Source organism: Coturnix japonica, chromosome 1, assembly GCF_001577835.2.
Source record: "Coturnix japonica isolate 7356 chromosome 1, Coturnix japonica 2.1, whole genome shotgun sequence".
NCBI classification, from domain to species: Eukaryota; Metazoa; Chordata; class Aves; order Galliformes; family Phasianidae; genus Coturnix; species Coturnix japonica.
The window spans coordinates 157,515,434-157,659,612 of record NC_029516.1 but is presented as its reverse complement, the minus strand read 5'-3'; the positions used below and the strand labels follow the sequence as shown (position 1 = coordinate 157,659,612).

General features: G+C 43.3%; 4 protein-coding genes across 8 annotated transcripts; 2 read left to right on the top strand and 2 right to left on the bottom strand.

Annotated features, from left to right (window-relative positions):
- Window positions 1-17,576: 17,576 nt before the first annotated feature.
- On the top strand, window positions 17,577-22,330 carry GTF3A (general transcription factor IIIA). The gene is made up of 9 exons (XM_015852049.1): window positions 17,577-17,848; window positions 17,940-18,040; window positions 18,348-18,444; window positions 18,624-18,712; window positions 19,204-19,277; window positions 21,014-21,097; window positions 21,432-21,661; window positions 21,748-21,801; window positions 22,046-22,330. The coding sequence occupies exons 1-9, from the start codon at window positions 17,621-17,623 to the stop codon at window positions 22,205-22,207; spliced, it is 1,119 nt and encodes a 372-aa protein (XP_015707535.1). The 5' UTR covers window positions 17,577-17,620; the 3' UTR covers window positions 22,208-22,330.
- On the bottom strand, window positions 22,245-26,424 carry MTIF3 (mitochondrial translational initiation factor 3). 2 transcript variants are annotated; one of them, XM_015852050.2, is made up of 5 exons: window positions 26,354-26,424; window positions 25,466-25,669; window positions 23,845-24,308; window positions 23,053-23,198; window positions 22,245-22,527 (listed from the first exon to the last, which is right to left on the bottom strand). In XM_015852050.2, exons 2-5 carry the CDS (start codon window positions 25,477-25,479, stop codon window positions 22,318-22,320), a joined length of 834 nt encoding a protein of 277 aa, XP_015707536.1. In that variant the 5' UTR covers window positions 25,480-25,669; window positions 26,354-26,424; the 3' UTR covers window positions 22,245-22,317. The 2 variants fall into 2 exon arrangements, with proteins under 2 accessions (XP_015707536.1, XP_015707537.1); XM_015852051.2 differs by lacking the exon at window positions 25,466-25,669 and having other exon boundaries at window positions 26,354-26,420.
- A 19,665-nt stretch (window positions 26,425-46,089) lies between these two features.
- LNX2 (ligand of numb-protein X 2) lies at window positions 46,090-99,491 on the bottom strand. Of its 4 annotated transcripts, XM_032442151.1 has the most exons (12): window positions 99,369-99,487; window positions 83,925-84,022; window positions 83,688-83,799; window positions 70,728-71,248; window positions 62,652-62,887; window positions 60,964-61,163; window positions 57,284-57,658; window positions 55,304-55,450; window positions 53,562-53,739; window positions 51,811-52,042; window positions 50,000-50,158; window positions 46,090-48,474 (listed from the first exon to the last, which is right to left on the bottom strand). In XM_032442151.1, exons 4-12 carry the CDS (start codon window positions 71,126-71,128, stop codon window positions 48,339-48,341), a joined length of 2,064 nt encoding a protein of 687 aa, XP_032298042.1. In that variant the 5' UTR covers window positions 71,129-71,248; window positions 83,688-83,799; window positions 83,925-84,022; window positions 99,369-99,487; the 3' UTR covers window positions 46,090-48,338. The 4 variants fall into 4 exon arrangements, with proteins under 4 accessions (XP_032298042.1, XP_032298041.1, XP_015707541.1 ...); XM_032442150.1 differs by lacking the exon at window positions 83,688-83,799; XM_015852055.2 differs by lacking the exons at window positions 83,688-83,799; window positions 83,925-84,022 and having other exon boundaries at window positions 99,369-99,491.
- A 206-nt stretch (window positions 99,492-99,697) lies between these two features.
- On the top strand, window positions 99,698-115,858 carry LOC107308285 (protein POLR1D). The gene is made up of 3 exons (XM_015852056.2): window positions 99,698-99,838; window positions 107,864-107,938; window positions 114,480-115,858. Exons 1-3 carry the CDS (start codon window positions 99,813-99,815, stop codon window positions 114,763-114,765), a joined length of 387 nt encoding a protein of 128 aa, XP_015707542.1. The 5' UTR covers window positions 99,698-99,812; the 3' UTR covers window positions 114,766-115,858.
- Window positions 115,859-144,179: the final 28,321 nt, after the last annotated feature.

The following is a 144,179-nucleotide window of genomic DNA, read 5'->3' as shown; positions in this document are numbered from 1 at the left end:
GTCTGTGGATGCTACAACCCTGGAAGTAATCCAGGTCAGGTTCAATGGGGCCCTGGGCAGCCTGATCTGGTGGGCTGCAACCCTGCTCATGGCAAGGGGTGAGGGCAGGGTGATCTTAAATAGTTCTCCTCCAATCTAAGCCTTCCTATGATTCTATGATTATGTGACTCTATGATCTTTAGTCTCCCTTCCTGTGGTTTGCAGATATAGTGGGGAAGATATTAGGGTGCTTATTTTCTTCTATGGTTGTTACTATCACGGTCAACAAGAGCTGTGTTATGGGCTGTATGAGTCTATAAGACAGCAGCTGTGTTAGAGGAGGCAGCTGTACATATTTTCTTTGCTTCAGCTTGACAACTATACCTGTATTTATAAGCTTACATTTCCTGCACTGCCAAGCCTCCTCAGTTTCCATCTTTGAAAACAAATGATTACATATACTGCCTAGCTGAGTAACAGGGCTGAGCTCAGGGAACAGGAAATATCAGGTTCCATGGCTGCCTCAGCATCACAGCACCAGCCAGCGAGGCTCACATATGCAAACTGCCGAGTATGCTCTTTTCTTTTTCTTACAGGATGCTGTCTACAGAGTCTATTTGCACTAAGACCTGACACAACTGAGACATTAACAGACTTGGGAAGAGTGGCTGACTGATGGGACCTTGGTGTGCTGATGGACAGTTGGCTGAATATGAGCCAGCAGTGTGGCCAGGTGGCCAAGAAGGCCAGTGGCATCCTGGCTTGTATAAAACCAAAATCCAGTTGGTTGCCAACAAGTTGGTTGTTCAGATAGCTGGTAAATACTCAAGAAACTTGGGTCTGTAAGTCTGTGTTGTGCAGATTCCTCCAAGATCTTTAGAAACTGACCTCACACTAAGATTGTATCACCTAACTTCAGGTATTAAGTCATCACTGGAGAGACAAGGGCACTTCAGAACTCAGTCATCCTCCTGGTCTTCAGGAGGTTTTCCCTGCAGATAAATGTGTGCCAGCAAAGCCAATGGCACGGTGATGGAGCACATTAATGGTGTGCTGTCGTACATGGGTTGATATCCTTCTGGTACTGGAGAACCCAAACCTGGACACCAAATCTAGATGTGGTCTAATTCTTCCCTCAACCCACCATAATGCTCGTGTTATTTCAGCTGGTAGGAGCAAAGCCTGAGCAATAGTTGGTGAGCCCTGCCCTTTTTTTCCCCTCAGGATCCCCATGATGAAAATACAGAACTCAGAACAACTGGTTACTTAACAGAAACATTGGATTTCTGTTTGATTTTAGAAAGATTAACAAAAATCGTCACAGTCGAGTGTTAATCCGAAAGAAATGAAGCAAGAAAAATGAAGACATGGAGCTCATTACATTCTTTCCGCATCACTTAATATTAAACAGTTCTTCGGGATTAGATAAGACAGTAGAAGTGCTTTTCTTTTTAGAAAAACAGAATTTTTGAGGCAATGCCAACTGCCCTCCAGTATCTCGGTCTGGATCCTGATTGAAGAGCAGTGCAGAAACATGTGGAATATCTTAGAAGCAGTTGGAAAAGTTTGTAATTACAGTCCCTTTCTATAAGCAGAGCAAAGAGGTCTTGTAGGGAGGATGGCCCAGGGCTGCCAACCAGAGACGCAGTTGGGTGCTCGGATAACAGAGCCAGTCCCTCGTTTCTCCTGGCCGCGGGCTCCATCTGGTGGCATGCGGACCACCGCTCATAGCAAAGCTGATCTGAAGGCAGATGAGGTATTCCCATGTCCGGGGAATAGTCAAGGCTAGGCAGATGTCCAAGATATACTGAATATCCCTGACATTTATACGGCTTTAAATTCCAAAGGACTTGAAAAGCAACAGTTATAAAGCACCTCTAAATTGTCTCTAGTCGAGGAGGTGTCACTGAGGATAAGTGAGCAGAACATCTGATAGAAGTGAGAACGTTGACAGAGGACACATAAGCTAAACCTTATTGCAAAAAAAAAAAAAATAATAATGAGTAGAAGATCTTAAAATACATGAGCTTTCCTTGTAGGACATAACACAGAAGAGCACTGCAAAATAATCTGTGTTAATGTTCAGCAAGTCTAGCATTAGAGATCAGATATTAAAGCTACTAAACACCCTTCTTCCGCATAGTCAACAGTGTGAAAAACTCGTTTTCTGCATGATTGCCATTCTTATATCTCCTGAAGGACTTTTGTTTTCTATTTCACGAGATGAGGCATCCCATTACTCATTTGTATCACATGTAAAACACATCATGCTGGTGTTCCAGTTTAGAGTGCTGGCTGCTAACTACAGGGGAGTAGTGAGTAACAGACCAACCGACAGCCTGTTTCTTAGTGTTTATTTATTTTAGAAGTTAAGCACGTGTTTTTGTTAATATTAGTTTCTACCCTTCGGAAGATTAAAAGCACTGGAGAAATGACCTTTATTTTGTCGTTTTGAAACAAACCCTGGGTCCAATGGTACTTCCCCTGTGCAAAAAACATAATGACATTAATATTCAATGGAAGGAACAGCTCCGAGATTTAATCACAACGAGGGAGGAATAAATCTCTGCCCACGACTTAAGATTTCCTGTGCTGCTCCTGGAGCCCATTCTTGGCCTCCCGTCAGAAACACGAAGGGGCTTCTGACACGGCACGCACATTCTTCATAGAGTTATAAAAGGATTTATCAGCTCTCACCTTGGGACGGGTAAACAAGCAGTTAAACCGGCGTGCAAGCTCGGGTATCATTTTATGGGTACGGCACTACCTACAGCCATAAAAGCGCACCGAGAGGCTGAAGATCGCTGCCGACGGACCGAGCGGCGGCAATGAGCGCTATGTCGTGAAGCCGTCGGTTGAGGGGGATGTTGTCCACGAAAAACCTTGAACGTGGCACTTCGGGCCGTTTTCCAGCTCCTCCTGGGCTGTGACACTGCGCAGGGGACAGCAGATGTCACCCACGCAGCCAAAGCCGCCTCCAGTCGCTGCCACTGTTACAGTTGTCTAATTCAGCTCATGCTGGATGCAGTCACTGAAAAGGTTTGTTTATAGAAAGAAGCCCAAAGTTTTGCTCCTGTGACAGCTGAAGCAGCCACAGGGAAATCCCTTGGTTCACAGGGTTGGTATCTACCCTGGCAATGCCTTCCTACTGCTGTCCAGCCCAGCCATCACCTAAATGACCATTTAACTACTCTTCACTCCAATAAGAGGCACATGGCTTGGACCTTAAGCAGCTGTCAGGAAACCTTGGGGGTCTCAGAATCACCAGCCTTGAAATAAAACCCATAATCAGAACAGCTGATGAGGCAGAGAGCAGCAGGTGAGTGTGCGTCTGATGAGCATGGCCTGAGGCTGCTTCCAGGAGCAGCCAAAGCAAAATGTACTTCTTCATAAATAAAAGCCCTGAGCTGGCACTCAGACTGGGTCTGCGGGGTCAGATTCTGGGCACCTTTCCCCCTCCCCAGGTACCAAGGCTGCTCAGCCAAGGCAAGAAGCTTCATGCAGAAGCGTGTTCTTGGCAGGAATTATTTGCTTCAGGCAGCAATCTCACAGACACAGGCATTTTCCCCGTTTCCTCGCACTTGATATGAGCCATGTTAACATCCCAGTAAACATGTTTTCTTTTCAGCTACAGTGCTTGTAACACTATTTGCCTGAATTAGAGTGAGTTTGTTCTGCAAACTGCATTTACCTTTCCCAGATACAGAGCAGCTGTTCCCTGTACGCTCTCCCAAGGTCCTTGTTTGCACAGACTTTTGTCAGCAAATATACCCCCCTAAACAAGCCACTCACTTAGACTTTCCAGCACTGATAGGGGAGTTGTGAGCCCTGCAAGACACCTTCCTCCTTGCCTTTTTCTTTCATTAATAGGCACTTGCCTCCGAGACGGCGCCAACAAGGGTTTGCTCATGTCATCAGCCGTGGCCATCAATCAGTGTTCAATTGTGAGCCTTCCAGGAGTGTGAAAGAAAGCAGCAGATGTTATTAATTCCTTCTTGGGTGAAAGCTCTTCGATCACACCCTGCTGACACCTGCTACCTATCCCCACCAGCACAAACGTGAAGGTTACCAGCTCCCAGTTGGTACCCAACAGAAAATAGCCCCACCATGTCACCCTCCAATGGATGTCCCACTGAATGTTTTGGGTTTGGAGTGGGCAAAGAGGGAGCACCAATCAGGCTTCACTCCATCACCTGTGGAAACCATGTTAAATTGAAGTTCGGAACATCTCTTGGAACCTCCTTCCAACAAAGCCTAGGGAGGAAATATCTCTAATGGGGGCTTCTTTCTGTAGATACCTAAATAAAATGCATCTAATCAATGTAGGATCTCATTAGATTCTTCAGACAGCTTACTGAAGATGCCATTACACTTTTCTCCCTACATGTGTTGCAGTCTTTCAGCTATGTCAAACAGGCGCTCACCACCATTCTCATGCATCACGCAGGAGAACAAGACATAAATGCAGATGTAAACGACCTGCCCAAAATGTTAGAACCTGTAGCAAAACCAGTGACTGTGCTTTCATCTCTTAAGTCCCCACTTCATGCCTTATCTTGAAGATCATCATTCCTCACAAATAGTTGTGTTTGGTGGCTGGGCTGTTTGAATGAAACCCAGTGCAAGAGGAGGTGAGGTGCTGGCAAATGTGAATCATTTGAGTAGGAAGGACCCTTGAAAGTTGTCTAGTCCAACTCCCTGCAACAAGCAGGGACACCTATAGCTCCACCAGGTGCTCAGAGCCCTGTCCAGCCTGACCTTGAGTGTCTCCAGGGATGGGGCATCCATCATCTCTCTGAGTGACCACCCTTGTAATAAACCTTTTCCTTATGTCCCTACACCAATGGAAGCTCCTGACTGTGGCCAACCTGCCCCAATTGGCTTCAGCAGGGGTTTTGGTTCTTGCCTTCCTACTCCTAAGCAAGTCCACATTTAGTCCTTCTCTGCTCTCAGATGCAGCATCCCTACAAATCTGCATCTTCTGATCCAAACCAGAGTTGGCAGCTCACAACATTTCTTATAAATGTGTAAAAAAGCTGGAGTCTCAAAGCTAAGTTGTTGCCTAAAGTAAGAACGCAGGTTATTTCTGTGTCCATGGTACAGCAGTTTCAAACCTGTTTTCACTGGTTTATCTGCTCCCAGATTCCCTGCAGAACAAAAGCAGACCCCCTGGTAGAGAAGTGCTTGAGGATGACATTTTGGTCAGGTCCAGCTTTCAGGATGAGATGGGAGATGATCACCTCATACAGGCAGTGCTCATACAGGCAGTGCTCTTAGAACACGTTATTTTCCTTTCTCTGAGCTTCCTGCCATTGCAGATCTCCACCGGCCTTTAACAAGAGAGAGTTGGCCATGGGTGCTTTTAGACTTCAGGGACATGAAGACAAGACACAGCTCTCTTCCTGGAAAATGCCTGCGGCAACCCCACCCTGTGACTTGGCTCAATGCTATCTGAAGTCATTCGAGCTGACATTGCATGAGTAAGGAATGTTACACATCAACCACACATGAAAAGACAGCACAGTAATGGTCCTTGACTTCATCTTCAATGGCCTGAGCTGTTATATCTGGCCTATCTTGGGCTGGGAACACGTCCCCCTGTCTTGATAGCAGTCAGGTGCAAAGCTATTACAACAGCGATTCATGCCCTCAGCTGACTCCACAGTTATTACCAGGTTCAACAGTACTAATTCTAACTGTTCTGAAATGAAGTTATCCTGGAAGCTCCTCTGATTCATTGAGAGATGGACCATGGACAGAAGAAGCCATAGCTGCAGGCTGCTCTCAGGTAAGGGCTGTGGTCTGTGGAGCTATGCAGAATGATAAAGGCTTTTGTTTTCACACTGATTATTCAACGATAGGAAGAAACCATGGTGATTTTACCTCCTATTAGATAGTACGGGTGAGCTCAATAGATCAAATGAAGGTGGAGCTGGAATCTACAGTAACTTCTCACTAAGAATTTAGAGAAACTTGGGTGAACAGAGACGGGTAATATTTTCTGTCTATGAAGGCAGAGTAACTTCAATCCAATTGCACCAAGATAAATGTCTGCCATCAGAGCTGGCATTTGTAGGTGCCCCAGCCAATTCTCAGCATGGGCCCATTGCCTGTAGAGGCTTGCAGACTGTAGCTCAAACCTACGTGAGACCCTTTGGGCCTGGAGTGTGTTAGCAAGGACTTATTCTGGTTCACATATCTGACTCTGTCAACAAGGGATGTTGTAGGAGCAGTGTGGGGAGACTGCATAGAAGTCATGTGCCATTTCTTGCTGTACTGAAAACGTTATCACAGCAGGAAAGATCTGACTTGGTGCCTCCCCAAGGAATGTATTCCCGTGCTATCGATAAAACACTCTACTGAATGTTGTCTTATTTTCATCATGTGTTGGTTCTTTTCAAGGAAGATTGAGTTTGCTATTAAGGGAGATAGCTGTCTGGCTTTATTACCGCCGTCTTCTCACTATTCAGGTCTGTTAAGCTGACAGAGCACCGGAAATGCATTGTAACCAAGTGACCAATCAAGGGAAACTGAGCCAAACCTAACTGAAGGCTGTATCAGCTACATCAAGAAACCTATGGAAAGAAGCACAAAACCTGCTTACTGCGTTATCGCTTCTTATCAGGCTGGGATTTACTTTGTGCTCAACAATTCAGTTTAACATGATAGTCAGCAGTGAAGAAAGGAGGGGAACGTGGTGACAGTCACAGCAGCATGGAAAGGCTTTAAAACGAACCAGTGAATCCAGAAAAGGAGAATGAAGAATGAGGGAAGTACAACATGGAACATAAACTGTTTGCATAGTCTTTAGGAGAGTTATATTTACTGAGTAATCTTGGTTATCTGTGCACATGGGCAGGGCATGGCTCTCATTATCTGTCCAAACAGCACCTGGCAAAATGGCACGTAAATATCATTGATGAAAATTTTGTGTTAGCAGCTACAAGCACAAAAGCAATGAAAGGCGATGTCTGCATGCAGGAAGCCCTTCACAAGAGTGGATGACAAAGTTTACAGCTAGAAGGCCAGAAGGATGCAGACAGCATTCGAAAGAATTAAGGTGATCTACAACACAGCGCAGTCGTTAATTCACAGCATGGATGCAAAAAGCTTAAAAAATGCAACCATAGTGAAATCTGATGAGTGGTACCAAAAGGAGACAATGACACACCTGGAGAACCTGAGTTTTTAGGGCTGTTATCTAAGAGCCCACTTTCCTCTCTTCCATACAAAAGCTTATAAAATGTAGGTACTAAATGTTGCCATCTGGTCGGTGGATGGGATGGCACTTTGTGCTGACATTGATTGGTGCTGGGAGGCAGTGGGAACCAAGCGGTGTTCCCCTACTAATGGTATTGATTGCACTCTGTGGAGATCCATCACGTGCTTGGGGATCAAACACAGTCCTTTCTGTGCCATGTGAAAACACAGCTCAGACTGCGTGCTGGGTATACAGCAGCACCAGTACTGCTTGGGGTCAGTGCCCATTTGAGCAGCCTTGTTGAGGTGCAGCTCAGCTCCCTTCCTGCCCTGTGTCTTCTTCTGGAGGAGATCACAAAGCCCATCCTCTGGTCCTGGCCATTGGCATGCATGTTAAACTGTGTAAAAGAATGTAAAGTTAACCCCAACATGGGGAAGAGAGCTCTCACACATGGCAGGGGCAGCGAAAATAGAGCAGCTCTGACAGCATCCAAGTGAAGGACATGGAGAGTGAAAGCACTTGGCAGCCCCAGGAGATGCACCCAAGGTGAAATGTGGTGACCTTGTTCCATGCTTGCTATGTCAAAGGCATGATCCTTCAGTGGGACCATTACAAACACAAGCCACTTGCCCAAGACACACAAGGATCTGAAAAGCAACATGGGTACCATGCAATTAATTTGCTTTCAGACAATAAACACTGGTAAACATATGCTCAGAAAGAACAGTAAACTAAGAGTAGTGAATTAAACTTTAGTGAGACTGCAGGGAGATCACAGTCTCAGTTACTCACCAGCTGATGTGCCACAAACCATTAGGGAAATGCCACATGATTCAGTGTGAAACAGCACCGATCCTTCATTTTCTTCTTCCTAAATGTATTTTGGTAGCAATTCCAAAAGCAGGCCATCATGAAAAGTGCTCCTCAAGGACATCAGCACAGCCCTGATTCACTGATCCATTTGACAGCAGCACCACTCTCACTGAGTAACATTAGCATCACTGCAGGGCAAGGCAGCAAAAAGCTTTCACTGCAGCATCAAGCCTTCAACTGTGCTGGAATGGGACACCTGGGATATATTGAGGGACACCTGCAGTAGGTTGAGCAGTCTAGTAAAGCAGGATAAAACGGAGACTTGTTGAAGATAGTGCAGCTGTGCCTGCTCACCACACATGGTGGATGCAGTCAAGCTGCTCTTCAAGAGTAAGATAGCTGAAACTATGGGAGCTGCCTCAAAACACATATATATATTGACAAGCTGCTCAGGGGCCAAGCTGTGTAAGCAGAGGACTTTTACTAGCTCTGACTGCAAACGCAAAGAAGAAATTGTTATTTTGATGCAGGTATGTGTACATATACAACCAGAAAAAGCAGAGAATTATATGAAGCACTAGAAAAGCATGAAGTGGAGAGAAAAGCATGCGTTTCTGGCTAGGGAAAGTGCCTGCTTCAAGGAAGGAGACCTCCAACACAGGCCTTGTTCCTCCAGGCCATTGTTTTTGTTCATTTTGTTCATTTTCTCCTTCCTTTTGTTTATTTCTTCTTTCTTTTTCCTCCTCCTCTTGTTCTTTCTTCTTCTCCTTCCTCTTAATCAGCCAGGAGAGTTGCCTTGCAGAACTGCCTGACTGTCCTTCACTGTCCTCAAAACCACACAAGCATCAGCTCCTCTGGAAAGGAGTGGCAGCCTGTATTCAGACTGCATTTAACATGCTCATCTGAGAAGTCATGGACAAGCAAAATCCTTTAACTGCACGCTCAGGAGCATTGCATTATGAAGGAACACGAATCTTTTGAGCTGTTGTAGAATGACACAACCATTTGAGTTGGGAAAACCTTTAAAGGCCATCAGGTCCAACTCCCTGCAATGAACAGGGATATCCACAGCACCATCAGGTTGCTCAGAGCCTCATCCAGCTTGATCTTCACTCTCCAGGGATGGGGCATCCTCCACCTCTCTCTCAGCAATCTGTGCCAGTGCCTCACTACTCTTACTATAAGAGGCTTTTTCCTTACATTCCATCTACATATCCCCTAAAGATGTGATAAACTGCATTTTGATTTGGTACGTAAATTAAATGATACTCGGTCACTTGTATCTCCATTTACAATGATCTGGATCAGATCCCACCCCAGTTGGAAGCATTGTCCTTACCTTTCCCTATTCTCCTAGTAATGCTGCTCCTGTATTTCCAGTAGCAAGGCTCCAAAGATAGCTGGAGGTTGCTGTGGAATATGCAAAGGCCAGTTTGACCTCTGGGGAAGGTCAAAACCACTGCTTGCTGACACCTAAGGAAACAAATTTCCTCCAGTGAAGGCTGCTATAGAAAATACAGTCATTATTATACATTAAAAAAAAGACACACATCTAAATCATGCACAACAAGCATGAAGGAAAGACTCCTATATAACCAACTTCTTTAGAAGCCTTTTATTCCCTTCTGAAGGGAGAGTCAGCCTCATCCCAGTCAGCAGCTCTACAACCAGCACTGCCAGCAGCTGTGCTGCTCCAGTGGCTTTGCTGATTCAGACTCTGAGAGTTAATAGCTGGCCACAGCTGCTGCAAATGGAGCTCTCCCTTAACGATGCTTGAAGTTACCGTCACATAGAATGATCAAAACACAAGTTTGGTGCTCTTTGTTTTTGTATTTTGTGTGAGCGTTTGCATATTTATCCTGTTCTTGCTGGTTTGGCTGTTGGCAAAGAGATGGAGGAAAGAGATGGATAAGCTCATTGCCTGTGAGCCATTGGATGCACTGGGGTTCTTCCCTCCCACAGCCTCCTCTGAGCACAGCACAGCTGGGGCTGTGCTCCCACACACCACAGGGACAGGATCTGCAGTCCTCTGAGCATGGTCTGCTGGACCTGGGGAATGAGGAGGAGAGATGCTTATAATAACAACCCACTTTGCATTTTGTGAGTGTTGCCTGGAGCCATCCAGGGTCACCTGTTGGGAAAGCCTTCCATGTGAGCCAGCTTACGTGAGGGCAGGGAATGGCCTCGTGCCCCGGGTTCCTCCATCATGTCTTGCCTTGTATCCGCCAGATCAATTTTATCTGAACTGTTTGCTGCCCTCAAGCAGCAGTGGGAAGGCCGGAATGCTGCAGATAACTCTGCAAACAGAGAAGGCATGAAAGGGTCAGAGCCACAAAGAAAGATCGATATGTTGGCTTTGCCAAGGAGATGAGCGAATTGCATCTGAGGACTGGAGAGACAGCTGCAAGAGAGAAAAACATGGTGTTCTCTCCCTTTGCCCCTCTACCCAGTGTCTGCAGCCATCTCCATCCCTTTTGCTGCATTTCTCGTGCTTCAGTTCACTGCCCATAGGTTGCTCTCAGCAGCTCAGAAACACTGGTTTTGTCCAGGTCACTCATTGGCTCTTTCCAGACACCAATGCACAATAAAATCATCTTCATCTCTCCTTGTTACCTAATGCAACCCTCAGGGACCTGTTCCATTCAGGATTTCTCCTGCCCATTGGATCCTCCCTCCCTGCCCCGTTTGATTAATGGCTGAGCCGCGGGCACACACAGCGGCACACACCTGATCCGCTGACGCAAGCACTTTGTTTTTCCACCCTCATCACCATGGGATGATACTAATCAAACAACCATGGGTATAAAGCCAAGCTGAGGCTCCCTTCTGATAACAAGGCATGGTTTTCCCTTCAATATTACACTCCGTGGGAGGGGGGGGCACTCAAACAGCCCTGAGCTGTTTCTCTTGAAATAGAATAGTAGTTTTTCCCCATAAAATGACATCTGGCCTAGTGAATGAGAAGCTCACAGGTTTGGGCATCACCCAATCATAGAACATTCAGAGTTGGAACAGATTCACAAGGATCACTGAGTCCAACTGCTGGCTCCAGATGGGAACACACAAAAATCTGATCATACAATTGAGTGCATTGTCCAAATGCTCCTTGAACTCTGATGAGTTTGGTGCCATGATCCTTCTGCTTTTAAGGTCATCTGGAGTCAAGGAATCTCCTCTCCAGGTAGGACTTGAGGTTGCCTATGCAGAAGCCAAGAGCCAAGAGCTGTAGGCAAAGCAGCCCCCCACCAGCACCGCGAGAGGCCTTCCTCCATACGCCCGGAGCATCCAGGTGATGCCAGCCCTGGGAAAGCGGGGACGTTATAAGCCTCTGTGTAAGAGTAGCGTCTATCTTTGCTTCCCTTTTAACAAGATTAGTCTTGCTTTTCTCTCCCTCTTTATTTCACTGTCTGCTGGCCACCTCAGTGCTCTCACGCTAATGTGATTAGCGGTGCATGTGGACCATACTGGCAGCAACTGTCACAAAGATCTCTGCTTACTTGAGTGCACCTCTTTCCTGAATGAACCGTCTTGTGTTTATGGTCACAGGGGGTATTGTTAACTCCTGGATCCGAATAGAAAGGGATATTTACGGCCCTCCTATAAAAGTTGATTCAGGGAGACATTGAGGAAAGGAGCGGACAGAAGACAGATGTGTTTCCTACCACAGATGCTGAGGATGTTCAATTGTTCTGCATATGTAATGACTTTTTATGGTTCCTTACAAATGCTTTTTACACCGCAAGAAAGGTGCCAAAGTCAAATACGCAGTCACCTACCGAAGACAATTTAGTGACCATATCACACCCTACAACTTCATATCTAGTTAAAGCAGTTGGAGATGGGCATCTCCCAGCGTATAGCCCAGATACAGCAATCTCTCACCTCTGTCTCCACATGCAGCTCTGGTGTCCCTCAGTGTTCCCTGAGCCTTTCATAGCATGTGTACTGACATGCCCAAATGCTTAACACTTAAACAATGACGTGGTTTTTTTTTAAGCGAGACACATCATCAGTGTCAAGTCGCCAACTCAATTGCCTGCAGTTTACCTTGCTCCAAAAGAGCAGGAAAAAAAGTGCTCCTAACTGAGCAAACAAATAAGTGCTTGTAGGTGGCAGAGCCGGAACAGTTGCTGGATCACAGGGCTGGGGGGGGGGGGGCAGATGAGCAGTGAACAAAGCCAACATAATTACAGGTAAGGGGAGAGGAAAAAGAAGGGAAATTTTCTTGTGCCCCTATGGCCAGGAGGCACGGCTACTTGACGCCTCTGCCCAGGGCTGGCAGTTTTCACTCCCTTGTTAGTTCCCATACTGTGACAAGGGAAACAGGAGGAAATGTGTACCTCAGCTGGTGAGCAGGCTTGGGGCTATTTAGAGCCAGCAACAACTGACCCTCTGTGCTCCTGCAACAGAAGGAAAGCAATTTCCCAGAGATCTTGCACCAAAAATGTTCAGGAAAACGCAGTTGTTTGATGGGATGCCCGAAGGGAAGTGCTGTCATCCTGCAGCTCATCTCAGCTGCACACAGCTCTGTGATGGCAGGACAAGGGGAAACGGCTATAAGTTGAAGGAGGGGAGATTTAGGTTGGATGTCAGGAGGAAGTTCTTTTCTATGAGAGTGGTGAGGTGCTGGCACAGGCTGCCCAGAGAGGATGTGTATGCCCCATCCATGGATGTGTTCAAGGCCAGGTTGGATGGGGCCCTGGGCAGCCTGGTCTAGTATTAAATGGGAAGGTTGGTGGCCCTGCCTGGCAGGGGTGATTGGAGATTCATGATCCTTGAGGTCCCTTCCAACCCAGGCCATTCTATGATTCTGTGATCCGAGGGATCACCACTGACTGAGGACAAAGTACTCCCGTTGCTAACACATAGAGGAAGGGAAAGATGGTTGCATGTTGGAAATCAGGGCAAGTTTCTTCTCCAGAGGGCAGTGGGCACAGCCCCTATGTGCTGGAGTTCAGGAAGTGCTTGGGCAGCGCTCTCAGACACTGGGTTTGATTGTGAGTGGTGCTGTGTGGAGCTGGGGTTGGATTTGATAATTCTTATAGGTCACTTCTGACTCAAGATACTCCGTGATTCTATTATTCTGTTGGCAGCACAAGATAGCCAAGGAGGTTCTCTTTGAGCTCATAGGCAAATGGCCAGACTGGGACAAGATTGTTCAGCTGGGAGCCGAGCTGCTATGATTCAGTCAGTGCCATTGGGATGGCTGCAGCTTGCAGGCTGCAGTGTGTGGTCCTGCACTGGAAGGACACAGAAGGTTTCCTCCCAGGGATAAATAAAGTGATTTTTGGTGACTTGGTATCAATGGACACTTCAGAAAGGGCCAGTCTGATACCATGCTTTATCTTCTAGGGTCTAGTAGAGCCTGTACAACACCACTCATTCGGGGCATAACTCTGCTAGATCCTGCTCTCACCTTGTACATGAGGAAGGAGCATCACAAAGCTACTGGTGCCCTGACATGGGGAATAACCTCAGTGACTCTGTCTTTAAGTGGAAGATACCAGCTGCTGCCTGGCCCACTAGCAATAATTCACATCATTTTTCAAAACTACCCCTTCAAGTTCTTCATTTCCCCAGCCATTTACTTCATCACACCTGAACCAGATCCACTGCCATACACGCTTGGGGGGGAGGAAGGGGCAGCCCTATAATAAAGGGGGAGTGCTACGGGCATTTAGGAAATGAAGACAGGAACACTGCAAGTCCTGGGCCATAAAAAGCCTGTGCAGGCTGAGTCTTGCTGGGCAGTTTTAGTTCCCGAAGTTGTTTTTCCCTGATTGTTGTCATAAAATCTCAGGGAAACCACCTACAAGCTTCAGAAGTTGCATGGGGGAAGGGAGCATGTGGGGAGGTGGTTGTTACAGCCTGGAGGTGCCGCAAGTAGCTGGTCTTGGTAGGACTTAGCTCTGTAGGATGGTAAGAGAGCCAGGGATCCATTTGTAGAATCCCAGAATCCCAGAATGGAATAGCCAAACACACAATCTGACCCCAAACCAGAGGTCTTGTTTTGGAGTGTTTTGTGATGCAGACGGTGTTACATTTGTTTCCACCCTGAGTGGAACCAAACTTTGAAGCCAGAGCTTCTCCCAGAACTGCAGCTCACATTCTTCCCCTCCCTTCACTGCCCACTGCCAGCCCGGTGTCTTCAGCCATCCCTATGCCAAGCTCCCACAGGTACCTTCACCCTCTTGCTGCGAAAGCACCACCGTGCTGCACCCATTTCAGATGCTTTGAAAGTGATTTCCATTTCTCACCCACACACAAGGTGAAGGTCCTGTATGGAGAACCTCATGGGGTAAGGAGAAGGCCTCGGCTTGAGGGCTCTGTGGTGGGGACACTGGCAGTTTGTCTTCAGCAGTGTTGATTCAGGTCCCAAACAGTCTTTGTCTCAGCTTTATTGAGAGCTGCCTTTGGTCTCTCTTTGCCCTGGAGCAAACGGTGTCACCTCTGTGTCTCCACCAGGAGAATGCCTTCCTTCACAGAAGCTCTACAAGACCCGGACTGTGCTTGGAAAGGCTCACACAAAAGCTATCCTGGCTGCCTTATCTTCCCTGTATAAACCAAAAGTGTGCGCTGCTGCCAAGAAAAAGCTAAGAAACCTCATTATCCCTTCATCTGAGGAGTTTACTGTAAAACAGCAGGCTCTGGGTCTTAATTTGCTGGGAAGTGCAGTAATGCAATTAACTAGACTGATAACGAATTGATGGGTGTGAATCATCCAGAGGAGAGGGGGACTGTGGTGGACAAAGAGAGAAGGAAAAGGGAAGAGGAAAAAGGTAAAGATTCCCCTGCCAAGAAACCTGGATTTTTCAATATGCTAGTGGCAGGGAGTTTTTCCTTGTTTGGCTCAAGCAGCTCAAAATGGATTTGTGGGGAAATCAATTCCCCAAGAAATACATGAGCTCAGTCCGTCCCATCAGGATGATCTGTAGCTGGAGCCAAGCCTTGCCCAAGCCTGGCACCCCACTCTCTTCCTACTTTTCTGGGGCCTGAAGCCAAACCTTGCTGATGACCCAACACACCCTCATTGCATGGCACTGCCCTCCCTGCACCCAGCTCTCCAAACCTTCGCTGGCTTTGGGCTGCTGGGAATCAAACGAAGCTCCACCTGCATGAACACCATGAGATGTATCCGTGGGAGAGGGGCTCTCCTGCCTGCTGGTGGTGAATATTGACCTTTAGGGGCCTTTGTAGGTGTTTCACTGTGAAATGAAGAATGCATTTCTCATGTCACTAGATGGCTCTATCTGCTTTCACTAAAGTCACACGGTTTTCTTTTCACATTCCCAAATCAGCAGCCACATGCTTGTAGGGTCAGCAGCCACACAAGGTGAAGGTAAATCTCTGGTGGGTGGAAAAATGGGCTTGTATCATAAAACAACCATATTCTACAATATAACACAGCATATTCAAGGGATCCACTGTCTGTATTGGTTTAAGGCTGGGTATTTTATCAGTCGACAGATCTCTCAAATGTCTTCAAGAAGTATCCGAAGCAAAATTCCTGCCCGGAAAAAGTTACTATCTGAGGATGCAATACAAACCCATTGAAGACTGTGAGCACCTCTCTCCTGATTTCAAAAGGATTTGGATCAGGCCCTGGGGAACAAGTCACATCAGCTTCAAGGAGACAACCCGTGCGAAGACAACTGCTGGCAGGGCAGTCAGCAGGACAGCAGTCTCCAACAAGACACAAGACAGGCAACCATAGTGGGAAAGGAAGCAAACGTGCACATGTAGATAACTAATATGGATTTGATTCAAGCACAGCTGTATAACGGTCAGTGGCAGACTAATGACTCATGAAGTAGCAATTGTTTTACTGACAACACAGTCCACAAAGACAGTCGTCCCAAAGAGGATGGGCAAAATTGTATTTCTCCAAGCAAACAGTCTACGTGCTGGAGAAATGCCCCGAGGGCTCAACTGGAGCAGGAAGGACTCCCACATCTGCTGTGTGGCAACACTTCTATTACAACCAGCCTTTGGAGAATGCCTGTTTTTTATGGCCACGGATAGCTGCAGGCATCATTTTACACCTGCAATTTTGGTTGGATAGATAACTGCCTTCCTTACAGACCCACGGAGCTCAGTGCCTTCAGAGGCCTGTGTTGGGAGCACAAATAACTGTGTCTGATTTTACAAAGCACAGTTTGCAGGGCTGACACAACTATGGACATTGTGCCCCTTTGAAAATCAGCAATGCCACGAGGCAGGAAAATGTGATAACCCCTGAGATGTCCTTCCTTTGGGCACAAATCTGCTTCCTGGAGTTGTCCTGGCACAATTTCCAATACAATGGTGCAACCGAGAAGAAAATCTGGTCCATTTTGCTTTAATCTGGTTTTGTCTGACCTTGTCTAATAGCTGCACAAGACATTTGGTTCAAGGTTTGGCTCCTTATCCCACAAAGTTGGGACAACTGATGGCACGTTGGCTGGAAACTCTGGCAGGGGGCTCTGAGCTCTGCTCTGCACAGCTCTCCTATTCAGTCATCTGCAGCCGGTGGCTCCTGCAGACAGGAGAGAAAATTGGGTAATGAGGATTCCCTCTATTTCTTCTGTCAGGGGAATCGGTCTCTTGAGAAATGCATTAAAAACTGCCAGGCCAGAGAGAGAAAAAACATCACCTGAAGGGACGACGCTCTTACAGAAACCAAGTCTCTGATAGTTTGACATGCTCATTGAGCACAGGGAAAGCCAGTCAATAAAGTTCCTCACGGCCTAAAAGCAGAAACATCTGTCGGAGTCAGTTTACTAGGCTGAATCTATAGCAGCAGGAAAGCCCAACTGATTAACTCCATCCTCCTCCCAGCATGTTTTTGTGCTGATCAGAAATCCACCAGAAAGGGCTCCTGAGGACACGGGCATCATTAGGAGCCAGCCATAATTCTGTAAACAGAGAGATCAAGGACGCATTATCCTGACTGCAGTTTACCTATGGCATCCAGTGTGTGTAATTCACACCAACTTCATCGCTCTCCCTTAGTTGAGGGACAGGAAAAGAGGAAGAAGCCATGATGTGACGGAGAACAGAATAAAGCTGATGTAGTGAGGAGGAAAATAGGGCTGCTTTGCTTTTCTACAGCTATATCTAAGCGAGAACAATCGAAAGTGTATTACTTGTAAAAGGCACTAAGCAACTTGGATACTGTTTAATGCATTTAAATCAAATAGTTGCTTTTTTAACTTGTATAATCAAAACGACTTCAACTTGGAGCTCATTTTAGAGTGATACTGAATAACTTCATCAGCTTTCCACACCCAAAGAACTAATTTTCACTGTTGCATTTCACACAGTCATAGTAGTTAACCCCATCACTTCTGCTGTTCACACAACACCAAAACGCTCCTGTAACCTTGCTACTGCTCACAGCTTTCACAGCCCAGCAGTGAATTAACTCCAACCCCTCTTTGCACTGGCACAGGCTGCCCATGTAGGCAGTGAAACCCCATCCCTGATGCACTCAATCCCAGCCTGTTTGTGGCTGTGTGGTACCGTGAAGGCCGCAGTCCCGCCCTCTCCTCTCTGAGGCCCAGCCCTCCACGCACCGCGCATGCGCGCCGCCGCCGCCTCGGCCATCGCGGCACCCGGGGTTGGGATCGCGGTCACGTGACCTCCCACATGGCCGTGGAGGGCGCGGCGGGGAGCGAGCCCGCGCCCGGAGGCAGCGGCAGCGTCGGGAGCGCGCCCGCGGCCGGCGGCAGCAGCGGCGACGGGAGCGCGCCCGCCGGCAGCAGAGTCGGGAGCGCGCCGGCCGCCCGCTCGTTCATCTGCTCGTTCCCCGGCTGCGATGCCGCGTTCAACAAGGGCTGGCGGCTGGACGCGCACCTCTGCCGCCACACCGGAGCGGTGAGCGGGGCACGGCTCCGTGCCGGGCGGGGAAGGGCCGGGGGATGCGGCCATCGCCGCCTCCTCCTCTGAGCCGGCCTGTCTCTTTCAGAGGCCGTACGTGTGTCAGTACGAGGGATGCGGCAAGAGCTTCACCAGGGACTTCCACCGCACCCGGCACTACCTGACGCACTCCGGGGAAAGGCCGTTCGAGTAAGGCCCGGCCTCGGCCGGCTGTGATGTTACTGTGGTGTTACTGTGGTGTTACTGTGGTGTTACTGTGGGGGGAGCGGGCTGGGCTGCCCCTACAACGACGGGCAATGGGCTGTTGTGGGGCAGCAGCCAGAAACCCGTGTGCTGTGCTGAAGCTCCGCCCTCACATGACATCCGGTTGCTTTAGATGCTGACTTTTCCTTCTTTACCCCCGGCTTTGGTGTCTTTCAAAAGCCTTCTTGTATTTGGGTTGTGAGCTGGGGGTACGTGCTTAGTGTTGCAGTAAGAGAACTTGCTTTGTTTGCAGGTGCACAGCTGAGGGATGCAATCAGAAGTTTGGAACGAAGGCAAACTTAAAGAAACACGTTCAACGCAAGCACGAAAATCAGCAGAAACTCTATTTGGTGAGTCGTGACCTGTGGCATTACAGGACGAGGCTAAACAAGCTCCTCGTGTGGTACCTAGGGAGATACCTGGGCTTGTTATGCATAGTTCGCATCAGTTCATGTGACTGGGGTATCATGTGTGGACTGGGCTGCTGTTGTTTGGCCTCTGATGATTGATTGCTTCATTTCCTCAACAGTGCAACTTTGAAGGCTGTGGCAAGTCCTTTAGGAAACATCAGCAGCTGAAAGTTCACCTGTGTCAGCACACCAACGAACCGCCCTTCAAGTAGGTAGAGCATTTTGCTAATGAACGTTTAAGAGTTGAAACAATACGGTCGAAAACATGTACCTTCTCATGGATGGGGCATTTCAAAGCTGTAAATAAACTCTCAGGAATATTGCCATGGTTGCCAGTACACTTCAGTACAGGTTAATGGGAAAATCAAACCAGTTTTGAATGTACACAGTCTGAAACACAAGCATAAACGCTTGCATGGCTGCCCTAATTACTGTTGTTGTACAAGTCACTTCAAGCTTCAGCCTTCTGTGGGTCTGGACAGCTCCCTTTGTAGGGAGGGATATGAAGTTTGGTTCTACAGCTGAAATTTAACTGGTTGTAATGGGAAGGGTTGTGGAACTGAGTTTTACAAGGGATGAAGCAGAAAAAATCTCTGGGCAAGGTAAAGTCTGGGGTATTTTCCCCTTTTGTTGTGTGTGAGTTGAAGAAAAGCTACGCAGGTATAACAAGAGGAATTAAACCAGTCTGTTTTTACCTAGATGTGATCACGAGGGATGTGGGAAGAACTTTTCTACTCCAAATAGTCTAAAGCGGCACAAGAAAGTACATGAAGGTAATACAGCTTTTCTTTATTTCAGTTGTGTTCTAGCAAAGGAAAAAGGACTCTTTCCAATGAGGGTAGTACGTCCTGGTGCAGACATGGAAGTGCTCTGTGCCTGATGATTGAGATGGACAAAGCCTTTTTGAGTTGCCATGTGGGTTACAGTATCAGGACACTGCATCGTTCCAGATGCAATGGGCTGAACCCAACCCTGAGTCATTTTTGACTTCTAAAGGGCTTCCTTGTCAATAATCTATCTTATGGAGATTAGATCAACTAATGGTTAAGGCTCTACACTTGATGCCCACAAGATTAATTGCCAGTTCTGCTGCATATTTCTTATGTAACACTGGCAAAAACCACACAAGCTTACATTTCTAATGTTCTCACATGAAAGGTATTGAAGTAGAATTGTCAGGAGGTGGTCATGTAGATGTTTGAGCTTATTCTGCTACAGTGCTATCCATTCTTTTAGTACTTTGACAGCTAACTTTGTTGTTGTTGATTTGAATTAGCACTAGGAAGCAAGGAAACCTGCGACTAGGAAGAGTATCCCAAAAGCTATGACTCATACTGTGGTCCTTTCTTAAGGCTTGCCTATAGCTCTTTGATCTTTCCAGTCTTGGTATTTAAATAGCATTAGTTTTCTGTGGTTCGTTTAAAAGTCATCTTGTCCGCTTGATAAAATGGTAGTTTCTTTGGGCTTGGGAATATTGCTGTATGGTCGAGTTCTATTTCTAAATATGGAATACAAATATTTAGATAGAAATACATTATTACGGTTATATATTTGACTGAAAGTGTACAGTTGGTGGGATGTAAATTTTACTTAAGACACAGGGAGGTAGAGTTCCATAAAGGGAAATGGCCTCAAGTTGTGCCAGGATAGGTTTAGGTTAGACGTTAGGAAATACTTCTTTACAGAAAGGGTAGTCAGGTACTGGAATAGGCTGCCCAGGGAGGTGGTTGAATTGCCAGCCCTGGATGTGTTTANGATGTGTTTAAGAGCCGTTTGGATGTGGTGCTCAGGGATATGATTTAGCAGAGGGTTGTTAGAGTTAGGGTACTATGGTTAGGCTGCGGTTGGACTTGATGATCTTCGATTCCAACCTGGGTAATTCTATGAAAGCCATTTAGGTTGGAAAAGAGGTCATCTGGTTCAAATCTGCTTCATTAAACCAAGTTATTTGGGACTGCATGCAGTCACGTACTGAATGTCTCCAGGGGCAAGGATTTCACAGCCTCTCAATACAACTGGTGTCGGTGATAAAAAAGTTTCTTCATAAAACCCATTAGGAGATTCTCATCTCCTAACTTGTATCCATTGCCTTGTGTCCTACCACATAGTACAGGGAGGAAGATGAGGAATATTCAAACACTGAAAATGGAGTTCACCTTTGTAAAATTAGACTGTCTGCCAGAGTGTTAGCAGGACATGGGGGAATGGTTTTAAGTGGAAAGAGGGAAGATTTAGGTTGGATGTTAGGGGGAAGTTCTTCACTAGGAGAGTGGTTAGGCCCTGAAACAGGCTGCCCAGGGAGGTTGTGGATGCCCCGTCCTTGGAGGTGTTCAAGACTAGGTTGGACGGGGCCCTGGGCAACCTGATCTAGTAAATGTGTGTGTTTGGTGGCCCTGCCAGGCAGGGGGGTTGGAACTGCATGATCCTTGAGGTCCCTTCCAACCCGGGTCATTCTGTGATTCTGTGATCTGAGTGTTCTGTGACTGTAACCATCTGTCGTCTCTAACAGGATATGCATGCAAGAAAGAAAACTGCTCATATATTGGAAAAACTTGGACTGAGCTTCTGAAACATAATAAAGAAAGCCATACAGGTAAACTTCAGCAGGCCAAGCTGAACTCACTTTCTTGTCATTGTGCCTAGACCAAGTGTTTACTAGCACTTAATGGCAAAATAGTTGTCACTCTGGCTAGACCTTTGATAGACGAAAATGTTAGCATACTAACTTTGACTTGTGATTCAGTTAATGAATAATTGCATAATGTAGGATTTTATATCTGGATAATTCACATTCTTTTCTAGTCTCTGAGTTCCCTACCTTTCATGTGAGTTTTTGCAATCTTCTAAAGGATTGCTAGAGTTTAATTCTGAGCTCTTGCAAGAAGCTGTTCACTTATACTCTGCCTCTCTTTCCTTCCCTGACTCAGAGCCAATCGTTTGTACAGAGTGTTCTAAAACTTTTAAACGCAAAGATTACCTCAAGCAGCATAAAAAAACACACGCTGCGGAGAGGGAAGTCTGCCGATGCCCAAGGGAAGGATGTGACAGAACCTACACAACTCTGTTTAACCTTCAAAGCCATATCCTCTCTTTTCACGAGGAGCTGAAACCATTCTCTTGTGATCATCCAGGCTGTGGAAAAGTATTTGCAATGAAGGTATCTATTTTCACACTTTCCTAACCTGAACTGCATAATGTGAAATAACATAAATAACATTGCTTTTTTCTTCCTTGTAACTGCAGCAGAGCCTAGCAAGGCATGCAGTTCACCATGATCCTGAAAAGAAAAAGCTAAAAGTAAGTCAGACTCTTAAAGTCCTCCTCTGTGAGGTGACAGAATACAATTGAGAGGGTATTATTAAGTGTTCTAGAATGTGGAGAAGTAGAAAAGCGAGCCAGCTATCTACTTAATTTGGGAGATTTTTGTTATCTGAAGGTCTTGTAAATAACATGCTCTCCTTTTCGCTATTTTTTCTCTTGATCTCTATTGTTATTCTGTACACACACATGAAGTTTCTAATGCTGACCTTATTTCTGCCAGGCAAAACGTTCTCGTCCTAAGAGGAGCTTGGCCTCTCGTCTGAGTGGGTACGTTCCACCTAAAACACAGCCAGGAAAAGATGAGGCTGTGACAGAATGCAAGACGCCAGATCAGCCCGTGGAAAACGGAGTACCAACTGCTGAAATTCTGACTCTGCAGTAAAAGTGAACTGCAAATTTTCTTCATGGAATGACCAGTGCAAAGCCCAGCAAGAAACCTTTATTTTATAGTCCTTTTTGTAATAATATTGTTTATACCTCCTCATAAAGTCATTAGTGCAACTCACTTGACTCTGCTTCTTCATTTTCATCTTTCTTTACCGTACTGTTTTTCTGTTTTTCCATCTTCTGATATGCTTTCAACTCTTTGTCAGACATGTGTCTCAGGATGCACGTACTCATTCCTTCCTTAATAGCTTTTGGCTTGGAAAGATAAGTGGCTTTGTCAGACACAGTCCCCAAAATCTGATCAAAAAGCGTGAACTGAAAAGAGGAAAAGATAGGATAAAATGCACAACAATGGTTAGAAAAATATTTCAGGCTGTTTTGCTAGTTTTGGTTCGAACATTTCAGCTTGTCTTTCCCCAACCATTTATTCTTTATTCATTAAATTCAGTTTAGGGAAGTCATCAGGATTAAGCCATTTCCTAATATTTAGGCTAAATTACTAATTCATTCATTAATAAGCCTTACTGCAAAAATATCTCAGCTGGCTTAAGGTACTGATGGGACAGTTTTACCAGCCCCCTTAATGAGGTGGTACTACAAAGAAGTAGGAACTGCCTGCACTCTGCTGTTAAGTCCCACTGTTTTGCCTGTGTTCTTAACAAAGCCTCATACTTAATTGTCTCTATGGGACTGCAGTGTTTGAACAGATGAAGTGACCGCTAACTTCACAGGACAGACATTCACATCAAAACCGAATGATGCATTAAAATCAGAAGACAGAACAGTATGGGAGAAGTTAGTACAGCTACAGCTGCTTCATGAAATGGACTGCCCACTTACCATATCTGTATTGTTATCTTTTGCCTGTCGGATAGTCACTTTAACGTGGTATTTCTTTTCAATCCACTGTGTTATCTGTTTAGTCTTGGTCTCCAAGTCATTCTTGGCAATAGCTGAAGAAAAGGATAACTCCTTCTGAACCAGCACTGTTTAAAACAGAACTAAGACCGTGTTAGCATAGCATGTGAGAAGCCTGTAGTATCTGCTCTCTTTCGGCAGCCTCTAGTGCTTTGCTTAACTCCTTTTCCCCCATGCTGCTTTCTCATACACAGAATATCCCAGCCTCACTGTGTCAGCACTTGCCACTCTCACCTTAGATGGAGTAACTGGTATCTGTCACTGTTCTAAAGGGGAGACTCCAGGCTTTTTCATCCTAGCAGCGGGCTAGGAAGAGAAAGTTTCACAACCATGGTTCATTATCACTGGAGACAAGTTTGTGTATGGTACACAGAGCTGTAAAGTGTCCATCATTTATGCCTTAGTAGAAGAGAAATTCAGTGAGCCTTACAAAACCCGAGTCTAGCTGTATTAACTTCAATAAAAATAGCTTTAAAAAAAAATGCCAGCAGATGCCAAAGTAGTAAATCCTGAGAAGGCAACAGTAGGCTTCCCTGGAGAAGACTAAACTAATCCAACATTTTATTTTCACCAGTGCAAATCCCTAATAGCATGGACTGCAGTGACGTTGCAGGATTTACACAAATGCAAGTAAGAGGATTTAATCCGCTGAAACCACTTTTAATACAGCATTTTTCAAAGTGCTCAGTGTTGTAACATTAACAATGTATGTACCTGTTTTGGAACTTGCTTTTTCTTTCTCTGCGCGCTTCAGCTTCTCTTCGTGAATCTGCCGCCCAGTCATCAGTCTGTACACAGGAGGTTCTGCATTCTCTCGAAGCAGAACCAGTTTCAGGTCATGTTCATCCATCAGTCTGAGCGCCTCTGCTCTGTGCATCTCTCCTAAGCTCTCTCCATCCTGGTTGATTACGTGCAAAATCCGATAGGGAATTCTTCGCCCAACGCTTCCAAACGCTGCTTTCCTTTTTGGATCTTTGCGAGATTTTTCAGCTGTACAAAATGGCTGAGTAAATACAAGCACGTTTGTCTTTGTAGTATCAGGTAACGCCATCCAGAATGGAGAGAAAACTCCCTTTTGTGTTGTCCGTGACAGGAGAGTACCACAGAATCTTTTTGCGTATCTAGTCTCATTTCTGGTCGTTTGACATAAAAGCTTCAGCACACAAAAAGAAGTCATTCTGAGGAACAGGAAGAATAAAAATAAACAAGTTACCCCCAGCTGTCAGATTCACCTAGTTAGTATTATTGCTCAGGGATATGATTTAGTGGAGGGTTTTTAGAGTTAGGGTACTGGTTAGGCTGCGGTTGGACTTGATGATCTTCAAGGTCTTTTCCAACCTGGGTAATTCTATGATTATCAGAAAGACCCAATTCTGGTTCAGTAAACCCCAGTCCTTAGAACCCCTCTTTGGAAAAGATGCAGCGTTACTCTACAAAATGAGCAACCAACAGGAGCTTGACAGTAACAAAGAGAGCTTTAAGCCAGAGAGAAAATCTGACCATGAAAGAAAATGTACAGAGTTGATGTTCTCTTCAGTATCTTAACATTTGAGCCTGAACTTCTTTAGAGGCTCCCAAACTTCCAGCTCATTTCTCCTCATGTGAGTATCTATTCTGCCACCGCTGAGCAGAAGTAAGCCAGTGGTTCATTATTTCTATAACCTAAAAGCAAAACGGGCTCGCTGTCTCTAAACTTGAATTCCTCATTCAGCCATGCCCCAGAGTTGAAACAATACCTTAATTATACACCTATTTTATCAGGCATTTTAAGTATTTATTGCCTTTTTCAGTTTTACACGAACATTAAATTTAGGGTGGCATAATCATAATGAGCTGAGCTTTTTTCCAGTCGTCAAAACTAGAAAGATTTCTTACACCCAGCTATATGCCTATGCAGCATTAGTTGTTTGGGAAGTGCAGTTTATGGTAGGCATGTAGGTACGTCAGTATACAGAGTGCAGCCTCAGTTTAAGTTTGCAGACGACAACAAGCTGTGTGGTGTGGTCAACACATCAAGGGACGGGATGTCACCCAGAGACACCTCAAGCACTGGGCTCAGGAGAATCTCCTGAGGTTCAACAAATCCAAGTGCAACATGTTTTGTACCTGGGCGGTGGCAATTTCTGCTATCAGTACAAGCTGGGGGATGTAAGAATGGAGCACAGCCCTGACAAAAAGGGTTTGAGGGTACTGGTGGATGGGAAGCTGGACACGAGCAGCAGTGTGCCCTTGTAGCCCAGAAAGCCAACTGTATCCTGGGCTACATCCAAAGCAGTGTGGCCAGCAGGGTGAGGGAGTGATCCTGACCATCTACACTGTGCTGGTGAGGCCTCACCTTGAGCACTGCATCCAGATGTGGAGTCCTTAGTACAGGAGAGACATGGAGCTGTTGGAGTGCATCCAGAGGAGGGCCACAGAAATGATCCAAAGGATGGAACAACTCCCTATGGGGACAGGCTGAAAGAGCTGGGGCTGTTCAGCCTGGAGAAGAGAAGGTTTTGGGGGGACCTGGGAGCAGCCTTTCGGTATCTAAGAAGGGCTGTAAGAAAGAAGGGGACAGACTCTTTAGCAGGGTGTGTTGTGATAGGACGAGGGGGAATGGTTTCAAATGAAAAAAAAAATATCTAGATTGGATATAAGGATAAAGTTATTTACAATAAGGGTAGTGAGGTACTTGCACAGGTTGCCCAGAGAGGTGGTGGATGCCCCATCCCTGGAGACACACGAGGTCATGTTGGATGAAGGGCAACCTGATCTTGCTGCAGTGTCCCTGTTCACGGCAGGGGGCTGGAGCAAATGACTTTTAAAAGTCTCTTCCAACTCAACTGATGCTGTGTGACCGTACAACCCACCCAGTCCCTGCCATGGCAGGGCTGCCCCACAGCAGCTCAGGCTGCCCAGGGCTGCACCCAGCCCGGCCTTGAGCACACCAAGGATGGGGCACCCACAACCTCCGAGCGAATAGATTTCCCCCGAATCCTGACCTAACCCTCCCTTCCTTCAGCCTAAAGCCGTTCCCTCCTGTGTTGTCACCGCAATCCCCTTCAGGCGCTGGAAGGCCGCTGCCCCCCCACCGCAAACACGGCAGTGCGGGCCGGCAGGCCGCGATCCGGTGTGGCGGCGGTTCATCACAAAGCACCAAACTCGCATTTATCTCAGCGGATCCCGGCTCCAGAGCAACACAACCTCCATCTTCCCGCAACACCCCACTGACCGCCCTTACCTGCCCCGGCCCGCCGGGAAGGAGGGGCTCGGGCTCCCTTCCTCTTCTTCCCCCTCCCCTTCCTCTTCCTCCTCCTCCCCCTCCCGGCCCTGTGGGCGGGCATGTTGGTACCGTCAGTGCCTGCTGTGCTGTGGGATATTCCAACACTGAGTGCTGAGCAGCCCCAGGGCTCTCAGGCTGCCCTCACCTCACACAGGAGGTGCTCCGAGGCATTGATGCTTTGTGGCCTGACGGTGTAGGTGTTACCTACACGCTCACATGCTACTGGGAAGCTTCCTCCATGTTCATAGTCCTATCTGGGGGTCTGTGGGTTCATTTGTCCCTGAGGAGGAGGGTGCTGTAGGTAGGGAGACCTCATTGTGGCCTTTCAGTACTTGAGGGAGTGTATAAACAGCAGGGGGAACAGCCGTTTCAAAGGTGGGTAGTGATAGGACAAGGGGAATGGTTTTGAACTGAGACAGGGGAGGTTTAGGTTAGATATGAGGAGGAAGTTTTTCACACAGAGGGTGGTGATGCACTGGAACAGGTTGCCCAAGGAGGTTGTGGATGCCCCATCCCTGGAGGCATTCAAGGCCAGGCTGGATGTGGCTCTGGGCAGCCTGGTGTGGTGGATGGCAACCCTACACATAGCAGGAGATGTGAAATCTTTGCAGTCCTTTTTAACCCAGGCTTTCCATGATTCTATGAAGACTTTTATCACATAACTCAGCTAAAAACTCCCTTGTGTTGAGCTGAGCATTGCCACATGCTGCAGAACACACTGGAGTTAATGCATACTTAAAGGATATAGATATTCTGGGTGAGCTGCAGGTCCATGTTCCTGGTTCTGCAGTGCCTTGCTTACTCTCTTTACATCCCCAGCTTTTGAAAGCTGCTTAATACACACACTCCTCTATTTTTATTCTAACAAGGCAGCAAAAAATAAAAGCAAACCCAGAAATTCTGTAGGGTGGTAAGAACGGTCACTGCTAGCAGAGCCCTGCACAGAATGTAATAGCCAAAGAGCCACAGTTTTGTTTGGTTCCAAGAGTGTGCCTCTGTTCTGTGAATTAAAACAACTCTTTTGAAGATGCATGCTGTCCTTTAATTGCTCGGTCTGATTTAAAGAATCCAGGCAAGTAACTGATTTTGCTCCCTGAAAAGGGAGGCTGGCTGAATTTATTAAAATGGTAATCATAAAGCCAGCCTGTAGGTCCCCGCGGCGAGGCACAATTAAAGTTAAAACTTCCCAGCGCGGTAAGTTTTTTAAATGCCTGGTTTTACGTCTTGACTGTAGGGAGAGGACTTTCCACTGTACATCTAAGACATTGTTCAGCAGCCTTTGCAAGTTGCTGGGTTCAGCTGCGAAGATTTTAAAAGCTGCTTTTGTTGGCAGCCTAGGACACATCCGTGACCTTATTAAAGTGGAAGTGAAAGCTCTCCCCCCCTTTTTTTTTCTCTTTTTTTCTTTTTTTTTCTTTTTTTTTTTTTTTGCAACAGTAAATCTACTAATTTTACAGTCAGTTGAACAGCAATAGATTAATTTGTTTAAAGTCTGCATTCACAAAGAAAACGTGAACTTCGCTGCCTTGAATACCCGAAACTACAGTGTGATATTTAAAGGGTAGAAACTATTACAACTTGCCCTAGAATGGTCCAAGCAGTTCCCTGTCACCTGCTTCTCAGCACAGGTGCTGACCTCCCCGTCTATTCTATCCCTCCTGACAGCCTAGCAGTGAGGCTGCCTCTTTGTGTGCAACAGAGAGAGCTTTTCCAAGCGCTGGGCCAGTTTTCTTCAGCAACCACAGGAAGCAGAATAAAGAAGAGGTTAAGGGCCAGCGCCAGGGTCAGAATGGGTTAAATTTAGTTAACATCAGAGGTTATAGCTTTTAACAAGAGCATGAAGGAAACTTATTCGAAGATGCAATTTGTTTCTTCTTTGTCAACCATTATATTTTTTTTACTCTATTGATAGTGACAGCTTAACAAAGTTTTTATACGCTGGGGTTTTCATCCTTTAGAGGATAAAGAACTGTGATGCAAAAAAGAGATGCAGGTGGAAGACTTTATAAAGCCTCCATGATTTTCAAATTGAGGGTTGAAAGTAGGCTCCCCGCATGGCTAAGTCAAAAATAATTTGTAAATGTTAAAAAAAAAAAAGCATGTTATGGACAGAGGAGCTGTTTTCTTGGCTCTCTTTTTACCTTCAGCGTTTGTTGCCAATAGCGGTGCTTTATGGAACGCATTACAATCAGACGGATTTTGTATGTATGTTTGTTTTTTCCCAAGGTAATTTATTTCTTTAATAAGAAGTCTAAAGATGATCAAAGTGAAATGTGCCTTACAACTGCCTTGGTAATCAGGATTTGTTAGTGTGGAGCACATCGTGCTTGTTCTTTGGTTGCTTGTTTCTTTCCTCCCTGTTTAGTAAACGAGCATAAGCTATGAGATACACTTGGTAGGTAGCTTTGCTGGAACGCCTTCATTCAGCTTCTTGGGGAGGAAAGTTTGAATCAACACTCATGAAAAATAAAAACAAAGAATACATTCAGGAGGGTTTTCCTCGTGTTTCTGCCCAACAGTTTCTCTTCTGCCCATTGGTCTTTAAAATGAATTTGTAAGATATATGTGGTTTACTATTGTTTTATCCTGCTACAAAGTAAAGAAGTGAGACCTGAAAACACTTCAATTAACTCTGATGAGAATTCATAGGTGCAAACTGAGCACTTTCCTTATATATATATATATATTTTTTCCCCCTGTAGAAAAACACATTAAAAAGCTTATGGGATCATTGTGCCCACCTATTGATCTATCTTACTACAGGTTTGTTTAGTAGAGCTTTCATCTCTTGGATGCTTCTGCCAACTTTGGTGAAGAGATAGCAGCCCCCAAAGTTCCAGTATGTTTATAATAGCTGTCAATACACATCTCTAAAAAAGAGAAATTGCAATAATTGGTATTTAAACAAAAGGAAGACACTCAACGTCTTGATCTGGCAAGAGATTTCATCCAGTTGACCAGGCAATATGTGTCAGTGTAGACTAAATTCTGGAGAAAGTCTATTTGGTTCACCAAGTCTGTTCTCCCTGGCATGACACCTCTTGGTGGCTTTTGGTCCCAAAGCGGGAGTTCAGAGGCACATGGTACAGACCTGTGTATAGATACTTGACCAGAAAAGGAACAGGGAAAAACCAAGCAACCAAAGAAGAAAAGTGCTGGCTCTCAGCAACCCAGGCAAACTATCCTGGAAATACATGAGTAGAACTCTCATTTACTGTTCTGCTCACAAGCTGCAGCCAAAACTCAGCTGTGAGTAGAGTAAGAACATCTTTCTAAACAGTGTAAAATTGCCATTTGTTTCTTTCTGGGCTGCTCTTATGGGCTTTAAAGCTATAATTCCAAAGTTGCACTAAGGCAGCAGGCATCAAACAGTTTGTGCTGAGGGGGAACCTGGGGAGAAGAGCCACAAAGTGAGATACATGGATGGAAACTGCAGACCCTCCAGAGCAAGGTTATTTGTTCATTACAATTCACTGAGTGTGGAAGAAGAGTGAGCGTGACCCAAATTGCCCTGATCCATACGGCCTCATTTTCACTGACATCCTTTGACTTGTGTTTAAGTAGGCTGGGTGATTCTTGGCTTGGGAGGGAGGAGATGTGAATTGTGATTACAGTTCTGCTACTGTACCGCATTAACTCAGATAAATCATTTCATCTCCATGCTGCTCTCATCTTTTTACCCACTTAAAACCTCTTTGTTGCAGCATCTTTCCCAAATTCTACGTTTGGGCCATGCCTACAGCCAGGGAGCTGTGCTCTCACATGCTGCTATAGTTTTAATGAACAGGAAAGAAATACCTAGCCAGGGCTCTCCTGTTATCTCAGAGCTGGCAGTCTTAATAAAGTAAAATACTTGAAAAGATTGAGAGCTGTTGCTTACTGATCTATTGCTTGCTTTTTGTGTAGCATCTTTAATGTGGGAAAGTACCAATTGTGATACCTAGGTTGTTAGGAAATTATTATTTATAGCATTTTATGCTATTATATATTTGAGTGGCAGTCTGAGAATTTATTTGTTAGTGATTTTAAAACAGTTTAATTGTGTTGAGACATCTTTACATCCTCAGTAGTTTCTGTATGTATTTGGATTCATATCAGTGGTATTTACACAGCATCAGACCATGGGTTATTTACATAAATTAAACACAGATGCTAGAGCTAGAAGAAATGAATCATAGTTGTTTCTATAAAGAGCAGCAGGAGGTAATGGTTTGGATGGGAAATTCAGAAACCAGATCTGCATGAACACATAGAATTCTACTCAGAAATGAATTGAATTATTCCCATATTCACTGTGATCTGGTAACTCACAGGCATATATAGTATTGATGAGACCAAAGAGAGTTTATTCATACTGTAAAGTCTGAGATGCATTAATTCTATGTAATTCTGTCAAACAGAAAGAGTTCTGCGACATGCTTTAATGAGAAAATGAACTTAAAAAATCCTGATTTACTAACCTGCTGCCTTTGAGCATGATCCTACCAAGGGAGGGAGTGGGCATGCCTGGAGGAGCTGAAGCTTCTCATTTGTCAAGGACATGGAGCAACAGAGGCAGAACACTGTTTGTAGCACCCCAATCTCATACTGATTCATCTGAACCAGTATCTTTCAGCATGCTATTGAAAAGGATAAGTTATTGCCAGCTGTTTCGTGTCTGTGTGAAAACAAAATGGAAAAATTATGGTGTATTTTATTAAAAGGCCAAAAAAAAAGGGGGTTAAAAATAAAGTAGGCCCAAAATTAGTCCAGCTGATGCTTTATTTAGTGGTTATTTTTTTCCACTAGCACACCCTGCATTTGTAAGGTTTGATGAGGAGTGTTGTGTTATAACATTAACATTTACTTCTACAGTTTCTTGTGTGGGTAACGAGAAACAACCATTCTTTGTTAGCATGCTCTCTAAAAGGTAAGTGGCTTCTTCTAATTATGTCTAAAAACAGCCAGAAGTCAAGCAAAGCGATTTTTATAGAGTAAATATAACAAGTGTCTAATAAGTATGTATGTTTCCTTCCATTATTTTTATATGTATTAACTATATACTATTTGGAACACATTCATTTTAATGATGACACCAAGCTGAGTGGTGCGGTTGACATGCCAGAGGGAAGGGATGCCATCCACAGAGACCTGGACAGGACTGAGCGTTAGGCCAATGCCAACCTCATGAAGTTCAACAAGGCCAAGTTCAAGGTCATGCACCCGGACTGGATCTGTACCAAGCACAGATACAGACGTAGTGAGCTGAACCCGGAAGAGGATCCCAATGGGTGTTCAGGTTGGCACCTCCTGCTTGAAACGGGCTTTGTTTGTATGCAGAGCTCACTGAGGCAAGATGTGCAGAGTATCCTGCAGACAGAAGACATCCTTTCAGCAACAATGAAAAGCAGTTCAGTTTTAAATGGGAGTTCTTCCACAGAGCTGTTTAAGTGGGGGAAAAAATGGACAAGCTCTAAGTGATAAGCACTCCCCAGATTTGCCAAGAGAAAGGGCAGAACACCACCGTTTATTTACCATATAAGCCCTTACCTTTCTTGTAACTTATATGGGTTGGAGATGCCTCCTTTCCACTGAGCAAGTTCTCAGTAGTGTTAGTTCAGTCGCTAGAATCGCATGTCATTTGCATAATCACTGCCATCCCAGTAACTACTTGATAACTCCGTGGGCAGAGGTAGTTCTGTTGAATGCATAAAAGAGGAATTACAGGAGCTGCTTTTCCTCCCCTCTTGGCTCCTGTTGATATAGAAAGGTCCTGTTATCTGGGGCAGGCACTTAGGGATGTGCACTCGGACAAACGGTTATGGGCCATGTTCATTATATGCAAATTTGCAGGAACGTTAATCTGCTACGCATTAACATAATATCAATCAGTGCATCAGGGTAATTCTCATCTGATCTAAGACATCCCTCGTGTAAGCAAAACAGTTTAGCCATATAGAGAAATGATGAGCTAATTCATTCTGAATCTAGCCATATCAAAATCAGCAACCACGAATCAGAGCTGAATGTGACCTGATTATATTTGTAGAAACCAGTGCCTTACAGGCAGTTTATTCATTTAAATAACCAAATTGAACACGATAGTCCTAAATGCATCTTACTTAACTTGATTATTTAAATAAGCAGCCATCTGCTGCGAGTGGCAGAAATGAACCTTTTCTTTAAACATTTCTTCCTTTCCTTCTTAAGACCAGAACTACTTTACACCCTCAGACTATTTCATGTTATGTCTGTGCTGGAGAACCTTCATATAGGGATTGGGGACAGAAGTTAATAGAAATTATAATACAAATACAAGCTGAACTCAATGTCTCTAATAGTTGGTACTAATCAGCTAAAGGGAGTACATTAGCATCCCTATTTATACAATCATTTTAGCCACAGCGGAATCCATTTGTTACTAGAGGAATACAGCTGAACTCTATTGGGATTAAAGGGCAAGGAAGGATATGATCAAAAAGCTGAGCAAAAGCCTTAGCAAGCTGAAAAAATCCCATTCTCTATTTGAGGTCAGGTCCTAATTTTATTAAAAGTATTTTTGTCTTTTTAAGTAAGGAACAATTTTTACTGTTCTTCATTAAACAGAGAATGCCTTTGGGGTTACACAGCATTACTAATGCTCTGGTTCCAGAGGCGTGTGTGTAGAGCCGCTCTACGCATGGGCCCATCCTCCTGCTGAATCTGAAGGGATAAAAGGCCAGAGAAAAGTTATGTATGCAGTAAAGTGCTGAAGAACTGGGACTGCAGATGTGCTCATTGTTGAGTATCTGTGTGTAGTATTGCTTGGAGCTTTCGATAATTATGGTTACCAAGCTTGTACTACAGTAAAATTAGTAAAAGAAAATCATGTCTGATTGCAGTGGGATGGTTTTCACGATGACCTAACATAGACTCTCTCATAAAACATGCTGCCCTGTGGTGTGTAGTATCTGAAGAAAGAGGACCCTCAGTTTTGAGACTGATGTAACATGTGAATGAGTAGCACGACCAGAAGTTGATTCTCTTGAGGATTCAATCCTCCACAGGATTGAGCCTGTGGAAAAAAAACAAACAAATTTTGAGCTGTTAAAAAAGATCAACACGTGTCAATGCTGACAACTGAGACTTTAAGGCATTCCCAGTGTCTACATGCCCTGAAATCCTGCTCTCTTTACCATGTGGTTCTGGCAATCCCAAGTGTGCAGTGTAGCTGTGGCTGTCACGCCATGCACACCCTAGCACTGACAGCTGGATGTGGTGCTGGTCCTGGTTTCTAACTTCCATCAGCTTCAGAAGATATCCGTCCTCTTTTGAATATGTTTTTCCTACAGCAATCAAAGATCCAATATGGAAGGAAAATAACACGACAAGTTTGCCTTGGTCCAAAGTTATTCTGACTGTTTCAATTTGATTTCAGTGTGAATGGAAGAACGGGAGATCTTTTATTATGCTAAAATAACCTTCCTTCCTCCCTAGCCCACACATGCACACACCGCTAGTGCCGCTAGTTTTAGTAATTAGCTCAGTGTGCTAATGAGAGTTTCCAGGGAAAATGCTGACAGGATTAATTAATGGGTGAATTTCACTTTAATAAATGTATAGGCAATTTTCTAAATGCAGATGGCACGGTCCACCCTGAGAGGGGCTCAGTCTAGAGCTACTTAATACAGTAAGTGTCTGGGGAAAGTGGTTAATTTGTAATATGCTTCATGATACAGATTAGAAGAGGAATAATGCTTATGTTTGCTTCCCGATGCATTATTCATTTCTCAGCAACTTGACAATGCGGTGTCCTTTTCTGTTTGCTGCTCCCAGTTCCGTCCATCAAGTCACGAAGTGGGAGCAAACATGCGGTGTCATTAGAGCAGCTTCAGCCATTCTTGTCCTGTGAAGTGTTTCAGGCCACAGATTTGTTGCGTGTTGTAACAGAGAATGACAGCAACAGGACCCTCACTTTGTTGGTGACTCAGCCTAAGGAGCATAGAAACATAGAATGCCCCATGATGGAAGGGAACCACAAGGCTCACCGTGTCCAGCCCTGGCTCCACACATGCTAGATTTCCCATGCTAGATTTCCAATCTTAATAGATTGGGATGGGGAAAAAAGGTGTTGTTACCTGTGAGATCCCAAAAGACTTGAGGATTTTGCGTTTCAGTTTCCTTCTGACAGTGACGTGAAGCGTAGATTACTTTTTTACCATGCCTTTCTCATTCACACACAGGTGCTGCTCTTTGAGGTGTTGATGTGCACATGCACTTCCTGAAAGCTCAAGCCAGCTGCCACTACCAGGTACTGACTGTGTGGGAACCATCAGCTCCAGCCAGGACCTGAAGGCAGAGAACAAGGCTTGACAGCTGTGACGGGTTCTTAGAGACGCACCTGCTATGAATGGAGCAGGTACAGCCACTCTTTCTTGGTCTTTGTGCTGTAGGAATTGTGTTTGTGTGCATGTTTGTATTTATACATCCACTCCTGTTTGTATGCCGTGATTAAACGCAATTTTCCATTGTTTCTATCAGAAACATTTCTGTATTTCCACTGCAACCCAAAGCTGGAGGTTGCGTTGACATTCTTATTTTTATCCTGACTTCTTATGCAATTGGTATTTAATCCCTGTTACAACTCACCTGTGCCTTCACATCTCATACCTTCTAATAATGTTCTCTATGGTTTAAGTAAACAAGCTCTCTTTTAATTTCTTTTAAAACTAATGCCCACTGATTTATTCCTTGAGAAACAGCAGGTAACCATTCTTTGTTGTTATTTTCTAAATGATATTCATAATTTAACATATCGCCATCTTATTCCCCCTCAGTCATTCTTTCTGCAGACTTCGTTGTCCTCATTTTGGCAGTCACTTCACCCAACAAGTCATTCCATTAATGTCCTTCCCAGTTATTTCTGTCCTTCTCCCATTGTTAGTGAGTTCCAGTCCATGCTTTTAAGAACGGAGACCAGGTTTGAGTACAGCTCCACTACAGCATAATGATGTTTTCTGTTTCGCTCTCTGTTTTTTTCCTAATAACTCCTGACATTCTATTTACCTTCTTGACCACCACGGAGTAATGAGCTGGTATTTCAGAGAGCTATTCAAAGATCTCTTCCCTAGTGATAATAGCTAATTTAGAACCCATTGCTGAGCATGCACTGTTACGATTGCTTCCCCCATGCACATTACTTAGCATTTACCAATGCTGAATTTCAGCTTCCATTTCACTGTCGAAGATACTCTGCAGCCTGAAATCCTTCTGTAGCCCTTCAGAGCCAGTTGTCATTGTTACTCCCTGACAATTTTGCAACTTCAGCAAACTTTTGTCCCTTCACCATTCGCCCCCTGTCCAAATCACTTATGAAAATGTTAGCCAGCACAGCTCCCCGGTGCTTGTATTCATCACTGTGAAGAAATGCCTCATCTTTCCCATCCTTCCTTTCATGTCTTTTAACCACTCTGGGTTAATTATTAGTCCTCGAAGGAGAATTTTTTATGACCGCTTCATTTCTTCCATTTGTAGGGCCCAGAGCAAGGGATTATTGGAAACCCGAAGAAGTGATGACACAAAGCTCCTTATCCATGGAAGGAAAAGTGCTTTCGAGGTCCTATTCACCTCAATGGCCTCAAGTTGCACCAGGGCAAGTTTAGGTTGGATATTAGGAAGAACTTCTTTACGGACAGGGTAGATAGGTACTGGAATAGGCTGCCCAGGGAGGTGGTTGAATCGCCATCCCTGGTTGTGTTTAAGAGCCGTTTGGATGTGGTGCTCAGGGATATGATTTAGTGTAGGGTTGTTAGAGTTAGGGTACTGGTTAGGCTGCGGTTGGACTTGATCTTTGAGGTCTTTTCCAGCCTGGGTAATTCTATGATTCTATGATTCATCATAGGCATATCAAAACCTACAAAGTCCAGACTAAGAATGTGAGGCAACCCTTTGGATTAAAAGCACTGATGGAGCAGAGGTGTTGTCCAGTCAGCCAAGGGCTGGGGAACTTCAGTCCTTGGAGTGCTTCAGCCCCTGGCTGGAGAAACCCAATCCTATTGCTTCTGGTTCGAGCTTTGGATTAGATGAACTCATGCTTCAGATGTCCCTTATGATACCCATTTTTTTACAGTCCTATGTTTGTAAGCATATACAAGGGCTGTATGTATTAGCACAGGGTGTCAAAGGTTTGCCAGTCTGAACATAACTTTTAATTTATGTACAGGGTCTGATTTTGGTTTTCAGCAAACAAAAAAGGGAAAGTTGTGCCTGCATTCAGTGGGAACAATTGGCTGGGTGGCAAACAGCCCTGTTTGTTCATAGTACCGCTTTTATATCTCTTCTTGGTCCTTGTCTGCAATCTAAAACCATGACTTTGAGCAGCACCCGAGTACAAAATCACTTCACATCCCTCACTTGGGATAGCAAATTATCTTTGTCCCAGACAAGCCCGGTATTAATAGTCATTTATGACCACAAATTAGAGAAGGTTCACTATTAATGGGCTGTAAAAAAAAGGTGAATCGCTGTTTAATTCTAGCTGCCATTTCACTATTTAGTCATGACCTGCCTGTGTCCTTCAGGCCAGCAGGAAAGGTGAGCCTGGAGCTGCACTGCCTGGAGAGCTCAGCATCCTCCCAGGAGGAGCAGGGCTCAGGGCGGGGGGCACTGCTCACCCTGGTGCACCTGGCTGTAGGAGGTGATCAATTTCTTATCTGGAAGGGCACAGCAATGTGAGCAGACAAGGCACAGCCCTGTGGCTCTCCGTGCTCCTCCAGAGCCATAACATGTTGCAGCACTGGGCAGGTGAAGGATCATGCTGCAGGAGTGAGGGGATGCATTCTGCTCCGCACCCAGCCTCATTGGGAGGCAGCTCTCCACCAGTCACCGCTCCCTCTCCTTGCCCTGCCCTTCCCTTCCCACCCACCATGCTGCCACCTGTGCTGTGCTGGCACCACAGCTTTGTGCTGCATGGAGCCAGGGAGCTGCTACAGCTGAAAAATGACTTTGCACAGAGGTGGGCGATCTTTCCTCTGAGCGCAGCAGTCCTGGTCACCATATGCTGCACAAATGAGAGCTGGCAGAAGGGAGCAGAAGAAAAACTCTGGAGGTGGGGTTGGGAGGAAATGCAGATTGACAGTCCGATTACTGGCAATAGAGAAATGCACACAATATAAATATATCTGGAATGTTCATAGTGTGAGAACCAGGATCGGTGTTGTCCCTGTCCAATGTGCCCTACCAGACTCCTCCAAACATTGGGGCCACAGAAGTATTTGAGTTGGAAGGAGCACTTAAAGGCCACCTAGTCCAATCCCCTGCAATGATCAGGGACACCTACAGCTCCGTCAGGTGCTCAAAGCCCCATCCATGACCTTGAGTGTCTCCAGAGATGGGGCTCCCACCACTCTCTGGGCAACCAGTGCCAGTGCCTCACCACCCTTATTGTAAAGAAAAAAGTAAAAGAGCACACCCTGCCCTGCACTCACTGGGTAATGCCCCACATGCAGGAGGGCAGCCACGAGCGGTGAATGCTCAAGCTCAGACATCACAGAGGCATCCTAATGCGTTTGCATTAACACCTTTCCCTTGGCTCTTCAGCTAAGAGCCATTTCTGTGATGCACAGGACAGAGCCAGCGTTGCTTAGCAGCTCTCTGTGTCAGCTGTTTGTGTGTATCTGTGCATTTGTACCTTTCCTCTCCTCACTCTGGACCAAACGAAGGCGATGCTTCTGCTCTCCCTGTGAGCCAAGGCACACAGATGGCACATCGCTGTGCTAAGCTGGTGCCCCATGTCTGCCTCTGAGCCTTGGTGAGGTGACTGTCCTCTATTTTCTTGCCCCGGAGATTTCTGGATCAAATAATTGCCTATTTTAATGTGGTTTGTTGGGAGCAGGCTGTAAATAACAGCGGTTGTAAGCATCCTGCCCATAATTCTGAAGCCAGGAGCACCCTATTGGTGTGGCAGTTTGGGATGGTCTGACAAGTTGGACTGGATGATCTTAGAGGTCTTTGTCCCTTTCGTCTTCCTGGGCCGATGAATGTGCTCAGGTCCTTGAGCCAAGGACACTGCTGGAAACAGATGCAGCTCCTGTTATGTCTAGTGCAAACTCCAGGTGTGTAAGCAAAAGCTGGATTTCACCTTTATTCCGTAATAAATGACTAAATGGATTGTCAGATTTGATATTCTGTCATGAATGTCTAATTAAGGAAAAAGCAAACCTCTGCTTCATAAAATCTCTGGCTGATAGTACTAATAAAACGGCATAAATGCAATGAATGTTGTGATAATGCTTCTGGAGAATAATTGCCTTCCATCATCATTAGTGCAGAACTGATTGGCAGCCACCTGTGATACCGCCCTGCTGTGGTGACTGGGATGGGGCTGACCAGTGTTGGAGGTGGGATGTAGGATGTGGGATGCTCATGTTTGATGCTTGTTACTGCCTGTCCCTGGGAGGAGGGAGCCCAAAGGGATGTGCTATGCCCTGTACCAGAGTAGGCAGGTGGGGCTGGTCCCCATCCCCATGCCCAGCACTGATCCCCATCAGGCCCCCATGCACAGCATCTCCCAGTTGATGCCCCAGTGTGAGGCTCCAAAGTGGTGTGGAAATGAAGTATGAGCATGCAAATTATGCCATTATGTGGCTGGCAGTGGATGAAAGCTTGGCAGATGGGGATGTGCTCAGTGCCATCAGGGGAATGTGAATTGGAACCCGGGGATGGCAGTGAGCACCCGCTCCTCATCCTGCCCTCCTTGGGAAATGGCCAAGGGACAGCTTCCAACGTGGGGTCTGCTCAGCACTGCAGTGTGCTTTGCTGGCACTGAGTCACACAGCATGAAGGAGGGCTGGGCAGAATGCCACTGTCCAAGAGGAAGATGTTTCATAGAATCAAAGAAGGCCTGGGTTGAAAAGGATCTCAAAGATCATCCAGTTCCAACCCCCTGCTATGTGCAGGGTCACCAACCACCAGACCAGGCTGCCCAGAGCCACATCCAGCCTGGCCTTGAATGCCTGCAGGGATGGGGCATCCACAGCCTCCTTGGGCAACCTGTTCCAGTGCATCACCACCCTCTGTGTGAAAAACTTCCTCCTTACATGAAACCTAAACCTCCCCCGTCTCAGTTTAAAACCATTCCCCTTGTCCTATCACTATCCACCCTTGTAAAGGGCCATTCCCCCTCCTGTTTATACACTCCCTTCAAGTACTGGAAGGCCACACTGAGGCCTCCCTAGAGCCTTCTCTAAGCTAAACAAGCCCAGTTCCTTCAGCCTTTCCTCACAGGAGAGGTGTTCCATCCCTCTGATCATCTTAGTGGCCTCCTCTGGACCCATCTCCAAGAACACCACATCCCTCAGGATGTCCCCAAGGTCCCTCTACTGCTCTGTTCCTTCTGTCAGAGCCCTCCCTGGGCTGCAGGTAGAGCCTTCTCCTTGCCTTTATTTACCCCTGGCATGGTATTCCTTTAAACTCCAACAACAAAACTCGAGGCAGAGCTGCTATTGTTGCCTCTAAAATGTTTACTCCTGGCTCTCTTTAGGACCTAAAAGGCTGAAAACTGCATCCTAATTGCCCAATTAGTCCTAATGCTGCGTAGTGTTGACTGTTTAGTTACCATATATTGTGTACAGAACTAATTGTGGTGAAAGTAAATGAATGTGAAGGAAACAAACAAGCTACTAGAAAATAATTACTTGGAGTGTTTCTTTTTAGTACCTGTACAGCAGATTTCATTATAGTCAACAGCTTCTAAAGCTGCTTGAAATAGCGGTATTTGTCATTTTCATAGAAACTTGATAATGACATTAATTTATCTTAATGGTCTGTTCTATTGTTATAAATAGTAAAATTAGCTTAAATTGTCTTGCTTTTGCTGGTTTTGGATGGCTCCGAAGGGCCCCACAACAGCAGATGAGTAGATAATTTGGTGTGCTTGACAGATTTCCAATAATTTGTTATGTGGAACATGAGGTAATGCTAGTACCATTAATGTTCATTTTCCTCTAAATTCATTACTGCCCTTTTCCCTTTTATCTTTTTTAATGTCTGGGCCATTTTTTCTATATTTCAAGTGGAGCTACAAAGCCTATTCATATTCAGCTATAGTAGCTATTAACATTCTGCACATAGAGAACATCATGTAGAAAAACAACTCTTTATGAAATGATGAGGCTGGTGGCTATTTGTGCTGGAAAGCCGGCAAAATGGGTTGTTTGCTGGTATTAGGGATTGGCCGTAATTAAGTCAAATGTAATTGGAAAGAAATTTAAATGTTTTCGTTTTTATAGTGAAGGTAAAACACAATTCAGGGAGATTCTAAGAAGGTGTAAATGCATTCATAAAAATGATGTTCCTCTTTTTCTGCCACTTCTGCTTAAACTTCACAGAGGGTTGGATGCGGGGCTGTTTAGTCACACAATATTTTCTACCCGATTTAAACCTAATTAGTCTTGGGAAAGTATGAACATTAATGCTACTTTGGTGTGGGTTGGCTGATATGGCAGTGATCTGAGCAAATGGAGCTTCCCAGCGGTTGGAAATTACTTTGTGTTCTTCTCCTTTCCTTTACTTATGAATCAGACCAACATCTGCATCTTCTTCTTCCCAGCCCAGGGCCACCTGGTGGGAGCTGCTTGGACCCCTCTGAGTGCTCCTCCACTCGGCGCTCTCCTAAGCATCTCCATCCATCCCCTAAACAGGAGGGACCAGGAAAAAGTTATTTATGATAAGGATATTGAAGTACTGGCACAGGTTGCCCAGAGAGATGGATCCCCCTTCCCTGGAGACGCTCAAGGGCAGGTTGGATGGGGCTCTGAGCGCCTGATGGAGCTGTAGGTGTCCCTGTTCATTGCAGGGGGTTGGAGCAGATGGCCATCAAAGGTCCCTTCCAACTCAGATGGTTCTATGATTCTATTATTCACGCAACATCAAACCGCCCTCAAGAAACCAGGGCTGCCATGGAAGGGATGCCCACACTCAACTCGTGTAGGTGAGCCAACGCTATGGGGGAAATTCTTTGTCCTGGAACATCTGGACAGCTCAAGTTTGCAGACTTACAGTTGAGATTGTGCCTCAGGTTATGAAGGCTCATTGTAGTGACGTATTCAAAGCCTTTCCTGATGTCCAAAGCTTGTGTTTCTCTCAAAATTGGTGCTGAATGTTAGCTGTGATTTCCTCACAGATCTACTTTGCTGTTTCTGTTGACACAGAATCATGGGATCATAGAATGGTTTGGGTTGGAAAATTTGCTGCTATGGATGGGGTTGCAACCCACCAGATGAGGCTGCCCCCATTATATAAAATCTTTTATTTTCTTCTTTTTCATGTCCTTTATAACCAGTCCTGGTTCTGTCCCTTCCTCACTCCCCGTGCACGCCAGCCCCTCACTGGCCAGGCAGTGTGAGGAGTGAAATGTCCTTGGCTCTGTAAGGCACTGCTCAGCAACAATGAACACACTGATGTTATCAACATTGTTCTCATCCTAAATCCGAAACTCCTAGTTACTTTTTTGTCTGTCTGACATGGAAAAATCCTACCAAATAAGGGGAACATCTGCATTGAAAGATGGGTGCGAGCCAGGATGTGCACTCCTATTCCTCACTGTGAATGGGAGAACATGGGGCAGTGACACAGTGTGAAGGCAGTGGCTTAACACATGCAATGATGCCGCTAACCCAACAGACTGCTTGAATTACCCAATTAAAAGATTTAACTGAGAGGGTTTCCTCTTAGACCAGGTAACAGGTGAGGGGAAGGAGCGCTGGAAGAGAAGGAAGCGCAACAAAATGTGTGTGTGTTTTCCTGCCCACTGAGCAATCCACAGCTCTGAGGAGGCAGAGATGTGCCGCGAGGAGCTCCTGTCCAATGGAAGAGCCAATGCATCAAATTCAGTCTTGCCCATGCTGGGTCACCCAACAGGCTGCAATCTTTTAGGTGATTTTCTATAATTTGTTACCTATAATAATTAGATAATTACAATTAATTCTATGGCTGATTTTAATATATGAGTAATATGTAATATATAGATCATAAAAGCGTGTGCATCACCATACAGTATACCAGAAAACCACTTCCCAGTTCCCTGCCTCATAGTTTTGTTTGAGTGGTCACATCTCAGGGCAGCACGCAGCCGTCACACCATGACGACGCCAGCAAAATGGTTTTGCATCGTGTGAATTATTTTCCTATTTGAAACACAGAATCTCTCTCAAATAGCTTGAAAACCCATCTCACAGTGAGGCATCCAGTTTGTTCCATTAGCTACTCGGAGAGTCAACTGGAGAAACACTGTTATTAATTTCAATGGAAAGCTAAAATGCAGTTCATTTGCTGTAATTGCGGGCCCGTCACCTAAAGACCTGGGAAAAGCTTTTAATCCGAGGTGTTTTTAGAAGGGTATGATTACACCACATGTCTTCACAAGGTGCCTAATTAGTGTGGCGTCAACCAAAAAGAAACACAAAGAGCATAACTTTGGGGCTGCCAGCAGACAGTCCCCACCCTGCCCTAGTGGGGTAGGGAGCAGTGGGCGCTGGCATGTTCATGCAAGGGGCACCACTCCCTTCCCGTCCCACCCATCTGCATCCAGCCCCCAGCCCATTGCCACGGCTTGGTGGCTGCCTTGAAACTGAGGGAAATGCTGACATAACTGAGGGTCATGCAGCCATCCAGAGGAACCTCAACAGGGCCTGATGGGAACCTTATGGCGAAGGATAAGAGCAGAGTGTTTCCTTGAGGAGGAAAAGCCACAGTGCACATGAGGGCATCCAGCTGGAAAATGGACCTCCAGAACATGGCCTGGATGTTCTGGTGGACAAGAAGTTGAATATGAGCCACACGGTGAGCCCTGGCTGGTGTTCTTGGCTACATTAGTCAAAGTAAGGGTAGCAGGTCAAGAGGTGTATTCAACACCGTGGTGGATTAGCACTGAGGTGGGTAGTAGTGCTTGGGAAGTGATTTAGTTGGAAATAACTAAGAAAGGAAAAGGCCAGGCCATGCATCTGCTGTGCCGCCTTGAATCTGAGTCTGTAGAGGGCTTTGCGCTCTGGGGCTCTTTCTGAGCTGGCACGTCTCCCCAACCACGCTAACATTTTCAACATTAGTGGATGACATTTTGTAATATGTTTAAGGATCTGTAATATTTTATGCTTGTAGCTCTTTGTGATTGTTGTTCCAATATGGCACTGATGCTAGTATTAAAGTTTAATATGATTATAAAGCTCAATTGTATAACCGAGGGGTTATACTCTTTATCTATCCTAATCTGATTAAAATGCTTCTCTTCAGTGGCTTGCTGCAATCGCTTTACAGCAAACCCTGGCAGCCAGGCTGTGCGTGCTCCTGCCTTCATTTCGGCTCGAACTGAATTGTTTTCTAATACAACAGATTACAAAATAAGGTTTCATTACTAATATACATGAACTATACTACATACGAGGGCTACCCCAAACATAATGCCTCCTGTTTTATGACGTTGGCCCATGATGTCAGAGGCGGATGTTGGTGGTATGGCAGGAGAGGATGAACCTTCCCACCAATATTCTGTTATATGTTGCTGTGGTGTGACATGGGCAGTCTGATAGAGTGGGGTCTGACACGGAAGAGTGGATGAAGCAAAGATGTGCCACTGAATTCTTCTATGTGGAAAAAACAGCACCCACTGACACGTATCGATGCTTGCTGAGCGTTGATGGATGCCAAACAGTGGATGTGAGGATGGCGAGCAGTGGTTGGTGCATTGTGGCAGCACAGCATGCAGGCATTTGTTCATCTCTGACAACAATGTACAGCTAATAGTGGTGACTATGTTGAAAACCAGAGTTGTGTGGCTGAGAACTTGCTCTATCAGGTAGTGTTGTTGTGCTCTTTGCATCTGTTGCAGTTTCCATGGAAATAAACAGGAGGCATCAGTTTTGGTTCAACCTACATATCTACAGCCCAGGACAATTCCTTTTCACTCAGTGTGGCTCAGGCAAGCCAAAGGGTTGGACACCTTTTGGTGCTATAAGGGCAGAGGCACTCTGGGGCTGCTGCTTTGCATTGACGTTGCTAAGCAATGGAGTAACTGCCAGCAGCAAATGTCACCGCTGCATCTAAAACCCATCACAGCACTAAATTCATCATCGTAATTAAATTCTCTCTTTGCTTATGATACCATCTCCTGGATATGAAGTACCTGTCCAGCCCAGTGGAACACCAGTTAATGTGGGTGCACATATCCAGCTCTAATTTCTATGTCCATTTAGTGCTCATGTGCCACAGTGTGTTATAAATGCGAAGGTACAGGACAGAAAATGTGCTGTAGAGAATGTGATTATTGCATGTAGAGGCAAAAGCATGAGGAGAGACCCTGGTTTTACTGAACCCACCTCCACTCTTCCTCCAAAGACCTCCAACACTCCTATGACTGAAAGGCTCTGTAAGACCAAATTGTGCTCTGAGGCAAAGCAGAACCAGCAGATGAGCCCAGACACAGCATTACTATCTCTGTGTGCTGCAGATCTGTAGCACCAGGCACTTCTCAGGCTGGAGCTACGGAGTGTGAGCACACACTTGTTCTGCTGGTCTGCTTGCATGAAGACCCACAGCTACAGCCCAGGAGGTGGCAGCTCTGCAGTCATTATTCACCTCATCAGGATATTGTACTTCACATCCCTCATAAACTTCCACTATCTATTCAAACTGCCTCAGAAGTAAATGGTTATAATTTCTTGACTGAATGGAACTTGCCTTGCTCCCATTATCACCTGGCACAACATATCCGAGAGACAGGCTTACATATGATACCCAGCCCAAATACACTAGAGAACCTGCAAATGAAAGGACTCTAAATTTTAATACTTAATTTTCCTCTCAGTTGTTCCTGAGTCTAAAAAGAAAGCTTAGAGCAGCAAATAAACTACTGTGTTTTCATTGCTTCATTGGCATGCAGTGAAGTAGAATGAACTGCTCTGTATTCTGAAGATTCATATGGTTGTTTGGGGAAGGCGTTCCTCCCATGAAGATGTAGCACACAGATGCTTCAGTCCAGCTCCCCACAGAACAGCTCTGTGCATGTTCAGCTGCAACAACAAAACCATTAATCTGCTTGTAAACCAGAGCCCTCATAGTGCGACCCTTCCACTACAGAAGCACAAGAGCCAGGAAGCCACTGGCAAACACTGCAGCATTGTGCGCTTTTGCACATCAACATTTTTCTTGTTTTAAGGGGATTAATTTATTCTTAGCCCTACTACTACTGCAGAGGACAGGAATCCAGGCTCTGGGCAATACGAATAGTAAAAACTTTATGGCAAATCATCCAGAAATTGATTTAAGACTCATTCTGGCTTAGCAGACATCTAAAGATAGAGCACAGCTCCCTGCAGGAGATGGAGATGGGAACTGATTACCAGGAGGCTCAAATTACAGCCCCAGGTTCCTAAAAATGTGACGTTTCCAGCAAGACTGTCTCCTTGCATCAGATCTGTGCTTTGGAACATCTTTGGGCTGATCAGCACCAGCTGGCAGGAGGTGGACTGAGGGGAGGGAATGTTGTTTGTGGACTAAGAACCACAGGGCAGGGAGATTACCTTCCCTTCAGAACGTTTCTCCAAGCTGGAATCACTACTTAAACAGCTGACAGGTAGCCCAGGCAGGCTGAGCATGTGGTTTGTAGTAAGTCACATCAAAAATCCTCCAGCTCAATCTGCATTTAGGCACCCGTTTCTTCTGCAAAGAGTGAGACGATACTTGGAGTTATCACAATAAGTAGAATGAACTTTATTTCCATTCACCCTTCATTAATACCATACAATTAGATAGCAATATATGAAGAAAAAAAACAAAAACAAAAACCAAACCTTGAAATAATTTAAAACAGAAGGCACGGAGAAACAAACCCAACTATGCTGCTACGAGAGAAAGGGGAAAAAAGATCCAGGAAAGGAATTCAGTCCAAGTTTTTAATGCTAAACATTCTGATAAAAGCTACGGCACACAAACAGAACCGCACCGCTTAGGCTAACCCATGCTTTTGGTACATATGTATAGAGAAAAGAAAAAAGAAATGCTAAAAACCTGTGTTTTTTGCAGGGTTTTGACTGAAAAGTGAATAAAAAAGTTAAACCTAGTACATATGTCAAAGTCTTCCCTAAAGTCTACACTAAGACATACTTTACCCCCACAAATCTGCATGAGGAGCAAGGTATACAATTCAACACCACTTTGGAATGGGAGGAAACTCCTGCTCAAATCAGCCAACGTATCAAAGATGTTTGGCGCTTGCATCAGAAAGTTCTCAATACAGTAATATACTGTACAGGACATTCTTTGAGTATAATGAAATTCAACCGTTATCATACATCCTAGAGAGGAATTAAACCATTTCATTCATACGAGATTCCTTTCTTTTTTTCCTTTGAACTGTCATTTCTTTTTAAAACAAAGCTACTGGGATTAATGACATGCGAGAATATGCCCCCATATTACAACAGCTAAGTGTGAAAGTAAAGTTCATGCTTCACAATTGAGATACACTGCGATTCCCCGATACATTCTCTGGCAATGAATAATACAATACAGAGGTCATTCAGGTGTGAATGTGGTTTATAAACGAAGCCGTTTCTTAACTACGCAGAACTCCGACAACCCGCGGGGCTTTGCTCCAAGTCAGCACATTGCTTTATGTGCCCCACACTTCTTTGTTTTAAATAGATGGGCGGTGCTTAGCCTGCAAAGATCACGGAAAGGCAAAGTCTGGAAGTTACAGGTTTGTTTGTAAAAATACTAAATACGATCCAAGATAAATAGCATTTATCTTACTGACAGCTTAATAGCAGGTGCTCTCTAAAGGAAAGAAAAATCCTGCAGTGCAAGACAAATTGTTTCAGCATTCATATCAAGGCATTGCACATTTGTCAGGAGGTGACAGAGGAAGAGTGAACTTTGCAGCTTACTCTCCAGTTGGAGTTGAGTGAAAAGAGGCGTCCTTCCCACCTGCAAACCTGGTGTGTGTTTCCTTAACAGCGGGCTTTTCTCTGTAAGTGATTCTCTCATCTACAAGGTGTAAGTCAAAGCACTGCTTCCACACGTGGAGCAAGAGAGCCGACAACTACAATATAAACGGTAAAAATGACCTTAGTAAAAATGTTCATCAAAATTCCCTGACATAGCAAAACATTCATTTGTAAAGGGAAGTCTAACAATGCAGGCCATTCACTCAAAGGCGACCTTGGGCACGTGTCTTCTTGCCAGCACTGCAACAGTAATTGCTTCCATATTTCTGTTCGTTAGAGGATACAAACTCTGTAATATATTAAAGTTTCCTAACAAAGAGTCCAATTATTGCACTTTATAAAAATTCCAGTAATATCAGGCTTTCGTCCTACTTTTCTGTGAACACTGATGCCCTGAAAGGAAAAGTATGGGAACCCAACCATTTCTTAGGAGTAAGATGGATTCCTTGAGGGAGTCTGAAATACTGACTCAAACATGGAAAGGCTTTACAAAGGGGAAGGGCGTACCTTTGGAAACGGGTTCTGATTCACAGCAGCAGGTAGGTGCATCACTGCGATACTGACACACATTCTCTTCTCAAAGAACGGGTACGTGGCTGTTACATTTTTATAATACATAGGAACGTAGGGCTGTTCAGGGAAACCCAACCAACAGTTGGGTTCTTCTGCTTACTGTAAGACTATTGCTTGACTGGGAAGGCTCAGTGAGAGCCGTATCGCAGTAGGAGTTTCTGTGTGAGCATGTGTGTATTTGCATTTGCATCGGCAATGGATGTAGCAAACAAAAACGGACAGTTCAGGATGGAAAGATACATACAGTGAGTCTGAAAAGCCCATGAAAAAAGAGCCAAGAAGAAAGTGAATACAGCAGTTTTGGCCCTGCTTATAACCAGCTGTATCAATAGGGGAAAAAGAAAAGGAGATAAAGGAGATTTTTGTGCCAACTATCCAGAAAATGAAGCTGCTTGAACCAAAATGATTTCATCAATCTAGATGAGGCTTCCAGGCCAGCAAATTACAGTTAAAGTTACTTTGTTCCTCTGCTCCTTCAGCATGGGAACAAGTGCAGAATGGCTCATTCCAACCGTTGACAGTCCATTTACAGCAACAATCATATCACCGCACCTAAAAAACACAAGAAGAAAACCCAGTGATGAGTGCTGCTCTGCTGTAACTGTCACACGCCAGCAAACAGCACTTTATCTTTGGAGAGGCGTTTCCACGAGGTTTGAACTGTAGCTAAAAAAATAAAACATCAAACAAAATAAGGGTTCAATTTTTATCTGTTTAAGTAATGACATTAATCTGGGAAATTCTCAGATCACTGGATTTCAACTTGAGTCTATTTGGGATTCCTCAGAGCACTGATATGTGATGCTGGAGACTGAACAGGACTTTCCTAATGTAACTAATCCTTCCAGCTATTGGGTGCATCACTGTGGATGGCAAAAAGGTTTTCCTTTTTCTATAGGGCTTTCCTATCTTCTATAAAGTCATACCTGCCAGATAATGTAGGCAGAAAACAGTCTTAATTACCGGACTGCGTTGTTTTCCTTCCCAGCTTTCTCTCTAGCCTAACAAAAAATTCAGATAATTTAAACCAAATGGAACAGCTTAAAAAGAGTGGTCCCATGATAATACACTATGCATGTTCTAAGGAGCTCTCATTTGTTGATGGTAGAGAACCATTTTTAAGTCCATAGTCTCAGTAAGAGAATGGATGTGAGCACAGGGTACTTACTGCATCTCAGTATCACAGAAGAGAACCTTTTCTATTCCTTACAAGGAGTAAGCACGACCACAAGCACTCTTCCCTTCTTAAGAATGATGCTTACATTTCCATCTGTGTTAAGACTTATAGTCATTAATTTCCCAATCTGAAATTATTTACTTTAGACTGAACTGAAATCTTTCATTTAATCCAAACTGGTTTCATAGTTGGCCAAAAAAAAATATGTAATTTTGTGTTAAACCAAACTATTTTTTTTTTCATTTATTTATTTAGTCATTGAGCCAAAAAATCAATTACTGGCAAGGCTCTACGCATAAGCACGCGTTTTTCTTAGGTTACCATGTAAGTAAATCTAACATGTAAAAATCACGTCATAAAACTTCAAGCCACATAATGTTCACAAATCCAGGGCATATTTTTCACTCCACCTTTACAAAAGATATCCGTTTATGAACAAGAGACTCTTTAGTAGGAATTTTAAATCCTAATTCTGAAATAATCCTACATTATGCAAATGCATAGTATGAAAAGTAGATCTGGAAATTACATCCAAGTGTAGAGTGTAAGTAGAATCATTTAATCTTTAAGGCCACACAAGGGTACACCACCTTAGCGGCCTCTGCTGAACTCACTCCATTTATCCATGCCTTTCCTGCCAGCCAAAAAATCAGGGCACTGTTCCTTGATGATATCTTCAGAGATACTGACTTTTTCATCTACTTTCGCACCTTTATATTAAAGCAGCAACATCGCTTTTTAGTACCAGGGTTTTCAGCAGTGGTTTCAGTAAGCTTTATGAAAGGATAAAACCAATGGGCTGCACCAGGTGCTACCCTACCGTTCATGAAGCTTTTACTTGCACTAGCATGTGCTTATTTTCAACTGTTGATGATTACTATTACTTATGTTTTAACTTACTTTAATCTTCCATCAAAGTACGCGGGAGTTCCAAGGACAATGGTTTTAATGAAGAAAGGCTGGTTTGTGTGGTTCTCCTCATAGCCACCGACAATGCTGAAACCCCAGCTTCCCAAATTGCTCCGTCGCAGCACTACATCGTGACAGCTATGCAGGCAGCTGTGGAATGGAAGCACAGGACAGCAAGAGAAAAGCTGTGTGTACCACGTGTAGGTGTTTCTGTACCAGGAACAACACCTGCTCTCTCACATCAGCGCTGCTATGCTGCCCACGGACAGGGTAATTTTGCAATATCCAAACTGATTGCAAAAAAAAATCCACATTTTTCAGACATAAATATGTTTAAAAAGGAATAATGCAAAGCTAGAATAATTACTTAACTCTGTAAACTGACAGTACTAAAATGGCATTATAAGGATTTCACAGGTGGTGAGAATGTGGGTGGAAAACGTATATCCAACCTATTTACTTTGCAAGTCAAAAATGAAGTGCATGTTTCTTCCACCTCCAGTCGGTTTAGACATCTTCCTACTTTAAGTACAGATTTGGTAGTTCATGTGTGACCTTCTCTACCTCTGAACTGATTCACCATCAGTAATGAAAACACCAATGATTAACCATTTTGATATGTGGCAGGTAAACAATCCAGATCATGCTCCACTAACTGTACTGGTGTATGTAATAACTTCCTTCATGAAAATTAATTCTTGCCAGTGAAATAGTGACCGTAATTAAAACAAGCAAAGAAACAAACAAAAAACCCTAGAAATTAACTTCCAGGCAATAATGATGCAAAGTTCTTCACTGATATACAATACTCTTTAAAGAGAAGCAGCAGAATGAGTAACATGGGAGCAACACATCATCTTCCATAGTATTTAAGGAGTAAATCACTACTAAGGCATGGAAAGTAAGTACATTTCCAAAGCTGAAAGCAGTTTATTGACACACTGGATAACTCATAGTTCTGTTATATTCAGACATATTTGTTATCTGCAGACATATTTTGCCACCAGTATGCTTGTTTATTTTTGTTATTTTATACTTCAACTACAGGCCCGAGCTTGGTTAAGTCCATCAGTAGGAGAGGAAGTAGCCTGAACACTGCCTGAAGTTACCCGCACTAGTCACTGTAGTGCGAGCTCTCCTTGTGAGCAATGCCAGAATGAAGCCACAAGAAACTGAAAAACAGAACAGTAAAAATGAAGCACGATGATGTCAAGCAGACTGCAGATTAGGAATGGGGAGGGAGCTGCAAACCTGGAAGAGATTTCGTGTTTGGCAGAGACGGTAAGTGGGTTTTTGAAAAGAAATAAATGAGGATTTGTAACTCCAGGCTCGTGTGGAAGAGATTTATGTTAAAAGTATGAGAATGGAAAGTCTGATCCAATATTCCAAAGTTGTATGTTTTTCCTTGTAAATTTATGTAGTAAACCATCACAAAGACATATGGATAAATACTTTGTGTTGTTATTAATTATCTCTCTGATTTTAGATACTCTACTGGAAACTATGATACAGTTAAGCAATGGAAAAGATGAGTTTTATTAAATGAGAAGAATTCATGTGAGTAGCTACTATTGTTTTTGAAGGGATAAACTGAGTCTCTTCACCTCCCAGTTTCCTAAGAGAACACTGCTCCTGTTCATGGTCCTCATCATGAGCACAATGCAAATAGAGTACAATTGAACTGGTTAGGCAGGCAGAAATAAAGGCAGACGTGTTGCAGCTAGTAATGTCTCCGCTTTTGTATTTCTCTCCGACTTAAGTTTAAAACAGATAACTAATTACTGTATTAATTAATTCAGTACCTTGGGAGTCCCAGCCACATGACCCATGATGGTGACCAACTGGCATCGTATTCATTTTCACTGATGGTACTCAACTGTTCTTCATTGGCCTGGGGTTGTTCTTCTACGATCTGGACTTCCAATGCTTTCAGGGCAACTACCGAGGAGGCAGCACTGGCTTTCAGCATGGCCACCGCCTCACTGTGACTGAGGTTAGTCAGATCGATGCCATTGATGTTCAGCAACACATCACCTGTTTAGAGGCACAAATAAGAACACAACAGCCTGTCATGATCTATAGTACCTCTCTGATCAGGATTTCACCTCATACTGTAATCTTCTGGAGCCAAGACAATCTGAACAAACAACTTGGGAATGTGAATAGCAACATTAGCTCAATTAGCTACAATTCAGGCACCACAACTATATCTTATAGACAAGTGAAGCTCCACAGAGCTTTTTAGGTTTTGGTTTTTCTGAGTTTGCAGTTTAGGAGAACAAAAAATGAATACAAAAACAACTGGAAAGGCTGGTGCAAAATCCAATCCGTCAGAAGGAAAAATGAGCATCTGTGCAAAGGTAATAATCTGGAAAGAGTCCAAGACAGTAAAAAAATAGCCACAGTTTTTATTTTATTTCAGAGTAATATCAGAATGCCTCAGGGTGAAAACAAAAATGTAATTTACTGTTCAAGCTGTAAGAGTCTCCTCCTCCACACAGTGTCTCACTTTCTGATGAAAGCCAGGAAAAACAAAGCAAACATGTGAACACCTGAGCCACATTTGGAATGAGACTCATTTCTTAAAAGCTTTTGCCTCCCAAGGAAAGCTAAAGATGAGGTGAAGCACAACTTAAAACCATTTTTGTGGCTCCTTTATTATTACGGGACAAAACTATCATTGTGATTCTTCCACCAGTTGTATTTTTCACATGAGCATACTGTGGTATGTGGGTGTAAATCTCCCCATCTCAGAAGCACAGAAGGAGGTTCCCATGCAGTCATTTTTCAGTTTCAATTTCTGAAGTTCTGCCCCCCCTCCTTCTAAATTTAGTTCCTAAAACAATTTGAAATCCTGTGAATTCTGAATTGCCAAGGTCCCATACACGGTGTTTGTTTCACATATGGCACAATACATTCTAATCACCAATGCTTAGCTGCTAATCAGTAAGGACTGTGCTCTCCTATCCTGTGTCTAACCTTTGTATCCACATTCCCTGTATCCTTATGCAAAGCTGAGGAACAGGGGTGGTTGTTGCAGCACACCTGAAAAACAGCAAAACCAGGCTGTGCTGGACAAAGGACAAGGTAACGTTTAGGTTCTATGGTCACTACAGATGAAGCCTTGAGGGTAATCTCCACGTAGGTTACTTGTCATCAGGAACACGTGAGCTGTTCAGATATTACAGGGAGGATTCCTCCAGCAGAAAAGGAGCCCACCCCACCAAATGAAACACAAAAACAGGATGCGTGCACTAAAGTACAAACCATCACATGAGACACTCAGCTCAGGGGATTACAGTCAGCTGTAAAGAATGTAACCAGACATTTCCTGATCTCATCCACTTCCCCGCTATCATTCTCTAAACATCCCTTTCCTAGAAAAGGTGGAAGTGTGATACTAAATACTGTATTTCCACTACTGAAACACAAACATCCATCATTGCTTTGTTACATTCGTTAAAAGGTTTTATGACACCCCGTGATTTCAGTGAATGTACTCATCAAAAAACAATTGGAGGTCATCCATGGCACCAGGAAAGCCAAGCCCTACCTCGTTTAATCCTGCCATCTCTTGCCAAACACCCATGGGGCTGTACGCTTGTCACGAAAATGGGCAACTCGCCACTTTTGCTGCCTCTGCCTCCTGCCACTGTCATTCCAAGAGATTCATGTGGCTCTTTTTTCACAGTAATGTGCTTTTCTTGGCATGTAACACACTGGGAGAGGTCCTGTTTGACAAGAATAAACAATGTAGTTAAAGCTCTGAAAAACAAAACCCAACACACACCAAAAAACCCAAACAGAACAGAACGCAACTAAGGGCACCTCAAAGCTGTGCTTTGGTGCTTTAACAGAATGGTTTAAAGGAAAAAGTCTGTACCGCAAATTGGCTTTAGTTGGATTTCCTCCAGGTCAGAAAAAAATAAAAAGCTACTGATGTAGATGCTGAAGTGTAGACAGAAAGTTGACGAAGGCCATCCTTGAAAATCTCACTCAAGTTTCTTTTAGCTCTTACACAGGAATAGGCTATATTTTAAGACTGTGCTATGAAATCATATGGCCAAAAGTCAAGAAACCAAACAGAAGCAAATCTTTTGATGTCTTAGTGAACATCAGCATTACCTCACTCACAAGTAAGAACATGGCCTGCAACTACAAAGAAGCCCCATAAGAAATGAAAACACATGTATTCACAGTCACACAGAGAGGCCATTTAAAACCTCCTATGTCATGTTTGTTTTTACATCTGGTATGCAGCCTCTCTCGGAGCACAGAGTAGCTAAAGTCAATAATGCTTATATGTGGCTGCTAATAGAAGCTTTGTGCAGGCTCCCTAATAACCATAATGATACCCCAAACCTGAATCAAAACAAGAATATTTCATTTCCTAACACATGAATTCTAAAGTTTAGCGCATATTTAGTTTTCCCTATCTAAGGATTTAGACATGAATCAAAGTTTATTTCACTTGCTCAAAACTTTCCTTTTCGGTTTATTTAGCGATACACTGAAATCACTGCACACACACCTGCAATAACATCTTAAATCAACAAAATGCTCAGAAAGAATCCAAAATAATGGAAGAAATAACCTGGAAGATTCTTCCAAGTACAAACACTTCTTTATTCCCCTGCTTTCTATTAGAAAAAGGAAGCGCTGCTTTCCTTTACTTTCAACGCCACACGCCTCTTCTGATTCTGCTCCTTGCACGTTCATGTTAATCACATAATATACAACTCATAGCTTCTGAAGACAGCTCCTCCTTAAGTCTTCAGGCCTAACTGGCAGGTGCCACACAATTACATAAACTTTGTATTAAGACAAAAGACTTCTATGCCAACTACAGATTAATAAGAGAGAAATAAAGATAGTAACTCAACCTTTAAAAGAAAATACTACCAACACATGTAAATCCTCCCAGTAGAAGGGTGACATTAGACACTGATGCTAAAAGACTGGATGGGAGGAAAGGTGGATTGACTGGCATGGTCAACAGGGCAATTACTTCACAGAATCTGAATAGTAAGATGTCATATTGGTTTAACAAGAGGAAGTAGTTAGAACTCAAGCACAGTCTTACAGATAATCTGATACTAGCTTTGTGAAAATCTCTTCATTCTGCCTTTCTCTCCCATTCTGTAGTCTGGCAGTCAGCACTGCTGGCTCATGGAGGAGAGAACACATCCTTCAACAAGACCTTTATATGCTGTGTACTAAACACTGCATGTCCTGTCCTTGCTGGTTGCAGTCAGCACAGTGGTAGAAACACAAACACTCTTGAATGCCACCAACCTTATGTGAGTTGGGTCTGCAGTGAAACAGCTGCTGGGACTGGTGTTGGTGTGGGTTGCTGTTGTGAGTCCCCGTGTCTCGGATAATACTGACCGTCTGCGACTTCATGGGTCTAGAGATGATCAAATTCACTCTCTCCCCACTAGCCTGTCAAATATATAAAACAAAATAAAGAAGTCTGTAGGATAGACATAATGAAATAATAAGTCAGCAGAACTTGTTTTTCCAGCTCCCAGAGGTGCCGCAAACTTCTCAGTCTTCTTGCTGCAATTCCCCCTGGATTAGAGGGGATACCAGCATTCCTTTACTTCTGATGTTACATCCGCTTCACAGGAAAAAGAAAGGGTAGTTAGGTACTAGAAAGGGTAGTTAGGTACTGGAATAGGCTCCCCAGGGAGGTGGTTGAATCGCCATCCCTGGTTGTGTTTAAGAGCCGTATGGATGTGGTATTCAGGGATATGATTTAGTGTAGGGTTTTTAGAGTTTGGGTACTGGTTCGGCTGCGGTTGGACTTGATGATCTTCAAGATCTTTTCCAACCTGGGTAATTCTATGATTCTAAATGGGTGGAGCCTGGTTTCAGCTCATGATCAACCTGGGATCTGCAGATTTTAGTCAGAAGTTCTGAACGTTCTGTTTCTCAAAGACTTCAGAGAAAGATGTTACATATGAGCAGATCATTAAATCCTAGAGATCTGGGAATATCAGGAGACTCAGATATGAGATATTAAATGAAATATCAGCTCTTTCCATTATTGCAAAAACACAAGAGATACAAGTTACCTGTTGTAAAATCTGACCATTTCATTGTATCCAGAAACTGAGAAACAAGCGTTAAACCCCCCAAATCATTGTTATTTTCCTCTTAACTACAACGGAAGCTCTTAAAATGATTCCTGAAACATATATTTTCTGTTCATTTGAACTGTGGTTCTCATTTGGTATTGGAACTTTAAGTTAAGCAAATGCAATTAACTGTGCTAGACCGCAAGAACCTGCTACTGGTCTATCCCAACTTCATCAAAACTGGAGCATTTTTGCCAACATCCCATCAGAAGGAAGCAGCACATGCTGCAGCTGTTTCCTTACAGATTTGGAGGAAGGTGTGCAGTGAAGTTTTTCCCTACAGGAACAGGTAGGGCTCATGTGTCTGACTGCATCATGCTTTGGGTAATCTCTGTGTACAGAGCAGAGACAGTCATTCGGAATAGCGCTTCCCTAATGCTCAGGAAATGAATTTTACTACACTAGGTTAATAGAAGATTGACTTTTTGTTCCTAGCGGCTGTCTGTTGCTTCCATGAAGTCTGGCAATTTGCTGTCCCATTTGGGTCTACCAACGCCATGTGCAGGTAAACCAATGTCCACTTGCAAAGAGCTCACTCAGACAAGAAATTAAACCTACAGTACAAGCAGAAGTATAGTAGCATATTTATTTATTTATTTATTTTCCTGTTATGTAATGGGCCACATAAGCAGCCATCTAATGATCAGGCTGCGTGCTAGGGAAGACTAAGTCACTTTTCACTTCTACCAAGACAAACTTTGTCTGCAGGATGCCAAAGTAGACCCTGGTTTGCTGTATTATTTCCAGAACACAAATCACAGTGAACTGCACAGCCACAAGCTTCTAGAATCATGGAATCACTCAGGTTGGAAAAGAACTTAAAGATCATCAAGTCCAACCACAACCCAAGCATAGTACCCTAACTAACAACCCTCTGCTAAATCATGTCCCTGAGCACCACATCCAAACAGGTTTTAAACACATCCAGGGATAGTGACTCAACCACCTCCCTGGGCAGCCTATTCCAGTGCTTAGCTGCCCTTTCTGTAACAAAGTTTTTCCTGATATCCAACCTAAACTTACTCTGGTGCAACTTGAGGCAAACTTAAGGTATTGCTCACAAGCTGTTCTATTTGGGATAGACTCTACACTATTCATCACTCAGAGCCAAGCTGACTTAAGGAATGCAAATTACCTGTATAACCTGCGCAGCAAGCTCGGGTGTCCCATGCTTCAAGTCATGCCCATTGATGGCGAGCACACGGTCATTGCTGCAGAGCCGACCATCCTGGGCAGCCAACCCTCCTTCTAAGAGGTCAAGAATGAAGACTCCCGGCTCATCTGTCCTGCGGACTAGCTTGATGCCAAGCTGCTCACTGGAGTCACGTTTGTGCAGCGTGACTTGGAAGCTGTCGTCCCGCGAGGAGGTGGTGGTGGTGTCAGTGTGGCCATGGGTACGGCTCCCAAACCGCCGCTCCCGCAGCACGGTGAGGTGCAGCACCGTGCAGGGCTGTGATAGCACTGCTCGTGCGTGGTTATGGGACACGTTGCTGATGTCAAAGCTATTCACCTGCCAAAAAATAAGTAACAATGATCAGAATAGTGGTCTCATGGTTGTAATTACTATGCATTATGAACATAATGAAATGAAATTATGAACACAAAGTCCATTCCAAACTACATTTGCTGCAAAGCTCAAGAAAACCCACCTGGAGCAACCTACTTATCTGCCTGTATTGGGCTTTCTTTCTCTTCCTTCCATCCTTTTGTGCATCCCACTTTGTCTTCCCAGTCTACAAACCTACTTCCCACAAAGGTGACATCTCTCTAAAGGTGAACACCCTCCATCCTTGTGCTACAGGATTTTCACTCTCCTGGTCTCCTGTACTTCTCAGATCTTTTCCTGTTTTATTCTCCAGAAGAACTTCACAAATGCTTACCAGCAAGCCCAATATTACTTTAATCTATGAAACAACAGCTCTAAAAACAATTCATTGAAGTCTCTGAGGAAACATCCAACATCTAACGATATGCAGCACTTCCACAATGTGAAAAGTTAAAAAAAAAACTGAAATTCAGAAAACTTAAATTTGTTCACTGAGACAAAAGAAAAGGTGGCTTTAGCAAAGCCTTAGTGTGAACTTAGGAGTTTTTCCACTGACTTCAAGTGTGGTTTTGGATTTGCAGCCTACGTTATTTCAAGTCAGTTGTAAATGAAAAGCCTAAGCCTGCCCTCCCTACACACAATAATTGCTTGTTATGTGGCCCGCTAACAAAGATCAGTTATATTCAGTCATTTATTCTACTACAGCCAAGATAAAAATTTATAGTGCAGTAAGATTTAACTGAAAATAGGACCACCAAGAAGACAAGCACAAAAGCAGTGTGTGTATCATTCTGTAAGAAGTGGCTGAAAGTTAACACTGAAATGTCATCTTGGCACATACTGTTGTGCTCTGATGGAAGAGCCCCTGTCCTCATGATTTCAGGAGTGGTAAATATTATTTTTTACCAAAAAAAGGCATATCAAATTTTAAAATTAATGCCAAGCTTTTATCAAAATACAAAAAATATACACTAAACTATACAAAATAAATGCCCACATACTGACCCCCCCCCCAGGCCCTGCCCAAAATCCAACCTGATCAACAACAAACCCAATAAAAGCCACCAACCAAAAGCTGGGCAGATAAAGGACTCAGACATTTCTGTACAGCATCCATCACATTTCCACCACAAACCTGAGCCGAGGCGGGGGGTGTCAAGAGGCCAATCTCAAACAATGCGGCCATATCCTGTCTAGTGCTGCCCCAGACAGGTTGTCACCTTGACCAGAGGGGAGAGGAGGCACAGCTTGAAGAAAGAACAGTTAAAGCTGCCACCAGCAAAATCCACCAGGGCTCATCTGTCAGAGCCCTCAAATTAAATTTAGTTTTATTTTTAGCTGTCGCTTGCTAAAGCAGACGTATAAAATATGGAAGCACGCAAAGGGCACAGAAGAATGTATGCAACATGATTTAATTCTTCTTTCTACAAAGCAGTCCACAATTTCAGAATAAAACATACTTAGTTTTCCTTGTAGAAACAGATTCTCGTTAGAACATATTTTAGGTGAATTACTGTCACAGTCCTGTACAAAAAGAGACCAAAAGTGTCAAGCACTTTTAGGCACCTACCTGTACATTGTACACAACATGCACTTTTATGTAGCAGTTACTAAATAGTGCTCTCTCAGATCTTAAAAGGGTAATACTTCTTGTTTGACCAGACAAGTAAAATGCTAAGTTTCACTTTGCAGTCTGTCCTGGCTGTATTTCAGCACTTTACTTCTCATGAAAGTCTTTGAAGACAATTTCAGAAAGGACTGGCTGAAGCATGTACTGAACTGCATCTAACTCTGTACTTAATTACAGTCTGCACAGACCAAGCCTGGTAATTTTAATACAACTCAGCACCAGCCCAGGCAACTGTGCAGCTATAAAGACACTGTATCTTCCAAAAAACTTCAGCTTTTCCTTCCCACACTTCGTCCTCATCGTGACAAAGGGACTCTGATGAACGCCTTCCTAGCATCTGACAGCCTCAGTGTCAGCACGCTGATAGGGAGAACACACTGCTGCTTATAAATCCTATTTATAGGCAACTTATTGCCACTTACGGCTTTGGAAACTATAATTGACACCTGCCCAAATGGCAAGAATTTCCAAAGCTTTGGCGCTAAGGTCCTTATTCTGCAACCTATGAGAGCCCTTGAGTATGGGAATAAATTGGGAGCGTTCAATCAGCGCCTGCAACTGCTTGCTAAAAAGGTAACATTTTGGAAGACCCTTGCGTTATTCTATGCCAGCAACTCTCCTAATACTCAACAGGAGGAAAAAGACACGTTTTTCAAAAGGGACTTCTATTTTCTGAAGTGCAAACTAATTTCATTCCAAGTATAACTGCATTGCTTAAGCTACTTTTCTCTCCCAGATGTAAAAGAAACAACGGGAACAAAATGGGCTGATGCTATTTTTGGACTGATCTTGGGCTATCACATCAAAAGGAAGCATTTTTAGTGAAGTCAGTTTGCAGTGATGGAGACGTATTTGTTTCAGGTGGAAGGATTCAAAAATAGAAAAAAGGCGGAGGACTGAGTTGTTTATGTAGAATTCAATTACTGTCATTCTTCTAAAGATAACTCCATCTACAGATTACTGCATTTAGCTCCTTCCCCTATGATAAAATCAATAAGCGTTAGATCCTTTTATACCATCTTTGGTTACTTACTTAAAACTGTAACAAAAATAAACATTCTATCACAAACAACCTAAATTTTAACCAGTTGTGAAAAAGTTTAAAAAAGAAATACTCAGAACACTTTGCTTCAAATCACGCCAGTGAAAAATACTATTGATTTTATCTCTTTACAACTACTGAAAGATGCAGATCAGCTGCTGGGGCTGCTCAAAAATAGCACTGAAATCAGACTAAAATAACAACTTAGACAAAGTCGGTCTAAGAAAATACAAATTGCTTTTTACACGGAACAAACTTTGCCAACTTGTTACCCAGAAGCATCCTTCAGTTTAGAGATAAAGAACAAGCCCTACAACCCTTAAAATCAGAAAACGAAGCTCATGCTTTAAAAATTGATACGAGGAGAAAAACAAATTCTATGGGGCTGATCCTCTGAACCACACAAAGCATCGCAGCCAAAAGTGCTAGAACAACAGGCTCTGCTTTGAATGTTAATTGGCTTTCTAACTGATAATTGCAAAGCTAACATTTACACAACACAGTCAGACAAGGAAAATCTCCCATCTCATTTACCAGGCAGTTCTGCAATGACTGAATGGTAAGTAAGCAAACAGAATATGTAATTAGATTCCGTACTTGAAGTATTTGGTCTCCAGCAAGAAGTCTTCCATCTCTGGCAATGATCCCATCTCGATAAACCTCCTGAATAACAATGTTGATCAAAGGCGTTTCATTGCCACCCACTATGCTAATTCCTAATTCAATATAAGGATTGGACCGATGGATTTCAATAGTAGTGATCTCTCCCTCAGGCAAGGTAGGTGGCTGTTGATTTGCTGCCAATTATTTAAAAAAAGAAAGAAAGAAAAAAATGATTAATATCCTTTATACCTCATCCACTTTCAATAAAGCAAATTACCAGAGGACTGTATAGAGCATAGCGCACAATGGTTTCAGGAACTAAACAACCGTGATAGTATTAGTTTTGTTATTTATTGGGACACCTTGATCATTAGAAATAATCAATGGTAAATTAGCAGCATCCGTGCTTCTTGAAATTGAGGTTAACTGTTTTTTTGAAGATGATATTATGAACCTTTTGACTCCTGGCCTTTATTATAATAAACATTTCCAATTTGATCACATGTATTCACATTTGATGATGATGACAGCAAAAATTCATTTGGGTTTGCAGCCCACAGCACATCTTCACTACATTTCTTCATTAGCTGCTATTATATAAATTATTCGCTTCCACTGAGGTAGCAGGTGCCAAGAAACAGCCCATTTCTGAAGTAAGTGTGGCAACAGCAAAGGAGGATGCCAAGGGATGTTGGATACACAGAGGAAGGAAGGGGAAACGACCACCTTCCTCTGTTAGTGGTGGTAAGGTTGAGTGCTTCCTCTCTAAAATCCCAGATGCTACAGGCGCTACTGATAGCTCAGAGCGAGTGGATACAGGAGTTACTCAGCTACTTTCTGGGCTGAGCAGGGCAGCACTCAGTGTGCAGGAAGCCTGCTGATGCAGAAGGGACCCGAGGGAGAAGAAATCTCATTTTAGATAACAATTGATGCAATTTGAAAGAAAACAAGTGACCTCGGCCTCACTGCCAATAGGTTGGCATGAACTATCTGAGTGAGAAAGTTCCATTACAACCAGATTTCTACTCTTATCTGCTCACAGGACATAACAAACCTCCATTAGTGGCTGACCACACAGCAAAGCTGCAGTATCTCTATATGCCGTGATAAGTGTTGCTCCTCAACTGGACTAGACCTGTTTCTTACATGTTATTCCTGTTTTCAACATCCAGAATGGGGAGAATTCCCCAGAGTGCTAGAACAAAGCTTCATTTGCCAGGGGAGGTTCAATTTGCATATTATGAATAATTTCTTGTCTGAAAGAGTGGTCAAGCATTGGAACGGGCTGCCCAGGGAGGTGGTGGAGTCACTGTACCTAGAAGTGTCAAGAACTGTGCAGATGTGGTACTTAGGAATGTGGTTAATGGGCATGGTGGGGCTGGACTCTATGACCTGAGAGGTCCTTTCCACCCTTAAAGATCCCATGATTCTAATGTATGTGTAGCATACAACACTGTGATATCCAGCACATACACACATACATATTTCTTTCCTTCCTAACTGTTATTCTAGCTCATCTGCACAGCTGCCCATAACTAAAACCTACCAGCATTCATTTGCAAAAGAGCAAAGAAAAAGAAAAAAACAACAAACGTACATCCAGTCTTCCAAAGAGACAAGCTCTGACACCATAACAGCTCCTACACTTGATAAGCAATCTGAAAAGATAACTGAGGACATACTGTCTGCTCCTGTGTTCTCTTCAAAAGGAGGATTGTCGATGCCAGGCTCATCTGCCCAAGCAGGCAGTGTGGGAGTAAAGCTCTGCTCGGCGGGCACGATGCTCTGCTCTGTATCCAGGGACACGCTGTTGGGATGCTCCAGCCCACCAGGCCCAGCCTCACCCTCAGCCTCGGCCTGCAGCTTGCTCGCTTTCCGCCTCTCCAGGGCAACCCTTCGGTGAGAGGCCCCAGGGCACCTGCAGAGAAAACACGGACATCAAATCTGCAGCAAGAACCACAGTGCCAGTTCTCCATAAAGCAACATAAGTCTTCCTCAAAGCCATGGCTTTAAATGAGTCATAAATGTTAACCTGGATTGATCTAGTGGCTGGCAGCCCTGCCCATGGCAGGGGGTTAGAGCTCCATGATCTTTAAGGTCCCCTTCAACCTATGATTCTATGATCTAAAGACCAAAACACATATCAGCGGACAGAGACCAAGATGATACTGCTTACTTCACAGAATCTCCCCTGTGTAGCTTCCTGGCCCTGAACTAAACGTGCTGTGATTCACTCTGAATGAGGACTTTTTTTGCTACATGTATTTCAGTTTCTGGAAGATAAACCTTTCTGGAAATATTGCACAGGCTCAGTACAAAACCCAAAGAGTAGGAGCCCTGTTTCAGGGCACATGTGAGCACCCACTGGAGCTATCACGCTTGGCCCCAATGAGCCAAGAAAGAAGCATTACATTTTCCTGGAGCCACCTTGGGAAGGAAAGAGAGAGATTAAAAGTTAACCTAGACTGTCATCTAAGTATTAGAATACTGAAATACATTACACTTGTCCATGAGTTTCCATGAGAAGTTTAACATAAGTTTTCATGACCTCTTGAGTGAGTAGAGTTTCATTGCCCTCATTCTTTTCTTTTTCTTCCTGAAGTCACAACGGAGGTTCAATATTGTTTTGCTTTCCCCCAAGTAGCAATGTCCCATCAGCATTCTGTTCTTCCCATGGTAACCTGATTTTCATAAGTCCCCATTATTTTAAGGCAATGACTCTGCACTTGTGCTTAAAACACTACAATAGTTTATTGTAAAGAAGGGCTGCAGTGTTGCAAATTGATGGAAAGCCTTCATTTATTGAACAGTCATATCTATTTGTAAATGACTAATGTGGACATTGAGCTTACTTTTGCTGTGTTACACAGTTTTGCCAGCTTCTGATATTTCATGTCTTACAGTATTTGATGTCCTTCTAAAGCTTCTGCTTTGGGAGCTGCTGACCACATAAAGATGTTTTTACTGCAGCACTGCCGGAAAAAAAAATGAAACTGTGTTCTTGGAAGGACTCCTTGTTTGGGAATTTGACTGACTGTTGTAATAAAAGGAGAAATTATTCACGTCTGCTAAAGGATAAGGAATGTGTTTACAGGGTAGAAGACATCAGAAGTCTAGATGTTCAAACCTGTTAAACTGGAGTGGTCTGAGAATCAAAATGTGCTGATATTCTGTGAAAAGGATGTAATAATTGTAGGGTTGGACTGTTCTGACATGAGGGATTTTTAAGAAATACTAACAAAGCCACTCATCTCTGAGGAATTTTGATAAACACTCGTGTATATTTTCTGACACCCCACTCCAGCAGTTATACATAATCCAAGACAGGTATTTACAGGTGAATATATGTGTACATATACATATATCGTGATACGTGTTTATCAGAATGAAATGACCAAAATGTGAAATACGCATAAATGCAGAGCCTAAAAGGTAACATCATGAAATTACACTTTTATTAAATCATTTCTTGGGGTTTTCCTCTAGACAATGAGTTTCACACCTGGACATCTTGCTCTTTAAATTCCAGAAAGTGCAAGCACGAAAGCTGAAAACTACTCAAGTGAATAAAGCACAAACTCCAACATCATTCACCTCTTGAGCAATGTGTGAAGAAGTAAAGCTCCTGCAGAAACACCTTGTTCACTGCAAGCTCTGACAAGTTTAGGACAAAGCCATCCTATGCTGCATGTCTGTACTGCCCCTGAACAGCAATGGGAGGGCTAATTTTAGGCAATGATGTGAATTGCCCAAAACTGACATTGTCACACTGTGATGCTTCAGTCCTACAGAAGATCAGAGCCCAGTAAACCGGGCCATTTCTGTGAACACACTGCCTTCTACCATATCTTCTACCAGATATGTACCAGACCTAATGCAGCCTATTCAGAAGGCCTATGGATCATGGAGGAGTTGGTGTAGATGGCAAAACTCACCTTGGAAATCCATGGGTTCTTTTGGGGGTTGTTTAAAAATAAATATAAATAAATATATAGGACAGGACAGACCAAACCCATCCTTGGAAGTGTCCTCTTTCTGTCAAAGCTTTCCAAACCACAGACAGGTTCTCCCCACCCTCGTTCACACAGCACATTCCCCCATCACTGAAGAGCAGCTGATTAAAGCTGTCATATGAAATATAAATAGATTTGAGGTTTATTTTTGCAGATGATTTTTCATTATCATTTCAAAGGCTAACAGCGAGAAATGTAGAGAACATCCTGAGTGCACCTACTTAGTTCAACAGAATCCCTTTTATGCAACCAGACAAAAAAAGAAAACAATACAGAATTAACTATGTTAAGATTCCTCCCCTTCTTCCCCAAGTGAGCTGGTGATTTTGGAGGACTCAGACTTTCAGCTGGTACTGTGGAACTGGATGGCCTTAAAAGCAGCTGTCCAGTGGACACATCAAGTCACACCATGCCAATTGCTGGGTCTTTAAACGTGACATGCCATCTACACCAAGCAACAAAAACAAGTGTTGGTATTCAAGCACATAAGTTGATGCTTTTTTTGCAACGCAAAAATGTATTTATTAGCACTAGGAATGCATTATTCACAAACAGGGAGACCATAGAGCAGCTGTTAACAGTTAACAAGTGCCAATCAATCTCTAAAGGTGCACACCCTTACTAACACTGCTTTTGCCAAATGTTTGAGATAAAGAGCAGTTAGGACAAAATCCTGTGGCAACTCTGTGAACACAGATGGATGCTTCAGGTTCAAAACTAGCATCAAAGATTCTTTTTATGGATACAGGAACTCATTCTCCTACAAGAAATTGCATAAATAAGAGCCTGAAACTGAAATATCTCTTCCAGGAATGACATTTCATATCCACCTACAAAGTCAGAACAATTTCACTAAGAGTGAGAAGAAAGCAATGATTGTGTTTTTTAAACTTGTGAGTGATTACTTTATGACTCCAGATGCCAAAGAGTAGAAATGCTGGAACAACCAGCTAAAGCACCTCAGTGATGCTATTTATCAGGAAACTTGAAGGGCAGTTGTTCTTGGGATGTAAAATGAGCTTCTTGTTGACTCCCTCCTCTCCTCCACTCAGCAGCAGGAATGGCTTTAGCTCAGTTCTGGATGTTGACAGAGTGTGAATTTTACCTTGAACCTCTTTTAATCAGTTTAAATAGCCAAGTCTGCTTGTGTCTCATTTAAAAGCTGACTTCTTGGAACGCTAGCAGCAATCTCTCTGCAAAGAAAAGACCTTTCACACAAAATTAAGATGTAGTTTACAATGTATTCCAAGGAATAACAGTAGGGGCTTGAAAAACACATTTACTCACTGACTACTGAAAAGATTTCGTTGTAACTTAGGCCATCGGTTTCTGCCCAGTATTGAGGTTCCATAAAAACAAACACACCAAATGGCCTCAAAACAGTTGCACTGAATCGCTCTCCAAAGACTCCAAAGAAGCAGCTGAAATGCCTGTGGTATTGCTCATAAACTTTGCCAACAAAATGACCTTAAATAGTGATTTTGGCAGGATTTACAGCTGCAATTCAAAGTAAAACATGTTGCCTCTTTGGAAAGCGAAATGTTTGGGTTTTGTTTTTCTTTTGCCAGGGGAGAAGAAGAAAAAAAAAGAATAAAGAAAAGGAGACACTAGACTTGTGAACCAGAAAAGACTAAGATCTAGGGAAACGCACATAGCAGAGGGCTTTTGTTGTGTATTTGTCTCTCACATCTAATGACTTGAGGAGCCCACAAAGAACCAGGTGGCTTCACAGAAGAAACCAACCACATACAGACCCTTCTCTTTTCCAGCAATGGAGAGAATCCATGGGGTACGTATGGAGAAGCTCTGACTACATCTCTTATCTACTACTTTTGTGTAAGGAAAGACAGCCCAGAAGAACGCTAAATATTACATATGCTCTTCAATCTGCTTGGTGTTAAAAACAGAAATGTAGGGACAGTGCTGCCAGCTCGCATGAGAAAAAATAGCTCAGAAGTCCTATAAGAAACACTAAAATAACTGATATTTCCAAATTTCTGAATGATAAGGTTTTCTATTTATACAAATGATTTTCATGTGATCTCCTCACTCTAAATTTGTATATGAAGCGTGTTGATCAAGACACAGTGAACAGTTTCGTCCTTTTTGGAAGTTCAAGTGAAGCCTTCCACAAAACTGGCCTGGATGTTGGCCTCAACATTTGGTAAAACGCCTCCATCCACAATGATAACTCAAACCACTGCAGCAGAACACAGGAGAAGAAGAGTGAAGCCTGTCGCAAAACGAATGCATAAATGCAACACTTAACCCCCCTGTTCAAAAGCTGTACACATTTAGGAATATTGTTTTGTATGGTGGAATAGATTTTGTCCAGGACTGATTCATCTGTGAGAATTAACTGAATCCAAACCACAAATAGAAGAAACTCTAGGAATGTCCTTAAATTTTGTTCTGATAAATTGCCTGTGATATTTAGAAGTGGAATTGGCACCTACTTTGTTAAACATTACCAGTTTTTCTTACCTGCCACTTATCAATCAAGTGACAGGGCATAACAGTACAGCCCGGCATTATTCATGTGTTGTTTCCTTTAGGGCAAATTACACCGTGTTCAACTTCAAAAGTCACATTTCCCAAATGAACCTGATAAAAACTGAAAGATTAATAAATCAAGAATATTTTCTTGAAGCATTGAGGTACCATGGAGGGCAAATAGTGATCACAAAGCAATCAAATTATTGTCTTGTGCCTCTTATTTCTAGAGTGGCTTGCAGTGACCCTGCATTCCAAGTTGCCTGGTAGATACTATGACATGTCCTCAAGCTTTTATGCTCAAAGACAGTAGACTGTAGTATCCCTGGAAAACTGAAGTGAGAATGTTTTTTAACCTCCAAAACTAACCAACCAGATTTCATTTCTTAAAAATATAAGCTAGTTATTTAAGTGCTTACTGAGACTGGTTTATATTAATCTATATTGAAAACTGTAATAATACTGAATGATGTCTTTCTTTCCTACATTTAATCATCAGTAATAACATTTTACTGGAATCACTAATCCATACCAAATCAAATTCAAATGACACATCTCTTATGTCAGCAATGATAATTTACAGGTGTTCAGATGTTTGCAAATAAACTTAATTGAAAACCAAAAACCACCATGTACTTAAAATGCACATCGGCATCCTGAGACAACAGAAGGAATTCAAGATGAGCAGCTTTCTGAATTGAAAGCTTTGAGCTGACAAACAGGAAAAGCCAGTGACTCAGCTCATGCAGATTTCATAATAATCTTATGTATTAGGAAAATGAGTGTTTCATATATATATATCTGAAGGGAATATACATGGTGTTCCAAATACAAATAAGCTGTAAACTGACCTAATGTCACTCAAAAAGATACCAGTCAAGGAAAATGGACTGAAAAACTGAGAGAAATGTCAGTGAGAAAGCAGAACATAAAATGAATATGCAGCAAGAGTCTTACTAGCATTTTGGCTCTTATCAAAACCAAATCCGTTTAATATTAGGATTATAAACCTAACAGTCATATTGTCTCTCCAGCTCCCTTTAAGTCATCATATAGACCAGAAGTCATCTGCCTGAAAGAAATGAACATGCCTAAGATAACATGGAAATGTGGAGACTTAGAGAAAGAAAAAGAACAAGGAACAAAAAAGGCTACTCTTTATTACCTGTACTTCCCTGAAAAGGATGCTGCATGTGTGCATGTCCATGCAGTGGGTACAAACACCAGCAAAACTCAGGCAACTCCACACGCACCCCAGACTACAGCGCTGCTGCATGTTCAGAGTCCTCTTGGCCTCCCAGCTTCAGCAAGTCTTTGGGCTTAGAGCAAAATGGAAGGGGCTATGCTGAAAAAGCACTTGACCAAAGCATACCTCTCCTGAGCCTCCTTAGCACCAAGGCCTGAAATGCAGCTCCTGCCTGTGACAGGGGCTGGGCTAACACCACCTGCACTTTGGAGAGAAACAGGAGGGAAGGAACCTCTCAGTCACTGCTTTGCTCTGGTCTGAAGCCTATTCAGGTGTCTTGGTGTCCCAGGACAAACATAGGGACCCACTAAGCAAGGAAACACCCTTCATAAAACAAGCAACTTTTGAGGCACAGGCTATTTAAAAAACCCAAAGTATCACAGTGAAATAAAACAAAGCATGTAAATTAAACGTGATTAAATTAACATGGGATGGAAACAGAAAGTTCTTGTCTCAGTGCAGTGACGGATGAGAGGAAAAGAGTTAGGCCACGTACCATCCACTTCTGCTATCAGTCACCAGGCAATGTGTTTGTTTTTACAGACACTGCTGTTAAATGCTCACACACTGAGTTTTGTTTCTTTTACACTTTGTCTACATGCAACAGAGATGCACAATGCTTACTCCTCTGGTTTTGATGCTTTTCGTAGAGACAGTTATATGCTTTTCTGAAACCTCTCTCTGAAATATGAACATAGCTTTTCCAAGTTAAACACAGTATTGTGAGCTGAATTGAAGGCGAAAATGCACCAATCACACTGAGTTGTACACAGGAAATATTATCTGCTATCAGAAGCAATTCAAGTGAACAGAATCCTTTGAAAGCAGAAGCATTTCCTTTGAATGCATTATTTCCTTCTCAGTGTAATTCCCCACTATACTCGTCTTGTAATTTCTTAGATCTCCAGTCAGTTTAAAAATGTGTTGCTTTGTCTAGATGTGCATAAAACCTTTTAGCTCACTCACAAATTCCATCTCGTTCCGGCTTTAACATGAGTGTTACGTTCAAGCTTTTGTTAATGGCTCATATAATAAAATAATTAACATTTGCTTACTGAAAGTATCCTCTGAAACTACAGAGAAAACCAAAGCAGTTAAACGGACCCCTCAGATCAAGTCCAATATCAGTCCATTGAGATAAGTGACATGCTTTACACAGAAGAATGAAATATGCTCATGTAGCAAGTATCTCCAACCGTAAGGATGCTTTTCTTTGTCGGAAGAATGAAGTGCTCTAGTCTACATAATATTAAATATTATTCCAACCTGAACTTGATAATCTTATTTCCTCTTTTTCTGTCATGCCCTCCTGTCACTATTTAAATGCTTAGGGTAGGAAAGCATAAAATAAAAGAACAATAAAATGATTAACAGTTCAGAATAAGCTGCTAAACCTGTGAATGGGTTTAAAACAACAAGCAACAGAAAAATAGGTCTTGCAGGTGTCTCAAGAGGCACCCTGTCCATTTGCCCATCTCAAGGAAGAATCGTGCTGCTCTAACTATTCCTGACAAAAGTTGCTTTACCATATTCGTACAGACTTCTGAAAATGGAGAATACACAACCATCCTACCCAGAAATTTATGCCAGTGCTGGATCATTATAAAGGTTTTTTTTTCCTAAAATCTGAACTCAATTTCCTTTGTTCCTACTGCTCTGCTTCCCTCCCCCTTTGCAGACATGGTCTGCATTTGCCTCGCTCCTCCCTACTCAGTCTTTATTTTCCTCTACCTTAAATAACCCCATCTCCTTTCACCTTTCCAAGACTCCTGCTGACTCACCTTGTTCTTCCCATGACTCTCCACATGCTCCCTGATATTCTCTCTGTGCAGTGTCCAAGACTGAACTCAGCACTCTGGCTGGGCTCAGTATCATTTCCTACAGAGCTGTACTGTGGATTTCATAGCCATCACCAACCCTCGCCTCCCTCTGCCTTGCACTTTATCCTGAGCTACGAATCACTGTGTAAGTATTAGTCTACCAATTCCATCATCTAAACAGCTCACCTGTTTTTGAGATGTGCTGCCAGGTCACATCGCTGCATGACTTCCTGACACACCGATGAGAAGGGGCACAAAACAAGTAACTTGTCTAACAGTTTATGAACGAGAATGCTGGATTTTTTGCAGAGTTTAAAATGGAGTCTTTTTCGATCCAGCGGGCAGAAATCTTTCTCCTGCAGAAAGTTCCTTAGGCACTTGTAGCAGAAAGTGTGTCCGCAGGGCGTGTCTAATGGCTGAAGCAAAGGTTGCAGGCAAATGTGGCAGATCAGGTCATCGTCCACTTCATTCTGGTAGTTGTACAGGTGGTTCTCTCTTGTCCAGTGCTGCTGGCCACACTCGAAGCACAAGGGGTTCAAGGAGGCGTTCTGCTCTGCCAAAGCCATGTCATCACCTGTCGTCCCCATCGTGCAGCTAGGAACGCAGAGGCGTCCTCCTCCTCCTCATAGGATGGTCTGCTCCTGCAAATCCCAGAGGGAAGCAGCCTCTGAAAAGGTGGCTTCTGTTCTTCACTCGAGCGTCACTTTCTGCAACAGATAAGTAAGTAAAAATTATTGACATGACAAAGTATGGCGGCTCTCGTCAGAGCTATTGACTTGTTCTGTGTTTACCAAAATCCACTAAGTAACAACAGTTCCATTAAGAGAACATTTTTGTTTCCTGTAAATTTGTCATGGAAGAGAGCAATGAAAAATACACAATTCGTTTGGTGAGAGAAACATTTCATGGCTTTGTAACAGCTGCTCGGGAGCACAGTGTTCACCTGCAAGAGAAGCAGTTTGCTGAGAGCAAGGACATCACATTATGCAGTGTCACAGCAGATGCACGCAGTCAGCGTCTAGCACAAAGACACTCCACAGTGGAACGCTGGTTATATGCCCATGTAATTAAATGTGGTCTTCAATATGCAATTAGGATTTTATTCAGCAATCTGGCCCCACTTTCTTTTATTGTTGTTGTTTGTTTTTGGTGGGTTTTTTTGTGTATTAATGTGGAATATTCCACATTAAAGGTCTAAATACCTCATATTAAAAATAACAGAAATGATTGCTTGCCCTGTTATTCCCAATAGTAATAGAGTGTATGCCACCCTTTACCTTCATGTTCTGTCTGTGAATTCCTACACAGTAAGAGGGGCCAATTCTAACCAATGTGACACATTTGATTTAATATAAGGGCAGAAATAAAAACACACAATAGAATAATTATGTGGAGCCACTGGTTCCAAACAACTAAACTGTTCTGCGTACTCAGTGTGACAAAAATCATGTCAGTCAAAGGATTCTATGTCTGTCACTATGGGATTTATTTCCTAAACTTTATAAGTTATTAGAATTTGCCCATCTTAAAATAGCTGCATGGTCAGGAAATTGCAGCCATCAGTCTACAGTTTCAAACACCAAATCCTTAACCCACCCAACATTATTTATCTTTCTCTCCCATATGAAATTACACTCTTTGTATCTTATAACAGGATGATTTAGGCAACAAAATGAACTTTCTCCCATTCTTAACAACCCTGTTAATTAGTTAGTTTTGGTATAAATAATCTCATTCAAAAATAAAAATCGAATTAGAATGATGCTTGTTTTGTGCCTGAATTCTTTATCACAAACTCACAACACTCAAGAGAGAGACCGACTGTATCCTAACAGACAAGTAGCAAGCGTGCACTGAAACGAAAACCACTAGCTTAGGCACTGTCCCATAAGCTTTATTTTTAGCTGTTGAAACGTAGTCATAAATGCATTCCAAAATTTACATGGAACAAATGCATTTCACTACGTCTTACATTTTAAGAGAGTTTTTGCTTCAGTTTTTGCCTCTTAACCTCACACACAGCCAAGCATAAGACTTAGAGCACATTTTGCAAGGATTATTATATCCTTTGACGCAAAAAGGATTAAATAGTAATTTGTAATCCAGGATTCTATTCTGCTGTGGAAATTGATGCTCTTCATTGCCCTGCCTTGTAGCAGATAATGTGCACCTTCTGGAAAGGATTTCAGGAGGGAATAGCACAGCAGTTCTTAGTTACTGGAGAATACAAATGCAAAATGAGACCCAAAAAGAGATTACTCAAAACCAGTCTTAAGTGCATTATGTAAAAATGCAGACGGGCAAGCAGATAAGGAGCCCAGCACATAGGGCCCTCATGCATAAACCACAGCTCTCTAACCACACACTCCTCCTCCAAGATAAACACAAAAGGAATGAGACCCACCTAATGGCTCTTCCTTAGGAGATTCAAAAGAAACCAGATCCATGTTCTAGAAAAACACTGCATTGATTCAGGACTTTACCAAATCATTTTGCTACATAAGTGCCACACAGCATGACCAGTATGGAGGGACTGGGCATGCAGAAGGACTCAAAGCCTCCTGACAGTGTGTCGTGTAAACACGTGGACAATGATGCTTTGTTCAAACTGCTCCAACTCATCATGAAAATTAGGACTCCTCCTTCTTCTCCACGTAGCCAAGATGCCAATAAAGGAGAGTTCTACACCAGCAAGGTGCACTCCAGTTACAGACTCTTAACAGTGAGTACCTCAAATTCATAGAACCACAAAACAGTTTGGGTTGGAGGGGACCATAAACTTCATCTAGTCCCTAACTCCTGCAGTAGGCAGGAAATGAGAGGAAAGGCCTTGAACACCTTCATGAATGGAACATGCACAGTTTCTCTGTGCAACCTGTGTCAGGGGCTCACTGCCCTCACAGTAAATAACTTCCTTCCTTGTACCTAATTGAAATCTACCCTCTCTTGGGGTAGATCCCCTTTTAAAAGTAACAGGCTTGTAGCACCTCTGCCACTCTGTAAAGTGGTTTACTCACATCATAACCTTCTACAGAGCACAATGCAGTGCCAAACAGCAAATATACCCGTGCTGTACTCACTGCAATCAAAGATTCCAGCACCAGGCTTCTGGAAGGTTGTAATTAAATCCTTTTTGATCAGTTTACTATAGATTTTGAATGAAAATTAAGGGAAGTTTTTGAGAGAAGCAGCATTCACTGTGATTTTTTACATCATCAGGATGAGCTGGAGTGGGACAACAGAGCGCTGGTCAGGTTGAGATCACGGGGCCAATGGCAGCCAGGGCCACAGGCAGACATGCTGAACCAGATCTATTTCTGTTGGCTGCTGACGTGACTTCTAGCTGCTTCCCAGTGCTGCTGCTGCCAGGGATCAATAGAGATCATATGAGCTAACCTGAGCACTCCTTCAGCTGATCCGCCAGCCCTTCTGTGGTGGAGCAGGCTGCAGCAAGGAGGGACTGACAAACAGACCCACAGCCCAAAGCCACAGCCTTCTGAAATAAGAACATTTGACTGTGGCTCAAAGATATCCTGACTGTGTGGGACTGCTTCCATTCTGCTGGCAGAACCTTTCTGAAGGAAAGACTTGCCCTTCTGATCCTCCCCTGTAAGCTTTTGCTTGTGCCTTGATTCCTCTTCCCCTAGTGCTGCAGCAGGGCTCACTGCAAGAAACAGATGGTCTATTACAATACAGAGTATCAAAAGAAACCCCAAACCTCAAAACCAAACACACATGCCACCCCAAACAAAAGAAAACCTAGAGACTTCATCACTCCAGCAATGCTGTCTGCTGCCTTTGCATTTAGGGCAAGCATATTCAATAACAGGAATTATTCACTGGATTTGTATTGATTATATACCACAGCTGCCAAGGCTTTCCACAGGCTGTTCCCAGTGCAAAATCTCACAGCTGATTTACCAAGCCCACAAGCACAGCATTCATAGTCCAAACAACAATCAGGATAGCAAGCGGGGTCTAAATTTCCCTGACACAGAAGTACTATATCCTGAAATACACAGCACCAGGGCCCTGCCATTTATATTACAGCACTTCATTCCTCTTTATGTATTCCTTATATTGTTTGCTGTCTCTCATATTACTGCAGATCCCCAGCTCCACAGGATGGTTTCAGCTCAGGAGAGCTGCAAACAGGAGCAAATAGTTAGAATTTTAAGGGGGGGGGGGGGGAAAGGAGTAAGAGGAGGGTAAAAGAACCAGCCAGGACTGGTTTTCAAGTCAAGCAATTCCCTAGAATATAATTCACCTGGGACTTCATTACTATAGCATAACAGTGCAGGTAGTGCCCTGCTTTCAGTTTTAAATCACAGTTCATTTGGGAACTGAGCAAGACTGGACATCCAGCTGTGCATTTTTAATGCATTTTTTATGCAAAACATGCATAACAGCAATTTTAGATTGAAAGAAGGAGCCTTATTCATGGGCCTCCCGTAGGGCTGATATATTGGCTCACCCAACATTCTTTGGAGAAGTTTGGCACATTTTTCCATAAGCATTAAAGGACAGGCTTTATAGCCACATTGCATTTTATGATGCTTATTCCTTCCGTTTGGATGGGCATGATAAACAACCAAACAAACAGAAGAACAGGATGGACAAAATATTATCACTAGTGGAAAGGCTTCCCACGAACCAGAACTCATCCTTTTCTGGTCAGACAGATTTGTACTTGCCACCTAATTGTTCCGATATCCCTATTAATAAATCTGGATGGTAGCACGGTCAGCATCCTGGGTTTTAGGAGAATTTTCTTGATTTACAAATTTGCAGGATTTCTGAAGCCTGTTCTTGGTCTTGCACTACATCCCCACTTCTAAGGCACCCCAGCTGGAAAAGATCTCATGTTCTCTAAATTCCCCTTGCTCAAATGCTATAGCTGTAAAGAGCATCCCTTAACAGCCAGGAGTTGATAAACACAAGCCACGGGAGAGGGAAACTAGACAGTGGTCACATTCATGGCTTTAAACCACATCATAACACGAAAAATCAGTCCTTTGTTCCTAGTCCAGTATCCTTCATGGGAATTACAGCATCATACTGATGATTCAGAACTGTTTTCAAAGCAGACCACAGTTTGCGTGGACTAACATAAGATAGTAGAAACTCGGCAATAAAATACATGGTGAGAATAAATAGCTGGCAAGCAGTCTTAGAGGGAAAAAGTGTCATGCCACATCTTCCAAAAAGCGTGACCTAGCTCATTAGATACAATCTGTGTTTTAAGATTAAAGCCATACAGCAAACAAGCGGAGCAGAACCAGCAACTTGTGTCAACTGCATAACATCCATGTTAATGATCCAGATGTCTAAGGGCTCTGCTGCTGCCCAATACAAAAAGCCAACTCGACTCCAGTGCAAGACTGTGAGAAAGTAATCCCACTTGACTCCTACTCTTTTGAACACATAAACAAAACCCAATGTTGTAATGTCAAAAGATGACATCTGGTAGCTCAAAGTCAGGAAAACAGAGGGAGATGGGATGAGTACAGGAATTAGACTTGAACGGATTTCTCTTAATGCACCAGAAACACTTTCACTGAATCCTGATTATGTTTTCTACATTTTTGAAGTCATTCCGCAGAATGACCAGAATTTTTTATAAACAAAACTAAATCCAGTTGCGGCTGAAGAAAACTGAACTACCATCAGGCAGTGCTGGGCTCACAGTATAGTCGTCTGCTGGCAGATCTGTCAACCCTTTGTGTGTCTTTCTGTTCAACCGAGGCAATGCCTGCACAGCCCAAGCGCCTGCACCACACCAGGTGCTGGCACAGCATCCCCACCAACAGAGCCCTGCTTAAAGCTGGCGAAAAAAGGAGCATTTGGGAAAATGAACCTGTGTTTGTGGAGTGCTGCGTTTCCACAGCAACAGGAATGATGGGCTTTAATTACGGCAGCTCCTTTCGGTAGGGGTGGCTCTTGGCAGGGCACCTGCTGCATGGGGCTGTGATGCTTGGGCCAAGGCAGGGCATCCAGCATGGGGACACCTGTGCCACGTTGTCTGACTGAGGAGATTTTGGGGATCCAAGCATCAATCTCAGCAACGAACATAAAGATGTAAAGAGAGGTGAAACCATACACTCTGGGAAGTGTGGGGCCATCTCTCCATTAGACAGTGCATTGGTTATGCCCATCTCCCAGAACCACTGCTCCAAAAAGTGGAGATCCCTGATTACTGGACAAAATGGAAGGAAGTGGCTTGGAGAGATTAAAGAAGGAGCCAGAAGGTTTTGCTCAAAGCAAGCGAAGAACATCACACAACCATTTTCTACAGCACAAATGGAATGGCTTCTATTTTGGGACAGGGAGATTAAAATAGCTTCAGTTTAGTCAAATCAGTCTCAAACGAGACAGGGAGGATGAGGATTGTAACCATATGAAAAATCTATTCTTTATAGCAAATACAGGGCTACATCAGATAAATCACCTCAGAATAGATGAAAAAGAGACAAGAACATGAATCTTTAATGAAGATGCACATTAAAACAAACAAACAAAAAAACACAGATTAAACTTTGAATATTCATATCCAGCAAGAGAAGCACTAGAAAAAGAAGGAAGCGAAAGCATAAACCAGGCTACAGGAGAGAAAGCCTCGTGCTGTCTGACAGTCGAAAAACAGGGCTCTGAAAGCCCTTGGAAGGAGAAAGGTATCAAGTTTCTTCCTTCTTCCGTAGGCAGGGCTGGCCACTGCTGCCCATGGCACTGGATTTCACCCTTCTCAGCTCCTAGGTCTTGCATCAGATATGGGCATGACAAGTTTACAACCTGCAGGCCTGACTCTGCACCAGATCTCCCCAAGGCCCCACATCTTTTTTGGGATCTGGTGAAAAAATAAATGAGAAGCAGCAAAGTGAAATGAAAGTGGAAATGACACACGCTTACCTGGCAGTAGAGCTCAAGATAAATTTCCCTTCCGAGCAAAGAACATAGAAAGAGCAGGATTTGGTTACCACTGCTGGAACAGGTGGGTTCTTACATCCAGTGGGAGAGCTAGAAGTAGCCCAACAGTCAACAGTTAACTGCAAGTAGTCAATCAGATGGCCTTCTTCTTGCTTATGGGACAGAGGAGAAAGGCAAGAAAGAGTAAAGCATTTGCTCCACCAGAATGGTTCTTTTCTTCAGTGCAATCTGTCCTACAGCCCCTGACATATGTGCTACCCTTTCTGTCGGAGAGATGAAAGCAGCAGAAAGCTGTCGATCAAGATGTTAAACCTTCTGCAGAGCCCTCCCCTGTGCTCTTTGCCCTGAAACGAGGACTTCCACAGATGAACAGAAAACACTTAACTAGATTAAACATAGCTGGTTCCTGGCTGTGCACAGATACAATTTGATTTGATTAACAGGAATTTGAAGGAGCTGATGTAATTCAAAGAAAACAGAGAAGAGGTGAGCCATATTCCCATTCCCTGCTTTCCTGTTGATTATCTGTATAATAAACCCTAATCACTATGGGTGTGAATGGGGAAGAAATCAAGGAGACAGCAACGTTCTTCAATTGCTCTCAGAACGGCTTTGATGGCAAAGACAAGCCAAGGGTTCATGGCAGGACAGGCGGATAAAAGCTGTTGGGGTGATTACGCTGGTAGATGAACTATTTTCAGAGAGGCACCAGCCCCATCTCTTCCGTTCTTCATCATGTGTAACATGCCACATTGGGTGCCCCTTGCCATCCATGGCACCTGAGATAAATGGAGATTTATTCAGCAAATTAAACTACACTGCTACCACATCAATCCTCACCTCAGCCAAATAGTTAAAGAAAAGAATGTCCTCCCTACTGAAAAGGTATTATGTATTTATATACACATAAAAATAAACCAGAAGAAAGCTGACCAGTAGAAGTGCTTAGATCACAGCAGTCATCACACAAGCAAAGAGGGGAAAGGGTGAAAAGAGCACGGTGGGGTGGGGCGGTCCCACAGCAGGTCCATGAGAAAGTACAGAGGGCAGTCTGGATAGAAAGGCCCATCCACCATAATTGTCTGAGCCACAGCATCACCCAGACCGGTCTGCCTGGCCTCCAGCCTCCACGTGTGCTCCCTTATAACAAAATATCACTGCATAAGCATGGGGCAGCTCTTCAAGATAGAAGGAAAAAAACAACCTTCTGAAGTCACAGTCTAAATATTCAAAGCAGCATTCAACTCAAGCTTCCCAGACAGGCACAATTAGCCAGGAGACATTGCTGCTTGTTGGCATGGGTACTGCCAACAGAAAGCCTGCTGCACCTAAAAACCATCCCCACTTGCCCCTGAGAGCCACCACCTACCCCTGAGAACAGTGCTGTGCTTTGGTGTGCTGTGGTGAAGCTGAAGATGCCATGGACCAGATATCACTTGAATAAGCCCAACATAAGGTTGGTTGTTGGACTCTCAGATCTCTAAGGTGATGACTGCCTGTGGGTTTAGCTCTGCTGAGTACACCTGCATCTATGGATCTGAGCAAAGAGGGTTTCTTCAGTCCCAGTTGTCTGATTCAGCTTTGTTGCATGACTAACTCTCATGCTCTCCAATATTTATTCAAAACATTCCCATAATGTTTTACAGGACATCTGTCAGAAAATAAAAGCCTCCAACTGGGACCTTCTGCTTCAGCTCCCTAGACATGCGTGTATCATACCTCAGATACATGCACTCTGCACCCAGACGCTGCAAGTAACTGGCTCTGTGCATAATCAGAATTTACATAACAACAGCATGTTAGATATAGGACTTGTAATCTCAATTATGATCTTAAACAACAACAACATGTAAATATTTTGTATTTAAACAGCTCTTGTTAGGCTAGAACTTGATTTGAGGCCTTCAGACAGGTTCCAGAGGGGACTGGATGCTGAGCTGACCCTGTGAAGGCAAGTCTGGTTATACAAATAAACGTGACAAAGAACAGGCAAGCAAAGACAACACTGTGCTTGTTTTTAAGTCAAACTAAAAGCAAGCATCTCTGCTTCAGTCCCTGTAATTCCACAGCCACAAAGATAAACAGGGATAGCATTTACACAATGAAAAAGCAAACAACCAAAAAAACCCCAAACAAAAAAACCCCAAACAACCCCAAACCAGAAATGCACATTTTTCCTATAGCATTCCTCTGTTTCCTAACTATGTTTGTAGGCTGTTTATTTCAGTCCCTTTCCCTATTAGCCTGGCTGACTACATACAAATGCATGCACATGTATATTACACACATATTATGTGTACACACCAGATTACAGCACTGATCAAACAGAGAGGCTTTTGTAACATGCATGTGCCTGAGGTACAGTTTGGCTGCTGCAGCACCTTCAATGTTACAGCATTCTTGGAAAGAAACTGCTTCAGCAGGAAAACTGTTGGAAAACAGTCCTTCAAGACTCAATGGAATGCGTTAGCAAAGATGCTACAGTATTAGCATCCTACAGCAACCCAGCAGTTCAGCTATGAGTGATGGGCTAAATATCTGACAACAATCTTCTACTTGCCCCTTACTAAAAAGAATGACATGGAGGAGCTTGTGCTGAACTGCTCGCTTTCTTTCTAGGCTCGTTAAACCAGACAAAAGATAAGATTCTTAAACAAAGGCAGACAAATCAAAATCACTGCCTTCCAAATAGGGCAAACTACAATAAAATTGAAGGAAAAAATGAACTAGTGGCAAACAATAGGTGGTACCTATGCAAACTGGAAGCCACTTATAGAAATTAGGTATTTAGATACACAAAGAATTAAACTAGAAGAAAACCACCCAGTGTATGAAGTGCTCAGACCAGCCTCCTATTCCTGCCACTGCCCAACCTCAGCATGCTGACACACTTTGCATTCCAGATTCTGTGAAGGTTGATATAGTTTTCACTCCCTCATTTATTCTATGTATTCAAGCCTTAAGAACCAGCTCTTAACATACCAGTCTTACTTTGAGGGATATTACTTCATTACCATTGCTTTTGGAAAAAGGTCTTTAAGAGCAGAGTGATCCAGCCTCAGGAGTACCTGCTCACTTTGCATTCCGTAACCACAGCACTCATTTTTCAAGTCAAGCACTTCTCAACAAGTTAGGTTAGATTCAAGGAAATAAAAATTCAAACTCTCGTGTATTTCCATATTTCTTTGTTACTCCCAACTCATGCTAAATGTTTTCACATGTTTTATGCCAGACACTTAAACAAAATGTTTTTTAAAATTCACAGATCCTTTATAATTGCTGTACCATCCAAGAAGCCATAACGAAGCTAATTTTGTACTATGAATCGTACAAACCCGAATGTGTCTGTGTGAGATAAAGACCAATATCCACATGCGAGAAATCAAACTCTTGCCATGAAAAGTGAGCAGCCCTCTACATCCAGATGACAAGACCTAAATACGCCACATGCCATCCAGCCCTGCTGAAGACACCAGCCTGCTTCTAAGAACAGCAGCAGCAATGGTAGCAGGTGTGGTAATAGTACTGTGTTGGCTTAATGTGATGGTGAATTTGGAAATACTGTCAAGCATTGGAACGGGTTGCCCAGGGCAGTGGTGCGGTCACCATCCCTGGAAGTATTTATGAAAGGTATAGTTGTGGTACTAAGGGATATGGTGTAGCAATGGGACTCGGTAGGTCAGGCTGATGGTTGGACTTGGTGATCTTGAAGGTCTTTTCCAACCTGTGAGATTCCATGATTCTGGGAAATAGCAAACTTCCAAGTTTCTGTGCTCCTCTGAGCAGAATAATATACAAAGCAGGGCATTAGTAAAAAGCTGATCCTCAAAACTGCAGTTCAGACTCCAGATCTTGTCAGAAACCTGGTACCAGATTCAGGACAGCCTATGGTCCTACAGGAACAGTGCAGTAGGTCAGAAAGACTACACCCCATGTCACCTTCACCTTGCAATCACCAAAGAGAGTAACTAGAGTGTCAGTGAGCCCCCTATCCTAAGACAGGTCCCTTCTGCATTATGCTTGTAATAGGAGAAGTGCAAGGGAATTTATGCAAGAAAACCATCAAAACTAACAAAAATCTCCCACAGAACAAATACCCTACCAGTCTGCTCTACAGTTAATAGCTTCCATATAGACATACTGATCGATCAGTGAAAAAAAAAAAGGTCTACATTACTGTAAACAGCTGTTTAATATTACAATTAAAAACAGCCTTCATTTTCACTGGCTTTAAGAGTTAAAAAGTTAATCATTCAAATTGAAATCTAAAGAATCAGAAGGTGGGTTACAGCATCATTAGAAGCCTTCATTCTGTGTACAACCTCAAAACCAGAAATACAGTCAAGAATACAATGAGATTTTCATTCAAAGGAGACACCTTAACGTAAAAGCAGTTAACTGCTACAAACAACACTGCCTCTTATTAATCATATGGAATAAGGAGAAACAAGTTCCCAGGCAACTAGTCTGCCTTCGTGTATTGAACGGAGGCTGCTGTAAAGAAAACATCGGAGGAAAAGAGCACTGAAGAGGCCACCCCAGCTGAACGATTTTAAGACAGAAATGGCAAAATCCTTCACAGAACCTAGAAGTTACCCTAGAAACTTAGTGCAATAACAGAGCGTACTTTGGCTTAGGGAAATTATTTGCATATATTTCCCTTCATGAACTCTGGAACCAGAAATACGTGAACTGAGGTCCACAATTTGTCCTCACAAACCAGTTTAACTGAACATGAGATTTTCACTAAGTTTAAAATCTTAATTGATACTTATTTTGTTTCTGGATCACATTCTGCTGCTTTGGCTTCAGCCAACGCTTACCATTAGAAATAACTGGATGTAAATTTGAACCTAAAAGGGTTCAGATGGAGTCTTACATTTTTCACCAGTTAAATGAAAATAAAACACTGCAACTTTCCCATAGGCTACAGAAGATGGATTTATTTCTTTTTAATACTGGATTTGGAGAAGGGCACGCCTGCTGGGATGCCAGCAGGGTCAAAGCATGCAACGAAAATATAAGACCTTGACAAAACTGCTGGACATCTCTAACAGCTTCAAATCTTAAAGCAGAAAACCTCCCAACAGCCAGAGCTGGCACCTCACTTGCTCTCCAGTTTCTCCCTCCTTATGCCCCCCCAGCTCCCAGAAAAACAATGAAACAGGAATTATTTGCCTGAGCCAAGCAGTTCCATTGGCAAGCATTACATACAGTTACTTCAAAATACCCACACACGAGATAGCTCTTAACTTTTGCTTTTCCTATGAAAGCATTCTGAAAAGCAAACAGGATTAACAAACAGAGGCACGAGTGATCTTTCATTTCTTATTTTATTTTTAAAAGCATCTCAGTCCTTTTGCTTTGAAAAAAGTCTTTACCTGAGGACCCATTTCTCAAAGCATGCGTGCACTACACAGAGCACAATGGAATCAGGAACCTTCTTTGCAAGGTGGCCATTAAGGCCAGATACAAGTTAAACATGGTCTCTATTGCGTCTATGGGAAAACCTTATGGATAACAGTACAACTCTTACTACATACGTATCCTAGGAGACCAAAGAGCTTTCGCATTTAAAAGCTTATTTCCCAGCCACGCTCTCAGTATCCATCCGATGCATTTACAAACAACACAAACAGCTGTGAGAGGAGGAACTTGTTTTAATTTCAGCCAGAATGTACAGTGACCTCTGCTAACCTCCGCACAAACATTTCCTTTTATTTCACTTCTATGTCTTTCTCACTAAAAAGATGTCAGAAATCTCCTGTAATTAATGAAACACGCTTTTAAACTTGGAATTTACAACTGAGCAGAGCCTGAATTCTCAAATATTTCCAGCAAATGATTCACACACATGCTTGCAAATCGTTTTACAAAACATCAACCTGTTAAATTCAATGTAACAGAGACCCACATCATTTAGGAAATACCCTCAGAAGGAGAAACAATAAAAAAAGAAAGAAAGAAAGAAACAGAAAGCACAATGCATCTAATTTAAGCCTCTTCACGCTTCAGGTTAGAATCACCTACTCACTCAAAACAGGCAGAATTAAGGGATTTCCTGCATTTTGTGTCTGCAGCTCTTCTGGAGGGTCCAGCCTGCAGCTCTGGAGGAGAGCATCTCTCTGAGGCAGAGCCTTCATCACACAGCTCCAATTCCCTGTGAGCCCCCAGGCAGCTGGCACCAAACACCCATCCCAAAGCCCTCTCGCTGCTTCTTACCCTTTCATTCCCAGATTGAGAGGAGGAGAGGAGGCAGCCCAGCACGCAGGGCAGGGAGAACACGCTGCTGTTCTCATGGAGGAGGAGGTGTCTATCACATGACAGCGGAGAACTTCAAGGAAAAAGGTTGTCGGCATGTTGTCGTACACAACTGAACTGATTCACCAGCAGGCAATTAAAACAGGGCCAGCCCCTCCTGTAGCTGCTGCAGCATCCCACAGGGTTTGCTTTACTTACAGCAATAAATCCATCTGATTCCCAATCTCACGTTGGTAGCTGGGGCTCGGGGAACACCGACAGCAGCCAAGGATCCACTGCATCTCTTACGCCGCGTCCTTTTCAAACACAAAACCTAACATTAACATTAACTGCGGGCTAAAATGTCGTCAGCAATTTCTCCTGAATGCATAACGAAGCAGGGCTACCAGATCTGGCGCTTTCATTTTTTTAAGCACGCCTGGGGAACACGAGCGGGCGGCGCACAGAAATAGTTACAATAACTCCGTGCATACAGCAGAGCAGCTTTACTGCACACGCAGGACATCTCTGCTCTCTGTCATGCTGCCACGTGCTGCAAACCTCACACAAATCCTACTCCAGTCACAGCCATTCCCCCCACAAAAAAAGCCAACAGATCAGAGCCCTGCGTTCCGGAGCTCAGGGAGCGTTTGGACAGTGCCCTCAGACATTGGGGTTGGATTTGGGGTGGTTCTGTTGGGGCAGCATGTTCTTGCTCTGAGCGTGAACTTATTTCCTGCATCAACGTGGAGCTCATCACACAGATTCTATACATTTTGCAAGGTGTTGCAGTCAGGGAAATCCAGATTTGATTTCAGGATCACAGCATATAATATCCCAAAGAATATCTAACAATATTTGATTAAAAAATAAAATGCTGTGCTAATCTCAACCTGATTTCCTTACAAAGAGGTAAACAACTTTTACCCTCATTAAAAAGTTGAGAAATGTGCACACCATCACCAAAACATAATTAACGCACAGCCTTTAGAAGAGTCCAAAGGAGCAATTTAATTAACCACCCGCTGATTTCATAAATGACAAGAACACACAAAGGTAATGGCACCTTTTTATTGAAAAAGTTCCTGTTTATTTAGCTGAGCAATTGTTCTGCTCTACATTGTGCATAATTATGAGGAGAAATGTTTTGAACTCACTGCATTCTAACTTTGTAAGTGTGAGGGAACAACACAACACGCAAGACAGATCTTCAACATATTCCACTCCTTTAACGCCTTTACCTAAGAAGCCCAAAGTCACAGGCAACTATGAAGGTCAAAGTATACTAGACTGAATACGAAATAGTAACAACTGAATTTATAAGCTGTCCATCTCCCTGTCCAATGGATGCAGGGAAAGCAGACATTCATACCTGCTTTGCAGCATATATAATTTTAACATGAAAAACGGACTGTAAAGATTCAGCAGATCCACAGAGTAAAAGCCTTAACGTGAAGCACAGCACGGAACAAGCTGCAGGGGCCTGACCCCTCATCAGCCCTGGTATGCAAGGATATATGAAAGCAGCTGCCTCGTAAAGCAGCCCGAAATTGCCAGTCCCACCTGTCCCTGGGATGACACACATGTGGCATTGGCTCTCTGTCCATCTGCCACAGGAAGAGTGTCTCATAATACAAATTATATCGTTAAGTGCTGATCCCAGCAGTATGACTGGGATGTATCAAACTGAAGCAACGAGTTTGCTTTCACATTCAATATACGTTTCTACAATTTTTCATTTAACAGAGATCTTTACTCTTAGGTATTAGCTATTTGTGTTAATTGTTCCTGAGAGTTTCTCATTCTTCAGAGGTATATTTGTTCAAGCTGCAGCAACCCATGGTCAGGCCTACCCAGCCACATTTGCTGCCTGTCCCAAGTGCCCCTAAACAGCCCTTTGAAGCGTGAAACCTTCCATTACTACTACACACCATGGTTTATCTACTAATTAGAGGAGGACCGTAAGTAAGACCTCTATTCATTTTTCTGACTCTTTTCTAAGTCTTCCCAGTCTTCAAGTGTTAACTCTGTAAGTGCTCCAACCAAACCTGCCCGTCACAGGGGCTGCCTGTGCCCCAGTCCATCCTTAAGTGCTCCCTCACTCTTTCCTCCTTCCTCTGAGGACTGCTAAGCACCTTACCACAGAACTGAACATGGAGCTGTTTTCCAGTGGTTAATTCTGATGACTCCTGCATGTTTTCAGGATGTATTTATTCAGCCTGTAAAAATGGTTTAGGTTTTCTGCTCCTAAATGCTGGAGAGAATATATCGCTTAAATTGTAATACATGATTCAACAGCCTGCAGCTTCCAAAATGATCTGGACTGCACAATATTGCTGACTCGTTCCCACCATTTACTACTGCAATAAACTTTATCAGAATTGCTTGCTTTCTTCCATGCTGCTAAGAAATCTTGGAAGAAAATGATGCTTCAAAGCTCCTTGAAAGAACTTTGTTTGGCGGGCATGGTGGTAGTGGGTCAATGATCAGACTACATGATCTTTTCCAACCTTAGCTGTTCTATATTGAGGGGGGAAGTCAACCACTCAAGTCCTCACTCTTGCCTCCTGGTGATCTCTGAACACATTTCTATGGAAATGAAGGGTGGATGCAAGAAGGTAAGTTTTTAAGTTATCAAAATACATAAAGAAGTTCGTTTTACATCTCACACAGGCAAAATGCATCTTACACAGTGGAAATAACTGTTTATCCTAGATTAGTTTCTGCTTCCATTAGGTTGTGGCGCAAAGAAGCAACTTAAATCAAGGGATTTATAACTCTTTAGATAAGTGGCACAACAATAAAGCTCACCACATATATTCACCTATTTAACTCAGAAGAGCTATTTTTTTTTTCTATTTAAAAAAAAATAGCTTACAAGTAAAATGTATTTCATTATTTATTTCTGGTAGTCAACCTTATTTAAATTTTAAAAGAATAAGGAGCATAAGTGATACAATTTCCTGAAGGAACTGGGCTCAGAAAAGAAAAGGCTGCGGGGAGACCTCACTGAGGCTTTTCAATATCTAAAGGTAGTTTATAAACTTGAGGGAAATTAACATTTTTACACGGGTAAATAGCTATAGGACAAGGGGGGATGGTTTTAAACTGAAGGAAGGGAGATTTAGATTGGATTTTAGGGGAAATTTTTTTACTGAGAGTGATGAGGTGCTGAAACAGGCTGCCCAGAGAGGCTGTGGGTGCCCCATGCCTAGAGGTGTTTAAGGCAAGGCTGGATGGGGCCCCAGTGTTTCAGTATTTGATCTCGCAGCTGGCAACCCTGCCTGTGTTAGGAGGGCTGGAACTTGATGATCCTTGAGGTTCCTTCCAACCCAAACCATTCTACAATTCTAAGGATTCAATGCTTAAATACAGCTTTAACCTTTAAACTCTAAACTACTGACTTAAACACAAATCACAGCACTTATTTCTTGCTCTCTCTGCCACCAAAGAAGGCTTACATTTGACTTTTACTGCTGAAATGCCACAATAGCTGGTGTTTTGCTGCAGAACTTGATTTATTAAGTGACAGTCTTGACTTGAGGGCAGAACTACTGCTGCCAAAATTCTCATCTCTACAAAGTTTCTTTTATATTCTCAAAACAAGGATGAATAGAAAATAAAGCACGGTCCAAAATGTTTCTCAGGTTTTCTCTGCACATAAGCAACCTATAACGTGACACCAATTCTTCTGCATAGAACTGAGTACTGGACAGCCCACTGAGGTTCTTCAACTGAATCACTTGTTATCTTTTAGCAAATAGATGGTAGCAGCTATTTGCATTTCCCAGGCTTTTCTGTAACTTGGAGCTGCAGGAACAGCCTCAGGGTGGCTTTCACTAGCATTATCTCATTCCAGATTTCAAGAGACAAGCAGAAGCACGCATGCTCAGCCATGACATCTCAACTGAGGCAGCTGCTAGCTCAGGGGCAAACCTTATAGATCCCTACAACTACCTGAAATGAGGTTGCAGTGAGGTGGGGGGTCAGTCTCTTCTCCTGTGTAACTAGAGATAGGATGAGAGGGAACAACCTCTAGTTGTGCTAGGGGGAGGCTGGACATAAGGAAAAATTTATTCTCTGAAAGACAGATGCAGCACTGGAACGGGCTGCCCAGGGAGGTGCTGGAGTCACCATCCCTGGAGGTGTGAGAAGCATTTAGATGCAATACTAAGGGACGTGGTTTAGTGGGGAAATACTGGTGGTAGATGGATGGTTGGACTGGATAATCTTGGAAGTCTTTCAACTTCATTGATTCTATGTCTCTAAACTCAGTTTTCTCAATCAAGAGGAAGATGCCCCGGTACATTTTATACACAATTTCTTATTAAAAAGAAAAAAGTACATTAGGAGTTGAGAACAAATTTAGTTCTTTCCACACAAAACCAACCTTCACTGTGTAGACTTATAAGCAAGAAGGCTGTCAAACTCACAAAAACCTCTTAAATAAAACACCAAGAAAATTTTTATTCCAGAATTACTTTGCAGCGTAACTAGAATGGTACCCCTCCATTACTGCAACGTTACTTTGTGGTACTAACTCAAAAGTTCAAACCATATTTATTTCTTTATTACCAGTAGCAATCTAGGAAATGCTGCCATCAATAGTAAATCTACATGAAGTCACACTCCTCCAGTGCATTTCGTGCATAGCAATCAGTTCATAACGCAATCTTGTGTTGTTTAAAATTCAGTTTATTCTCCAATTACTCTGCTAGCTCAACTCTAATTTATTATGTTTTCTGGTACATTTGATTTTAGATATTATGACATCCTGGCTCATGCCATTAGAGGGGAAACATAAAATGGTGAGGATGTCTAGAGACAGCTAGAGAATAGGATAGCAACAGCCTGGAAAATTAAGAATATCACTGTCTGTACTCAGCTAAACTTCTCCTGCGTTAGCAATAAAAAAATACGTTGGCAGTATTTCTCTGATTTTCTTCCTGACATCCAGGAGTAGCCTCAGGGGCACCATAAACCTCAGCAGCTCAGGTACAGGGTGAGCTCACTGGGTACGCATGGCAGATTTGCAGTGGTAATGAAAGCCAGAAGTGGTGAGTTCTGTCATCAGGCAACTCACCTCAGCAAGCAAAAACTGCTCTCGTGTGTCTTTCCACCTTTTCTGTCAGACTTGTGAAAGCTTAGCCTAGAGGTGATCCTTCCTCTCTTGCCAGGACTAATGAGGACAGACCTGGAGTGCTGGGTCCAGTCCCAGGCCTTCCAGTACAAGAGATACCTGGGCATACTGGCACCACCAGCAAACTTACTGAGGGTGCACTCAATTCTTCTATCCAGGTCACTGATAAAGATGTTGAAGAACTCTAGTTCCAAGACTGGTCTCCTGGAGAACACCACTCACTGCTGGTCTCCACCTGGATATAGAGCAATTGACTGCAATCCTTTGGCTGCAATCATACAACCAATTCCCTTCTCTCTGAGCAGTCCACCTCTGATATCTCTCCAATTTAGACAAAAGGACGTGGCGTGGGACCACGTCAAAGGTTTTGCAGAAGTCTAAGTAAATGACATCAGTTGCACTTCCTTTGTCTGCAGTGATGCCATCACTTCATCACAGAAGCTCACAGTATTTGTCAGGCACTATCTGCCCTTGATGAAACCCTGCTGGCTGTCTCAGATCACATCCTTATCTTGCATGCACCTTCATAACATAGTTTTCAGGAGGATCTATTCCATGACTTTCCCAGACACAGACACAAAACTCAATATCGTGCAGACTTCCAGTTCTTCCTTTCTCTTTCTCCTAAAAAAAAAACCCAAGCGATATTTCTCTTTTCCCAGACACCAGGGACTTTCAAGCCATGACTTGGTTTGAATACAATGGAAAGTGGCTGAGCAACCGCATCAGTTGAGACAGTTTAGAATGGAGAAGAGATGGCTCAGAGAGATCTCATCAGTGTCTAAATACCAGAAGGGAGGGTGCCAAGAGGCAGGAGCCAGGCTCTGCTCAGTGGTGCCATTACTGTTGGCAAGGAACACACAGAAATTTCCTTGTGAGCATTAGAAAGCACTTCTCTGTCACGGAGGTGATGAAGCACTGAAACTGGGTGCCCAGAGGCTGTGAAATCCCCTCCTTGGAGATCTTCCAAAGCCGCCTGGATACCCATCTCTGGGTGTCCCTGATCAAGCAGGGTTGGGCCAAGTGGCCTCTAGAGGTCCCTTCCACCTCAGTTATTTTGTGAAGCCCTTCTGGAGCCAGCCACTACATTGGAAGGCAGAGGGAACAGCTGCGGGCATTGGGGAGGGCAGCTTGTCCTTCCATCTGCTACTTCTTTGCTCTGCTCTCCAGCAACAGCTGGGTGTCCAACTGCTTTTTATCACTTGCTCTGGCTTCGGTGCCTGGAGGGGACCAAAAGGGGTTGCCACAAAGAAGAGCCAGGGAATTAGTGTGGAGGGAGGCCAAGGAACAAGAATGAAGCTGCACAGAGGACAGGCGACATCTCCTGCCCCAGCCTTTCCACTGCCCCGAGTGCCAAACACAGACACAAAATGCCATTTCTCCTGCCACTCAGCACACACAGAAGAAACTGAGACACCTCTAAATGCAACCGATACTACCTAAAATTGATTTATTTCTTTTTAAAGCCTTGCATACCCTTGGTCCTAGCTACCAAAGGGCATTTCTCTCTCTCAGCATCCAAGGTAAAGCAACAGAGGGCAGCTAAAGCCCTCACAGGGATGTTTCTCAAGACTGCGGGCAGAACCAAGGGCTTGGAACACATTCACCTATGGGCACAACGCCAAGCCCACCTGCTTACTCAGGGTTTTGCCAGCAAAGGCAGCTATCACCATACTGATTTGTCCTTCGAAGGTACATCCTATTGTGCTTGCTTCTGCTGCTATGCCTTGCATGCAAACCCCTGCACATAAGGAGGAAGGATGTGGAGGGCAGATGTTGCTGGTGAAGAGGCCATCTGAATGCCTGGCGTTTTCCCCCATAGCAGATTCTGACATTTTCAAGCTAGAGAAATCCCTTGTGCCTGCATAGCTTGCACCCTCCCAAGAAAAAATTGTATGTTAGACTGGGATGCAAAAGACTCCCCTCACTTATTAAGCACAAGACCCAGGGTAATGAAGCACCACACTGCACAAGCACCACAATAGTTTCTCTCACTTTAGCGTATGATTACTATGAAAAACAAACTAAGCATATTCTTCAAAAGCAAATGACAACTTCAGCTCCAACTGTTTTTTCCTCTGGAATTCCTTACACTCATAAATGACTTGTCTATATTTGCACTGCAAATCAATTCAGATGCTCTGGTGCCCTAGTGTACCTGCCCTCATTACTCTGCATTGCAAGTGAACTGTGAATCAAGACAGGAGACTCAATTTCACTTCCCAGTGTGACTACAATAATCATCAATAATTTACATTAGTCAGTGAATGTAACGGAGACTTAGAAGTACACACCAAGAAGAGCAGGATTTGTGTACAGCATGATTTGATAATCTGAAAAATCCCTCGGTAAACAAAGGAAGTTCACAGATAATCTTTAATACGATTAGAGTTGTTTTAAAACAATGAATAATGTATTCTAGAACATCTGGGAAGAAAGATGGTAGTTTTAAAAATCAAAACCTTGGGGGAAAATAGTTTTCCCCTCAAATACAAACAGTAATTCACTTTATTAAATCCTAATCCTCTCCAATTCATGTTAAAGCAGAACACTTTCACTGAAGAGTTTTATCAATGTACTTAAACACAATTCCATAAATAAATATTGAAATACGTTTTAGTTTTAATATTTCACCGTCATAGAATCACAGAATCATCCTGAATTGGAAGGGATCTTTAAATGTCACCTAGTCCAACCCCTGCAATGAACAGGGACACTACATCTAGGTAAGGTGCTTAGAGCCCTGTGCAGCCTGGCTTTGAGTGCTTCCAGGGATGGGGTATCCACCACTCCTCAGGGCAACCTGCACCAGCACCTCACCACACTGATTGTAAAAGAACTTCTTCTTTATACCTAATCCATATCTCCCATCTTTTACTTTGAAACCATCCCCCTTGTCTACCACAACAGACTGTTTAGCAGTCTGTTCTTTCTTACAGCACCCTTTTAGATACCAAAAGGCCACTCTCAGGTCATCCTTGAAGCCTGCTCTCCTCCAAGCTGAACAGCCCCAGCTCTCAGCCTGTCCTCATAGGGAGCTGCTCCATCCCTTGGATCATTTTTGTGGCCCTCCTCTGGATACACTCCAACAGCTCCATGTCTCTTGTGTACTGAGGACTCCACATCTGGATGCAGTGCTCCAGGTGAGGCCTCAACAGCACAGAACAGAGGGGCAGGATCACCATCCACAAACTCACTGAGGGTATACTTGATCCCACTGTCAGTGTCACTGATGAAGATGTTAAAGAGCACCGGTCCCAGTACTGACCCCTGAGGGACATCACTTGTCACTGGTCTCCATCCAATCATTGAGCCGTGGTGGCCAGTACCCACTGCACCTGATGAAACAATTTGTTATTCACCATTTTCATTGTTGTTGCTTCTATTTCATTTCAGATTTGAAAAGCAGGTTTATTTTAAGTCAGAACACAAAGATTATCCGTTTTTTTTTTTTAAAGATAGAACTTAATTTCTGGGCTCCAGCATTGTATAATAAGTTTTCCTAACCAAAGCAACCCAGTGTCTTTTTATATTCACCTACGCATCAGATGGAAAATGAAGAGAATAATTCCTATGTTCCCTCGTAAAAAAGTTTATTACTTCTCCCATCACTAATTTACTGTTTTCCAAAATGTTGTGGTGGAGATTTATGTGAACCCCCTCCCCCAGTAAAACCTGTTAATGACAAGCAATGCTGTTAATATTTATACAGATAATCTATTTAAAGAACACAGCATTGAACCGCTGTAACTGCTGACAGCACCAGAGGAATAAAGTTACTCCACAACTAGAAGTAAAGCTACAGAGGGAACAGTGGTTAGGTTGGTAAAAAATAGTCTGGATCAGATTTCTGTGGAGTCCCTTTACCTACTATATTTCAGTTTCATTCACTAGCTTCATTTTATTCCCATAGAGAAGGTCGTTACTATGTAGAAACTTACTATATATGAAGTTCTAATAAAAATAGAATGCTAATGAGATTTGTACCAGCAGCAATTCAGCCCCAGCAAAGCGATCCTATAATGGGTGCATTGCTATAATCACATAACGAGGCTGAATTCAGTGACTTTCCTGCAAGCAGAGCTGGACAGAAGGATGCGTGTGCCTACAAAGGATCTCATGAAGTCCCACACATGAATTAAATTGTACAATCAAATTCTAGGGATGACTGAGTATTACTCAGCATGTGATGTATCATCATCTAAATATCTGCATATATGATATGGGATAGCAGCTATTCCTAACATCTATTAGTGTTTCACAGAGAAGCCTCTCCCTTTTTCCATCTCATTTAGCCTTATAATGTAGCAGGTTTTATGGTACGTGATACCTCACCCACTTAAGCAAAACACCTTTTCTACTCAGAGTCAATATCTTCCCTCTTTGAAATGACAACATCTTGTCATTACTGCACCCTAACTGCACTGCAGTTCTGCAAAGCAAGCTGCCTTCACTAAACTTGAGATTGTTCTTTAAAGACAAATGGGAGCTGTTGTGAGATCTGTATTGTTGTAATAATTTATAGGAAATAACATGTCAAACCGTATCCAAAAGTTCTTCATCAAACATCCTCCACTTCATAATGTCATGACACCTAGCGACAAACATTTCCTGGCTTCACAGCTTTCCAAAATTCTCAAAATATTATTTAGGAAAGTATTACACTTCTGTGGCATTTCTATACTAGCATGGCAAGCATCTCCTACTGCTGAAGAACTGTAACAGTTTCATTTCACACTCCAGTAATCGGGAATTCTGCATTACCACTCACTTTCGTGTCTATTTTCCCATAGATTCTCTTTTTCTGCTTACTTGGCAAGACAGTTAAGGTCAAGAGCAGAGACACTCGGGGCTGCCTATTTTCCCTTTTACTGATACTCATTTATCTTCACTTTTGGTTTACTGGTGTTTTAGTTTCAGCTGGGACAGAATTATCTTCTTCAGAGAGTCTGCTGTGATGCCAAAATCCGGTTCTAGGAGAAAAACAATGTTGTTAACACACTTGTGTTTATAGTTGCTGCTAAGCAGTGTTATGCAGAGCCAAGGCTGTTCTCCGTGAAAGGTCTGAGGAGCTGGAAGGGAACAGAATGAAGAAAGCAGGGGGAACTGGGCATTGGTCAGGTGATGGTGAACAATAGCTTGAATATCACTTGTTCTATATCTCTCACGGAGAGAGAAAAAAAAAGGCTAAAAGTTGTGGCTGTCTTAGTAAATAGTTTTATCTCAACCCACAAGTTCTACTTTGTTCTTTCAAATTCTCTCCCTCATCCCATTGGGAAGCGGGGGGAGTAAGTCAATGTCTGTGAGGTGCTGAGCCACCTGCTGGGTCAAACCACAACAACTGGAAAGTTCATTTTCCCTGCAGAAGGCAAAAGAACCACAGTCAATAAGTAAGTCAGCAGCTATCTGTCAAAATGGATTTCAGAGGGGGGAAAACTCCCCACAGCTACAAATGCAAGTATTATTTATACTGAACCATGCCCACACTGTTAGAATACACCACGAGAGCTTACTGCTCTACAGACAGTGATGCCTAATTCAGCTCCTCTCATTTCCAACTGGACAGACACACAGCACAAGCTGCAGGATATGATGTATCAGCACTGAGCAGACATGCTGAGCCATCCAGCAAGTAACAGGTACTGCACAGCGGTTATTTGCCAGACAAAGTGGGATTTTAATAGGTGATTTGGAAAGGAAACATTTGCTTGGTAGTCTCTGAATTCCTACGAAGCTTTATTATGTCCATGTGAAGATCCAACATAAACATTTTTGTAAGGCATTCAGATACAATGCACAACAGATCCATAAGCACACAAACATATCTGCATATACGCCCCCAGTAATGTTGATGAGAATAGCTTCACCTTTAACATTTTAAAGGCATTAGAATAGTTAAGAAGCAAAAGGCAATTCTGAAGGCAGTGCTGAAAAAAGTGCATTTCATACTCCTTTGCTGTAAGGCAGGACACCTTGTGAGTTTTAAGGCTTCAGTCTTAATTAGAAGAAGCAATGACAGCTTGGTAATGGACTACTTGTAAAATAACCCTGCAATGGACTTACCCTAATTTTTAGTTAGCATAAAAGCAGGATCTAGCATGGAAGCAGAACTATTTTATTGATTCATTAGGATCTGCATGTTAGGTAAGCTTCATTTATTCACACAAAAGGCTGAGAGATCTCCTCCGGAACAGACAAGTAATAAAGACAAGAAAGAGGCTGCACAGCATGCAGTCCCAGTCAACCTGTTCTCAAAAGATAGCTGACTTTAAAAGTGTTTAAAAGCTTTAAAAGAGAAAAAAAAAAAAAACCTTCTTTCAATTAAAAATATGGACAGCTTCGTGCTGGATGAAGGGTGCGATTAAAGCTGTATGAACATAAGGGAGTTCACAGTAAGCTCTTAAAAAGACCAGAAAGCCTCTGGAAGAAATTAGGATCTATGTGGTCTGGCGATGCATCAGCTTTCACTTACAGTTACTTCAGTCTGGTTACAAACAAGTTTTAAACCCAACAAAAGAACTACAACAGGAGAAAATGATGATGTGGAGAAGGGGAGTAAGAACAAAAACGCATTAGAGGACGGACCATTGATAAGTGAAACAGCAATTAGGCATCCCCTGAATGAGGTAGCATAGATTACAGTTGTTTTTTTCTTTTCCCTTATAACTTGGAGCCTCCAAATGTGTAAAGGCATCTTAAATCAAATCCATAAACATAGACCATATGAGGAGCTACTTGTGTTGGAATTGAAATGTGATCAGCATCAGAGCATGGGGGGGATTCTTAGTTTTGCTTTGGTTTTGCATGTGCAGCAGGTGGCAATGTCAGGGGAACGATCCTGATAACATCGCTATGCCAGCGGAAAACTCAGTATAGGTCTATTACACAGACACAGAGAACATCTGCTGACGCAGCTCATTTCCTGTGTCAGTAAAACAAGGTACCCAGACAGAAGCACACTCACATTGTGACAAGCTAAATGCATTGACTAAGAAGGCTCACTGATAGCAGCCAGCCAATCTCCCCACGCCTCCCCCCAAAATGCCTACCAGAAAACTCATGGCACATTTGGGTTTTGAAGTGTTGCATCAGAACAGCTCACCACATGCTGGTCCTTATTGAACAAACAACACTGAAAAGTAGTTAAGCATTAGAGAACCTGCAAGGAAATATGAAGACACTCTTTACTGTGGAATGAAGGGAAAACTGCCAGGCAAATGCAACACCCACCACCCAACCCAAAGCAAAGCAACTCCACCTTTCCACAGACTAGCAGGCAAACATTAGCTTAGAACATAATATTCAAAGGATCACAGAATTATTTGAGTTGGAAGGGACCTTTAAAGATCATCTAGTCCAACCCCTCTGTAACAAAGCAGGGAAACCTACAGCTCAATCAGATGCTGAGTCCCATCCAGCCTGACCTTGAATGCCTCTAGGGACAAGGCAACCTGCGCCAGAACCTCACTGCCCTATAAAAAATATCCAACAAATTTATAACCTCTCAGTTGCTTCATTGACTGATTTGGTTTGCTTTACTGTAATGACATTGTCCAGAGATTCTTAACAAAATACTGGGAATCCAAAACAACATCACTGCTTGCTTCCTTCAAACAAAAAGGAAAAGGCAAATACTGAGCTGAGTTACCACAAGGAACCATTAAAAACAACAACAACCACCAAAACACTGTGAATTGGGTGGGGGACTCGCAGAATAAGAAAATGTAACTTAGAACCTTCTCTTTTCGCAGATTATTTGATCTTAGAGTTGCACTGAAATAGAGGTACACAGCCACCTCTGACTAGTTTTAGGATAACCCAAGAAAGATCCTACCTACAAGCTAGTAATAAGAAAGGAACAGCTTACTCCTCACTCCCAGGGCCTCATCCAACCTGGCCTTGACCACCACTAAGGGATGGGCTGATTAAAACATAGAGCTTAGAGATCAAAAGGGGCAGACATCCAGGCAAGCCTGCGCCACCACAACAACCTGATGGACACAGCAGCTGCTGGCAGCACATCAGAGCATCCTGGTCCAGCCCAACCTGCACCCACAGAGCAGGCAGCATCTCTCGTTGCCAAGCCAGGAGCCAACAGCCACTTGTACTGTTACATGCAAAAGAGAGCGCGGTCAGTATGAAAACACATGACAGGTTTAGCCTATGAACTTTGTGAATATAAATCCTGACCCTGAAAACGTTTACATGCAGGCTTAGCGCTAAGCCTAAGAACAGGCCCACTAATTCCAAAAGAAATACTTGGATGCTTAGAATTAAACATATGTAAGTACACAGATCTGTAGAATTGGGGACAGAAAAAAGCACACACCACAATTTGATGGGTTTTTATTGCTCTGTGGATACCACAGTGTAGCAAGTACATCATTCATGATATTTACAAGAATTTTCATCTGCAACATGCCCTGCAGCTCCTCAGCAAACGCCACTGACCTAATAAAACAATTAAGAACCACAAGACTTGACGGTGCCATGTTAAGTTGTTTCTGCAGACCAAACCAACTGAGAATTTTCCAGTCCCGGAGACAGGCCACAGCTGCATCTGATCAGTCACCAGGCGCCTCTTACACCAGGGAGCATCTTAGCACAGCACGAGTGCTGCTTTCTTACCCATTGCAGACCATAATATCTCACGGCTTTTTAAGCAAGCAGCATCGGGCTGATTTATGACACCAATTTGTATTAATCCAATATCTAATATATATCATACGCTTAAACACTTCACTTTTAAAGTGATATCACTGGTTACCACATCTCCTTAACAGTAGCTTTCAGCTACATCAAGCCATTCATTTTAAGAGCACAGGAAAAAGTGAGATTTTAAAAAGAGGGGGGATATTTTCCAGTGTTATAGCTGGAAGCCAACAAACCTCTACTGCTTTCAGTGAGACAAGCGCACAAACAGACCCCCAGTTTGAGGCTCAGAGGCCACGCAGTGCGGGTAAAGGCTCATGGCAATGCCAGGTTTTACTGAGGTCACCAAGGCTCCTGTGAGAGCAAATGCCCAATGTACACAAAAACCAGCAGTATCAAAGCCAGCATTTATGCGTAATAGGTTTTCATAGGCTTCATTTTTAAATGAACCTCACTGTCTCAAGAGAGCAGAACTTTTCACCCAGGAAGCTGCGGGCATTTCTCTTGCAAAGTCCACTGTTAAGCTGCAGCTTAATATTAAATGATGCTTTGGTTAATGAAAGATGTAAGCCTGCCTTAGGCAATAATGTTGATTTAACCATTGTAGACCCAAGTCCAAGGCCCTGGATTATCTCTTGCTGAAGTCACAGACCAGAACTAGAAGCCAGGACAGTTACAAGTTCATTATAGAAAGCTCTCATTAAAGAAAAAAATGTGCATTTTATAGGCACTTATTCCAAGATTTTAGAATTTCAATAATACAAGCACTTAAAAGCATGATATTTTTCTTTAATATAAAGAACTTCAAAAGCCAACAAAACCTTAGTTGAGCACAACTGCAATCCTTACAATTCCCTGCATTTGGAGTCAACCATATAGAACTGGCTTCAGGAAAGAGGGGATTCCTCACTTTAGAAGTCAATGCAAGAAGGTCCCAGTCGGTTTTGTTGTTCCCAAAGGTGTGCTCACAAACCTTGTCTCTGGAGGGATGGTAATGAAGTCACGGCAGCATATGGCACCGCCGTGTTTGCTCCCAAGTGCACAGCCGCTAACCGGAGCCATCTGATGCTCCCCCTAAGCTCCCTGATCTGCGGTGGGATTGAAGCTTACAGCAAAGCTTCGTGGAGCCCAAAGGAAGACAATGGTTTGCAGACACACAGAAATCACTCATTTACTTTAACGGGGGCCCAGCTCGGATCTGGGTCTCTGCTGAGCAAAAGCTCTGATGCGTTTACGAGCAGGAGTGCATTTCCAGAGAGCATCAAACACGACCCAAAGCCGATCCGTGTCATTTTCCCGTCGCACACAGAGAGCAACGAGATCACGTAATTAAAATAGGAATTAAACGAAGCTCGGGCGTACTTAATGGTGGATTCCTACAGCAGGAAACAACCAACGCCCCGCACCGGGAGCGTGGTCACAGGAGCCCCATGGGGCCGAGCAGCCTGTCAGTGCCATAGCACTCCCTACCCGCTCGGCTGAGCACCAACACACAGCGAGGAGCAGTAACACGGCACGCCTCGGGAAAGTTCACAAGGCGCCGCACTGCAAGTTTTCCAACCGCACCTTCGGTTTAAACGAGAGGGGAGAGAAAAGAGCAGCCTGGCATCGATGTGTGCGCTCCGGCGCTGCCCACAACTCTCCCTGCCCTCCGCCCTCCCCAGGCAGCGGTAACGCGACTCCGGAGTCACGGCTCCAGCACAACTCCCCGAAGCGGCCCGGCGCTGCTCTCCCCCTCCCGCACTTGTTGCGGCCCCGCAGGCCCCGCCGCAGGCCCGGCCCTGTCCCGGGGGAGGCCCCCGCCCCGCGGAGCGCAACGAGGGGCCGGGCCGCCCCCAGGGGACCGAGCGCGTTGCGGGGCACGGACTTACCACGGCGGCACCCGGCTCCTCACGGCGGCAGCCGAACTCCGGGCGGCCACTCGGCGCGGCGCCTCCCTCCCCACCGCCCGGCCCCGCTCCCCGCCTCCCCCGGGGCAGCGTAAGTGACGCCGCGCTCCGCCACTCCGGCGGCAGCCCCGGGGCGCGGGGCCGGGCGCGGGGCCGGCTCAGCCTATGGCGGAGCGGCCGAGGCGGGACGCACCGCAGCCCCGGGCCGGGAGGGACCCTCCGCCCTACGGAGCGCAACCCGGGGCGGGGCGGGGCGGGGCGGGGCGGGGTGGGCAGCGCTGCCGCCAGGGCTCCATCCCCGCCCCGCCCGGCACCGCCCCCTCCCCGCCGGATCCGGAGCTGCGCCTGCTCGCTCCGCCTCGAGGAGCTGGGCTGAGAGCGGCTATGGCGTCTGTGTCAGCGTGAGGAGCCGGGCTGTAGTCTGCCATGGAGGAGGATCTGGAGTTGGAGAGGTGAGGGGCGGCCGTACTGTGCTGCGGGTTCTCCTTCGCTCTGGGCTGCGCTTGTAGGGCCAGTGAGGCCTTGGGGCTGGTCCTGTGTCGGCTCCCGGCCTGTAGGGCCTGGCTTGTGCGGCCTGTGCTCGGCCCTGAGCCCTCAGCCCATTGCTACGCATCTCTGCGTAATGCGGACCGCTCTTGTAATGTCATTTATACGCGAGAGATTTAAAAGTCGTATAAATGGGTGGTTAAAGTTATTTGGTTAACGCGTAGAGGCTGAACTTTTTGCAAGCAGCTGCATGGAACTGTTACAGCGAAGTGATGGCTGAGAATCTCATGGTTCCGTCTCATAACTTTTAAGAAATGTGTTTGAGAGTGCTGATGGGAAGGCCTGCTAAAAAGGACCTGGGGGTACTGCTGGATCACAGGCTAAACATGAGCAGCAATGTGCCCTGGCAATCTAGAAGGCCAACCTGTGCTGCATCCAAAGCAACATGGCCAGCTGGCCAAGGGAGTGATCCTGCCCCTCTGCTCTGTGCTGGTGAGGTCTCACCTGAAGTACTGGAGAGACATGGAGCTGTTGGAGCACATCCAGAGGAGGGCCACAGAATGACCCAGGGGATGGAATGCCTTCCTACAAGGACAGGCTGAGAGAGCTGGGGCTGTTCAGCCTGGAGAAGAGAAGGCTCCAGGATGACCTGAGAATGGCCTTTCAGTATGTGAAGGGGGTCTATAAGAAAGAAGGGGACAGATGCTTTAACAGAGTCTGTTGCAGTAGGACAGGGGGATATGGTTTCAAAGCAAGAGAGTGGAGACATAGATTGGATGTAAGGAAGAAGTTCCTTTACAATCATTGTGGTGAGGCACTGGCACAGGTTACCCTGGGAGGTGGTGGATGCTCTGTCCCTGGAAGCTCTCAAGGCCAGGCTTGACAGGGCTCTGATCTAGCTCTAGATATCCCTGTTCATTTCAGTGGGTTGGAGCAGGTGACCTTAAGGGATCCCTTCTAGTGGAAGTGATTCTCTGTTAAGTCACTTCTTTCAGCTTAGATCTACCACATCTTTGAAATGAGATACGTATGATGCCACTGGGGTGGTGGGGGGGATAGAGAATGTAATGCTTTCCAAGAAGCCTTAATTCTTGGTAGGGCACTTCCTCACTCAGATCATCAGTTTAATTATTAAAGCTTCTTTCTATATAGACACAAATGCTCTTTTTGTTAGTGCCACTCCAAACCTAAGCACTTTTTGCTTGCAGCCAGTGCTTTGTGTTTCCACTTCTTAAAGGGAGCTTATAAGCAGGAGGGAGACTAAAAGTTTTACACAGGTAGTAGTAGGAAAATGGGGAGCGGTTTTAAACTAGAAGAGAGAAGTCTTAGGTCAGATATTAGGAGGAAATTCTTTACTTAGGGAGTGGCACGTCACTGGCACAGGCTGTCCAGAGGTACTGTGGGAACTATAACTATTTTTGTATGTGTTTTTTCAGGTCTGAAGTAAGTTTTGTTTCTTAACATTCCAGACTGGGATCTGCTAAGAGAAGCTACTTATCTATAGTTGTTTAGGAAGAGTCTTCATCCAGCTTGCCTTGTTTTTCCATGTCTGACTCATGCTTCATCTTGCATCTGATGCTTTCTTCACTTCATAGGAGTCTCTGTAGAAGGGGAATGCTCACCTGCAGGTTACAGTGCAACTCTTGCATAGTATGGATTTAAAAAATAAGGAGTAGTCTTAAAATCAGTGAAATATTACTGTTCACTGCATTTTACTGAGTTATTTCCCATTTCACCCAATAACCTTTGTTGGAAGCATAAGCTGGTGTTTTTTCCTCTGGTATGTCAGTGCAGATCCAGACTGTAAGCCAGAAATATCTTGTGATCCTAAGGAAATTCTGGGATTAATCCTGTTAGTGTATAATGATGATGTTAAGGTATACCCAATAGTCACTACTATAAACCTTATGGATCAGCTACCAGAGGCTGGTTGTTTCTGCTATAAGCATGTGTACTTGCTTTTGCTACTTAATTTCTACTGCATATCCCCATCTCTTCCTCCCCCACCTCCCCTTCTAAATGGTCTCTGTGCTTTGTGTCTTTGTTGGAAGCACAGGGAGAAAAAAAAAATGAGGTTTCTCTGACAGTGTAAAGGAAGAGATTTTATATTACCATGTATCAAAACTGTTCTATAGTCAGATCTGCCTCTCATTAGCTATAAATATTTCAGAATCTTATTAGAATTGCCTACCAAGCCTTCTTGGAGCATCATCTCGGTAGTAAGTGTTTCCTAAAGGGGATACTGTTCTAAATTCCAAGACCATTACTGGGTTTAGTAACAAGAAGCCTCTTGTTGAGTTGAGAATTCATAGCCATCTTGCTGCACAGATGTCCTAATTACACTCCTTAACAAGTAAGCTTTGCACCTTGGTAAAATTAATTGACATTTCTTGCTATTGTTTTTAACAGTAAAAATAGAAATGTCGTAATTAGGTCATTATTTCCCATTTTTTCCCTATCTCCTATGGCAAAAATTGGTCTGCAAGCTGATATTGTTTCAGATTAGATTAAGTGGTATCTTCACTGTTGAGAATATCAGCGTGGAAATGTTCTGAAAATAGCACTTATGAGACTGACAAATGGAATATTTAAACAAGCTACAATCTTGATCTACGAAAGATGGTTGTGTCAGCATGCCCCATGTATGTTCAAAGGCAAAGATGCTCCACATTGAGAACTTTGGGGTGTATTTGTGCCTTAATTTATCCTTGCTCTGAGTGTTCTGGCTTAGGCTTCTTTTCTGGCATCCTGATTGCAGTAAGTACTTTACCATTGCAGTTCTTTGAGGTCTTGAATAATAAGATGATTACATGAATGGCAGTGGCAGTGTTAGTGAACTTTTGTGCTTGTGGAGGTATAAGGGCAGCAGGAGGCCCTACACACCACCTTATTCCAGCTCCCCCATCCCTGGTGCCACCAACCCACAGGGCACCAGAAGCCCAAGGCCAGGACAGGAGGGATGAGCACCTCCATCTATTGCAGTGACTCAGTGCTGCAGCACCTTTGGGACTGAAGGATGTTGCTGCCTGGGATATGGGACATGTGAGATGCTGAGGAGGAGCATTTCAAGGTTGCTCAAGGCTTATTATGGGATGTTTAGGGGGAAACCAAAGGCAGGGAAAGGGGTTGATGTAGGTGATTTAGGAAGGGAAAAATAAATGAGTAAGGGAATAAAAAGGAGTGGTCACCTGCGAACAGGCTGCTGGCAGTTACATGTGTCTGGCCATGCATGGTCTGTCCTGCCTGAAATTCCTTTCCAGCTCTTTCCTGCGTGAGGGCTCTGTTCTGTGGGCCTGTGAGTGCAGTACCTGGGAGTCGGAGCAGGGTCAGAGGGACCTTGTGTCTGTGTTGCCAGCAGCTGAGCTGGGACCAAGAGCTGTCAGGTTGCTGCCAGCACCTGGGGAGACTGGAGTGGGTGACACTATGCCACTGGGTGGCAACTAGTGCAGTGAGAGAGGGTCCCGCATGCCTGCAGTGTGTGTGTGTGCCTGCTGGCTATGGATTTTCAGCTTTGCTGCAAGTTGGACTTGGGGCACAGAGCTGTAAGGCTCTCCCAGGCTGCCGGACCCAGCATGATTTATTTTCCCCTAACAGTTTTGTCTATAATTAGAAGCATTTGACGGTCTCTATGTGGTGTTTTCATTGCCTGTAGCTGTATCTCATGTACTTGTTTGCCATCCATATTTCAGTTTATAAATTTATTCTTTCAGATGAATGATGAAGCCCAGTCCTTGAAAGAAGAATAGAGAGCAGATGTGATTTTGCCTGACTTTGGAGCTTAACATTCTCCCATTCTTAGGGCATGTGCGTTTAATAATACAAACTGATAGAGTTTATGAGGTAGAAGTTTTGCCTGTGGCCTTGGAATATAGATGACAAAATCTCATCCTTCAGAAATGTAAATAGGTCTTGGACAATACTCATGAAGATAGAAAGCATCTGTACACCTACACTCTCACGTTACTCTATTGTTCAGCAAAACGTGATTGCTCAAGAAGAGCTGCCATGAATTCAAAATAGTGCTTGCTATCCTTGCTATGAGAGGTGCCAGAATGATTACTGTGCTCTCAAATATGCCCCTGCCCTTCATTTTCCACTCATGATTTCCATCTCTTTGGGTTCTTCTCATGTGAAAGCTGTGTGCTGCTTTCCCTTTGTTTATGTTGTTCTTCTTGGAACTGAATCTGCTGGCTACAGAAATGCTTGAGTTGTAACCGAGCTGTAAAAATGAAGACAGGGAGGAATGCTGAGTCCCAAGAGGCCTTTAAAAGCAAAGTAAAATCCCTGTTTGCATAGCTTTTAACTTACTTATGTGGAGAATGTGGGTCCAGTGAGTGGAAACACATCGTTTCAAAGATGATCTGAGTGTTTTTTTCCCTTGGTCTGTGCACGTCAGAAGGTCTTTGTGAAGATGCAGTGATTAGGCATAACAATAATAGTAAAAGACAGTATTATGGCATAAATTCTGTTAGGAGCTGAAGATGTTGACTCAAGGCTGCTAAGGCAGATGCCAAGTCAGTCTGATCAGTGATATAAACATTGCAAAATAATATCTCATCGTTTATGGCTTGCAATTCCTACCCAAGTTAATAGAATTGATATCACCGTATTAATTTATCCTGATGTTTCCACTGAAGCTGAACTATGGCTGTTTACAATATTGATGTGTGTTTTATTAGTGTTTTATAGCCGAAATGCTTTGGTTTATGATTTTTTAAATAAAACAGTGGCAGATATAGCGGCTTTTAATCTGACTGCTATATGGATTTCTTACAGTCACAAAATCTGGCAGCTACAGCATTAACGGTGGGGAAGAGTTTTATCCCCTCTTTCCTTCCCTTTGTCTGGTGCTTCTGTTTGAAGGCCCAGAACAGGTTTTTGGAGGCTGCGTGCTATTGCTGTGCTCTCTCTGAACAAGTTCATGCTGCCCAGGTAGTAAATTCTAAGTCTGGAGAGGAAAAATACCTTTTGCTTCCACAAAGCGTGTGACATCTGCTACCTTTTGGTGGCTGAGCCTGCATTTCTTACACTCCTTGCAGTACTAGGCCGTACCACACAACCCTCTGCTCTCACCTGGGAATGCAGCTGCACCTGGGTGGGTTGAGAGGACACTGCTGCATCTAGGTATGCATAACTCTGACACAACAGCTTAATGTGCTGATGCTCCATTTCTGTGAATGAGCAGATGTGCTGAATGCCATTGCAGGGAAATATGTGCTTAAAAAGGGACTTGAAGTACCCCAAGCACAGCTGCTGCTCAGATCATACTGATAACCTTGGAGGCACTTCTATGAGAGACCTTAAGCCAATGTGTCATTAATAGATGAGTGAATGGACAAATAACACAGCAGTTTTTGGTGCGTTTCCCTGCTGTTGTTCCCATGGGCTCTTTATTCTGCAGACATTTCAAATGCATCTTGTAGTCTGTGAGTATCTGCGTATCTGCCTGGCATAGATCTCTTTTTCTGGATGGATTCATTTCTCCTTGAAATGAAGGGCTCTATTCAGACACACAGGTTGATCAAGGGTTATTCCCATGCTCTTTAAGGATCAATGGCTGATTCCAGAAGTTTGTTTGGAAGTCTTCAGTTAAAACAGTACTTGCTGTAAATTGCTCTGAAGTCAGGAAGCACCTCAATGACAGATTAAGTATAAAATTTGCCCATGCAGAACTGCAGGCAGTTATACAAAGAGTGGTTGTACTTTAGTGCATGTTACACTGAAGCCATTTAGCACCTGTTTGTTTTCTCTTACCAGGATAAAGCAAAACATTGCCCAAAAGCAATGCAGAAGAAAACGTGTGTGTGCATATAAAATGTCAGCAGCCAGTCCTCATGAATGGAGCTGGGAAAACTTATGTTGAGACCATAACAAACTGAAGAGGGGTAGACTTTGCCAGTCTAAGAGTCTTCTGGAGTGTGTGGAAGATAGCTTCCTTATGCAGCTGGTACGAGAGCCTACCGGGGTGGTGCCCTGCTAGACCTGTTCTTCACTAACAGTGAAGGACTGGTGAGTGATGTGAAGGCTGGGGAATGTCTTGGGCAAAGCAACCACCAGAATTGCTGAATTCTCTGTTCTTGCAGATGACACCAAGTTGGGAGGTGGTGTCGATCTGCCTGAGGGTAGGAAGGCACTTCAGAGGGATCTAGATAATCTGGATTGCTGGGCTGAGTTGAATGGGATGAGGTACAACAAGGCCAAGCACCAGGTCCTGTGCTTAGGCCACAATAACCTCATGCAGCGCTGTAGGCTTGGGGCTGAGTGGCTGGGAGACTGAGAAGAGGGAAGGGACCTGGGGGTGTTGGTTGATGCTCAGTGGAACATGAGCCAACAATGTGCCCATGTGGCCAATGCATCCTGGCCTGTATCAGAAATAATATGGACAACAGGAGCAGGGAGGTAATCATCCCCCTGTACTCAGCACTGGTGAGGCCACACCTCGAGTATTGTGTTCAATTTTGGGCCCCTCACTACAAGAAAGACATTGAGGCCCTGGAACGTGTCCAGAAAAGGGCAACAAAACTTGTGAGGTGTCTGGAGCACAAGTCTTATGATGAGCGGCTCAGGGAGCTGGAGTTGTATAGCTTGGAGAAGAGGAAGCTCAAGGGAGACCTCATTGCACTCTACAACTTCCTGAAGGGAGGCTGTGATGAGGAGGGGTTTGGCCTCTTCTCCAAGGCAACAAACAGGACCCGAGGAAATGGGTCCTGTTGGATCAGAGGAGGTTTAGATTAGACATAAGAAAGATTTCTTCTCTCAGAGAGTGGTCAGGCACTGGAATGGCTGCCCAGGGAGGTGGTGGAGTTGCCGTCCCTGGCAGTGTTCAAGAGGAGTCTGGATGAGGAGCTTCAAGATACGGTTTAGTGGCTTGTGGTATAGCAATGGTGATGGGAGGATGGTCAGACTAGATGATCTCATAGGTCCTTTCCAACTTTGTGATTCTATGATTCAATTAAAGCGAAGACATTTTCTGTTTTGTGTGGAAGCTCAAGAACTCATAACTTTCTTTTCTTGCACTAGGTAGATGGTGATGCTCTTGGTTACACAAGGCCATTCTGCCACACCACAACTGGAAGAGCTGAGCACTGCTCAGCTCTTGATTACCTCCTGCTTTCAGTTCCTTGAGCCTTCAGTCCTACCCACATCAGTACTGTTAATGCTTAGCTTCGTGTTGTGGGTTTATAGCCAGGTGCATAGCTCTCCTATTCTGTCTCACAGTTCTTGCTGGGTGACATCTATAGTTGCTTGCAGTTAACTAATCTAATTGTTAGCTTATGCATCCAATTTATGAAATAAATGACTCACTTTAATTCCTAATTGGCTTTCCCATTAACTTCAACCACGTACTGTTGAGCAGTTATTAAAGTTTTATTTGAAATTGAAATTAATGTGAAAAGAGAACTGAAAAGATTGACACTGTGGGAATTAGCTACAATTTGCATAAGCTGCATTCTCCAATGAGTTTTTAAGTCAGCATAGTTATTTAATTGCTTTTGTGTTCAACTGGCTGGTTTGTTCCAGAAGATCCTGGTAATGTGAAGTCCTTTTTGAATGGAAGCTGTTCATAAGCACAGAGATGAGCTCCTTTCTTCTACCATTGAACCAGAACTGGTACAGTTTAACAACTGGTGGATGTAGTGATAGAAATAGTTGGTTGGCTGCTTGGTATTTTACTGGTATTGTCTAATTGTGTTCAAAATAGATCTGCTATGGTTGAAGGACTGAGGAAGGACCAAAGTAACAGCAGGGGAGAGTGTTCCCAAAAACCTTGTGTGTGGGCTGTGCTTTTTAAAGTAGCGTACTGGTTCCATGCACTTTACTTCTACTCTCCTGTTGAAAATCAATATTGCAGTTGTTGTGTTTGCAACAGTTCCTCTTTCTTCCCTGTAAAGAATTAAACAAAAAGCTTTCCCCCTTTATTCACATAAACACACGAAGTAATAAGTTCTTTTTTTCCTTAAGTTGTAACTCTTTTCCTCTCCTCATTTTAGGAAGGCTGTGGAAGAGTTACTGAAGGAGGCAAAACGTGGGAGAACCAGGGCTGAAACAATGGGAGCAATGGGCTGGTAAGTTGTGTCAAAAGGAACTGAACGACTGATGCCAAAATAAATGTTGTATTTAATGGGTGACAGAAGTCTTTATGTTTTAATTTGCATCATGTTTAAATATTTTCTTCACCCAGGTATTAATTTGTCTGGGCAAAATTAGAGCCCAGATAATAAAGAAGCTGAGGACAATTCTGCCAGCATAAAATTGCTTGGCTGAATGTGTTGAAGGCAAAGTAATTGGAGAGCTGGATGTTGCATCCTGAGTGGTATTTCCTTACTACTCTAGATTGAATTATGTTTTGAAGTTTAGGTCAGAACTCTGAGTCTTTATAAATATAAATATATCAATATATATGTACTCTCATGCTGGCCATATGTTACTTGGTTGGATCCTGCTTAAATTGAAAGAATTGATAGCACAGGAAAGAAGCCTTTGCATCCAAAACAATAAAAATAATAAATTATCCTCTAGCAGAGAATCCACATATAAATTTCAGCTAAACAAAATCTATAACCTGTCTTTTGGAAGGAGGCTTTTTTTTTGTTATACTATAAAAGCTCTATAATGCAGAGGCTAAATTGTTTAGCAAGTGAGGAAGAAGGTATCAGTATTTAAATCTGATGTGAAATATGATGGTAGGTCTTCAGTGCAATATTTCAGGTTTTACAGGTAGATTATAATGGAATAGTATATATATTATTATATATATATATATTATATATATTATAATTGCAATTAAAGAAAAAATAACACGGTGAAAAGAGTAATTTATCTTAAAGAAACGTATATAGCTTTGATAAGAGGCTATTGGATCTAGGGATGTTCACACAAGCAATACACCAATTGACTGTGGTAAACTCATTTGTAAATAAGGTCTGGCTTCCTCTACAAGATAAGCCTGTGCTGTTTATGAACTCACAGCTGATTTCTTAGCTATGTTTGTTTTAGTGGCTCTGAAGAGATGAAAGTTGTCTTGCTCAAAAACACAACCCTTTATGTTCTCTAGACAAATGTTTAGTGCGTGTGTGTAATTTTTACTCAATATTTCTGCTAGGGATGTGATTTATACCCTTTATATGAGAATAATTAAAATGATTTAACCTCCCAGAGTGGTTACAGTTTTACTAATGCAGCCTGCTTGTCCTCTGTGAGCCTTGCCAATTCACCAGATAAACCTGTGCAGATAATTAGCACTGTGAAGTGTTGTGTGCACCCAAACATTTGCAGGTTAATTCCAGGTGTGGAAGGTTTCTTCTGGAAGATATTCTGTCATCGCTCTCTGACTTTGCTACCATTTGTGAAGACTGGAATATCTTCCAGGAGTGTACATGGGCCTCTACTCCTGGCCATTTCTTATTCCTTGTCTGTGTGAGAGCAAAGGTCCCACTCAGCTGTCTGTGGTTACTGGCAAAGGGGATTAACATGTGGTTTACAAACATCTGATGCCCAGAGACATAGCAGAGGGTGACCTGTTCTTTGCAATAGCAGCTGGTTGGGCCAGAGTTGTGCTCAAAATGTAGGAGAAGAGGATTGCCAGGAATGGTTAAGGAAGAGAAGAGCTATTGACGTGAGTTTTGGCACAGTGATAACCTGAACTGAGATTGTTGAAGGATCTTCTTAACTGCAGAGAAACGTAATCGCTGTATTGTACTGACTCAAACAAGGGGTCCAGCTCTGCAGTGCCCTGTCTGCATCAGTGACCAATAGTTAGGGTCTAGGAAATGGGGCAAGAATGGTATGAGACAATAGCAGTACATCCTCAGTTTACAGTCCCAGCTTCTAACAGCCTGCAGCTCAGGGTATTCTGCACTGACAGGTGATATTTTTGTATATGACAGTTCTCTCAAAGAGAGAAAAATCCCTGGAGACTGTACAAAGCTGAGTATTTTAGTGCAGCAAAATTCCATTAGATGTAAACAACATTAAACAGTAAATCCCATAGGGCTTCAGAGATTACATCCAGTGCTGATGTATACTCTTGCAACTGTAAATTACTGAAAAGAATATAGCTGCTGTTTTGAGCTTTGTGGATGCTGAATGAAGTGAACAAAAAAGCTAGTTCATGAAAATATATGTTGAAAGACTGAATCTAGGAAAGCAAAGAAGCAAGCAGATGAGATCATCACCAACTTCATTAAAGCACAGTATTAATGGGTCGAACATGAATCCTCCCTTCCTTGCCAAACTCAAAATGCTTACAGGTGTGGTGCACACACAAAGACCTGTGGGATTACCTCAGCGTTTTGTTACCAGAGTCTTGGAGGAGCAGTGTAGAACTCCTGGGAAGATCTACCATAAGGCCATCAAGTAACTGGACCTATGAAAAGAAGATTGGTTTTGCCATCTTTCTTTGGATGAGAGGAGAGGCAAATGCAGCTACTGCTCATACTTGACAGATTCCAGTTTATGTTGCTCTCCAGCAGTTCTTGGATACAAGGAAATATGCCAGTGGTATTTGACAGGAATTAGTTATTAAAGAGAAGTGTGTGTCAAGGTGCTGTTCACAGAAAACTCTGTTGTACATACCATTACAAAAGAGTAGAGTCTCCTGGTGGGTGTTGCTGGCAGTAAAACCTTAGCGAGCAAGGCTCTGAATGCTGCTTTGGGACTGCTTGTCCCAGCAAGGAGATGGACACTGACACTAAGCAAAAACTTTGTGAAGAGTTACTTGAGACTTGTGGATGTGTGTATTGGGTTTACATGGCAAGATTTTGCTGGAGTGAGGTGAGGGGGCTCTGAGAGTGGCCTCTGTGAGCAGAGCTCAGCCCAGTGTCAGAGAAGTTCCAAGGGATCTGCTGTGCTGAAGCAGTATGTGCCTGAAATGATAGGCCCTGTGGTATAGAGCCATGTTGGAGCTGCGTTGGAAGAGCTACAACCTATGGGAAGCCTATGCGGGATAGAAGAATTGAGGAAAAAGAAGAGTAGGTAACTTTCTGTGACGCTATTAGGATTATGTGATTTCTGAGATAAGAAAAGACATTAGAGCAACTGTCTGGAAGTTAACACTTAAAGGGCCAACTGGGTCCAAGATGGGATGTCACTGCACACCACTGAAAAGAGCCTGGCCCCATCCATTTAACTCCAGTCCTTTAATATTTATAAGTGCTGATGAGATCCTTTTTCAGCCTTATCTTCTCCATGCTGAACTGCCCCAGGTATTTCAGCCTTTCCTCATATGGGGGATGCTCCAGGCTCAGATCATCTTTGTGGCAGTCTACTGGAGTCTCTCTAGAAGTTTTCTGTTTTGAACTGGGGAGTCTAGATCTGGACTCAGCACTCCAGATGTGGCCTCATCAGGGCACTGCAGAGGAGTAGTATCGCCTCCCTGCATCTGCTTGCCATGCTTTTTGTAAGGCACCGCAAGATCCTATTGGCCTTGGCCACAGGGGCAAACTTCTGGCTCATGGTCATCCTGCTCCCCAGCAGAACACCCAGGTCCTTCTCTATAGAGCTCCTCTCCAGCAGGTCAGCCCCCAATCTGTGCTAATGCGTACAAGTATTCTTGATTCAGCAGAGGGTGATTGACACAGAATGGAGTAAAGCTATATTTGGGGATTTGCACAATGTGTTTTTGGGTAGAATCAAGCAAGAAGCTCAGCTTTCCTTAAAGATTTTGTCAATCCTATGTATGTAATTAGTAAGCTTCCTTATAGCAGTGGAGTTAGGTTTCAGTTTAAGGGTTTTTTCTGCTTTGAGAATGTCAGTTAAAATGCTGCAAAAGTGACTGTGGGGACACATTCTAGAGACTCTAATTATTTTGTCTTCTGGTGTATGGATCTGTTCTTGAAGGATCCTGGTACCAAATGAACTAAGGCTGAACTGGCTTCCTAAAATAAGATATGGAAAACAGGATATTTTGGGATGGCTTGTTCAGCTCTGCATTGTCAGAGCAGATGAAATTGGAAGAAATAGATAAATGTTGGAAGCACTGAATTATCTTTAGCCCTCTTTCTTGCAAAGAGATTAGTTTTATGCCTATATATAGTTTTGTGGCCAATACCGAATCAGTTGGCCAGAAACACTGCAGAACGTGAAATAATAAGAAAGATTTGAGGGCATAGGAACAGAGATAGGCAGTGTTGCATCTGGTCTTTGAATAGGTGTTGGGTCATTATACGGAAACGCTGCAATGTGATTCTACAGCATCTTTTTCACGTAGCTATAAGGAGGTGGAGGAATGAGGTACAGATGGACATTGTGACATAAGTATGTTGAAATGTTATGGTCAGAGCACTTCAGCATCTTAAGCAGTGTTAGTGGGTTTTACTGAGAAGAAGCCATAATGTGCACTTGTGCACTGAACTACTGTGCTAAACTTGACAGCAGACATTGGCTGAAAAGTAAGATGATTATTGCATAGAACTGAAGACATAAGGGAGAGTAAGGCTTGATGTATGTGTGCAAGAATGGTTTGTGCCTCTTTTTCTTGCTTCAACTGTGAAGTTGCCATTTCATCATTGCATAGCAGAGAAATGCGAGGGGTTGTAAGACTTGTCTTTGGAGGGAGATGGAATTCTTTGTGTAAATACAGCAAGTAAACTGTTACACTGAATGCTTTGCTGCAAAACTGAATCTGCAAAACTTGATTGCTTTAGAATTGTAGTGTGCATTCATGGTCGTGCCTGCAGTTCTGCTTCAGGCAAGTTTGAGTTTATACCTTAATGCTCTTTTAATGTCTTTACTTATTCAAAGCTTTTTGCAGTTTGTTCTGTGGGACAGTTCCATAGCCAGAAGGTTGTGATCCACCTTGCATAGGCTGAGCTTTCTTCCCGGTACTTCAGAATTTACATGGAGTGCTTTGTTAAAGTCTGAGGCCAGTGAAACTGATGTTTCTCTTTGGTGCTATGACTTACTGCTGTTCCATGAAACCCCAGGGGCTCGTTTTTTATCACTGTGATAGTGAATTAATGGAATCTCTTCACCAACCCTGAATTCCTGCGTTTCTCATCAGTTTTCATTCTTAGTATAGCTCAGGCAGCACTCCTAGTGCCAGAAAGAAATAAATACTTCAGCAAAATGGATTTATTTAGGGTAGACTATCTCATTCTGGTGCTATATATGTTAGTGCTTAATCAATAGATTAGCTTTTAAGAAAAGGAAGAGGAAAGAGGCAAACATAAAATAGCTTGTACCTGAATGCATCCTAGAGAAAGCTTCCTGGTAGGAAGCATTGAGATACAACAGTTCAATGCTGGCATAAGATGTGCAGAGGACTTGGATGTTGGCTGGTGTTTGCATAGCCTTTGCCGTGGAATTTTGTTTGCCATGTTCTTAGCTGATGTTGCTTGAAATGGAAGCACTCTTCTACTGACAAATGTTAGCTGTATTCTTGCACTCAGTAATACACCTAATACATAATAACACTCTCCCTAGTTTATAAAACATCTATACAAAGCATCTTAATTATTATTCTTTTTCTTTAAGCTAGATTTGACCTCACCGTGGACTTGCAGTACTTGAAAGGAGCTAATCAGCAAGAAGACCAACTTTCAGCATGGGCAGAAAATGACAGGACAATGGGGAACAGCTTTTACATTAAATGATGGGAGAGTTAGATTAGATGTCGAGGGGAAATTCTTTACACAGAGGGTGGTGAGACACTGGCTCAGTCTGCCCAGAGAGCTGTGGATGTCTGGAGGTGGTCAAGGCCAGGCTGGATGAGGCCCTGGGAAGCCCGAGCTGTTGGGTGGCAGCCCAGCCCACAGCAGAGGGTTGGAACTGGGTGATCTTTCAGGTCCCTTCCAAGCCAAGGCATTTTTTTACTTTATGAAAATAATGTAGATTTATATGGATGAAATCTACAAGGCTCTAAACTATGGTGTCAGAATGTCAAGAAACATATAGCAGAAATGAAACAATGTGGTTGTTTAATGCATACCTCTAAAATGGCTCTAAGTTCTTTGAGGACAAGAACAAGTAGTGCTTAATAGGCAGATCTGAAGTACATACAATGCCCCGTTCAAAGGCAGATATTCAAAGCTGTATTGTTTTCATTCCATTCTCTTAAGAGAGGAAAAATTGGGAATAAGTGTAGAACTGATACCAAGAGGATAAATGCAACATAGAGTATGTGTTTACTAAAACAAGCTCATAAATTATGTGCAAGAATCATGCAAATGTTTCTTTTTACTTTCTAAATACTTCAGTTTATTTAATCTACTACAGACAGCATTATAGGCTTGTAGAACATTCTCATTTGACTCAGAATGTTCTTAAATATTTGTTTCCTGAATAGTTAAGCACTGACAAACTAATATATTGTTACCTTACAAAGAGCATGGTAAACATGAGCATTGCCCCATCTGCTTCCTGCTGCCTTGTGAAAATCATGTGGATTTTCCTTGCACCAAAGTAAAATAACCTTTATTCTACAAAATAAGGTAAAGGAAGAATGGAGACAACCTTGAGCGTCTCTTTCTGTACTGAGAGCTTACACTAGGTGGCATGCAAGGAAAGCCAAAACACAAACAAGTCTTAAAATTATTGAAGTTAGACTCTTGGTTTTGTCTCAGGATGCTTTTATCTTGTCTTTTGATTGCTTCTCTTATGTCTTTACAGGTTGAAATGTCCTCTTGCTGGTGCAAACAAAAGATTTCTTATTAATACCATCAAAAACACATTGCCATCTCAGAAAGAGCAAGACCAAGAAAGTGAGCAAAAGGAAGTCAGCAAAGAGCAGGAGCCGAACAAAAGCAGGAAAGAAGAAAAACCAAAGAAACACAGAATTCACCCATACACACCCAGCTTTCAGTCCAGAAGGAGAGTCAGCTACTCTCCTCCTAGGCACCGAAGCAGGAGCCAGCACACAAAGGATAAGTATGAAAAGCGATCTAGCAAACGATGAGGACAAGTGAATATGTGTTGTACAAGCCAAGAATGTCATTAGACATCAGACTGCAGGGATGTTTTGGTCTTTTTCAGAAGGAGATGCTGTTCAGAATTGATTTTTGAACAGGCTACTTGTGTGAGAAGTAGCTAGAGATAGCTTTATAAAACTTTTATTCAGGACCTTTAAGAGAAAAGTGAAGTGCAGCATAAATCTTTCAGTTCTCTGAGAACAGACATTCCCTTCCTTTTACTCCTTTCCTTGTTTCTGACTAAGCTTAGGGTCTTTAATAGAGAGGAATGTGTGTGTCACTGTCTGATACAATTTGTTTAGTCATATTATCCTTTTGGAAAAAAAAAGAATTAAATTAAGCTTAAGTCTATCAATTGTATAAAGTTAGCAGAACTTCTTTGCTGCTTAACCAATTGAGAAGTTTTGCTTGTTTGGATTAATTTAGTTTTACAGTATCTAGAAGAAAGGAAAATTGGTCAATGCTTGGCCAAGCACATATGTTTTATATAGAATATTAGAGTTTGGTTTCTTTAGACAGTATAAAAAGAACAGATTTTAAATGAGCAACACTGCTTTCTAGGAAGGACTACTAGGAAATACTGATCTTGTGTGTTGTATATTCACAAATCTATCATGGATAATAATAAATGTTACCCCTGAAAAGCCATAACTGCAATAATTGTCTCTGTTTAGATTTCCCTGTGTAAGGAAGTAGTTTGAACAGTCTGTTGTCATGGTGCTTTCAAAACAAACCGTGAAGACAAAATTATCGTGTCTCTGTCCACTGCTGTAAAGTTCCCAAGTAAATGTGTAAAACTAGAAATGCAGAGGAGATACTGAAGAACAATCAAATACTTTCCAAAACACTGACGCAATTTTTTGGTAGTACAGTTGTTAAACTTGTGACTTTGAGCACGTACAATACACATCAGTGTATTCTACATCTTTTTGTTTCTGTTTGTGTTCCAGTAACAAACTTCTGTGTGAAATACTTTATATTTTGATGTTCTCAGAAGTATGTTGGTTTTGAACATAGGTTTCGGTTTACGAGTGTGTCGACAATAAAACTTAAATTGTTCATTAAAAGCGCTTCGTGGTATTTACGGTTTTAGTAAGTTTCTGAACTGAATTGGGTGTCTGTTGTTTAACAGAAACTAGCGCTGATGCTTGGTGGTCCTTCAGTGTTGTGTCAGGGCAAGAGTGCCACCTATAGGCACATCTATACCTCATCTTGCTATGCGTACCTGTCCCTCTTGGAAGGATTGTGTTTAATTAGGAAATGGGGAAACCAGCGTGGAGATGTGCGGTGTCTGAATTTTGATGTACCAGTAGAGAATTACTCTTCTGAATAATAGGAAGGTAGTTAAACTGGTTCTGAGGCCAGCTGCTGCTGCCAGTGCGTCCAAGGAGGTAAGGTACTCTTGAATTTCCATAGAAGAAAACAGCTATTTTCCTGAATTCCCCTTCAGGAGCTGTAGCGCTACAGTAGAAATCCCACCACCTCAGAAAATTTCTAATGACTTAAGTGGGACTAAAGAAAAAGTGAGGTCTTTGAAGAATAAAGGATTATCTTTGGTTTAATTTAACAGGTGTTGTTTGTAGTCCTTATTTTCTGCACATTGCTTTTTATCTCCTCAGCAATTTCTTCTGAAGGGCAGCACCTACAATTCCAATCAGCCTCTGCTGCAGTGCCAGTGCTGGGTATGTTTGGCTTTGCAATAGTGAGTTCCTTTCCCCATTGCTCAGCATTAGGTCTGAAGATGTCCTGCAGGACAAATTCCCATGAATTTTTGCAAGTCAGGCTTATGGTTGTAGCTTGATTTCTTCAGAGCCTTCCATGTGTGAGCCTTTGTATACCCCTTTAGCATAGGCCCTGCTGTTAATTCGGCATCAATGTGAAGTGAACTTTCAAGACTGGGTAATTATGCATCCAAAATTAATCTGGATTGTTGATAAACAGTGCTTCCATGGCACATGACCCAAATCAGATAGCTGAAATTCTTATCTTCATTTGTGGAGGTAGGTTCTAATGCAATGCTACTTTCTTCTCACTTGGAGAGCATCTATGAAGCATTAATCTTTCATAGGTTTACCCCATATACCAGTGCTTCCTTTTCCAAAAATACATAGTGAAAACAAAAACTGTGCTGCTGCTTCACTGTTCTGAAGGAAAACCTTCATCTTTCCATCACTTTGAAAATCAAGATTGGCACGTGAAGCCAGGTTTGTATTAAATGTCTGCTTATAATATGTGACAGTACCATCACTTTTATGAAGTATGTTGAAGACAGGATTGAAAGGCTGAAGGTTGAAGCTGAACGTGGCTTTTCAAAACCTGTTATAGACTTCTCTAACTGAACACTTGTTTCTTCTAAAACTGTTTAGTTCTTAGCAAAATGAAGTTTAATCTTTGTCTCTTGCAGTCAGCTCCCTATAGTAGTGCATTGCAGCACAGTGCCTTAAGTTAACATTGCTGTAGTAGTACTTCAAAGGAGTTTCTTGTTTATCTGTAAGCTCTTAATGTTGTATTTGTTTAGTTTCAGTGCGTATTGTACAGATAACAGAGTTTATACAGGTGAGGGTATTGCTCTTGCCGTAGCCACAAGAACTGTTTAATCAGACTTCATTATCTTGGGCAGAAGTCTTCCAAACTATACATTTTCGCCACGCCAACACTGAATATCAATCACAAAGCAGTGTAAAAGAGGAGGAGAAAATACCTTATGTTGGATTTTACGAAGTCCTTTTAATTAGTTTTGACTAAATGGGCAGCATAATGTGCAGTTCCTATGCTCATTGTACAGCCTCTTTTGTCAATCCAGTTTGAATTATTTGTGATGAATCATGAAAGCCAAGAACGTGCAATAAAAGCCTAAGATATACGATGTACAAAACTTAGAGGCAAAAATAGAATCTTCACAGAAGATCTCTTGAGGTGCACTTGTAATTCCTCAGTGATTATGAAATTTCTGCTGACAACTCGTTAACAAAGGAGATGTAAATGTTTTTAGATCAATGGGATAATGTAGCAGGAGGGGGTTGCTTTTCCTGCACAAACAGAACTGGTTATTTTGTGTTTGGGCTGCAAGTTCATCACCGAGAAGCATTTTTCCTCTTCTGCCCTATCAGAGTTCTCATTCATAATTATGTGTTTTCAGTTAATTAAGCTGGGACAACACAGAAGTAAACTTGCCTCAATAAGTGGCAAGAAAACACGTCTGGATGGTGTTTGGAGAAGGATTTCATTCATTTTATCAGTAGAGTAACTGAGCCACCGAATCTTTATTCATGTGAGTGATCTTTGCTCTTGCGAATAATCCTGTTGTAGCTCATGCTCTGTGAATGAAACTCTTTTCTGCATTAATATACAGTCAATACACGTTAAAGAGGGCCTGGTTCCAATTAAGTTTATAAAGTCTTTAAAAGTTGTGAATTATATATGTAAATATATATATATATGCACACTCAGTTTTAGTTTTCTAGGTAGAATAGTGTTAGGGAAAAAACACAAACTCTTTTACGTCAGATATCCAGCAGCTTCTCAACATCTTAAATCAACACTGTAGATGTATCACCATTTTTAATTTATAGATCAGTTTGGTATTGCTTAGTCTATGTATCTATCAAATACATTTTAAGTAATTGTCAGGACATTACCCTGTAACTTATAAGATGCTTTTGGAAGACTGTATCTATATCCAAAAAGCATTGAATTTCTAACTATATGCAACAAAATTAGACTTCCTCAAGGAAATTAAGGAACATATGAGTATTTGTGTATGTGTGACTAGAATGTCAAGCCAAAAACTTAAAGCTAAAGAGCAGCGTAAGTTACACATTGTTCTCATAGTAACCTGCATGTTGTACAGTGAGATAGCTCCAGAAGCCATGCAGTGGTGTTGCCATGTTGGTGTACAATAATGTCCCACATCTGGGCTCCTCCAGATCCATGAGCTGATTGTGGATGTGGGCAAACCAGGGCCACCGCAGCTCAGGCAGTGATCAGGATGACTTCTGGGCTGACTTTCTTTGCTGTAAATGGGGATTGGATGTGTAAGAAAATGCACATACTGAGGACTCTTGTGAGAGAATTGTATCACCATGTTGGTAATGACATTGGTAATCTCAGGTGTTCTGTTTCACTTGCAAAGGACTGTTATAGTCAATCCTAATCAAAACTTTGCCAGAAAGTAAAGTCAGTGCTACCTTTAATGGTCTGAATAAGAAAAGTCTTCTGGACCACAGCAGAAAACCAATGCAAGAGGGTTTAATTGGACTTGAAGCTGATAGTACAAGAGAGCCCCCAGAGACCCCTGCTAGAAGAGAAGTAGCACTGCTCCTGTTGCTCTCTCCCATTTGCCTGGTCATTCTGCTTCGGGTGGGAAGAACCCCAGGTATCGCATCCCAGTCAGTTCATGTTAACAGTGTTAAGCTGAAGGAGAGCAACGCAACCCCTGCATGTAGCTGCTGTGATGTGTGGCTCCTGCCTGCGTCTGCCTGGGGCAAGCCCTGACACAGAGCCCAGTGCCCAAAGGCACCTGGCCCTGCCACCTCAGCTGCTGGAGAAGCACATCTCCACTTTTCCATTGCAGGACTTTGTGTTTTCTGCCTGGTAGAATCCCCTCTAGCTTTTATACACATTAAACCAATAGTGAAAACCCACAGGGATGAATTTTACCCATACTCTATTTGTCTCTGCCTGGTGAAAATAATTTCCCAGCCAGCCCTGTCCTTGGGATGCAGCAGACATCCCCCACAACTCCCTCATCTCCAGCCGCCACCAACTTCCTTTCCCACCACCCCCTCCCACCCCCTTTTTACACTCCTCTAGGTTAACATTAACAATTTCACCTCTCTTTCAGCCTGAGCTGCAGCCTGGGAACAACAAACCTGCAGGCCTGGCGAAAGCCGAGTGCAGGCAGCCCAATTACTGGCATCCCCACTGTTCCTTGGGCCGGCTGCTGCTCTCCCGCCTTTGTCTCCTCTCCCTTTCCTGCTCTGAGCAGCTTCCTTTGACTCTGTGCCACGCAGCCAGGCAGAACGGGGTCTTTGCACTGAAAACGTTCATTCCTTGCATGTGGGCATGGCGGCAGTGACATGGCCCAGTGGTGGGGCAGACAGGTTGGGGACCTCCACTGCGGGGACATTACCTATGCAGGGCCACGTCCCTGCTTAAGGTGAGTGACATGGGGTGGGAGGCAGCCGGTCTGTCTATATGTGTGGTGTGGGCAGGGTGCAGAGTGAGTTCAGGTATGGAAGCATCTCCTCACCTCTTCACCCAAGATGGTATCGTCCAGTTTGCCCTTACCTCCCTAAATTCTATGCTGAGACATAGATAAATGCACATCACCAGTATTGTACTACAATTATTCTGATCTCATAAGTGCTGGCATCAACCAACTACAGTGCTGGAACAACAAGGTGGGTCTCTCCTGCCAGACACCTCAACAAGCTCATGTCAGGGTGTAGGATGTGGGGCAGGAACTTAGGAGGAGGTTTTTCACAGCGGGTGGTGACACACTGGAACAGGTTGCCCAAGGAGGCTGTGGTTGCCCCATCCCTGGAGGCATTCAAGTCCAGGCTGGATGTGGCTCTGGGCAGCCTGGTCTGGTGGTTGGTGACCCTACACATAGCAGAGGGGTTGAACCAGATGGTCATTATGGTCTTTTCCAACACAGGCCATTCTATGATTGTATGATTATATGATCAGCCCCATGCTCCTCCATGTCCTCCTGAGCAGTGCCCTACGGTATAGGTGCACGAGGGCTAACTCTTTGAGTTAGCAACTAAAAACCTAATTTTGAGGTGAGAACTGATGTAAGGCATATTTATTTCCCCATATTCCATTGGCAGAGCTCCAGCTAGAACTAGCCCTTTTGGAGCACTGACAGTTTGCTAAGGGTTTGTGCATGGGGAGGGAGATGCAGAAGCAAATTGTTCGGACATTTCTCCATCCCGACGCTCAGTTTAGAAAACAAATTCTTCAGGCAGGTGCTTGAATTCACAGCCTCTTTAGAGGGAATTTATCAGCCCCAGGAATATACTGGTTAAGAAAAAATACAACAAGGGAAAAAAAACCTATCTACATCAGCTGCTAACAGGGCAAAGCTAATCATCCAAACTTTGCTGCGGGAGAGGTGCAGCTGTCAAAGCAATAAGGTAAATGAGTCTGGGGCTGAAATGGTTTTTGCGGCAGAACTCTGCTCCCTGCTAAATAGGGGAGATTGAACTATAGCACCATTCCACTATTCCTTGGTAATGCACCATTTTGGAGCTGACTGGGTGGTCTTAAGTCCATTGCCACAGTGGCTATATCGCTGATACCAATCAAGGCCCCGCAGCTGAGACCCTGGGTGACCTGCTTCAGCAGCTTTTTTCAAACCCCAATTCACTCATTTGTGTGGGATGCTTTTCTGCTACTTTATTTATGGGATTACATAAATGAGCCATTAAAAATGTAAATCTTCAGAACAGTTGAATAATAAAGATTTAAACAATAAGCTCAGAGCGGTACAGTACAGAAACTTCCCCAAACCAGCAGTACCGCACCATCGTGGCTATGGCAACAATAGCGGGTTAAGGGAAAGAGAGAGCAAGCAGAAAATAAAACATCCCAGCATTGTTACAGTCATTGGCACCACAGAAAGATTAGGGATCTTTCTTAAGAGTATTAGAACAATAATGAAGATGTGCCATTATGTGCCACAAAGGAGCCCATGCCATCCCTCACATCACGCAGGTGTCAAAACAATCGCTGCTCACCACAGAATTGAGGGAAAGTGAAGTTTGTCCCACCTCACCACAAAGCTCTTAACCCTTCCTGGGCTGGATCCGGCTGCAAAAATGCCATGGATAATGCACAGGCTGCTTCCTCCTCTCTCCTGAGCATCCTCCCTAAGCAGGGGCAATGAAGTTGCATGGAGCTGCTCCTCCAGAGCAGATCTAGGAATCCATATAAAAGACATATTACATCACTCTGTCAGATATCCCCACCCTCTAGATCTTGTTTCTAACCTCCCTGTGAGGACAAATGCCTGCCATCCTGATTCATGTGCTGAAAGAAGGGCAAGGCGCAGACCCAGCGCCCAGTGCTCACCACGCTCATGTGGCTCACAGGAGGGAGGAGGGTCCCACCAAACCTGAGCCATTCTCACTGGTTTGAACGAGGTGGAATCGGCCACACTGATAAAATGTTCTGAATTTTCTGACTAGTAAAACATTAAGTTGCACATGAAAAAAGGGAAATTGGAGTTCGTTTGTAAATAGCATAAGTTATTTATGGCTCAACATGGCATACAAGTGAAACATAATACAAGAGCATCTTTTCATGCATTGCTGTATTCGACTGACCTTTAAGAAACATTCTTGTTTCAGAACCAGGTGATTTGATCAGGATTCCCATCTGGCATCTGTGCAAACCCAGAGACTTCAGCATAGAGTTGAAGCTTTCAAGATGGGAATGCCTCCAGGTATCCTAGCGTTACATTATTGTATTGTGATGTTTTCTTATTGGTAAAACCTGCACTGATGACAAAGGGGCTGATGTCACTGTGTGTAAATGCATAAGTTGCTCTGAAAGTAATGCCTCCTATTTATTGCCATGGAAATTACAACAAATACAAAGAGCACAGTCACACTACTGGATTGTGCAAATTCTGATTTTCAACATCAGTCATCACCATTAGCTATGCATCTTTGCCAGTGATGAAAAAGAGACTGCATATAAATCACTAGCAGAGATGATGGACTGTTTCACAGCTGCTATCAGTTGCTGGCAATATGAACGACTGTTTCACAGCTGCTATCAGTTGCTGGCAATATGAACGACTGTTTCACAGCTGCTATGACAGTATAGTTGCTAGGAAACTATTACCCATGCAGTCTATCTTTCATTGGCCCAAACGGGGAAGTCAGAAGGCACCAAATCTGGACTATGCATTGGGTGTGGTAGGACAGTCCAGCCAAGAATGGCAATATGTTCCATGATATCCAAACTGGTATGGGGTCTGATGTTCATCTTCACCCTTTTATTCTGAAAACAGAAGCTTCGTGGAAAAAAAGTCTTAAGAAGATTGTCCACTCCATCATCCTAATGTACTTCTTTTTCACTTCATTCTGTGTCGGCTTTACTCTGGCCTGCAGGGTAAGCTGCAGAGCATCCCATGACATACAGTGGTGTATTTCCTGGGGATCAAGATCTCTGTACAAGGAATTAAAAGCCTGGATAGCAAAGGCAGAGGGGTAGCTTTCCAATTACCTGACAGAGCACTTTCCTTCCCCAGCTGTGTGAGTACTTATAGCATGGCTGAAGGCCACAAGAGACACAGCTGCAGAGTTCTCCTGCTTCCTCCAACTCACTGCCACAATCAGTGTGTGATCCTCACTTTTTTTACTTGCTTCAAGAAAAGAAGCAAAGTGATACAACAAGCCATTCTTTGAATGATGGGAATAAAAAGGCAAGATATCTCTCATCCTTTTCCTATTGCTCTGATGGGTGTGTAACTACAAGAGTTGCTTAGCATGGCCAACAAGCAGCAGGAAAGTGAATTTCCTTTGAAACCAAGATTGATGGAGCTTCCTCTTAAGCCATTATTTTCCTCCTTGTGCCTTTTAGCTACTCTGGAAGTCTAGCTGTAGATGTGCCTGTTCATTGCAGAGAGCTGGACTAGATGACCTTGAAGGGTCTCTTTCAACTCAAACGATTCTATGATCCATCTTCAGTCCTCTGATAGGACCCACTGCAGAAGGTGGCCAGGCACTGAGGTCTGTGGAGATGCTGCCACTCCCTTAAGCCATGGGCAGATGAAAGCTGTGCAGTTTTGGATTGGCAGCAGCCATGGTTGGGGTGGTTGGGGCTGAAAGCAAAGCACTGGAAGCAGAGGCATCTGCCAAGCAGAGAAAAATGTGCAGGTGCTTGGAGCAGCAAGTCCTCCTTTGGACCCCAAAAGGAAGCAGGAAACTGCTGAACCTGAAGCCCACGGCTCCTGTTGCTGTTGCTGGCCTGGAGGTTTGTATGGCTTCTCCATCCCTATTTCTTGACTAAATGAAAAGCTTCCATTCCACTCACCTAGGATGTGGGGTTTTTTGCCTCTTTCTTCTTTCTTTTTTAACATGAAAGTTAATGAAAGTGATAACTTGACACTGAAAAAAAGATGAATTTTCCCTTGTCATGAACTGTGAATGTAATTACTTGAGACAATGCTGAATATCTCCACACGACCAGGAGAATAAAGAGAAAAAAAGAGGGGAAAAAAGACTCAAACAACCCAAAATAACCACTGAGAATTCAGAGTGGAAATGAATGGAGCCTGCCTCATTCATAAATGTCATACGAGACTTTGGCTAAAAAGGCAAGCCTGTCATCCCCAGGACAGCAGCTGTTGTTATGTTGAACAAAATGGATACAAATGGGTATTATTTTAAAGTGAAATGCTTAATACCAGGCCTAACAAGCACACTGTCCTCTCTGTAACCCTGTGTCATACAAGCCACGATCTCCAGTAGAGGGCTTGATTGCACAGGAAATAAAATTCACTGGCTGTGCCCTACCAAACCGACAAACACACTGGCAATGTTTGAGTTACTATGGCAATCACAAAATAGGAAGGCCTTTTCTTCTTTTCCCCATCTCTGCATGCAGCCGCAGGCTGCTCCTGAATAGCTCACATCTGCAAAAAGTTTTAACACGGTACTCAGATAAAGAAAAGGATCCCAAAAATGGGCATTGACCCGTCTCAAAAAATGTTGCAAATTTTATATACAAGAACTGGGGAGCTGTGCCACTTTGCGCAGGTTATGTCATAATGTGAACAAAAAGGGATAAAAGCTGATGAAGGCTTTTGCTGTCAAATATGGAGAGAGGGGAAAAAGCAGAAGTAAATGACAGCTTTAATGCAGATGTAAGAAGAAAAGTCAAAGATGGGTGACAGAAAGTTAGTAGTCAATGAATAAGGGAAAATTTTCAGACACAAAAACCAGACAAAAGGGTAAAATACAATAAAAATCTCACTATAGAGAATACTGAGAAAAGTCCCAAAAGCACAGTGAGCAAAATCTTGGAACTATCAAACCATGTGAAACCGCCATGTGGTTCTTTAGAGCGGCCCATTTCAGGCATTAATAGCTCCCATTATAAAGGGGGAACCTGATCTCTGGCCTGGAAAGCTTTCAAGAAGCAGACTTTTTACAGCAAAATTGAAAAGCAAAACAAAACTAAACCTTTCTTCCTTGCACGAATCAACCAGGATTTGGGTCTTTCTACAAAATTTAGCCCTGCATTATGAACTGTTACACGTTTTACCAGTTTTCCTTTGGCAATTGCTTTCCAGTAATGGAGAATAATTATGTATTTAAATGGAGATTTGTTTTCTGGCAGATATTACAACTGGGGGGTCTCTGATTTTATGCTTTCCATCATTCAAGTATGTTTATTGTTGATAATAGAAACTTACCTTTACTGGCCAGCTGACTTCTACCTTCTGATTTAGATGCCCGTGCAGAGAACACAGATGTGTGCTAAGTGTCTGTCTCAGAAGACTATTTTATCCTATGGAGAGGAAAGGTGTGAATCCAGAATTTAACATACAGGCCTGCTGCTTTGTGCTAGTTTTGCTTCAGATGCCTGATGTGGAGCATGGAAGCTTGGAGGCACCATCACCACCTTCGTGAACCGAGCTCCATTTGGCAAGAAGACTCAGTAAGAGTAAATTTAATCTTAATTTGATCTTCATCTTGGGTTCAACTGACACATTATAGCTTCTGAAAGTATCATTGCACTTTAAAAGCTCTTACTGACAAGACACATTAATCACTAGCGTCTGAGAAAGGTTTAATGAGGGAAAATGAATGAAAATGGCATAAAAAGTTCACCAAAAAAAAAAAAAAAGAAGAAGTCCAAAGGGCCGAAAGAAGCCCCAAATCCAGTAAAAGTTGGGCTGCATTATACATTCATTGACTCTTGTTCTTTTGGGGGTGTTTTGGTATGAAAAGAAAGAAACAATAGAAGACAATAGCACTACCTTATCAAAGTTCATTCAAGCAGCTATTTCAAATACTTTTAACGGCTTGTCACTGGGTCTTGCAAGTCTCCGAGAGTCTAAACATTCTGTCACATTTGTGTACTAACCACTTAAAGTGCTGCTAAAGCCTTTTGACCTGGACTGACTCTCCTTTATCTAGGTCAAAATGCAAGGCAAAGCCTTTGTGTTCCACGGCCTTCATTAAATTCATTGATTTGACCTGTATTTTAAAGACCAAAAGTCAAATGGAATGGGAAGTTAAAGTTCCCATACAAAATCTTCCACCGAGCACTTCACTGCCTCCTTGAACTATGTAACATTCAGAAAAGGCCATCTCACGGCCATTTGAAGTGTGGGCTATAGCTGGAGTGGCAGTTTTGTCCAGTTTTTTTTCAAGAGCATTAAAGAGATTCATCAGAGCTTTCTCTCTCTTAAATGAGGACAAAAAGTTGAGTCTTGCAGACGGTTCCACTTATCATTTTTTTTCTTGCTCAGAGGCATCTTTTTAACAGTGTATAGCAGATTTGTATCTCTAGCACATGGAGAGGCAGAGGTAATGGTTCTTGGTTTACATCAGACTCTTGATGTGCTCGTGGTCAATTGAATACTGGGGGAAAAGAGCTTTTCTGTGTGAAGAATTAAACCCTCTTCTGCATATGGATACTAAGTTTCGGACCCAGCGTTTGGGAGTACAGGTAAAACCCAAGGCCTTTAGAGTTAAAATAGAGGTTTACATCAGATATAGTTTTAAACTAAGACTAAACATCATGAAGCTCAAAATCTGGAGGTTTCATTCATCATTACAAAAGAGTTCATTGCTTGGTGCAAGACACATTTCACCATGTGGCTGACACATCCCAAGTTGTGAGTGTGAAAAGGATAAGAAGAAGCCTTCCTAAAGGTAAGGATGCACATGCAGTAGAGCTCTTCCCCTCAGAAGGACTGATGGTCAGACAGTAGTGACAGACCAGGCTGTCCAGAGATGCCCTGCCTTACTGGGATGTGGAAAAGCAGGAACACAAAGGGCCTGTGGGATATACTTGTGTAAAGCTGGGGCAGACTGGTGACCCTATCCTGTGTCACGTATGGCTGAGGTTCAGCGCTCAGGAACAGTGGGATGAAAGGAAAATAAATCACAAATATCAAAGTAAATGTTAACCTAATGGCAGTTCTTGTAGATCTCCAAAGACATAAACTTTCTTCGAGATGGTCTGCAAGCTTATAAAATAAGCTTTTATTAAATAAAAAAAGATTGAGATATCTGACACGGCTTTCCAGAAGCTGTTATTTTCATGACTGGCATAAGGAGTGGGATTCAGCTGCCTAGAGGTGCAAGGTTATGTGATTAAAGGCTCATCTCCAGGAAATAAAACTGCAAAACTTGTACTGTACTTCCCCTTTCAAGTGACCCATGGACATGTCCCCCTTGGGGTGTCACCAGCTTGCACATGAGCCCGCACACAGAGTGACTGGTGGGCAGGCTCTGAAAAGATGAGGGATGAGTATATTTAAGAGATGCGGGGGATCCTTTCTGCAGAAGAAATCCTTTGTGGAGCTTTTCAATGAGTCTCACAGTAGCTGCTGAGTATGAATTTTGAACAGGGAGACAAACAAGGTTGTTTTGTGGTCAGATGAGGAAAATGTGATTAATTTTGAGACAGATTCTTCTTATCATTATGAAAAATCGTTATAATTATACAAAGAGATCTCTTGAGATCTTCTCTTGAGATCTCTTTGTGGGAGTGAGCAGCTGTGAAGTTAGAAGTTGAAGTGCGGAATTCAGAGCTGTGGTGGCAAGCAGGTGGCAGTAGACCAGGAGGCAGGATCATCTTCATTGAGATCACATGGCGTGTGCAGAACAGCTGAGTGATCAGGCCCAGCCAGCATGGGTTCATGAAAGGCAGGTCCTACTTGGCTAACCTGATCTCCTTTATGATCGAATTACCCACGTGGTGGATGAGTGAAAGGCTGTTGATGTGTTCTACCTAGACTTCAGCAAAGCCTTAGTCACAGTTCCCATAGTGTTCTCCTGGAGAAGCTGGCAGCACTTGGTTTGGACAGGTACACTCAAGTTGGAAGGAAGTGTGAGTCAGCCTGGGGGTAGGAAAGCCCTACAGAGGGATCTGGACAGGCTGGATCACTGGACTGAGGCCAATGGGATGAAGTTCAACAAAAACAAGTGGAAGGTCCTGCCCTTTGGCCATGACAAACCCAGGCAATGCTACAGGCTTTGGGCAGTGTGGCCAGAAGACTGTGGAAGAAATGGACCTGGGCATGCTGGTTAATACTTGGCTGAACAGCAGTGTGCCCAGGTGGCCAAGAAGGACAATGACAACCTGGCTTGTTCCAGAAATAGTGCTACCAGCAGGAGTAGAGAAGTAATCAACCCTCAGTTCTCAACTATAGTGAGGCTGCTCCATAAGTACTTTGTTCAGTTTTGGGACCATCACTACAGCAAAGATATTAAGACCCTGGAACATGTCCAGAGAAGGGCAATGAATCCATGAGGGAGGTCTGGAGCACAAATCTTATGGAGAATTGGGATTGTTCAGTCTGGAGGAGTCTCAGGGGTGACCTCATCACTCTCTACAATGCTCCACAATGCTACGTTGTGGTGAGATGGGGGGCCAGCCCTTTCTCCCATGTAGCAGTGATAGGACAAGAGACAATGGACTTGACTTAGGAAAAATTTCTTCTCCAAAGCAATGGTGAGGTGCTGGAATGGGCTGCCCAGGGAGATGGTGATGTCTCTGCCCCTGGAAATGTTCACAAAACGTGTATGTGTGGTACTAAGGAACATGATTTAGTGTTCAGCATTGGTGGTACATGGGCAGTTGGACTAGACCTTAGAGGTCTTTTCCAACCTCAATGATTCTATGATTCTAAAAGCAGACAGAGGGGCAAAGGGGGAGGGAGTGCTGTCTTGACTCCTAGTCAGTGAGTTTGGCCATTCCAAGCTATCCTCTTTCTCCTGGAACACACTTATCTGCTTCTGGAGCTCCCACTGGAGCATCAATGTTTTCAGCAGCCTTTAAGTGGGTAAAATATTGTCTCAGGTGACCCAGCTCCAAACTGATGCAGAACCAGGGCAAACCAAGAGCTTTAGTGCACAAATGAACTCAGTAAACACAACTGTTCTAATGAGTTTAAAGTTCAAAAGAAAGTCCAGAAATAGATGAAGTCATTGTCATCTAGCAATAGGCCTATAAGGGTATATAAATCATTTCTAGTACAATATAATTATGATTTTTTGAACCTTATCACCTAAGAGTTCTAGAGGAGAGGAAGCAGCAGAAACAACACAGGGAAAGCCTTCAGTGTTGAGTATTGATAGATTGTTATCTTATAGAAAGTCTGACTGGAAATATGTAGGCAAAAGGACTTATTTAGCCTTTGGAAGAAATGTCCTTAAAAAGAAGAAGAAGATTAGTCTTCTGAAGCCATAGCATTTATTCAAGAGAACTTAAACCAAAGAAAACTACCAAAGTCTAAACCAGGCCTTTGTCCCATTATTTTCTGTTATTCTGCAGGCATAATTCTAGATTCTAAAACATAGAACAGAACTCTTGGCCAAGGAGAGTTTATGTGACTTTTTCTTCTTTGGAAAAATATCTGTAAAATAATGTTGTTTTTCTTATTTTTTATTCACCTGCAGTTATTTGATCAGCAGTCAGACGGTCTTTGGATGGTCTGCAGACTCTTTGTCTATAGCTTTGTGAATTCCTAAGATTCTTTTTTTAATGTTTTGTGACTGGGCCATAATTGGTAACTTAGAGACTTATTTTTTTTTCTGAAGTCATTTTGGACAATTCCTGGAGCTTTGAAGATTTACCAGATGATCCCTTCCTACTGTGACTCTTCATGGAGGATCGTGTTTTCCAGAGGCTCTGTGTCCATGAGCATCCTTGTAAACCATGTTCTCTCACATCTCTGGAAAGGAATGAGATGAAGGAGTTGAATGCCACCAAAGCAGAGTGATTATTTTGTATTTGGAAAAACATTTGCAAAAATCTGTTTGGAGTTGTCTGTAAACAGAGTCACTCTAAAACAGTGTCTCAAATAAAGGGGTATTGTTCCCGGCCACCAAGGCAGAATAAAAGTAACTCCAGGACCACATCCAGTGGTGTGGGAACCATCTAGTCCATGGCATGCTCCCCATTCCTGCCAGCCCATGGTGGTCTCTTTACAGTGAGAGCTTTTTTCTGGGGCACTGGGGGAGCACCACAGAAGGTGAGATTGAAGAACACCCTATGGGATCAGAGCGGTGGTATCCTACCCCTCTGCTCTGCCTCTATCAGTGGCAGTAGGAGCTGCTGTAATACAGAGCACAGGATTTTCACCACGTTCTTTGCATTACTGAGATTTCCCAGCCCTACAGCTGAGGAGTTGTTCAATGTTAGGTACCTGTATGGGCTTCTGAGTGCCATTCCATGGACCTACTCTCCTCAAATGTGTCTAATTTCCTGGAGAAGCTGCTGATATGATATGCCTATGTGGCCTCCCAGGGATGGCATTTCCAAACATTCACCATCAGCCATGTACTATCTGACCATGTTTAAACTGATTTCCCACATGTTCTCTAGCACTTGCATTGAGGGATTGGTGAGTAATCATTACACATTTGCCTTTCCCATCACCCCCCTTGTTTTGTGAGTTTTATACATACCCTCCTCTTAATTGAAGAGTCTTTTTAGTCTCCATACAAAATGAACACTTCAGTTCTTCACAGTTATTTTCATTGTTTTTGTCTGTGTCCTCTGTATTTGCTACACCACCTTTCTTGAGACGCAGAGACTCCATCCGGACCAGTACTCAGTATAAGGGAGAAATAAGACTTTAGGTTTCTCTTCACTGTTTTACTGCTTAAGGTATCAGTGTGTATTTATTTCAATATTTAGTGCCTGTACTTTTGAGTCTGAAGTCTACTAGCTGTGAAGATTATAGCTAATTAGAGTCATGGAATCATTAATGTTGGAAAAGATCTCTAAAATCAAGTCCACCTACCACTGATACTGCCCACTAATCATGTCTCTCAGTGCCACAGCTAATTTTGATGTTTTAGGAACAGAAAGGAAATGATAAAGCAGTCTAAGACTCATTCTACATTAACAGAGCACAGTCAGCATTAGAGATATGTTACACCAGCTTAAACATGTCAGGAACTGTGCAGCCATAAAAGAAAAGGGAAAAAGGAGCAGAGTGAAGGGTGATGCTATAAAGGGGACCAGGGTGATGTAAAACCTGTCTCACTGGAGCCTTCTCTTCTCCAAGCTAAACAAGCCCAGCTCCCTCAACCTTTCTTCACAGGAGAGGTGCTCCAGTTCCCCAAACATTTTCAAGGCCTTCCACTGGACCTGCTCCAAGAGCTCTGTGTCCTTCTTGCATTGGGGGCCCCAGTCTGGACACAGTACAGGAAGGATGTGGAGCTCCTAGGGCAGGTCCAGAGTAGGGTTATGTATATGGTTATATATGATTGCAACCAGCTGTGTATGAAAAAAGGGTCATCAGCAACAGTGTGCTGAAACAAAAGAGGTACATTTGCAATGGGACGAGAAAGGAGTACTGCCTGTTCTGAACATAAGCACCTGAAATTTCTCACTGGGCTCTGCTGCCATTCTGGGGATCTCCCATAGTGCTACTCCCATCCGCCCATGGCAGCTGGGCTGGAGCCACAAGGATGCTGCAGCAGTGCCAAGAGGGTTGTTTTACCTTGTCACCTTCTCTTTCACACCCCGTACAAAGCACCCTGTTAGAGCCCCAACAGGTGGGAGCCCATGGTTTATTGTGTTAGGGAGTTCAGGAGAGTTGCATTAATCCACTTAATGGCCACATCACCCAACAGCCGCGTTTGCCAAGCTGCAACCACAACCTAATGATGTACTACCAACTTCCACGCCAAAGACAAGGCCATTTAGAGCAGAGAGACAAGCTGAGTTAGCATAAAAGAAGAGGCATCAATCACCATTCCTCCAAGACAATGGCGATAATTTAATGGCTGTTTTTTAAGAAGAACTGACACTATACAAAGATTGAGGAGAAAGGTCTGGTAGGCTTCACCTGCAGCTGAAAGCTATTTGTTCCCTTTGTGCCAACAACCCGAGTGAGGTTTGAAATGGCAATTTCTGCAGCTGGCATCATAAGTATCGAGTTATGCTCACAGCTAAAGGTTTACTTTAAATTGCTAGATTTTCTGGCTCAAACTCTCATTAGTCAAGCTTGAGTGACTTTGCTAATGAATTCACTTTCTGCTGAATTTTAAACTAATGTGCAGAGTTCTGTATTGTGATTCTGCTTCTGTTAAAATAATCTGTTTTTGGGTTTTTTTGGGTTTTTTGTTTTTTTTTGTCATATTTTCCTTTAGACTACCAGTTCTATGACACCTTTTTCTACACAGAAAGAATCTGGTTCTTAGAGACCAAATTCTTTGCAAGACTTTGGAGATTTATTATACCCAGCTGAGTTGTAACCTTGTACTGTAGCTCTATATTTAACTGTATTTTGTTGTTAGGTTGCTTAGTTGTTTTTTCTTTTGGAGATGAACCAGTGCAGATATCCTTAGGCATGGTGGAAAGTGACCCTACACAATTAAGACAAAAGTTTCTGGGCAGTTGAAGAAGCAGAGCACGGAAATAATACTGGAAGGGTTTCAAGCAGTCTTTAGGTCCAGATCATCACCACAAGACAAGACCACTCTCAACTTTTGAATGGAGGCTTCTGTATGCTGTTCTTAAGCATTCCCCATGACAGAGAATGCACACGTTTCTAGCACAACTTCCCTACCTCACTGTCTATACCATTAGCAAGTGTTTCTGGTCTCTCATTGGAACCATCTCCCTGAAGTTAAGTGTATTGTATCCCTGGATGTGTTTAAGAGCCGTTTGGATGTGGTGCTCAGGGATATGATTTAGCAGAGGGATGTTAGAGTTAGTGTACTATGGTTAGGCTGTGGTTGAACTTGATGATCTTCAAGGTCTTTTCCAACCTAAGTAATTCTATGATTCTATGGTTCTATGAAGGGTATTTTTTTCCGTCTTTGCAGCATTTCTTGGCATATTTGAATAATATGATCTGGAAACCTCTAGCACACAATGGAGCAGCCCCAATTTCTGCATAGTGCAGCATGTTTTCTGGATGCACTCTCACCCTCCTTGTCCCCCTCAGTCTTGGCCATGTGGGACCCAGGTTGGGCACTGAGCCTTGTGAAGCACCCAGCAGTGTGAAGTCAGCTGGGGCCCAGCACAGCCTGTAGCACTCCTCACCAGATGTTTGGATAAACATTTCCTGTTTTGCCTCAGACCTTCTCAGGGTTTCAGCACAAACAGCTCATTTTGGCTTTTGTGATCTTCAAGGAAAATGTAGTAAACGCTTTGAAATAAGCTAGAGGAAAAACAGCGTTGTTACATATCCTGCAGAGAGTCAACTTGACTCACCAGTCCCAAAATTGCTCTTAGTTTATGTGACAGCTTCTAGTTTTAATCCTAACCATTCTTCGGAGGGCTGCAGTCCATGCTTTGACTCCAATCTTTCCTTTGCCTCCACAAGCAGCTGCTGCTTGTGCTCTGGTAACCGCTGTTAGTGATACCTGTGCACTAAGGAGATAGTGGATCTTATTAACTATACCAAATAATTTCTAAAGAAATTGCTGATTTTCACAGGTGTCTTCTTTTTTAAAAAAATTTTATTTTATCTTCAGCATTTGCTCCTTTCAATCACATTCTCACAGTATAACCATCATGACCATGATGAGTCTGAGAATAAGTTCAGTCTATCCTCTGTCCTGACCCAGCTGTGGGCATCTTGCAGAACTTACAAGCTTAATTCAGTCCATCTACAGACCATGGCTACCCCCAGAGAGTGGCAATGACAAGAAAATATCATGCAACATTGAAATGTGAAGAAGGCAGCTTGGTGGGGAACATCTCATCCATGCTGTGAGTAGGACAGGACTGGGTCAGTGCCATACAGGTAGCACTTAAGAACTGCAAGTTCAGCTCCAAAGTTTTTTCTTCTTTCTTGTCAGTGTAAAAATGAGATTATTTTAGTTTTACATGTAGGTTTCAGGCATCAGTCAAAATATAGCTTGGACATGGCCTTGATATTAGGTTCTGCTATGCCCATTTCTAGTATTGAGCCTATATTCATCTGCAAAGCTGGGTTCTGTCTGCACTGAAAAGACTCAGGAGGAGAAAGAATCACCCATATCAGCACGTTTATCCCAACAGTATTGAATATCTATCCAGATCTTTCTAATTCCCTCATTACATTTCACTGCTGAGCCCAGTCCCTTACAAATAAAGGGAGCATCATGCAGTGATACCATTACTAATCCCACTGGGAAGAGATGATGGAAGGGGAAGGGGAAGGGGAAAGGGAAAGGGAAAGGGAAAGGGAAAGGGAAAGGGAAAGGGAAGGGAAGGGGAAACAAAAAGGGAAAGGAAAGAGAAAAGGGAAGGAAAAGGGAAAGGGGAAGGGAAAGGGTTAATTATTTGGGAAGGGAAGGAAAGGGAAAAGGAAAGTGGGGAAGGGAAATGAAAGGGAGAGATGGAGAAAGGGGGGAGAGGGGAGTCAAAGGCGAGAGGAGGAAGGGATGTTGAAAGGATGGGAAGTAGTGGAGGAGGGAGGGAAGGGAAAGGGAAGGAGGAAGAAGGGAAGGGAAGGGAAGGGAAGGAAGGGAAGGGAAGGGAAGGAAGGGAAGGAAGGGAAGGGGGAAGGGAAGGGAAGGGAAGGGAAGGGAAGGGGAAGGAGAAGGGAAGGGAAGGGAAGGGAAGGGATAAAGGGAAGGAAGGAAAGGGAAGGAAGGGAAGGAGAGAGGGAGGGGAGGGGGAGGGGGAGGGGAGGGGGGAGGGGAGGGGGAGGAGAGGAGAGAGAAGAGGGAAGGGAGGAGAGGAGGGGAGAGGAGGGGAGAGGAGGGGAGGAGAGGGGAGAGGAGAGGAGAGGAGAGGAGGGGAGAGGAGAGAAGAGGAGAGAGGGAGAGGAGAGGAAGGAGAGAGAGGAGAGGAGAGAGGGAGGAGAGGAGGGAGAGGAGAGGAGAGGAGAGAGAGGAGAGGAGAGGAGAGGAGAGGAGAGGAGGAGAGAGAGGAGAGGAGAATCTTCAGAGATCTTCCTAGTCCAACTTCCCAAACATTTAAACATTCTCACTGGTGTTTCAGTTGCTTTAGAGGTTGATGTAATTAGTGCATTATCTGAATACTCCCTATTTCCTACCAAGTCCTCTCACTTCCTATTGCTTCTAGACTTCCAAGTTTGTGAGGCTGGAGACAAGTGAAAATGCTTCTTACTCATTCTACTTGTTTATTTATGCAAGAAAGGTACATTTCTACATGGCATACTAAATGTACATAAGACAAGCATTGCCCATAATAAGCATCCTTCCCTTGTACAGTGATGGGGTATTGGAAGCCATATAGAAAGCACTGGTCTCATCCCATCTTTCAGAGAAGAAAACTCAAGGGCTTGCATTGCCAGAAGATGGCCTCTTTCAGCTACCTCCAGCAAGGACAGTGGCTATTCTTGTTGCTTTGTTGATTTTCAGTATGATTTTCTGGTGTTATGTCTTGAGCAGTGGGTCTTCAGAATTACATAAGTCTCGACTCTCTTATAAATATTTGTCCAATAAATTGCCCTAGTTTATTAAAGAGTCAGATCAGGAAATTGAGCCAATTGCTCTCATTCATTCATTCCTTCTTTCTTTCTTAGCTACTGAACTGCTAACAGGAGCATTAGGAGCAATGTAGGACTTCTGATTGTGATGAAAATATAAGTTATTCCAAACTGCTTTGCATGAAGGACCATGGATGAATGCTTTATGTAACATTTATAAAAGCAAGGCTCAATGGTGACTGTCATAACCATGAGAGCAACTAATCCTTGTGATAAATTGTGGCTGAGTCAGAGAAGTCTTGGACAAAAACCAGGACCTTGCAGAACAGGCAGCAGGTGAAGAGTTTGGGCCACCTCAGTGGTGTGCTCACGTAGCCCATACTGCTTGGCAGTTGAACTGAGAGAAGCTGAGCCAACATAAATCCTCAAAGAACCGGGGGGGAAATATTCCAGACTGTTCAGTTCCTGCATGACCTGTCACACCACCCATATTGTCATGTGTTTTTTTTGGCTACCTCAAGCTCTTTTTATCACATCTCCCCAGAGACAGAATTCTTATCATGAAAACTAAAGCGATGTATGTTGCGATAATATGGGCTCCTGTACCTAATAGTCCAGGGGGCTAATATAGATTTACGTACATTCCTGTTTGAGTAGAAATCAGAAGCAATTCTACTGAAGTTGCAGCACTGAATTCCCAAGACTTGTACCAGAAATATTAGTTCAGACAAGCTCAATAGCTAACCAAACCCAAAGCTTCAACACACTGCTCCTAGAGGCAACATGACCATCTAGAAAGACAGCACAGAACAAGGGTGCTTGCTGAAAGAGTATCTTGTCTTCAGTTATGTTTTATCTCTTCCAGTTAAGTACACACGCCATAAGCTGCTTTTCTATGAGACTGCTGCACGCGTTCAGAAACATTATCATTTCTAAGATTAGAGTGAAAGCAGGTATAATCCAAAGTGTTCTTATTTATATTAGAGCTTTAATGAGGCTTTCCAAGCAAACTAGATGAAGCCACGAGCAGATGGTGTGGAACAGCACATCACTTGCACAAATATCTAAGCTTTGGCCAAATGAGCAGTAGTGACACCAGTACTGTTCATTTGAGGAAATGCATGGAAATATCTGGACTGGACAAATGCATGGCAAATCGTTTTAGCTTTTCTAAAGAAGTTTATCAGATTTGACTATCAATCATCCATGTTGACCAAGGATAGAGCGTCTTTGCAATAAATGTTCATGCTTGTCGTCATTAACATCATTTAGATTTTAGACTTTTTCTAATTAAGAAAGGTTCCCACCAGCAACAGCAAAAATCTCTACCACCTCTTTCATTATCTCAGCCTTTCTTCCCTTTAATTACTATTGAGCTCCTGGCTGATTAAATTAGTTTTTTTAGGCCTTTTCTGAAATCTTAGGGAAATTATCTAAAAATCATGAAATCAATTCCCTTACGCTGTTTTAATCTTTTATGTTTTGGGCTCTGAGAGGGACGGGCGGACAAGTGCAGCCCCTCCGAAAAGTGTGCAGCACTAGACTGCTTGCCAGCCTTCTATTGCCTTTGTGGACCATCTGGGTCAATTTCCTTCCAACTAAATGAAATGCAAATAAAAATTCCAGCAGTTTTTCAGCTGCAGGCTGCCCAGCTGATTAGCATGACAGAGGCCGGGAGATGAGGCCTGACCCTGTGCACTTCCCCTCATCTCATTAAGTTGTAACTCTACCGTGGCTGCATTCATGGTGTTTATTGACGCTGAAAGGCGTCTTTATCCAAAACTAGCTAAATTCACATTCAGAGTTTTTCCATGAAGGCTTGCCTGCTACAGCATCCACATGAAAGTGAACCTATTGTAGCTTGGTGATGTGTCCTGCTGATTCCTTAACAATCTGAGCTTTCTCCAAAAATGTTAGATTCACAAGTTTAAGTTCCAAAAAGAAAAAAAAAGAAAAAAAAAAAATCCACCATTAGACCCAAATGTTTTAATAACTCAGCAGTTTAAAATGCTAAGAGTATAAATATGCTTCATTCTGATGATGATGGTGTGAATATTAAACCCATGTGAGGAGACAATTCATCCAAAGTACAGTAGTAAGAGAATGTCTGTGTCACGTAGGACCACAGACAGAAGGGTATTATGCTTGTTCTCACATGACAGTGATATAGGATTCAATATGGCAACATCTCCAATTTCTAGTGCTCTGAGAGTCACAGTTGGGCAATGGAAAGAAATAAACCTTACAAGTACCCCCTAACTCATGTCTTGTCACAGCTTCTTTGATGGAGTGATGGCATTGGTGGACCAAGGAAAGGCAACTGATTTCATCTAATAGGAAGAAATTCTTCACTCAGAGGGCACTGATGCACTGGTACACGCTGTCCAGAGAAGCTGTGGATGCCCCATCCCTGGAATTGTTCAAGGCCAGGTTGGTGGGTTCCTGGGCAACCTGATCTGGTGACTGGCAACCCTGCTTATCTAGATGATCTCTGAGGTCCCTTCCAACCCAAGCCATTCTGTGATTCCATGATTCTATGATGCATAATGACATTGCAGCCTGTGCAAAAAAAGAGAATATTGCAACATCTCTGCTGTATTCAGTGGTCACATGAATCAGAGAATATTTGGTGATTCCATGAAGGAATTCAACAATAATTTGCCCTTGCTTCTGCTGAGACTTCCCATCTTATCTGCTAATGGGTTCACTTTTCTTCATACACACAGAGCTGGAGAAAACATGTTTTTGACCTGAGGAGCAACATACCATGCTTGGTCAGGAAAATTCAGTTTATAAAATTCATAGTGCATTAGTGCTTCCCCATTGAATGACAGGTCAGCACGAACATTACAATTACTTTCTGTATCAGTTACCATAATCTCACTGAACTTTTGGAAATCCAGTTGATTTCCATACATTTCCAATTATATATTTGTTAGTGTAGCTTAGCCAACCATTCCACAGCTCCATGTGAGTTTGCAAACAAGTGGAACAAACACCTCAGTGCTTGGCCTTCCCATCATTCTGGGCAAGAGTTTTGATAGCAGATGATAACTGCTCAAAAGTATTGTCCCTGCAAAAGCTTAAGCTGTAGTCTGAGTGTCTTCAGTGCACTATTTTCTGGGTGCACCCTGGTGTTGGTGTTTTATTGGGCAAGTTCCATGAAATGCTTCTTCTCAGAGGTAAAAAAAGAATCTAAAGAGGCAGAGAAATGCCTTCTTGTCTGATCTGCCCCGATGTGATCTTCATTTATTACTGGGTTTTCATTTGAACCGATAACATTTCTGCAGTTAAGATCTCCTGAGGAAACAAACTGGTGCCTTTCTTATCAGTAGCTATAATATGGTTAGTGCTTGATGTGCTTTGTTATCAGTCATGACAACTTTAAAGCCAGTCTACCGTGTTACAAAGTGTGATTTTAAATTACCATCCATGATAAGTGCTAAAGGTTAGGGGAGTCATGACAGACAACTGCTGCGCTCCAGCGTAAAGCAGTAACACTACCCCCAATGCATTACGATAAATAGCCAGGTAATAATAAAATATATATTCAGCTATCAGATATCAGGAACAAATTCTTCTCAGGAAGAGCAGTGAGGCAATGGCACAGCTGCCCAGGGAGGTGGTGCAGTCACCATCCTTGGAGATGTTCAAGAGCCGATATGTGCTACAGTAACACCAGTATTGGAATATAAATATCAAATAATAATCTCTGGTATTTATTAGAAGTGTGTGTTTTACAGCGTTAGTAGTATGGAATAATAAAATTGGATGAAATCCCTACAATGTCTTTTAACAGAGAATTTTTTGGGCTTAGTATCTTCCTTGGACAGATTTTGATGATGACAAAGTTGTCTTTATGACAGTGAGTTCTCAGTAGGAGTTTTCAACCAGGTTCTGTTATCTCTGTTATCTATCAGACAGAAAATAGGAGCCTGTGGTTGTTTCATCTGGGAAGGTGAATGCAGTAATAGTTGTTCTTTCTTCTTTATCATGTCAGATTATTTATTTATAAAGTAAGATACAAATACTCTTTGTTAGATCATGGGGATGGTGATGGGGGAATGCTCTCACATGCATACAGAGCATTGCAAATGTGAACAAAGTGTTTTTAAAGATTCAAAGCCAAGATAACATGGATATATTTATTAGAAGAAACTCTATAATCTGTTTGCTGTATGTGTACATGTTATCTTGAGCCATTTTGTTGATTTTAAGATTATTAGAATGTAGGAGTTCGGCTGTGTCCAAGGCAGCAGAACACAGCCATGGCATCCTAACTTGAGAAGAATTTGAAAGATGGCCACTATCAGCTAAACTGCAGCAGAAAGGAAAAAAAAGGGGGGAAAAAAATCTTCACTTTTGTTATTACAGACAACACTTCTGAAGACTGAGCTTATTATCCGCTAGTGTCTGGAGCTGCCTATGTTGCTTATCTTGGAGATGAGAGGCAGCAGTGCCGTCTGGCCTCGTGCTGAACCTGAATGCATTTGGCACCAGCAAAGAGTGTCTTATCAAGAAAACTGAGCTAACTCCCCAGAACACAAACCAGAGAGCCTTCAGGTGTGCAGTTCTGTACCTTGATCAATGGGAAGCACGCAAAAGAGCAAAATAACACCCTTTTCTTTTATTCATCTGGAGCAAATTCCCGGTTCTTTCTCCAAATCACATGTCAGGCCTTTATAGTGAGTAGAGAAGACATGGTCAGAAAAAAGGTGGGTTTTTTCCTCAGAAATGTCTACCATACTATTATTAGATCAAGTGGTTTGGAATGAGCACCTTGTATGTCCAATTCAAATCTCAGTGCTACAGAGCAGTGGGCTGACCAGGAGTGGGAACATGGGTTCTTCCAAAGAGAAATGCTAAGCTAGATGGATCTAGCCATCAACGACAGGGCAGCACACTTCTCTTAGTATATTAGTTTTGCCATACATTCCACTGCTGTGATATTTCACCTTTGAGATGTGACCTTTGAATCTTTCCATACATTTAATAGAACCATGCTGTAGGTGTCTGTGATAGAACCAAGTGTGAAGATCATGTACTTCAGTGTAGGCATTTAAACCTGAGCTCCATGTCTCACAGCTGTTGCGAGTGGAGATGTCCTCAGTATAGCTGATAACAAGAAGGGGTTCTGTGGATATACTGGTCAGTAGAGGAAGCACAAGCAGAGTATAACCCCCTCTGATAAATGAGAAGGGAGAAATGACAACAACAGACATGGAGAAGGCTGAGGCACTCAACGAGTTCTTTGTCTCAGGCTTCACTGACAGTCAGGCTTCCCATGTCTCCCATGTCCCTGAACAGCTCTATGTGGGGCTTGAGGGAGCAAAATCTATCCTGTTGTAAGCAAAGAGCAAGTTCAAAAGCAGCTTATGAACAGAATGTATACAAGTCTAAGGGGGAAGATGACATGCATCCCAGGATACTGAAGGAAATAGCTAATGTGGCTGCCAAGCCACTCTCCATCACATCTGAAAAGCTGTGGCTATCAGTTGTAGTCCCGGTGACTGGAAAATGGAAAACATCTCTCCACTTCCTAAGAAAGGGAAAAAAGAAGATCTAGGAAACTAAAGGCCAATGAGTCTCACCTCCATGCCTGGGAAGATCATGGAACAGATCCTCCTGGAAGCTGCATTAAGGTACATGAAGGACAAGCAGGAGATCCAAGACAACCAGCAAGGCTCCAACATAAAATGCCTACTCAAAACACTGATGAAAACATGGACCCAGGTTGTCTAACTTTCATCACCCAGTGCTGGTATCGGCATCTTTCCAAAGTCCAAGAGCAATGTATACATTCCAAATGCTCCACCACTCTTACGTGCCTGAGGTTGAAGTCCAAACCATCTCAGAGGCCTTCCCTCTGCTGTGGCTCATCGTTCTCTCCATGGCCAGCCTCTCTATGACCACAGAGCAGAGACACGAGCTGTGGTTTCTTCCCAAATGGCTGTGCTCACACTCTTAGCAGAGCCCCTGAAAAGGTGCTGGTTTGTGTTCGATCCCAGTGCCTTAACACAGACAGCCGATATTTCCCCTCCTGTCTCCGAGAGTTTTGTCAAAGCAGCAGCCAGTGGTGTTTTATGATGTGCCGTATGACTACCATGCATGTGCTCAGCATGGCTGCCTCATTTATCACTGCTCAGCCTTCACACTGGGACATCATCCATCACTGCCTCCTTAGAGCACAGCCAGAACCTGGTCCATACTGCTGCCCTAGCCCAGAGCCATGTGAACACTCCTCAGCAGGTCCCTTTGTGCTCAGGCTGCTATTTTTTTTCCAGGAAATGTGACTTCTTCTATTTAGTTCCCCACCAAGAGCCTGGAGTAGAAAACCAAACTTCAAAATTCAATTGACTGTGCCTAATGGAGGGGATTTTAATTTGTAGCCCTTGACCCTTTTCTATTATCGATGGAAATAAAGACCCTTTTTCTTTCATATTAGCAGCTAATGGCAAAAGAAAAAAATTAAGGTTTTGATTTCTTGATTCTAATAATGACCTCCATGTCCATTGATAAACCATGAATAATCCCTGAGAAAAGCAGTTCTATGAGCAATCTAGAAAGTGGACAAAGGAACCTTTGAAACTATTTCATATACAGGACAAAAAAAAAGCTCGGGAATACATCTGTGTCTGGTTCTCTTGTACTACAGAAAGACAAGTGTCCTTTCTATTAATTGCATTAATTAATTGTACTGCACTTATGGATTTGTCTCTCACAGACCTGTTCATTCTACCCAAGCGATAAAACTATTAAACAAAACCGATACAATGATCGAAAGTCCTACCCAAAGTAAAAGCTGTGAATCTAGAGATTTCTCCTACCCCTAGTGTCGTCAAAGAGGAAAACTCCATTGGTTTTACAAAGATTGTATATTATAGTAGATGTGTTGTATCTACCAAGAGAGTGGTGAGGTGCTGGCACAGGCTGCCCAGAGAGACTCTGGATGCCCAATCCCTGGAGGTGTTCAGGGCCAGGTTGGATGGGGCCCCAGGCAGGCTGGTCTAGTATTAAATGGGGAGGTTGGTGGCCCTGCATATGGAACGGGTGTTGGAGCTTTGTGACCTTTGAGGTCCCTTCCAACCCAAGCCATTCTATGATTCTATGATTGAACTAAACACTTGTTTCCATGGTTTAACATCCTTGCTCTTTAATGTCTTTCTGTTTCTTGGACACTGCTGTGGCATGCAGGAGGACTGCTGTGGCAGATGGGACTTGTGCACCTCATAATTCTGTCTGTGGGATTTAGCTTCCTGTAGTTGAAGAAGTGCTGAGCGATGTACAAGAAATCCACACTTATGGGAGTAGAATAAACAGCATTTCTGTTTTAGATGGACTCTTTTCTCATTATTATGTCTCAGGTTTTCATCTGCTTGGTAACTTGGAAATGAAGGCATGGGCTCAGCATCCAGACCTCTTGGATGGTCTGGCTAAGTTAAAGACCATATGGACAGGTGCCCTTCACCTTCCAGCATTAATTCAGTGCAGTAGAGATAGGTGCATAGCCTGAAGCAACCAGTACTGAAGCCCCTGCTTCTAATTGCATTTTCAGATGAGCTTATTTTTGGGTGAGCTTCAGGGTGTCCCCCTGCATGAAATGTTCTCAATGTGTGTGAGGTTTGATGATGCTCAGGGAAACAGTAATTGGATCAGGTCCCTAAATCTCTCTCCAAAGGGCTGGAGAGATCTTTTGGAAGAAAAGTGAAATAATCAGTCTATCAAGTAGTTTGGAGACCACTTGATGTTCTTCTTGTGCACATACATCTTGTACTGGAATAAGTTTAAAAAGTGATTCACCTGTTACAATGATGCAAGCCTAGACTAATTCCCATTGCACTACTGTGTTATACTAAAATACAAGGAAGTAGAGGGATGTGGTTTGTGGGCTTTACTTGCATTTAGAATACAGAAAAATAAAAGCCGTGCAATCACATACACTTGTGATAAGCTGACTTGGCTCTTCATGCAGATGTTTTTATGCTAAAGCTTTTTTTGCATCTCTAAAAACATCCTGCTGTGCACTGGAAAATTTCCATGCAGATAGAAGGAGGTCAACAAATGGCTCTACTCAACCTGCAGGACATGGTTTCTACAAAATATTGCTACAATGCAGTCATACATGGCCATACATTCCTATCCTGTACACTTGGTTGATCTATTTAATAATATAATAAACAAATTTGTGTTCAGACAGTCAGGCGCAAACATAGATAATGTAACACATCCTGAATACTATCTTCAGAAGTTGTTTTAAGCCTTCAAAATGCAACGAGAAGATGAAAATGATTTTGTTATCTCAGTGTTCCTCTTCCCAGTGTACTGCCAGGACTGGGAGGCTGGAGGACTTAACACATCTTGGCAGGATCTGCCTTACATGAGCTGAATAAATATCTCAGGTAGTCGTTTCACATTCATATGCAATAATCACTTGACAAATGTGTCTTTCCCAACAGTAAAGGAAGGAGCAAGATGCACAGTCTTCTGCAACATCCAGGATCTGCTTTACTAGCTGCCCTGTCACAGAGCAGCATTTCTCTTCTCACAGGCTCCACTTTCCATATGTGATGTACCAACCACTGAGCAAACACAAACACCCTGCCCCATTGGTTGCACTCCTCCATTGCCAGCACTGCACCAGTTTCTGCAGGTGGTTGTTCAGCAGCACTGCACTGGCACATGTTGCCCAGGAGGTGGTGGATGGAAGTTGTTGCTGGAAGGGACCCTTAAAGGCCATCCAGTCCAACTCCCCTGCAATGAGCAGGAACACCTACAGCTCCACCATGTGCTCAGAACCTCATC

Excerpts from the sequence above, each read along its gene's own strand:
- GTF3A (XM_015852049.1), top strand. The coding sequence starts at position 17,621 with ATGGCCGTGGAGGGCGCGGCGGGGAGCGAGCCCGCGCCCGGAGGCAGC. Across the intron at positions 19,278-21,013 it reads GCACAAGAAAGTACATGAAG|GATATGCATGCAAGAAAGAA; the intron begins GTAATACAGCTT and ends CGTCTCTAACAG. Across the intron at positions 21,662-21,747 it reads GAAAAGTATTTGCAATGAAG|CAGAGCCTAGCAAGGCATGC; the intron begins GTATCTATTTTC and ends TTGTAACTGCAG.
- MTIF3 (XM_015852050.2), bottom strand. Across the intron at positions 23,199-23,844 it reads AAAAGCAAGTTCCAAAACAG|TGCTGGTTCAGAAGGAGTTA; the intron begins GTACATACATTG and ends TGTTTTAAACAG. Across the intron at positions 22,528-23,052 it reads AAGATAACAATACAGATATG|TTCACGCTTTTTGATCAGAT; the intron begins GTAAGTGGGCAG and ends TCCTCTTTTCAG.
- LNX2 (XM_015852055.2), bottom strand. The coding sequence starts at position 71,128 with ATGGGGACGACAGGTGATGACATGGCTTTGGCAGAGCAGAACGCCTCC. Across the intron at positions 55,451-57,283 it reads TTGCTGCGCAGGTTATACAG|GCTAGTGGGGAGAGAGTGAA; the intron begins GTAATTTGCATT and ends TATATTTGACAG. Across the intron at positions 53,740-55,303 it reads GCAGACCCAACTCACATAAG|GACCTCTCCCAGTGTGTTAC; the intron begins GTTGGTGGCATT and ends CTTGTCAAACAG.
- LOC107308285 (XM_015852056.2), top strand. The coding sequence starts at position 99,813 with ATGGAGGAGGATCTGGAGTTGGAGAG. Across the intron at positions 99,839-107,863 it reads GAGGATCTGGAGTTGGAGAG|GAAGGCTGTGGAAGAGTTAC; the intron begins GTGAGGGGCGGC and ends TCCTCATTTTAG. Across the intron at positions 107,939-114,479 it reads ACAATGGGAGCAATGGGCTG|GTTGAAATGTCCTCTTGCTG; the intron begins GTAAGTTGTGTC and ends ATGTCTTTACAG.